The sequence below is a fragment of the Arvicanthis niloticus genome, chromosome 19 (genome assembly GCF_011762505.2).
Source record: "Arvicanthis niloticus isolate mArvNil1 chromosome 19, mArvNil1.pat.X, whole genome shotgun sequence".
Classification (NCBI taxonomy): Eukaryota; Metazoa; Chordata; class Mammalia; order Rodentia; family Muridae; genus Arvicanthis; species Arvicanthis niloticus.
Genome location: NC_047676.1, coordinates 51793602 through 51937780, shown reverse-complemented (window position 1 = coordinate 51937780; position 144179 = coordinate 51793602). Strand labels below are relative to the sequence as shown.

At 41.6% G+C, this 144179-nt stretch overlaps 1 long non-coding RNA gene and 1 pseudogene across 2 annotated transcripts; both read left to right on the top strand.

Annotated features, from left to right (window-relative positions):
• Positions 1–83524: 83524 nt before the first annotated feature.
• LOC117723926 (glyceraldehyde-3-phosphate dehydrogenase pseudogene) lies at positions 83525–84654 on the top strand (annotated as a pseudogene).
• A 1337-nt stretch (positions 84655–85991) lies between these two features.
• On the top strand, positions 85992–136810 carry LOC143435102 (uncharacterized). Of its 2 annotated transcripts, XR_013105103.1 has the most exons (7): positions 85992–86052; positions 108334–108430; positions 113986–115397; positions 116370–116454; positions 133651–133742; positions 135993–136095; positions 136615–136810. It is a non-coding gene; the product is annotated as an uncharacterized LOC143435102 (long non-coding RNA). The 2 variants fall into 2 exon arrangements; XR_013105102.1 differs by lacking the exon at positions 135993–136095.
• Positions 136811–144179: the final 7369 nt, after the last annotated feature.

Genomic DNA, 144179 nt, shown 5'->3' with positions numbered 1-144179 from the left:
CCCAACCCCATCAAAAGCAGTCCATTGTGAACTGATCGGTAGGGCTGGTTCATTTATTTTGTTAGGATTAGGCAAACTGGACTGGCAATGTGGTTTCCGGAAAGGCTGCCTGATTACGTGTCACCCTATGGTCAGGTTAGAGAAACACCTTAGATGCATGAGTTCATTTCTGTTGCTGTAATAAAGCACCATGACTAACAATGGCTTATGGGAGAAAGAGTTTATTTTGGCTCATGGATCAAAGGGAGAGTCCATAACGGCAGGGGAAGCATGGCAGCTGGTGGCAGGAGTGGAAACTGAGAGATCACACCTTCAACAGCAAACGTGAAGAGAGAGCTGGAAGTGGGTCCAGGCTGTGGAGTCTGTAAGCCCACCCCATTGACGTATTTCCTCCAGGTGGGCTCCACCCCTTAAAAGTTCCACAACTTCCTCAAGCAGTACCACTAACCAGAAATTAAATAGTCAAATATATGAGATTCTGGGGACATTTCTCAATTAAAACACCACATATAATTATGTATGTCTTGCCCATGTAATCAAAATGGCTGCACATGGACCAAGTCTATGTGAACCGTGGTTTTACATGTTTGATGTTTTATCTTTGGGCTTTCTGTTTGTTGTTGTTTAGAGGAATAAACGAGTCCATGGCAACATGCCGTAATAGCAAAATCACCAACTTTGGAACCCTGAAGACAAGTTAAACTTTAACTCTTGCTCCATTTATGAATAAGTGCAGTCTATTCGGCAAATTGTTTAGACTTTGAGCATCAGAATTCTCATCATAGCATCTACCCCATAGCATGAGGATGGAAAAAATTATATGCAGTAAGAGAAGATGGTCTGTTTTGAGATTTAGGAGAGAGAAAGCAGAATCCCACTGTGAAACAGATTCAAGGTCATGCTACTAAGACTAGGCATTGTTCTTAAGAGAGTCTGAAAATAGACTTAATGGACTTTCTAGTGCCTGGTCTTCTGGTCTCAATCCTCTCCTGGTTCCACAGTGCTTTTATAATTCCTTCACCTGTGTAGCAGTGTTACTGCTAATCTCCAGTCCACATCACCCCACACATTTTAGAGATAAAACAACATGCTCAAGATCAGGAGAGAAAGAGCTTGTGAGACAAAGGCTTCTCTCTCTCCTTAATATTTCCAGGGTGCAGAGAAAACATTCCAACATATGTTTCCAGAAAAAAAATCCAACATTTTCTTGAAGTTGATAGGAATGAGAATGGGGGTCGAGGGGAGCATGTTCCAAAGGTTTGACTGACCAAGTACAAGTACTGCTGTGCCGTGCTCTCAGGTTTGAACGACTGATTTATACTTACGTAACACATGTGCCATGAGCATGTTAGACATGCATTGTTTCCTTCCACTGCAGCAGGGCTGAAAAGGAAGACGTTATCAACTTCAATATAATGCTGGAGAAACTGGAGTTTGGGGGAAACTGCTTGCACAAATCATTCATCAAGTTCTCAGTATGATAGAGCCTGGCTGGCCCTGTGGAGTAGGCGCTCCCTAACTCATTGTTTTGACTTGTTTCGGAGTCTACAGATGTAGCAATAATGTGCCCGAATACAGAAGCAAAGGAATAAAATCAAGTAACCTTAAAAAGCCTCTGAGCTCTAATATATTAATATCCTCATGAGCACGTGACTTTACTCTTCGAGCATTTTTATTTGAACTTCCTTATCCAGAAAACCCTTGCTCAGTAAGAAAATAGTTGTTTTGTGGTCATTCTAGAAACTTCCACAAAGATCCGTTGACTTCTCAACTGAAGGCATCATGGAAAATGTTTCTATCAATTTGAGCATTTTCTAGCCCCCTCATCTCAAAAGCCACCTTGCTGTCTCCAGCAACCCTACAAAATTCCATCACTACAATCCTCCCACAACCCAGGCCCAGCCCCACACTTCTGCACTAAAAGTTGCACATTGCATTACCCATCTTCAAAACTGTAAAATTATCCCAAGGTCTCCCTCAATTTTCTGAAGCTCTTTTCAGACTCTGCCAAAGCAGTGTTCCTCATTTTCTGCAAGGTACTGATTCCACCTCCTGGGGGACATTTGACAATGTCTAGAGACATCTCTGATGGTCATGGCTGGGTCAGGGTGGAAGTCAGGAATGCTGCTGATTTTCTACATTGCACAGAGCCTTCTCCACCCAGAACAATAAATATAGATGGGTTATTTTGACGATGTTATGGAAGCCAGCATTTGATCCACAAACAAAATAGCTTAGTGAGTGGAATAACGTCTTCTCACAGCCTCTGGCCCTTTTTCTCTGATTCGTTATTTTCTCTTGCTCTTGATCACAGTTATCCATGCTGTCTAACAAGGCCCTAACCCACAATGCCCATTGCAAGAAATTTCACTCTGCCAGTTTTGTATGTTTCCCCTCACGAAAAATTAATTCTGCACTGTATGTTGTGAATGGAGTGTTTAAAAGACGGGCTTAGTATACAGAGTTTTTTTGGATGTTCTTGACCATACTAACAATGCCAGAGTTCCCAGAGTTGTAAAGGTGACTTTAGTAGAGAGAAGGCACTGTTTTCTTTGTAGAAAATAGTACAATTTCTCTATAAAGAAATAGAAAGGGTGAGAAATTATCAATTGAAGTTGGCACTTTGAACCTCACATTTTCTTCCTAATATTTCCACTGGCAATAAAGGTTCCTTGTAGTTGCAGGATCAAATTGTGACCCCAAAATATAAACAATCTACTTCTTGTTTGTAATAAGTGAAGGACAAAGTTGGGGAAGGAAGAAGCAGCCCTGGTATTACTTAACTTAAAATATTATGCAACAATGTTTAAAAGGCAAGTAACAGGCTTTGGATCTGAGAGATTTAACTGGCACCAGCTTTCACTGTGGCACCAAGAGATGGCTCACACTGTTGGAGCAAGGCCCAGGATGATGTCAGTCTGTGCAGAGACCTTATTGATAACTCCTGCAGTGCACTTATATTATCCAGCAATTTCTCTATCACCATGACTGTCACCGACCTTTTCTGAAGCTCTTAGACATATCTCTAAAACACTACCTCAGAACTTAGGCCTGGATGGCTTTGGTGGGTTTTTCTTTATGGGATGACACATGTCTCTGGTTTCATAGGGATGTATGTGTAGACTCTCAGAATAGCAATAAAAGATTATTTGAAAGTAAAATTTTGTCATTTTACTGAGCTGGTAGCTGGACTTTACTTATCTAACAAGAATGCCAGGAACTGTAGCTGCCATCAGACTCCATTCCCAGGAGTATCTTGGAATTTAGCTGGAGGCCAGGGAGGCAAACTGCATAAAAACACAGTAGAACCTTCAGTCCCTTGCCACCAGTGATCTCATTCTCCTGTCCCTTTGCCGTGCTTGGCACATAAAGCTGACCTGAGGTACTGAGTTGGGGTAAACAGCACTGAGTACTTCTGTGTGAGTTCCTAAGTAACCCTGTCTCTTGTCCTTGTTATCTGTTTGTTGTAAGATAATTATTGGACCCTTGACCACCGGACTCAAAAAAAAAAAAAAAAAAAAAAAAAAAAAAAAAAAAAAAAAAAAAAGACAGTTTTCTCTCTGGGTGACAAGTCTGGGATGTCTGGGAGTCTCTGTTCTTCCAGAAACTACAGCTGAGATCTCAACATCTCTGACTATGCCAACAAAAATAAATATCTTACCAGATTCCCGGATATCTGCTCAGGGTCCAGCCAAGTGAATGTGGCGGGAATCCTTCTATTTTTCTTCTAGAATTCAAACTCATGGGCACATTATAGAATATTGTTCTTTGTACACTTTATTTTGGTATTCTTCTTATGGATCCCTTCCCTCCTAAGGACAGCTATGATGCCCTGCCTGTTTCATTTTGTCACCCAAGAGCATTACTAAAATCCAATGAGAGAGTCCATTCTTTCCCATGCTGGGGGTGAGGTACAGATGTGGGCTCTACTGAGATGCGGTCAGCTGTCGGTGTGGGCTCTGAAGAATTTGCAGCCAGTGGAGCATAAATGTGAGCACCCTGAACTTTCCATTCACAGCTGGCATCATACCAGGAAGTGTTCATGTAAGTCTAGATGATAGAGCCCAGTTGGTAATGGTCTTTATGAGTTCCTGCTTGCTGCCTTGCAAGTGCTAGGATGTCTCATTTCAGCATTGGCTGCCCAGCGTCATGGGTATATCAAGTTTTTCTTCTTTATTTTTGAGATTATAATAAAATTACACAATTTCTTCCTTTTCTCCCCCAAACCCTCCCATATATCTCTCCTTATTCTTTTTCAAATTTATGTTCTCCTCTTTTATGACTTATTGTTACACTTGTACACACATTGTGTGTGTGTGTGTGCGTGTGTGTGTGTGTGTGTGTGTGTGTGTGTATGTGTGTGTCTTCCTAAATATAGCCTGCTAGGTCTGTATAATGTAACTTATATGTATGTATTCAGGGCTAAGGACTTAAGTTTTGGGGGAGTCTAAGATTACTTGTCACAAATCTCATTCTTACTTCCTGTAGCAATGACAGTCTCTGCTTTCCTTTTTGTTTTGAGTTTCTATTGCTGTGCTAAAACCAGGACAAAAGGATTGGGAGAGAGAGGATTTATTTCAGCTTACAGTTCCATGTCACAGCTCTATTATCAAAGGAACTCAGAACAGAAACCTGGAGCCAGGAACTGAAGCAGAGAGCATGGAGGCATGCTGCTCACTGCTCTGCTCCTCATGGCTTGCTCAACCTGTTTCTTTGTACACTCCAGGACCACCTGCCCAAGAGTGGCACCACCCATGATGGGGTAGGCTCTCCCACAATCAGTCACTAATTAAGAAAATGCTCATAATCCTGCTTACAGCCCAATTTTATCAATATGTTTTCTCAATGTGGTTCCCTGTTCTTAGATAACTGTAGCTGTGTCAAGTAGACATTAAACTAGCCAGCAAACTGGGTTCTTGCTCTTTAGGGATAACCTTAGGTTCTTAGAATTGAATCTTCTGTCCCTTTGGGGGGCATGCCTCTTGTGGCCATGCAGTCACATCTTAGAATAGATATCTCTTTAGAGACCTTAACTTATCTATGACCAAACAAGAGATCCCTTAGTATGGAAAAAAAACATTTATATTCAAGAAGATTTTGAGAGCATTCTCTTTCTAAATAAGTGTTATAGTACGAATATGATGGAATCAAATTGGAAAACCTTAAGAAAAAAAAGCATCAAGGCTGGCCTTAAAAAAATCCCTTTATAAAATTAAAGGTGAAAAAATCATATTAGACAAAAATTTAAACCTGCTATTTACCATAAGCTCCTCTCTTCACCACCTTCTATCACCACCATTGGGCAGAGGCTGATATCCAGGGTCTGATGGAGGCCAATGTCCAGGGTCTGATGGAGGCCGATGTCCAGGGTCTTGTGGGACTTGTAGAAGTATTCTCTTTGAAGGTTAATTGGGTGAAGGTAGAACACTGTGCTTAGAGGGGAGGAACACGTGCTAAGTCTCTGTTGAAGGGAAACATTCAGAAGGCATGCAGCTCGAAATCTAGAAGATGGAACGCAAACATCTTTTCAGTTCTACTGCAGTTGGAAATCTAACAACAAAAAAGCAAATAATGCAGATAATTTAATTAATGTTCATACTGAGGCTGCCATTAAGTTCCCTGAAAAACTCAAGTACCCATCTTTCACTAAGCCCTGTTCATCTTAAGATGTGTGCAGGCATTTAAAAAAAAGCTAGGGGAAGGGAAACATGTAATATGAACAGATAGTGCCTGTGTAAATTCAATATATGTAATATATAATAAATATAATATTCAAAAATATATATACACACAATATAATACATGTAAATATATGTAATATGTAACAATAAATAAAAGTCTTTGTAAAGATATAGGAAGTGCCTAGAAATTTGTTACTGTCCTTACAATCCCAATAGAAGATCACCAGGAGTGTGAGACACTCAGAACACTGAGTTCACCTGCATCTCTGAAGTGACACCCTGCAAACAATCAATCACAACTGCAACATATTTTTCTGCCATCCTCACTCAAACATTTTCATACCAAATTCTAGAATATTCTTCACTGACTTCTTTCTGTACTCACCAAATAGATCCACGCTGCTCACACTTGTAATCTCTGTTTTTTCTCCCTTTAGAGAAGAAGCCTGATTGCAGAACTTCATAAATATCTCTCTGTAATGATAAGCCTATCCACACCCATTGATGCCTCCTCCTCCTCCTTCCTCTTCCCTCTTTGGTCCTCCTTTTTGATAAAACTTCTAAAATAATTTCAAACAGGCAAAATAAGAGAATCTACTTGGACTTGATATAAATATACTTTTAAAATAAGTATTTGAGCTAAAGGTGAGACACAAAGACATTAAACATTGTGTGTTTATGTGTGCATGTGCATGTGTGAGTGCAGGTGCACATGTTCATGTAGAGGTCACAGGTTGGCACTGAAGCTTTTGCATTATCATTCTCCATTTTGTCTCTTGAGACAGGGTGTCTCACTGAATCCAGAACTCACTCACTGACTTGCTAGGAATCCACCTATCTCCCTGCCCCCCAGTGCTAGGGTCATAGGAATGCATAAGCATGTCTGACTTTTCTATGGATATCACAGATCCAAATTCATGTCTTCATTTCTTGTGAGGCAGGTACTCCATTGATTGGACCAGTTTCCAGCCTCTCATAAAATATTTTTATCTGAGTAGAGCCCCAGAAAGTACAACTACCCCCAGCCCTCCTCTTAGGAAATTCCTGGTATCTTTTACTGCCATGGGGAAAAAAGTGACTTGTCTATTGGCTGAAAAGTCCCAACAAAACCCTCTATCCTTCCATTACCACCTACACAACCTAGTTTGGCAATGGAATTCTTTGTTTCTGGCTGGTGAATGAGTTACAGTACTCTGACTGTGCCCTAAGTAAACTCTGCCCTCCCTCTTCTTAATCTATTCTGTGTGAATTAATTTCTGTACCTCTAACCACCAGCCCCAAATTGGAAGGATCTTTCTTCTTAGTAGTCCTTGCTCTGCTTACTGTCCAAATAGCATCCTGTTATATAACTGAAAGCTATCTGTTCCTGTATGCACACATATACACACCTATTCTTTCCTGTTTACATATGCACATACTCCCATGTGCATATGTCCCTTTATGCGTGTGTACCCATGTCATATGTTCCTGAGTATGTAACTCTATACATGTGCATGCCGTGTGTGTACCCATTTCCTATTTGATCCCATAAATGTGTGCCTGTACCCCACTTATGCATGTACTCACAGGCCGGTATGTTCCTCACATACCTTGTGTTCCAGTATGTATGCACATGTGCATTTATGAACATCTGACTAACTATCTTTAGGAGCTTTCTTGAAGAATCAAAGCTTATGAAAGTGAATAACACTTTCCAGAAGATCAGAAAGACTTCAAACCTAGCTCATGCCCTGCTATGTGTCCCTGAGCGTGTACCTTGTGTTCCTAGATGTGTGTCCACATGGGCATTTATGGATATGTGGCTGACTATCTTGAGGAATTTTCTTGAAGACTCAAAGTGTATTCAAGTGAAAACATGAGCCATAAGATCAGAAACTCTTCAAACTAAGCGCATCCCTTGCATGTTACATCACCAGGCTAGGCTCTTAAAATAAATCATCTATTAAAAGGGAAGTAATTACAAAATTCACCGTTCGACTTGACTTTCTGGGAAGTGGATGAGAGGACTTCTTCAGTGGTAACTTGACCATGTTCTCCCTGATGACCTCATCTTTGAATGTTGTTAAATGTCCCCGGGTGTACACTTCAGGAAGAAGACAGTTGTTCAATGACAATCTAACAGCAGTGAGCTTTTGGTGTCTGGCAGACTCTGGTCAATCCCTAATACAGTCGCTTACTCATTGTGACCTAGAACAACCCTCAGGCAGCCTCAGTTTCCTCGTCTACAGAATAAGGAAAATAACATTTAACTTGAAAGCTAAATTTTGGAGGGAGGGCAAATGAGATAAGTAGATATGCACAATCTGTGTTTCCTTCCTGGCCACCTTAAGCTACTTTCAAAATTGTTTGGGCTACTGCACTACCATTTTATAGTGACCGAAGACATAGTTCTCTCCCCAACAGAACATACATCCTTCTTTATTTACTTAACATTTATTTGCCTATTTGTCTGCTTTCCCTATTCAAAAAGGTTGTACACATTTTATGTGGACAGAAAACAACCTATTTTTCTTATGTGAATGAAATTAAAAAGAAAAACAGAATATAATATCTATTCTGAGGCAAATTATACATTTAAAAAAACACAAAACTTTCCTGTTTAATTACATGAGGGGTTAATTCCATAAGGTCAAATTTCACTCTAGTTTGTGTCTCCATGGGAGATAGGAAGCAGGAACCTTACTCTGTCTTTGCTTGTATGTATAGAATTCACCACAGCTGTTCTACATACTATGACCTGAGCCACCCTGTGTCTAGACTGACTACACCAAGTAGTAAGCAGGCCAAGATCTTTCTGGTCAGGCCTTGGCAGCCTGAAGGGAGGAAGATGCCAGCATTATTGCCAAATGGATGGCTCATATTTTCTTTCTTTGTCTATGTCGATGGCAGTCATGTGTTTCTCATGGTGCCCAGTTGTGCAATTGATGAAGTAGGCCCAGAGCCAGAAGAAGGGCCTATGGTAGGGTTAGGTCTTCCCAGTAAGCTTAAGTCTGGGTTGCACTAGCAAGCATGTGTCTTTCCTGAATTATCAGCTATGATGGGCTGAGTCATAATAAAACTGAGGTGTATGTAAGAGGGACCAAATGCTAAAGATGGCCCCAGGAATGACAGGATTGGATGACTGAGAACGAGGAACTTGGTTTGCTGCTGTTTTAGAGGCCAAGTGTAGCCTTCAAGCTAGGGTCAAGAGAAAGTTAAGGAGACAAGGAAAATGTTAAGGTGGACATAGTCGAAGACACTAATAAACTCATTCCGAGAGCATTCTAAGTAGTCTGTCAGAGGTTTCCTGTATACTTTAAACTCTCCCTGGGCAGTTCTGCCATGGGTCAGTCCATCTACATCTATATTTTTCAATATTCAGTTCTCCAGCTCACAGGTGGCCAAGGTCAGGGAAAAGAGAACACTGATTCTACTGAAACAATGCTGAACATTCTTTTGATTTGGGCTGCTCAGTGTGACACTGCTGTCCTCTGAGCTGAACTCTGAGGCAATTTCTTTCAGAGTTTCCCTCCAGGGCATCAAGGAAGCTCTCTGCCCTGGAACATATAGCCAGAGTTTTGGTAGAAGAAAACCAGTGCTCAGCCATAAAGATAGCCGCCCATATTATTGGGTGGACACTACAACCTAAGGGATACATATTTTATACCATGAACTTATAAACACTTATAAGCACTTGTATTAGCCTGCTCTAGAAGGGAAGAAACAAAACAAAACCCCAGGGAACACTCACTGTGAGAGAACATCTGCAATTGTAAAAATGTTTTAACGCCAAGAATTTCAGACTTAGAGATTATATGGCCCTGTGGTTTGTTTTCTTAACCTATCTGTGGCTTAAAAATGAAACCTTAAAAATGGCATAATCTAGAATTGGGGAGAAGTGGCGAGTCCTCTTTTGGTGGGGTACATGTTTCGGAACCTCCTGCACTTTGCAGCACTCTTTCCAGAGCTAATTTTCAACTCTCCTGACACTTGACATCAAGAATCCTCTTGGTCCAGAAGTAGATGTGGTCCTTTTAAGACTCTGAAAGTATGAGGTCAGGAAGCATCTATGGCCTCTTTAGTAGTAATGTCCACACAGGGAATAAGATGAAGGAGTGGGAGGATAAGAATCAGGACATGGGTATCCTGGAAAGATGCCATGTCTTTCCTGAGAGATACCACCTGTCTTACTGAGGTGTCCATCACTAGCCTGCAACTCAAATTCAGATTATTCCCAACCACATCTCACACTACAGGGACAGAGCAGCCTTCCTGAATGACCATGTTCTCTCTGTCATGACACTCTAGGACAATGGTTCTTAATCTGTGGGTTGAGACCCTAGTTTGGACCACATTTTTACAGGGGTCACCAAAGACCATCATAAAACACAGATATTTGCATTACAATTCATAACAGTATCAAAATTATAGTTATAAAGTAGCAGCAAAATAATTTTATGGTTGGAGGTCACAGTAAGATTAGGAACTATATTAAAGGGTCACATAGCATTAGAAAGGTTGAGAACCACTGCTCTAGGACACATGATATATATGTTCTAGGTACATAAATGAAACATCTTAGTTTTCCAAGGAGTGTAAGTCCCAGATGTAGGGAAATCTTGGCCTACAGTATATCTAAAAACAAAAATACCCAACTAAACCTGAGACTACAACAAGCAAATAAAAGTCTTGGTTTCTCCAAGCTTCACACATAAATAATTCTCCATGGATAAGTCTTCTATGTATCAAAGCAAGATAGAAGTATGTGAACCTTGTAATGGATCCTGGGCTGGTTCTATGGGGCTACCTGCAGGTCAGACTGAGGGGGAAATGTGCACATATCTCTGGCCAATAGGGAAAGCAAACTCCTCTGGATCATCTTTATCTGAAAAACACCCATTAGATCAAATATCTAGATGATTGCCTTATGCCACCACAATGTTTTTCTAAATACAAAAATAATAACACAAAATACTCTGCCATTTAAAAAAAATCAAATGAGCTATTAATGCACTTTATAATCCTATTTTATAAAATTTGGTTTGAGGTTTAATCTGTACTTTCTGGTATTTTAAATATTTTTGTTAAAAAATTTATTTTTCTTTTTTAGAAATTTCCCAGAGTTGGTTTTTAAGACTGAGCTCCCCCCAGGAGTAAGCTGACCTCGGGCAACCCCTCATTTCATCCCCAACAGAAGCTTGAATAATGACTGAGTGACAAAGTGTCTCGTTTAGTTATTATTCAACTATATTAAATTGCTAAAGTTGGTAATTGGAGCGTATCTTATTACAAAGGCAAAAGTTCACTCTGTTTCCCCAGGCGCAGAAGGCTTGCACATTTGAAAACTGCTTCTGGCCTGTTAAGAAATTCGATGTCAGGCCACAGTGCATGCAACAAGTAACAGAGAAAGGCATAAAACAGAGAAAGGCATAAAAGCCAAACTCTATGAAAATTACTGAGCATTACTTCAAAGATAGTTACCAACCTCAAGGCTTTATTGTGAGGGCCGGAGGGAAGGAGTAGAAGAAGATCTTGGAAATATGTCAATATTCCCAAACCCATTAAACTTAAGCAACTAAAAAGCCATCATTCCAGGACTGCCATTTAGACACTAAGTTTCTGGTTGCTTAAATCATACTGTTTATCTACTTTGATTGATGCTCACACAGTATCTGTCATTAAATCTTCTGAGAACCCACCTGGGCACATTAAAAGCCATTGACATCCCCACTGCTCAGCTGTTTACAGGAAGTATCTTCTGAGTAATGACCAAAAAACAAAACAAAAAATCAAAAACAAACAAAAAAAATTTTCTCCAAAATGGTGGTGTAGTGAAGGAGCAGTTTTCTTGAAGCAAAAGGGATCTGGGTACTTACTTTGATATGTTTTCCCCAAGGTTCTGCTCCAGAGGTCAGAAAATGAATATTATGAGGACTACAGAAACCACACCCACCCATTGTAGTGGTATTCCCCCAAAATCCCATTGGTAGCCTTGTTCAGAGAGAGCCAGTGCAGTAGTGACATTCCCAGATCCTTCATCTGGCGGTGGCTAATATGAGATCTTAAGGAGGCCTAGAAACTGGCTTTCTTGACATGAGTGTCAGTGATTGTCATAGTAATATGAATTTGGGAAACACTTTAACTAATGACATTATTCGGTATGTTGTGATCCATTCATTCTTTTAATTACTTGGCAGTTGCTGGGGTGTTTTTTTGAAGTATGAGCCTCTGTAGCAAACTCAACTGAGATGTTCTCCCAAGCCTACAACAAAAGAATCTGCAGAGGGGGGATCTGGAAATCCTTATTACATAGAAATGTATCTTGCAATCCTTCACAACAAAGCCTGGAGCTGTCTGCACAGGCTCAGGCACTCAGTGTGTCTTCAGGTTACCCGTGTACAGCTAATACTTAGCCTGTATGTCAGTCTGGAGGTAGAGAACTAAGAGGTGGCTGTCCTTGCTTTAAAGTGACAATAACAGGCTTATGGAAATAAGAAAGGAGGCTGCCCTGCAGGTGGAATGGTTAGGTCTGGGGAATATGGCAACGATGAGTGAGAGCCAATCTTTGTCAGTCTGTGGATGTGGCAGCCACATATCTAGTTGGAGATAGTCAAACAAAGGCTCTGTGACTACACAGTCACGGATAGGCCACTGGGGAACTCTCATTCAGAATTTCCTGCTAGAGAAGCAGCTCTAAGCACATGTATATGGTCTTTCTTTTCTTCTTTATCATTTCCATAGTTTTGTTTGTCCAGCAGGGATAGGACTTGAGGTGTTGTTTCTCATTTAGAAGCCTATGGGCATGTGTAAGCTTACAACTTTCTTACAACTTTTATCATTGTACACTTACGTATAAAAGAACTTGTCCATATTGTGTCTAGAAAATAATACAGTATTATAATCACATATTGACAGAAAACCCAAATCTAGTTTTCCCCTTGCTCGGATGAATGGGAAATGAGACAAAGGTCCTTCTGGTTTTGAGTAGGGGAGTAATAACATTGATGGGGTGTGGTGGTTTGAATATGCTTGGCCCAGGAAGTGGCACTATTAGGAGGTGTGGCCTTGTTGGAGGAAGTGTGTCATTGTGGAAGTAGGCTTTGAGACCCTCCTCCTAGCTACATGAGAGGCAGTCTTCTGTTTGACTTTGGAACAAGGTGTAGAACTCTCAGCTCCTCCAGCACCATGTCTACCTGGATGCTGCCATTATTCCTGTCTTGATAATAGATTAAACCTCTGAACCTATAAGCTAGCCCCAGTTAAATGTTGTCATTTATAAGAGTTGCTTTGGTCATGGTGTCTCTTCACAGCAATGGAGACCCTAACTAGGACAGGTATACTCAAGACCCTTGTGATATTCTACCCTAACATAGGTTTTAAAGAAAAAATGAAAGTCTGGACAAGTAATATAACATATCCTTCATCTGGGAAATGGAAATGAATCCTGACAGGTCAGGCTCCTCCCTGAGTTGCTAAAAGTCTACTAACTTCTGAATTCTGAAGCCAGTGAAGCCAGAGTCTTGAGCTGTTGGTATTAAAACACATTGACAATTTTGATGCCTTTCTCCCTCTAGCTTCAGCTAACACTGAAATAATTTTTGACACTATGAGTCAACCTAAAATTAAGCACTGAAAATGAAAACACAGGAATGTGGGGAGAAGGTGCTTACCACTGCAACTGCGTCCATTACAGAAACAATTGTTTGGACCAAGATATTTTGTTTGCTGAAGTCTGGGAAGAAGGAAGTCCGATCCAAATAGCAAAGGTCCCAGTGACAAATGAGAGGCCCTTGGACACTGTGGGGTATTGTTCTGCCTCATCTAGAAGGCAAAATACTGCCAGGACAGGAATGAATCCTTTCCAAGTAGATGATGAAATGCACTTTATTGACATTATCAATAAGGATGTACTTATGGGAAATAAGCACAGAGCATTGCTCACACTTACAGGACATGGAAGGTAACAAAAGCAGACTCGTGTGTCTCATCATTGCTTTGTGGCTACCAGGCATTGGCTTGGGATGTGGAGAGCAAGGGAACTTTCAAGTTTTTAATCTTATGCCATGAAGTCTCAACTTTCTTATGGTTAAAATAGACATGAAAGTATCTGCACGCTGTAATGAGATCACAGAAGAGAATCAGTTTGATTTCAGGGGTAGGGTCTCACACATTTAATCTTCAACTATTGGGCAACAAATATGATTTCTTTCATGTGCATTGAGATCTGGATGATGGTATGGCCAGCAAGGCACAAAGTGTAATACGGATCTATATCAAATTTTTTGGCTTGCGTTAATACAACTTAATTTATTCTTACTTTTCTGTTTCTTCCTCTGTTAAGGGCTTATCTATTTGCCCTCTTCTTAGAACCTCAAAAGGAAAAACAAACAAACAAAACCCAAATCCAACAACTCCCTTTGGGACTACATATGAAAACAAGCTTTATCGTTCCAAACTGTCCCACTTCCCAGAATCCTTTAAGAAAAATGAACAACTTGGTAGATGAAACGCAAGTTCAGAAAGTCGTTCCGGCCGTGCCTTAAATGCATGCATATTATTATAAGACGATGAGTCATTACTTGTTCCTGTAGAATTTTTTAACTGGGGTTAAAAAAAAAAAAAAAGTTAATAGAGGGTGGTTAAAGTTGCCAAGTTGAGAAATCCAGAGAACAAAGAACTTTTCTTCTAGGGATAGGTAGGAGTCAGCAGGTTTAGCGCCACCAGGAACCTTCAAAACCATCCGTTTATAGATGAGAAAGCAAAAAGGTTAAGTAGAGACACTAATAATAAATATTTACTGAATATGCTTAGGACTGGATACTCATCCAGTGGTTTGCATGTAGTGTTTAATCCTTAAAGCAACCCCAGACTTGGGTGCATAGTTGATGACATGTTAAAGCATATCAAAGATAAGGAAATTGAAGATGAGGGAGAGCAAATCATTTGTTCAAGGATAAACAGCCTGTTCCATCACCTGAGCTGTCTTGATGAGGAGAATGGTCGATTGAATCATTTATGTAGCCAACTAGCATTTTCTGAGCATTTACTAAGAATCAAATGTGTGCTTGGGGCTGGGGACGCAAAAGCATATGAGCCAGTTGTGGTGTCCTCTTCGTGGCATGTGCAGAACGTCAGGGAGATATGTGTGCCAACTGCCACAGGAGAGTAATTTCAAAGGGGGATCTGTGGGTCTTGGTAGAGAGTACAGGCCTGTGAGTGAGCCAGGTATCTTTTTTTTTTAGTCGGAGGATTCAAGGTGGCTTTTCAGAAGTTGAACTCATTGCCCTGAGACCTGAGAGCTATCATGCTAACTAGAAGAGGTATGGCGAGTGTAAAGATGTTTCAGATGGGGAAACTCAAGAGTGAGTGCCCTGGGCCAGAGCATGAAGAGCGGGGTGGGGATGGGCAGCAGTGGAAAGAGCAGACCAACAGACCTTTTGTGCAGAACATCGGCACTTCCTTTCTGTACTATAAGGATAACTGCTTTGGGGGTCACCTTACAAAAGTTTACCAGTGACACTCTAGCGATCTAATATTACAACCTTCCCTGATTCCTCCCTTGGCAAACGTCTGGAGCAGCTTGGGTTTCCCAGTTCTACAGTTCCTTTGGTGGGTCCTCCGGAACCTCAGGGATCTTCCTCTGGTTCACTTCTTAGTCACCTCCTTAATACAAAACTATGGCAAACTCTTTCAAAGTGCAGACTGTTTTTTCTCGATATTCTTGTTCAGTTCTCCCAAAAGTCCAAATCACATACTATACACTGACACCGTTTGGTAAATCCACTAAGGATCCTAGCTAGTACCAATTTTTTTTTTTTTTTAAAGATAGTAGCCAAACATTTGGTTTTATACCCTGTTCACTGGTGGTATTTGAGAATCATGTCTATTCATTTGTTCTTATTTTGGGATAGTGTTTCCCTCTTTCCAACGTATTTTTCCTAACAACATCAAAGCATCTCTGTTATTACTTTCTCATTTGAGCTGGTAGGATGCTGCCCGTTGCCACCGTGCTCACTAAAAGCCATCCCTCGTGCATGACCTGGCTTCTGAGAACTCCACTAGAACTTCTTGGTAAAAGCACTATGCAATCAATGAAAACAAATAGCCAATCTGAAAATATGTAACACTTAAGTTATTTCTACAATAGTAGAATGGAATGCAGACCTTTTTGCACATTTAACTAACTTACTTTTCAAACACACTGCAACATCTTAAAGGAATCAACATGCCCACTAGCGTCATTCAGCTTAATGGGAGAGATGTTACTTGGGAACAGAAAAAACAGATAAGTTTGGTGGCAGTATGAGTCAAGATGATTGGCTCTTATGAGTGGGCTTCCAAGTTCTGTAATGGATAATGGGGGGAGTTGGCTTGGGTTGAGCGGTTACTTATCAGGATTTCTGCTACTGGTCTCTAGGCAGTATATAAATTACTACTGGCTTGTTGTGGCAGAGAATGAAGGCAAATTCCTCCATAAGAAGGCATGCAGCTTTCCTTGATTTATTACATGTGGTCGCATTCAGCTGACTAATGAGAAGGATCAAACCGGTCCATGACACCATATCGGCTTTGCCCCAACTCTTGGAATTCTACTTGTACATTGAGGCTTATTGCTCAGCTGTAAGGAAATGTGCACGGTAGTTAGAGGGAAGAGGTTTCTGTGCTCCCGTCTCTGTGGTGACTTTGAAGTGATTTGTCGAGTGATATTTCAGGCTCTGCAGCCTCACACCAGGTGTGAACCCAGGGGTAACGGCTTTGTTAAATTTTCTCAAAGCTGGTTCAAGGACTTTGAACAAGTACAAAGTGTGTGATGCTTGGGGATTGCCTGCATTGTTATGGATTTAAAAAGAATGATTCATACTCCCTGAGAAACAGCTACCTCTGGACAGAAAGAGGTAAAATGGGTCACTATGTCAAAAAGAGCCTAGGAATAGAGAGACACTCCAGCAACACCTATCCAGATGCAGGCAGCTAGATCATGGTAGTCAGAAGGTGTTGCCCTGGGCTCTGTTTGGCAGGTGCTTGGTCTGCCCAATGGAAGGTGGGCAGTGTCATGGAGACCAGGGATACTGAGGTTCTCTCATCCTTAAAGGATCCCGTGAGTCTTTATGTGGAAGGCTGGACACTCATCCTGTAGAAAAGAGCAACAATAGCCTCCATTGTGTAGAATGAAGTAGAACTGAGAGAAAGTCCATCAGATGGTGACTCATGCAGAGCCAGTTGTGTGAGGTATGTGATTAATATTATAATGATGCCATCTTAAAATCACATTGCCCTTTCATTTAGCAGCTTCCTTTAAGAGAAAGAAAGGGAAGAAGGAAGGAAAGAAGAAGGAAGGAAGGAAGGAAGGAAGGAAGGAAGGAAGGAAGGAAGGGAAGAAACCATGTGATCCAACCAGACATGCTGCTAGAACACCATTTGAAGAGACCACAGCTAAGTGACAGGAGAGCTGTTATGGCCCCTACACCCCTACCACATCTTTCCTTGAACATACAGTTTACACCACAGATAATGGTTACACGGGAGTTGTGTCCTGTGACCCACCAGTCACTTCTCTGAATTTGTTAAATACACCCCTCTTTCTCTGGCACTAGAGCAGAATGAATGTGCAGTACTCTGATGGAGAAAACAAAGTGGAATTTTAGGATAAGACGACCATTGAGTTTGATGATACCCAGTCCCAGGAAACAAAATGAGGCCTGCATCCAGCCTGTAACCAGAGAATTGGTCCATAAACTCCATCCTTGTCCTCTTGATCTGTATAAGTCCAGGCTTCCTACTTTGCATCTTTTCTCTTACCAGATGAAGGAAAGGGGGATGGGAAGCAGAGAGAAAGTAGAAGTGGGGTTTCTATTCACTAAAGTGGTGAGCTACCTCATTCCATGAACGGGAGAAGACAAGGAGCAACGCTGGAAGGGGCTTCACGCTGCCCATCCACCATGCTATCTGTGCTTGCTCAGTGAGCTCCTGGCCTTCCTCCTTCTATACTCCAGGACCAATTCCAGACACCCAACTCCCAAAGGCCATAGCAAATTAATAGTATTCAGTGTCTTCCCAACTGTCACAGTTCTGCCCAGCATGCAACATCTGACTTCCACTTTCCTATAGGACAGCTGGAGGCTTCAGGCAGCAAACAAAGATGTCTCCAGCCAAGGTGGAAATAAAGACAACTATTTTATTATTCAGAGCATGCAGATAGCTAGTCACAGAGGCTTACAAAGGCACGGTGAAATCCCACATGTTTTATAAATCAGCATGCTAGAAATAACAAGCAAACAGCTCTCCTCTCCTGAGGAGACAAACAGTTCTAGCTCAAGATAGGATCCCAGACTTCTTCCAGGGAGGCACGGTAGCATTTGGAGGGGTCATGACCTTAGAGATGTCTGTGTTGTAGAACCAGAGGTTGAGCTTATCTGGACAACCCAGAAGACAGCATTTAAATTCCAAAAGATTAGAGCAAGGACTCTGGTCCCTTGTGCTCTCAAGCAGATTCAGTACTAATAACAGGAACACCAGGAGTCTCTTGAGCATATCATCCATCTCCAAGATGCCTGGCTCATAGTGAAAGAGTAACCCCAACCTTTTTGGTCCTCCAGTCCTGGAAGACTGGCTACCCCACATGGCTTTTTTCCTTCATTGCCACCACACACTGGGTATTTTTATGTAGGCATGGGCAGGGGGTTGGAAGTGTACTTTTAAGTGGCATCATTTAGCAGCATCTGTCATCATCCAGATGCTCATTCTGGGGAGGTCAGGGTCTCAGCAAGCTGGTCAAAGGAAAGCAGTCTGTTCATTTAAAGGATCTCACATAAATGACAACAAACGGCAATCTCCTAAAGCGACCAAGGGAAGGGGTAGCAAAGATTCCTTTCTCATTCCAAGGAGTCTCTGGTTCATAACCTAAATCATCTCCAGAGGCCACACTGGGGAGAGCCCTGCCTTCTCCACTTGCTTGACATTAGCTCCCAACACCTAGCCCGTGCACCTAAACTTTAGTTTGATGTTTGTGATGCCCATCTAAAATGCACAGTTCTGACCTTCTTCTCTTACTCAACCAATTGGGAGTGCAGGCAAAGAATATGCATTTTTACAAAGTGTGCCCAAGTAATTCTGAAGTCAGTGTCATTAAGACTGACTGATCTACTCGGTCGCTATACAGCAGCCTATTTGCTTAGGCAGGGACTCCTGGAAGGTAGAGTTACCTGTGCCCATAGTAACCTAGGCTCTTTTAAGTTGTGGGCCTTAGAAAGGCTTCTGGGAGTGTATTTTGCCCTCTGTAAATATGACCCTAGGAATATTTGTTGGTTCTAACATATGTATTAGGCGATGTAATGTGTTAGAAAACTGAGTTAAACTCTTCAGCAAGTGGACTTTTGTTGTTGTTGTTTTTGTTTGTTTGTTTTTAATAAAATTTCTCTGGCACTTGTGTTAGCTCACAGATGCTTCAAGCTGTCCCTTTCTCTCTCCACCAATGATCAGGCTATGTCCTCTGTAGATCCCTGGACAGAGCTGATAAGCAAACCTGCTTTTAGCTTGCAGTCTTCCTTCCCTTTGCAGCTCGAAGCCCAACACCCCCGATACCTAGGCCCAAGATAATCTTGAATTATAAGCTTACTTTTATCTAGTGATTTTCTGTTTTGTGACTTGGCATATACACTTGACCCTGTGATATGGACAAAACCTATAATAGCAATGGACTTCCTTTGTCCTTCAGAACTGAATGGTCTGTCTCTTCCTGAAGGGCCTCATGCTATATATGACATCTGTCTCCCCTAATGAAGCTCTTCTTCAGACCTGAAGGTCTGTTCCTTCCCTTCAGGGTCCCACTATTGTTGCCATGGCAATGATAGTATGACTCCCCTAATGGGCTCTTCAGAAGGGCGATTCTTCTCAGCTTTCTATGAACTGCTTATGACATCTTGCATTTTAACATGTTAATATGATATCTGAGGGACAGCATAGAATGCCCCGACTTTACATGGCCACAGTCCTCTGTGAATTTGTAGCCTGCCTTAGGAAAGCCTGATTCATGGCCCTCAGAGACACATTAGATAATTTCTTTGTTGTACCTTAATGGCAGCTGAAATACTTGATTTGACTATATAAAATAATGTCAGGTAGGCAAATGTGTTTGGGCTGGCTCGTGTCCACGACAATCAAAGAGCATCGCACTCCAAGAGCTAAACTGACTCAAGTGCCCTCGTACATGGCACATGCACCATTTAATGAAGTCTTCATAAAGTGAGCAATATTCTTCCCATCCATTGCTAAAGATGCTAGACAGTCTTAAATAATTATCTAAGATTACACAATTAATGTGTGACCATCTTGAGATTTTGCTGTAGGATACAAACCCAGCCAGTCTTCCTGAGAGCCACATTTTTCTCTCTATTGTCTATTGTCTCTCAAGAAACACAATAATAAAGTACAGAACGTCTCAACTTTTGTGGGCTTAGGTTCTACTGTTTCACATGGTAAAAGCTAAGCTGGAGAATTCTTTAAATCACCCATAAATTAGTTGTGTAAGATTTGGTATTGCGTTTGTATAAGTATACAATGTATAGATGCATGTAAAAAGTAATTGTATGGTATTTTTAACCAAATTTTAAAAAAGAAAAAAAACCTTGTAGAGTCAGTCAAATTTAAATAGCTTAGATGACTAGATGGTAACTCTTTACATATACATACAAGTAAATGTGGGCCAGGCTAACAGTGAAAGCACGTGATATACCTGTTCAATGTAAGAGCCAGATGAGTATTCTGTCATTAGCTGATTCGATCTACATTTGAGTGAATTGAAGCCCAAAGAAGCTGCCCAGTTTCAGTCTCTACTCATGTTTCTAACATGCTCTGTGATGGTGCATCTGTCCTAGCAAGGGAGAAAGCAGAAAGAACCTAATGATGCTTGTTTTTTTCCATTCTGGCCCATACAACCCCAGGTATGAAATGCACTGAGTTGCGAGATAGTCAAGGCCTGGGAGTCTTTCTTGTCTTACCAGAAGAGAGCTGTTGGCTGTGGCTTCAGCTCTGCCCCAGAGCTGTCTGTCTTCCTGGGAGGAGTGAATCCTGGCCAGTTGCAGTTCTTCTCTGGACAGTTCTCAGAATTGTTCAAAGCAGTAGAAATTGGAAAAGGGTCCAAGGGTGTTGATAAAGGGATAGCAATCTGCAGCATTAGAACACAGTTGTGCATCTTTGACGTATAGACCTCCAACCCCTTTAGACAGGAGGAAGACAGAATATATGATGTAGTCAGCTGTTGACTTGTAATGAGAAACTACTAACTTTAATAAATGGGGCAAGATTGGGGGAGAAAGCTCATAGTTCTTGGTGGGCTACATAGTAATAGTCGGAAGATACCTGTAAAGATGAGGGGGGAGTGAATTAATTCAGAGGGGAGTGAGAATACTCTTCTCATTGTGTGACAAAATAACCAGACAAAGGAAACTTAGGAAAGAAGAAGCTTACCTGGGCTCACAGTTTGAGAGCATATTGTCTGCTGTGAAGAGTAAGGTATCACAGTAGACAGCTTCATGGTGACAAGAGCGTATGGCTGGGACCCCTCACCTCCTCACAGCTTGGTGAAACAGAATTTAGAAAAGGAACAGGAAGTGAATGGGGCCAGGACATAAAAACCCACGCAGTGACCCACTTCTTCCAGCAAGGGGTCATCTTGTAAAACTTCCACAGCCTTCCAAAAACAGCACAAACATGGGGGATTAAGTGTCCAAACACATATGCTTACTTTCAAACCACAACAAAAATAAACAAAACTGCCCTCCAGCCTATGAAACTACACCCATCCCTCCTTGGGTGCCTCTTAGGATCTCGCATCCATTTTACCTGCCTTCCTTCCCATAGCTGTGTGCCAAGTTTGTAAGCAATCCTTCCCAAGATGGCAGATGACAAAGAGACTGAGGTACTTCCAAAGGAAGCCACGAAAGGAAGCCGTGTCTGCCAGATTGCAAAGACATTTCTAGGCCTCATGCCTTTGTAATGTGTTGCAAATAACAACTGAGCTCATGCTGCCTACTTTTGTATGGTGGAGGGGGACCAAGTTGGAAATTCGAGGAAGCACTTCAAAGTCTGGCCTGAATAATCTTTCACGCCTAAATTTAAAGATGTAAGCTGTCCTTGCAAAATATAATTCCCTATTCACGCTCATTTATCAAATCTCTGTCTTTATACATAAAAACATTTAGTTCTACAGAAATTTTGAGTCCCAAAATATGGATCAGGTCACTGGAAGTTTTACATTCCTTTTTATGTTTTTCTTTCAGGCATTTCTTTCCATCCCAGGTACTCTCTCCTCTCCCAGAACCCCTCTCTAGGGCCACCACAAATAAGTTTCTAGGTCCTTTTGAGAGATGAAGCTATTTTGAAAACACATGGCAAGTCAGTCAAGACTCCAGGGCTGTTGAGCTTTCATTCAACAAAAGGGTTTTCAAGGTCAGTCTTGTCAATCAATGCAGCTGAGAGGATGACCTACAGCCTGTGACATGAAAGGGCCATGATGGTGTTACACAAAGAATGGTTCTCAGAACTCCTGTTTCCGGAATTGCCCAGGGAACCTGTGAGCACGCCAAGCCTGGTTTCTGATGCTGGAGAGTATCGGGACTGAAGCTTTTAGTCCCTCTGTGAGCTACAGGCCCATTTGGATGGCAGATAGCCTGTAGCTTGTTCCCTGAAGATTTCTGCATCATTCTCTACGTGCAGAACAGCACTCCCTGGAGGCACTGAGGGAATGGGAGAGGTAGCAACTGTTCACCAGCACAGATGCTTCTCTTACGTTGTCTAGGAACCTTCTATGCAGACTTGCTTCCCGGCCAAGGGACATTTAGATTTTTATCTTGACTGGAAGTCAGTCCTGGGGCAGCTTGGCCATGAAGGTTGGTACATCTTCTGAAGAATTCCTCAACAAATTGCCATTCTTTTGTCAACCTTTAAGCCTCCTCTGAGAACACAGGGCATTCTCAGCCTCCCATGATTTAAATAATCAACCAGGTCTACAGAAAGACAGTGCCAGGAGGCAATATGGTCTATGTGCAAATTTCCTATCTGAGACTCACAGTGGTGTATCATATTACCCTGTGCGCTCCTATTGTCTCCTCCGGAAAATGGGAATTAATCAGTCTTTCTCTTAGGTTTATTATAATAATTGACTGGAACACTGCCCACTAAGTTCTTAAGTCTGGAATGTCAGAAAACAGAGCTGTGCCCAGCACTCAGAGTGTCTTTATGCTATTAGAAAAAGTTATCTACCTGAGAGTAGACAATGTCAGAAGGTGCCTCTTTTTCTGGGATGGCTCAGCATGGGGTTTCTGCTGATGTCTTTCAGAAGCAGAGTGCCTGCTCAGCTAGCACCCTTGTGGCTAGACCCTTTCTATAAAACTGAAGCTGAGGCTCAGGCAATACCTGTTAGTACAGCAATGGGACTAGGAAAGAGAGTCCCCCAAACCCTACACCTCTTCCACTCACTCACCAGAATTCTCCTCATCTACGGGCCCAGACAGAATCACACCCTTCAACCAGGGGGTCGGAGTGACTCAGTACCAAGGTGCTATGCTCAGCAAATGCTCATCCAGAAAAAAGAAGAAGAAGAAGAAGAAGAAGAAGAAGAAGAAGAAGAAGAAGAAGAAGAAGAAGAAGAAGAAGAAGAAGAAGAACAAGAACAAGAAGAACAAGAAGAAGAACAAGAACAAGAAGAAGAAGAAGAAGAAGAAGAAGAAGAACAAGAAGAAGAACAAGAAGAAGAAGGAGAAGAAAACAAAACAACAGGAAGAGTGATATGTAGGAGGAGCTAAGTGGGAAGGAGTATTGAGAGGAAGAGATGGAGTAAGGAGAAAAGATGAAGGAGAGGAGAAGCTAGGTGATGAGAGAGAGAAAGAGAGAGGGGGCATGGAGGCAGATGTTCACAGGTCTCCACCAGTCAAAGATAGTTTTTATATCTAGGTTGGGTATTGGGTTACGCTTCTGATTGAGCATTACCAAACTTATAAAGCCTTTGATTAACATTTTAAAAAAAATGTATAAAAGCAAAAAGGAAAGGGGGGGCATGGGACAGGGGTTTTCTAGGGAGGGGAAATGGGGAAAGTGGATGGCATCTTAAATGTAAATAAAATAAAATAAGAAAAAAAAGAAAACAAAACAAAAAAGAAAACAGTGAGAACAGAGAACAAAAGCATAAAATCAAGATGAGTTTTCTTTTCTGAGCTTTTTACCAGCTGATCACACTTCCTGTTTCTCTGAGGGCTTCCCTGCAGGCCACTTGCTTCATATTTGGTTATTGCGCTCTCACCTTCCTGGGTGAGTCAGTGCAGTTGACCCCAAGCACATCAAGCTCCAGGGCTCCCATGTGTTCTCTGCCCATTTCTTAGACTTCCCAGGTAATCCCCCCTGCACAGAGAAGTCACCCCACCCACAGCCCACACCCCTCTGTCTCTGAAACATGCACTGGGGATGTGAGTCAGGGCATTTACCCATCCTCTCTTTCTGAAGCTATTATTGGAATGCCTGTGCACACAGTGCATGCCTGCTTCCTGTATTTCACAGGCCAGGGATCCAGGAGCTGCTAACCACACACTGCTTGGTCCGAGATGCCACTTGGATGATCACGAGCTGGTTGCTCGGAAGAGTGTGTGCTTCCAAGAAAGCAGGTTTGTTGAGTCCAGAGATCTCCACCTCCTTCAACTAGCACCAACCATGTGTCTGGGACATGTGCCTAGTAGTGTGCCTTGCCTCTGTGGGTGGTACAAAAGAAATTGTTCTGGATTGAATTTAGAGGAGGAGGCAGAGACGAGGAAAGCAAGAAAGGCCGTTGCAAACACATGTGCTAGGCAAACTCTCCAGGCACAGGCAGCTGGGGAGGTCCATGTAGGAGGAAAAAGGGGAGGGCAATTCAGAACACAGGTAGCTGTGGGGGAGCTGATGGACCAGATGCCATCAGCGCAGTGAAGATGCGGAGTGCGCATGAGTTGGACTTGTTCCCACAAACCTAAGCATTGAGCTAGGTCTGGATTTTAAAGTTGCCTCCTCTCTGTGCTAGGTGATTAGCAATTTAATAGGATTTTTGTTTGTTTAGGAGTGTTCCTCTCTGCCAGTCAAGGGTGTTTGCTTCTTTGCCCTTAATAGAGAAAGAAACTGAGGTCAGAGAGGTAAAGGCCTGAAGTCTCAGTCCTTCTGCCAGAGCAGAGGGGTGACATACACATTCGAGAGGTCTGCCTTCTGAGCTTTATGGTCATGGGCAGGGAGAGATTTTTCCTCTTTTAAGTACAAATGTGAAGGGGTGGAGAGAGCCTAGTTTCTGCATCCCTTTTCTTTGAAAACCTAATGTTGATGTCACTTTGTAGATGTAGTTCTTGGTTTATGCCCAGCTAGCTGGGCACTCGAGAAAGTTCTGGTATCCACTGCACATCGGATAATGCTGTGGTCTTCCCAAATTCAGAAAGCCCATTGCCATGGTGATCTGGCAGAGGTAGAGCTCCTGACAGGGGCATCGATTGACATCTACATTTTCCTTATTGGACACCAGCATGAAAACATAAGCATAAGTATATATACAAAACCCTTTGTCCAGGGCATTTTCAGGTCCCCGGAAAGAAGACTGGAAATGGAAAAGCAGTTCCAGGACCTGTGTGGAGGCACATCCCAGAGGGGGCTAACAGAAGCCTGTACCTGCTGAGCCATAATGTGAACCAAGTGGAAAGAATCAAGGATAGAGGCGGACAAGACATTCCCCCTCAAGTCTCAGGCACTCACTCGTAGTATCCCAGTACACCCGGGAGCCATTTGGTCTCTTCCTTCCTCCTGACAATGGCAGGAAGTGGCAAAACCTCAGTAGGCCACTGTGGTGAGTCACAGAAGCTGCTGAGGACCTTTTAGTTTGTCACAGCTGATTGAACGGCTGATTCCCATCAGCTGGGAAAGTGGGGCTGGTGCAGAGCAGTTCTGTGAATTAAAGTTGATTCAACTCACTCCCTCCCTAGATGCAAATCTTAGAGTAGCCGCCTCATGACAGTGAACAGAGCCCTGTTGAGAAACAGTAGTATGCAGACCCCTTCAGCATTATTGAGAGCATTGTCAGTATCTCAGTTCCACTTCTAGCTCTCTATCCCGAAGAACCTAGAACAGAGAAATGCACATAGCACATAGCATACCTCACGCTCATAGCAGAGGTAGTCACGATAGTTTCCCAAGTGTCTGTAAAGTTTGTGTAAGCAAAGTTTTAAAAGCACCGCATGCATCTGGTGGAATATTACTGAGTCTGTAAGAAGTGCTGACAGGTGGTGCCTTGGGGGAGCCTCAAGGATACCATTCTGTTCTACTTGTATAACACATCAGGAATAGTCAGAGTTTAGAGACAGTGTGTCAGAACAGTGGTTGCCAGACACTGGAGGGAGGGAGACTGGACCACTGTTTCATGGGTACAGAATTTCAGATTCGCAAGATAAAAAAGTTGATGTCATATGTATTCCTTCACATTTTTAAATTTAAAAACAATGAAAAGAGAAGGCCTCATTTTGTCTGATACATGACTATACCTGTGTGAATTAATGCAAGAATCTTAAGTTCCCCATGTGAATGGCAGACCAGTGTGGAGCTGGGGAGGCCGGTATTGATATAGAGATTGGAAGCACTTCTTAGTCCTTGCTTCCATAGACAGAACATGATTGCATAGTCGTGACAAACCAAGGGAAACTGGAAGACACCCCCAAGAGTTTCTGTGACTCATCACAGTGGGCTACCCAGTTCTTGTCAACTCCTCCTATAGCTGTTGGGGAACACACAGTTCAGTGTCTCTTCCAGCTTTCACCACCCAAGCAGCTTCCTCCACCCTGACCCATAGAAGGAAAGGTGTCTGCATTCAAAATTACCACATGGTATGTGCTGGAAACATTCAGAGTTCTGCGCTGGTGCCTCTGAGTTGCAATCCTTTCAGATCCTCAGATCCAGGGACCCTCTTTCTTAGGTGAAACTGAAGCGTAGATAGAAATGCTTTTGAAATCGGACTGAAAACCTACTACTTTAATAGGCGCCGATAAGCAACCTCCACCAGCTACCCCATTAACTGCTTTTAAGCAAAATAAAATGATCCTTGGTTTTTTGTTTGTTTGTTTGGTTGGTTTTTGTGTGTTTTTTGTTGGTTTTGTTTTTTGTTTTTTTGGTTTTGGTTTTGGTTTTGGGTTTTTTTTTTTTTTGTTTTTTTTTTTTTTTTTGGTTTTTTGAGACAGGGTTTCTCTGTGTAGCCCTGGCTGTCCTGGAACTCACTCTGTAGACCAGGCTGGCCTCAAACTCAGAAATCCGCCTGCCTCTGCCTCCCAAGTGCTGGGATTAAAGGCATGCGCCACCACTGCCCGGCTAAAATGATCCTTGTATGCTATCCAGGGGAAGAGATTTACTTGGGTGAACACCATAAAGAATGGGAACATCACTGAGAGAGAGAGAGAGAGAGAGAGAGAGAGAGAGAGAGAGAGAGAGAGAACGAGAGAGAGAGAGAATGAGAGAGAACAAAGTGAGTGAGAGCCAGTGTTTGTTTTCTAAGGTGTCTGTTGAACATTTTGTGGTTGGAAATGCTGAACTAGAGCTAGACTCAAGCAGAGGTGAGAGAACAAACATCAGAAACACAGAACTTAAAACAACCATGCAACTTTTAGCAAAGGAACGTATTGTATCCCTGTGGCCACTGCATGAAGAGTAGGTGAGTGTGTCCCAGGGGCCATTGCATGAAGGGTGGGCCACCATTCAGAGCTTTACTTTATGCACATGATTTTGTGTTCTGCTCTTCTGCCTTCTGCATCTCCAATCCATCTACAACCTAGAACTGTAGAAAACTGCTGCCATATTAGTTCAAAGTTCACATGAGGTCAGAAGATTTTGAACAATGAATGTGTTGAGAGTAAGAAGAGCCATAGACGACATGATTTAGAACACTGAAATAAAGAAAAATCTGGAACTTTCCAGACAAAACTTCCAGTCCATCTTGTTTGTAAAAAATAACCATCATCCACCTATTATACAGATCTAGTCTACTTCATCGTCTGTGGGATATCTGTGGACTTCACCAAGCCCTCAGCAAAAATATGGAGAAAACCAGAATATGAATTCCAAGGAAACTGAATCAGCAATATGGTAACTGAATTTTGGAATAAGTCAAGATGCGTTTCTCATCATAAAATCACCAGTCAGTTGTGCTGTGTCAGAGTGGAACCTGTTTCTAGTCTTGCAGTAATGAACCTTAACTGATGCTATCTCACTAGTTTCCAAACCCATGTTCCAGTAAGTTTAAGTTTCTTAGTTTCTCTGTTACATGTCCAACGTGAAAGAGTCCTTTTAGTCAACAGCAAGAGCTTCAACATGCCTGGAGCTTCTGAAGGCCAAGGGCAGTGACCAACCAGATGTTCAAGAACAGTACCACCCTGCAGAATGATCACTGATGGCTTTATTGCTGACAGTGGACAGCTGACCCTGGAGATGGATGGCCATGTCTATTCATGCAGTATTGAATGGTTACCCATGATAAGAGAAATGCTAGTTTTAAATATGTGGTCTTCTGGGCAAACTTTGGAATTGGAAGGGGTTTTTTTTTATCATTGCAAAGTATGAGTCAAATTGATTTAAAAGGTGACTCCCTCTTAGTATTCAGTCTTCTGCTCTCTCTCTCTCTCTTTTTTTTTTTTTTTTTTTTTTTTTTTGGTTTTTTCGAGACAGGGTTTCTCTGTGTAGTCCTGGCTATCCTGGAACTCACTCTGTAGACCAGGCTGGCCTCGAACTCAGAAATCCGCCTGCCTCTGCCTCCCAAGTGCTGGGATTAAAGGCGTGCACCACCACCGCCCGCAGTCTTCTGCTCTCTTGATGCTGGAATGAAGGGGAACATGGGTGTAGTCATTTCCTCTAAACTTTGATCATCTCTAGGAGAAGGACACTAGGAAATAGGAGATGTGGCTTCCAGTGTCCATTCTGTCTCTATGTAGCCTGGAGAGTTTGAGTGTACCTGTGAAATGGGAACAATAGCGCCTACCTTCCTTGTACTGCGTACAAGTGGCACAGAGATTGACAGCATGGTTTCTGTCATGCACTTCCTTGGTTCTCTATATTTTTAGTCTTGACCTTTCTAGCTGAGTGGATCTGCAGAGCTTCTCTGCACAAGGATCCTCAAGCCTCACACCCCCAGCTGGCCAAAAATGCCAGCTAGCAGATGTAAAGGAAAAGCAAGCCCAGTGGGATCAGGGATGGTGTGGGGTACAGGATTGTAGGAAGTAAGTTAGGAAGCAATGCTGTGTACCTTTAAAAAGGGGGAATAGAGATACTTTCTGTATTCCAAGAGGCAGCAGAGACTTGTGGATCCCTTTAAGTCAGTTCTGATTTAATACATATGTAGGATGGTGCCAGAAAAGATCTTTCAAGGGGAAAAAAAAAAAAAAAACCACCAACAACAACAACAACAAAAAAACAAATCTGGGACTTTTTCCTTCTGTTGGTTTTTCTAGCTTCCGTTGGCCTCGACCCTAGCTAACCATTAGAGCACATGATCACACAAGATTGGATTACACCAAGCATAAAAGATCCTGCTGGTTGGTCTTTGCACTTAGAGGGGGGAAGCTGAGATTCTGTGTGGAAGAAGGCCATGGCTTAGTGAACTTCGGAAAATCTCAAGAACAGTTACCTCTGCAAAGAACAGAGAGGTAAATTTGCCTCTGCTTAATGGGGCCAGACTTCCCCTTCCTAGTCTCAGCATGGGTCACTATCTAGAGCCTGTGTTAGAACTCTTCCAGCTGCTGCCCCAGAACAGGCACTGGGCCTTGCCTTCTGAGGTGGCTTAGTAGGTGAAAGGGAAAGTAGGTGAGCATCCCACCAGCATCAGCTGAGGGTGTATGAGGGAGCAGAAATGACTGGCTTCACAGGTGGAGCTCCCACCTTTTGGGGAAAAATTGTCTCGGTAAAAAACAAAAAAAACAAAAAAACAAAAAACAAAAAACAAACAAACAAACAAACAAACAAACAAAACAAAAAACAAAACAGCAGCCTGAAATGAAAAGGAACAAATAGCATCCAGTTGGAGCCCAGGTTCCTTCTAGGTCCCCACCCACACAGCAAGATTCTGTGCTTCTTGGTATTTGCCTGCGTCCTGCCTCTTATTTCAAAACTCTGGCTGAGAAAGTTCTGTGGGACCCTTGTCATGTAGGCAAACAGCTTAGTCTCTCTTTTGAAACCCAGGGAAGCCAGACAGAAATGGTGTCAAATTTGACAAGCTAGAGAAAAGGAGAGGCTGTCCTTGGCAGTTACTCAGGCCCCTGAGGGATGTCTTCACATCTGGTGCAAGACTTGCCCAGAAGGGAGGCCCTGGGCAACCCACGAGCTTCCCGAGGCTACTGCCTTCATTATCAGCTTCTCCTTTGCTTCAGCCTAAGCTATCAGAGGCTGCAGGCAGCCCAGGCAGCTGGGCTGTGCTCACAGCAGCTACGCTGTGATTAAAAGGGCAACTGAGCCCCTCCACCTTTGCTTCTGGTGCCTGTGCGGGCATCATTTTGGGCAAGAGCTTCCTGGCAGGTGACTGCAGATCGTGTATAATCCTTCTGTCCTGGCCTACTTTCTCAAGTGCCCCCTTCTGTTTTTCACACTCACATTCATTCTCTAACAACCAGAAGGAAATTAATGTTGTAGTAAATGAGCAGGCTTAGAAGACTTATAAAGTCCAATGTTAAATCCATTTTTGTTTTGCTTTACTTTCTCTTATTTCCCGGGATGGCTTGAGTTTGACTTTTGTATCATTAAAAAAGAAAAAGTAATAACTATGGGTTTATCTCAGAATTTCTTAAGAAGTACTTGCAAAGCAAGCTGTAGATTTCAGCCTTAGTACTCAGACAATATATATTCTTGGCAGTTAAATGGGAAGAAATAACCCTTGTATAGCAAATGCTTATGAACTGCACCTTGTTCTCCAGCCCCTGTAGGAGACACAGCTTTGGAGATACCAAGATGGCAAGGCCCACAACTGCTCCCTCCAAATTTGAATTTCTCTCAAACTTTCACTTTATGGTAAAACACCAGTCTAATTCGTATATCATTTTCTGACAATGTTTTCAGAAGGGTAGGAGTGATATTTGATTGGCATTGGCAGTGACACATGAACACAATCAGGTATGAATGTAAAGTATAACTCAAGGAGCCCAGTTACTCAAGATTGTGACTCACTTGCCCACACTGATGGAGGGAAGCTGTGTGGTACGACAGCAAGGCCAAACACAAGGCCTGGTTCAGCCAACAGTACAACTGAATGAAAGACCTGGGTAACCCCATGAGATTTAGAATAGCCAAGTTGTACCCTGCCTGGACAAATAAACCAATATTTATGGTAAATAGTGAATTGGTCCTTTGAACCACTGAACTTTACTGTATGCTGTTCACTTGACAGGAATAGATAAGATAGTATCTTACAGTTCAGGAACCAGCCCCGGAAACAACCATTACTTATCAAAATTCTTCTTTTATACACATGTCTGCCTTAGACAGGAAAACAAGACTCTGATGAACAAAAGTATGTAGTCAGTGAAACCTAAGGCCAGAGGATGCTGTTGTTAAAGTGACATCTAGTTGTTAAAGTGTTATCATTGAAGACAAATAACTAATGTGTACTATACACTTAGGGATCCAGGAACTTTGCAACAGCCTGAAACCTAAGCACTGTGGTTATTTTGCTTCCTGGGTTGGCAGCTTTCTTCTTTTTAGTCCTTGAAGTGGTTCCTTTGGCTCTACGTGCCAGCTTGTCTCGGATGCTCATCCCTCTTCTCATTGGAGCTAGAAGCCCAGAAACTGTGTTTTTTAATAATCTCACCAGCAGAGGTCTTGCAGAAGGCTGGCAAGCAAATGTGCTTGCCTGTGAGTAAGGAGGGTCCAGTTCTGGACATCTCATCTGCTAAAGAGGGCAGAAGTGTGGGTTTCAGCAGTTATCAGCTTTCTCACTGACTTCCAGACATCTCGATGTGAATCACCCACCCCAGTGTAAGAAGCAGATGTAGCCAGCAGCAGTAGCTTCCTGAAGTCTCTGAGCTTTTGTGTAGATCTGAGAGCAAACAGCAAATGTGAAAGCGTATGGCTTCCCCTCACCTTCCTTTCCTGACTTCTCCTGGCTCTTCTACAAGTTTTACATGGACCCAGTTCCTTGTATTAAATCTCTTTCCTAACTGAACTGCAGGGAATGGCTTCTGAGTTTTCTTACCACTGGGCATGAAGTCTGAATGAAACACTGACAGATAATGAAGTAGTATTTTGTTACATGTATGCGTCTGTAGCATTAATTTTTATAAAGTTTTTATTTTTTAGGGAATCTTCTCCCTAAAACTTGGACCAAAAATGCATGTAATGCAGCATAGAAGCTGATGTGGGGTCACAGAGTGGAAAGACACAATGAGGAGAAAGTAAGAAATACAGAGAAAGTCCTGGGATCAAGGGGATTTAGTACTAGCCAAAGAAAAGTTTTACAGGTTGACCCACTAGACTCAGGAAACAAACAAGAGGTGCCTAGTTAAATATGAGCTATAGATATATAACATTACATGTAGAGGAATAGTCCAGAAGAGATGTTTGTGTGGTGTGGTGTAGTGTGTTTGTCTTCATTTCAACACTCCTTTCAAAATCTCATTCATGGTTCTAGCTTCAGCTTTATCTCTGCTCAGGATTCCCAGATCTGATGTGAACTATACGATCGATGCCTCTTCGGGTCTCAGCAGGCACCATCTTGGTGATACACCTGGGAGTTGTTACAGATGTCTGGGCTCTACCGTAAAACAGGCCCACTCACTCTGGGATAGGACCCTAGCGTGGTAGTTTTCTGTGGCTGCACTTACAAATTAGCACCAACTTGGTGGCCTGAATGAACACAAGTGTATGCTTCTTATAGTTTGTAGGCCAGAATTATTAAATGGAGTTCACTGGGTTTAATTTAGATGCCACTCCTCCTGGCGGCTAGAGTGGAGAATCCATCTGTTTGCCTCTCTCTTATTTGGAGAGCTGCCCTGTTCTCCTGATCCTTTTTGGCATGTCACCCCGCCTTTTATTCTCATCCTTCTCTGATCACATTGTCCGTTCTCTCTCTCTCTCTCTCTCTCTCTCTCTCTCTCTCTCTCTCTCTCTCTCTCTCTCCTTTTCCCTCCTTCTCTTTTCTCGCTCCCTCCTGCATACCCTCTCTCCCAATCTCCTTCTGTCTCTCTCCCCTAAGTTACACTTAGATTTTGTTTGGAGCCTTCCTGAAAAATTCAGGACAATCTCTTCAACTCAATAGTCTAAGGAACATTAGCTACTTCTGTTCTGTCATTCAGACTATCACTGGTTCTTGGGATTAAGCCTCCAATATCCATCCTTATAGCCATTATCAGCCCGGTCTTCCAGGCAACTCTACCCTAGGCAAGCTTGAGAACCTCTCATAACAGAGTGAACCTCTTCAGGTCCCTTGACTCCAGTCCTCCCTGCTCAGCACCATTTTGAACACAGCACCTGTTACAATGGGCTCCTGGTGAAACTCCACAAAAGTCCCCCTCTCTTTTCAGAACCTTTCACAAGTCCCATACACACAGATACGAGGACTCCTGGCCTATCAGGTGGAGCCACCTGCTCTTCTGCACATCTGTCTTACTTCTGTATGTTGATTTTCTTAGAACATGTCTGGTACTGTGATTGGCTTCTCTGCTTTGTGCTATCTCAGTAACTTGAGGCTTTCCTCACCCTGCTGTGCTTACTGGCCTCTTACCCTTGAGCAGGTTGCTTTGTTTTCCTTAGCTTCAATCCCCCAGTACCCTAGAGGGCGACCTTAACAACAGAAGTGACTTAAAACCTGAAATCTAGGTGGCAGCAAGGCTGGCTTCCTTTGAGGCCTATTCTCTGTCCACAGCATCACTCCTTGGCTTTCAGGTGCCTGTTTCCTTCCATAGCCCTTCAGATCACATTTCTTCTGTGTGTATCTGTCAACAAATTTTCCTTCTTTAAGGATACATTGTAAGTTAGAGCCAGGGCCAACCTTGATAGACTCATTTTTAACTTGGGCATTTTTGAAAAGATGGTATCTTTATACAAGGTCTCACTCTGAGCTGTTAAGAGTTAGTGATTCCATATGTGAAGTTGGGAGGGACCCAGTTCAATCCATAACACTAGCTAGTCATGGCTGTATTTGGTTTCTGAAGTATTTGGCCCCCTCTGCTCTGGAGGCTGAGGGAACCTCCCTCTTCTGAACAACATAGGCATATGTGTTCATTCATTTGGAAAATCGACAAAGTAACCTGGGATGGTATCTCTTTGAGCACTAATGTGTGCGTGTCACGTAAGCATGTGTAGACACACAAGCATGTGTCCTTCCCAAACAGGGCCAGAGCTTTGGAGGTGTCTCATGACACACACACACCGCCTATGATACAGATCTTCAATATCTATTTATTGATTTAATTTCAGGAAATTGGAGAGTTTAGTTTGGAGAACTGAGTGGTAATCATGAAGATCATAGAAACGATCGGTTATTTATAGCCTTGGATGGAAGACACCTTCCTTGCTTTTATTTGGAGGAGGGGTACATGCTTTATGAGACAGGTTTTGTCATGGAACCCAGGCTAGCCTCAGACTTTCCTTCAGCCTCAGTCTCCTGAGGGCTGGGATTATATCCTGTACTTCTACGTTAGGTTCCTGTGAAGCCTTTGTTGGAGAGAATCTAAGAGAGTTTTTCAAGTGGCTGTCATGAAACACTGTGAGCCAAGCAAAGCAACGGAGGAGAGTGGAGGGGATGCAGGTCCTTAGATACTCAACAACTTAGTCTAGAAATGGACTGAGGCAAGGCTGATGGCATTGTGACATCCCCACCTTTGTCACCTCCAGCCCTATACCTCAGGGAGAGTCTGCTGCTTGCAGGGCTTATCAAGCTGACCCAGCCGTCCTGAGTTAGAAACTGCCAACAGCTTGCTGGGTGGGTGGCTTGGTATCGGCCTCTTCTTGTTTCCAGTTAGTCTTCGGCTGCCAAGGTCAGATTCTCTGGTCACTTCCACAGGGGCGGTGCACAGGTAGATGATCAAATATAAAGGACTGTTTATGTGTGTAGGGAAGCGTTGCCTTTATAACATGGAAGGAAGGTCTTCCCATATACAAGTTCTGGAACACCCAGTATCATCCCTCTAAGGAAGAACACATTCAGGCATTTCAAATGCTAAGAGACTCCAATCAGATGCTATATAAAAAAAAAAAAAAAAGCGCCGTTTTTTTTTTTTTTTTTTTTTTTCTAGAACAGTCTGAAACTTCCAGCATCTGTACATTGTCTTCTTTATGTAGGTCACTGCGACTGTAGCACGTGTGTTGGACATTCCTAGCCTCCAGTTCCGGTTTCTTTTGTTTCGGCTTCATTTCTTCTCATCAGGCCTGGGCCAGACCAGCTGTCTCTTCCTGGTGCCGAAGCTGGGGGAAGACAGGAGGCTGCTCTAGCTTCACCCCACCTTGTCCATAGGCGGGGCTTTCCGTGGCTCTTTTAGCTCAATGACCCTGCCACTTTCACACCCTCCCTCATGGATCCTAGGACCCAGGAATGGCTACCTCCTCTGCTGCCGTTCCTGAATGCGGACCAAGTATTGTGTTAATCTGCTGCTTTCGAATTGCAGCTGCTGCGCCCAGAGAAGGAAGAAAACCCTGGGGCCTCAGATGCTTCTGTGAGTGGGTTGCTCTTCCCTCTCAGAACTCCGAGTGTGGGGTCAGGCTCACAGCCTTTCAGGAGCAGCTGGGGGTTATTTTCGAAGTAGGGGCATTAAAGGGAAAACAAGTGCAGTTGTCCAGGACTTTCCTCCATATGGGACGGTACAGGAGGTCAGAGGTTAAGGAGGCGCTAGGTTAGCCAAGTGTGCTTCCTGGGAAGTGAGCGAGGTTGCCGTGAGTCTGATCCACAGACTCTCTCAAAGTCCCTTTCTTTTCTACTTCTTTCTCAACCTCTAAGCTAATTCCCAAGAAGCTATGGGCATAGGTTACCTCACTGGCAATCACCAAGCTGTTCAAGGAACACTTTCTATTGGATTTTCAAGAATGCACTTGAGGGGGCCAGAGAGATGATTTGATAGTTACGAGTGCTTACTGTTCTTCCAGAGGACCCAAGTCTAGCTCCTAGAACACACATTGGGTAGGTAGCGCTGATAACTCCAGCTCCAGGAGGACCTAAAGCCCCCCAGCTCTCACGAGCAGCTACACTCAAGTGTGCATAGTCACATGGATACAAACATGTACATGCACACAGTTAAAAATTATAAAAATAAATCTTAGAAAAAGAATGTATTTGAGCCGATGAACTTCCTCCAATCTATGTTATGTAGGTTGTGGATATACTTCCATTCCCTGTTCTTCTAAATGAGGAATCTAACCTTAATATGCAGCTATTGTAATCCTTTGTTCATGGGTAGATATGATAAGTTTGTTTGATTGGTTAATTGGTTTTTTTTTTTTTTTTAGACAAGGTTCTCTATGTAACAGCCCTGGCTATCCTGAAACTCACTTTTTAGACTAGGCTGGCCTTGAACTCACATATATACACCTGCCTCTGCTTCCAGAGTGCTGGGATTAAAGTTGTGTACCACTATCATCCAGCTCTTTTATATAATTTTATATATTTGTGTGATCACCTGAATCAATACTATTCAATGGTAATTGTAATCTGAGTTGTAATTTATGTTTGCACACAAGAAACAGAAAGATCTACAATTAGAAAAACTCAAAAGCTTTTAAGGAAAAAAAAAATTTCTTATGAACCAGTACACGAAAAGCTATTTTAAAGTATTTTTAATTCCTTCGTTGAGAATTTTATGTAATATATTTTGATCATTTTCTTTCTCCTCTCCCAACACCTCCCAGATTCCCTTACCTCCCTGCCCAGCCAACTTGATGTCCTTCCTCTCTCTTAATGCAAAAAGGCAAATGAAACAACCATACAGGCATAACAATCATACAGGCTCCCATTTGTGCTGGCCAGCCACTCCTGAGCCCGGGGCTTGCCTTCCAGTGCTCTGATATACCCAGTGCCGCTCCATTGAAGAAAACTGATATTCATTTTTCCAGCGGTTGTTGATTTCAAACAGCTTCTAGGCTAGGCGTGGGATTTTATGCCCTCTTCCCTTCCATTGTGCTGGGAGCTTGTCTGGTTTGAACTTAGGTGGGTCTCCTGTGTGCTGTCACAATCCCCACGAGTTCCTGTGTTCTTCAGCTCTGTTGTGTCTGGAAAATGCTACTTTAACATTATACTTGCTGCATAATGGCCAGAACCTGGATCTAGCTTATCGCACTAAACTGCAAGACAGGCTGGGAAGCAGTAACATGACCTTTCTCAGAGCTCTGTGAGCCCATTTAAAGTCATGTTTCTAGCAAAGAAGGAGGAGATAGATCACAGAAAACTGCCAGCAATCACTGTCACAAAAAAATTTTATAGAAGCAGATTTGGGAAAGCATCTAATAGAACAAAGAATGGATGTTCCAGATGTGCAAACTAAAAGCTATTCTAAAAGTACAAATCACTCTCTAGGTATATAAGCAAAGACGAATTTACATCCGCCAATAGAAATAATATCATTATATGTTAAGTCAACTATGCAGAGTAAGGAATGTGTTGGGAAATTTTGAGAACTGTTTCTATAAATAGTATGACTTGTTCTGGAATGTTTCACTCAAGATTGCTGTAATCCTCAGAGTTGTTAATTTGGTCAGTGACCTTGAGCTGATCAACCAGAAACTCAGATGTTGAAATCACCGCAGTCTCTAGAGCACCAGTTGCCAGAACAATTTCATTCTGGTGCTAGGAAACAGTACCCCATGGGCCACCAAGACTCTAGATCCTTTTACAGCAAAGTAGGCTGGCTACATAGCTGGACACTGAGTCACAGCAAACTGCAAGCTTGGTGTGTGTTTAGAAGCACAGAGGCATGGTCAGGTGCAGACTGGAGATCTATCCACAAACATTGGAAATGAAACATCAAATGAAGTAAGAGTCATGGAGAAAATTCGGGGTGCCCTCGTAGGCCATCTGTCTCTTGAAGGATTTCTGTCGCCACACAACAGAGAGTAAAGTCTACTTTTGGATGTTTAGGCTAACTTTTAAAATGAGATATAACACATTATAAATTTTATTCTTTCTCATTATGTATAAAATAAATAATCTTGAAGAAAATAGTACCATTTGATACTTACTGAAGTATCAGCATGTATAGTCTCTGGCTTGATCAGCAGTTCATGAACAAGAAAATAGTTTGTTAACTAAAAAAAGTTATTATTTCAAAAGTTAATACACTTAAAACATTTTAAATTAGGGACTGAAGAGATGACTCGTGGTTAAGAGGATTTGCAGCTTTTTTAGGGACTCTGGGTTCAGTTCCCAGCATCTAAATGGTGGCTCACAAACCACTTGTAACTACATTCCAGGGGTCCAACTCCCTTTTCTGGCCTTCTTGGGCATCAGACATACACATGGTACACAGACTTACATGCAGACAACACCCAAACACACAAAAGAAAGTAAAATTTAAATTTAAAACTTCTACTTGTATTATCTAAAGCATAAAATGAAATATAAATCAAAAAGACTCTTTTGCCTAAATCTCTTTATCTCAATTATTCATGATACCTTTTCAGTCCTATCTTCCCTGGTCCTCTTATTAAAGTAAGTTTTCTGTATTGTACTTCTAAATACTTTAATGTTATTTTTCACAAACAATTCTTAGACAGGAAAATTATTAGAAAGGCCACGTCATCTCAGGCAAAAAAAAAAAATAGGAAGATGTTGCATAAACATAGATATCTTCTCTAAGATACAGAATTGGTTTTCACATATGACTTAGGATCCATTCTGAATATTAAACATTCTAGATATATTATAAATAGTATATTTTGATCATTTTCTTTTTCTTCCCCCAACACCTTCCAGATTCCCTTACCTTCCTGCCCAGCCAACTTGATGTCCTTCCTCTCTCATAATGCAAAAAGCCAAATGAAACAACCATACAGGCATAACAACAAACAAATATGGGCTCCCATTTGTGCTGGCCAGCCAATCCTGAGCCCCAGGCTTGCCTTCTAATGCTCTGATATACCCACTATATCACTAGTAATTGAAGACCGACTCAGTTTCCTTGTCTAATTTCATATTTATTTTTTATACAGTTAGCACTACTGAAATAGTATTTTGTATTTTGTATAGTAGTATTTTGTATTTTACTACTACAAAATCTATTATAGCGAATGTGAAAGAAGCATCAATCAAGTTCAAATGGGAATGTGTAGAAGAAAGCAGGTGGCAGCCTATGCTTGCCTACCTCAAACTACCTTGACTGTGGCACTAGACACTATTCAAGCATGGTGTTGGGTACCAAGTACCTGGGGCAGTTCATAAAGAAATGCAAGAAATCATAATTTTGAATTATTAATATACAACAATTTGTTTTCCTAGGATTGCACTTTGATACAAAGTTTTAAATCCAATAAAATGTTTGGTAAAACTGAATTATTAGTAAAACAAAACTGGGGTTTGGAAAGGTGGCTCAGTGGTTAAGAGCATTGACTACTCTTCCAGAAGTCCTGAGTTCAATTCCCAGCAACCACATGGTGGCTCACAACCACCTGTAATGGGATCTGATGCCCTCTTCTGGTGTGTCTGAAGACAGCTACAGTGTGCTCACATACATACAATAAATAAATAAAAGAAGAAGTAGAAAGAAAAGGAGGAGGAGGAAGAGGAGGAGAACGAGAAGAAAAACAAAACTATGGGCTGGAAAGATTGTTCCATGGCTCAGCTGTTAAAGGTTAGGCTTGCAACCAAAAATATAAGAAAAAAAACCTATAACAGTTTAAATAATGCCTTATCAAAAGCAAAAGATCTGAGTTCTTTTAATCATGAACGTACAGTTTTCTATCACTAAATACAATGATTTAGTTTTAGGTAAAAACCATTTTATCAAATTATTCTTAAAGATTTGAATTAATATATTTTAGGAAACTTTCTCATATCTTGTTTTGTTGCTTACAATTTAGTAAGTATTTCTATTGATAATATTTAAAGTATGGTGGCTTTCTTCACTGGTTTGTAGGCTTCAGTGATGATCTGAAGTTTCATGTACAAAGCCATCATCAAGCCACCAGGATCACATTAATGTATCTGTCATGTTTGGGATTGTTGACAATCTGGACATACTTTCATCAGGCAATCTTGCTTCCTTGTGTCACAATGCCCAGCCCATTCACCTTTACTTCAGTTTCTGTACATCTAACAATTGCACTCACAGCTGTATGCAGCAGGAACAGATCTTCTTCATGCCATATATTGTCAGGCAAAGGTGGCTCTCAGCTCGGGATATATTGCATAGTTGTGTTGAAATGTTAGCCTAATGAAGCTTTTTGTAAATTAAGTGATTTTCTTCTATAAGCACCCTCTTCCATGCCTTCTTTTTTCTCTCTCCTCTCTGAATAATCTCTCATATTTCAGTTCTTCCCTGGGCATAAACTTTGGGAGAAGGACTTTTTAGTTCCCTACCTCAACTTACTGGTTTTGCTTAATCATGTTGGAGAGTGCTTTTGCTCTGAGCTATCCTTCTCCATCCTTCAGGAAGACAGGTTCTGATTACTCTGGAGTCTTCCCATCATTATTTGGTGTCTTTTCATGTATCTTGGTAGCCCTTTTCACTTGCATGGTACTGTTTATGGTCACACTTAGTGTTACAGCACATCTTTGTGTTTTCTATGCCTTCTTTCAATGTTCATGAATCTCTCTGGTGTTGTCTTTTTCTCACAGTTAACCAAACAATATTTATAATACAACTGAATATGTCTTTGGCATGATAACAGCCAGAGACTTCCAGGGTGCAGCCTCTGGTGTTTGAAGATGCCCTCAAGGTTTGGGTCTTAGTTCCATGAATGACTTTCTATAGCCCCAAACACTAAAGACTTTTTATCTTTAGTTGTTTTTCACCTTGGCATATAAAATAATAGGTTTTATTGTGGCATTTTCATGTGTCTATGTCATTATACTTTGTTATACTCCACCTCTAGGGACTGCTCCCAGGTTCTTACGCACTCTGGCTGCTTCCTTCCCTTCTCCCCATTAATATATTCTGCTTTCTTATTAGATGTTCTCTGTTACCCTACTTCCTATGTCTCTGAAGATCTCTCCCTCTCCTTCCATAATTCCTGTTAGAGTTTCATAATACCCACTTCCACTGCACAATTTCAAATCTAGGTTCTACACATAATAGAAAGCGCGCAGTATTTGTCTTCCTGACTCTGGCATGTTTCACTTAATATAACTATTTCCATTTCCACTCATTTCCCTACAAATTAGTGATTTCATTTTTCCTTGTGGTTACAAAAAGAAAAAATCCCATTATGGTCAAGCATGGTGGTACATGTCATTCATTCTACTTAGGATACAGAGGCAAACATATCTGGGGAGTTCAAGGCCAGCCTGATATACATAGTGGGTTTCAGGCCAGCAATCCACGATCAGACTCTGTTTCAATTTTTTTTTTCTTTATCCATGCATCTGTTGATAGCATCTAGTATGGTTCCATTTCCTAGATAGTGTGAATGGCATAACTATAAACAAAAGCTTTCAAGCATCTCTGTGATATGCTTACTTAGAGTCCTTAAGTATACCAAACACACGTAATGATTTCCATAGTAACTGCATAAGCTTACACACACCCAGATGAGTTCCTCTTTCTCCATGTCCTCAGTAGCATTTGCTGTCATTAGTTTCCTTAACTATAACCTCTGACTGGGGTAAGAAGAAATCTCAAAGCAATAAATAATCTCAAAGCAATTATAATTTATATTTTCCTAATAGGCAAAGATGCTAAATTTATCAATCATTAGTATTTCTTCTTCAGAGAACTGCCTATTCAGTTTGTTGGCCTGTTTGTCAATTAGATGATTTGGAGGGTTGATACTTAACTTTTGCAGCTCTTAATATGTTCTAGATGCTAATCTCCTGTTTGATGTGTAGCAAGGACCATGATGGAGAGAAGCAGTTGTACAAAGCTGTTCACTAATAGATTGAGTTGGAATTATCATTGTAGCAATTGAGGTATAAGAATTGCTTTGAAGACTGATAATAGTCAAATTAATAATGATCCAATGAGTCTAAAGCTCTCAAATTCAATTGAATAACCATTTATGTGTGTATGTGTGCATGCATACATGTGTGTGTGCGTGCGTGTGCATGTGTGTGTGTTTCTACATGCTACCAACTACTTAGTCTCCCTTTTTACATTCTTTGTTTACATCTATCCATATTCTACTATCCCCAAGAATATTTCCCCTGCATATATATATTTACACACAGAGTTTTCCAGCAAGTGAGATGTCTACAAATGGAATAAAATGCTTAATAAGAACAAGAAGCAAAGCAAACCTCAAGGAAAAACTGAGAATATTCTCTGTAGAATGGAGTAAAACCTTTTTTAAAGTGACTGGTTTGTGGTTATGAATTTGTGTTTCTCCCGAGCACACACATGGCTGATGATCAACTTTCTGTTCTTTCTTATTGTATTTACATTTTTATGAAACTTAGCCTTCAGCTCACCACTGGCATGAAATGCCTGAGCTGTCCTTTCCTCTGGAGAGGAACCTGTATCTTTCACATCATGGGTTGAAGAGCCAACAAAAAAAAAAAGCACTGGTACCCACAAGACCTCGTCTGTTATGAAATCATTTGTTTGACCCTGGGAAGGCAGGTTCATGTCAAGCCATTTGGGAGGGATGGTTAGTTGAAAAAGGGCCAATGGAATAAATGATATACAGCCCACTACTTAGTGCAGCTTGAGTTTTGTAGTGAGGAAAACAGAATGTTCATCTGTGTACCTTCAAAGACATTCTCAAGACATCATCAAATAAATCTGCAAGTGAGCAATGTGTGTTCCCAAAAGCCATGTGAGGAGGGATCGTCTGAGTGGCCTTCTGGGATGTTAAGACAACCAAGGGCAGGCTGGAGTCTTCAAAGGTTACATAGCTTGCTGGATTTAGGACAGAGGCTACCCTCTCCCTCATTATCTGCCTCAGCTATGTAACTTCATTTCTTTTCTTTGATCTTAAGTTCCTTCCTTTATTTGGTCTTAGGTTACATTTTAAATAAAAACATGAAGCCAAGCATAATAGGTTTTTTTTTTTCTGTAATCCTAACATTTGGAAGGTTGAGGCTGGAGGATTACTGGGAGGTTAAGGACAACCTGGGCCACATAGTGAATTGACTACCCTGTGAATCTCAGACACAGAATTCGAACCTGATGGCTGTTGTGGTCCATAGGCATCATGGTTGGGGAGGACTGTTAGTTGTCTCCCTCATTTGGAAGCTTGTGTGGTGCCTTCTGGTACCATGAAAGCTAGTCCTAAAAACATGAGTAACATACAGACTGAGAAGGTTGTATTTAGGAATGCATGTGTATATACATATAAGTGTGAAATAACAGTTCATGAAAAAGAAGGCCATGAGTTTGAAAGAGAACAAGGAAGTATGGGAGGGTTTGGAGGGAGAATAAGGAAATTATTTCTTTTGCTAATTTAGGCTGGGCTCAGCTGAGTAGTTCTCCTCACTTTAGTAGGGCTCCCTCGTTAACCTGCAGTCAGTAGCAAGTAGTAAGACATCTCTGTTATGGCTCACGAGTTTCTCAAACACTGAACAGCTGTATGGTCTTAATCACATGGTAGTTTCAAGAGTACAAAAGTAAACAAGTGAGGGAGAGAGAAACAGAGAGAGAGAGGTAGAGGAGGGAATGAATGAAGGAGGAAGAAATGAAGGAAGAAGGAATGAAGGAAGGAAGGAATGAGAAAACAAAGGAACAAAGGAAGGAAAGAAGACAAACAAGCCTTTGAGGCCTAGACTCAGAACCAGCATAGTTGTTTTCTGTCCAGAGGAGGTTACACTGCCCACCCAGATATGTAGGAGTCATAGGTGGACTTTCTCTTTCTGAGAAGAGTTGAGAAGCCCCATGGCGAAGGCCATGTGTATGAGGACGCAATGAATTTGTATCTGTTTTAGTAAGTCACTACAACTAAGTCTTAATTGCATCATTTATCTCTTTATATTTGGCTTCATAGGACAATAACTTTAAGGTGATTTATAGCCAACCCAGACACACTGATACAGAAATATATGCATAAACTTTTATGAGTTGAACTAAAAGTAACATAAATTATTAGCGGAGGCTCAAATTGGGATTCATATGATCGACGAAGTACCAGTGGGTGACAGTGAAATCTTTGTGGAGCTTTGAAAACTTCAACGTTTCAGGCTTAAGCCGAAATCCTGTTAAACAACATGGTGATACATAGAAAAGCAATGGAACGTCTAAAACATCACCAGCACAGCATGTATTGGGTTCAGTCAAAAGGTAGAGTCAGTAGTGGAACTGCTTGGTTCCAGTCTCTCTATCCAGCTTTTACTGATGTAAGCATCTCATCTGAGGCTTTTACGGTGCAGAGAAAAGGGTTCTTATAGACCATCCTAATTGAGATTGGGGTTTGAGTTGAGTCTGTGCAGACTTCCTCCTCCAAATAGAGCTGATTATGTTTTTGACATGCAATATAAGTTGATTTTTATCATTAACATCACATCCTTCCTTCTGATACTTCATCCTAATGTGAACAACTAACTCCCCTTCAGAGAGGCACTGCTTCTTAGATATATTTCTTAATCTCTCCTACACTGATGGCCAATAGCACAACTTCCTTGTGGAGTTGATGAATATTCTGAATCAGGGTCCTATGTAAGGTTTCCAGGAAGAGTTTCCAAATCCAAACAATGAGGCTTCCCAGTACATGGAAGAAATCTTCCAGTGAGCTTTTCATCTTCTCAGGCCTCTGGGTATTTTTAGAACCTATGAATACTAGGAGTCTGTTTAAGTGCAGAAGCTCCCTTGGAAGTATGGGTAGATGTCCCTTTGCTAAAGTAAACCAGAGGCCCATTGAAGCAACATTTCCCCCTGTTATAGTGAAAACATAGAGGACCACAAGACAGAAGGCAGTTGAGTCATTCATCTGTTCTTCTGTTCTTAGCTGGATTCTAGGGTCTGGGAATGTAAACAAAGGAGACCATGCTCTGACTTTTATGGACATGACCCATGATTTCCATCGTACAGATCACCATTTCCATCTGTACATATAGAGGAGAATAACTAGCAAGCAATTAAGTGCATAAGGATCCATTCAGACAATGATATATGATGTTTTTTATCTAGCAGGGATTGTGCTAGAGTGACTGAAAGGGAAATGAGGTGTCCACTACTTAAGTGGGGAACCACAAGAGACCTTATACTAGTATTGGGGACTTACTTGAACCGAAACCTAAATTAACTGAAGGAGCTAACCCTTACATGCAGATGGACAGAAGATGCAAAGACCCTGAGGTTAGGCCATGCTGAAGACATGTAAGAAACTAGAAAGACAGTGTGAATGATCACTGCAAGGAAAGAGGGAAAGGATGAAATGGACAGGGACTTTTGAGATAAGATTTAAGAATGGGAAGATCTAAGCAAGAGAATAAACTAATCAGTCTTATACAAATAAGCATAATTTGGGGAGACCTTCTTGGAACACATTTAATAATCTTTTATTTCATCAAGGGAACTCTGTTTTTCTGTGTTCTGATGGGAAGATAATGATGACAAGCATGTCCCAATTCCAGCCAAGATACAATTCCAAGATACACTGTGATGATTATTTTTATGACATCAGAGAATACTGATGCTGTTTTGTTTTAAGAACATCTTAGAGAGAGAAAGGTATTGCTATAAGGAAGACATTTTTTGAAAAACTAAAGATAAGAACTTGGTGTGGAAGAGGAAAATCTTATGCAAATACATACATGTTACCTTGAGTTTCAGATTGTGGGATTTGAAGATAGCTTTTAGGATATAACTTCTATTGGTAACTGACTCCTTGGTTCAAATACACAAGGTTTGTAAGTTCTTTCTATAATTGAAATTCAATCTCTAGTACACTCAGCTGACTCACAGGTGATGGAAACATCTTAAACGAAACATTTCTTAAAATATACTGGAGAGGAGACCACAGTGCCTAAGTGACAACAGACTCTACTTTATCATGGAGTTAGTCCAGCCTTGTGTTGCTACACAAGGATCTATCCATACTTATATTTAATGAGACACTTTTCAAACAGTCCCTGAGCTCTCAGCCTGCTCTACCTTTCATTATTTATTAAGAAATTGGGGTGTGATTGGTTAGGCATTGACTTGTAGACTTATGGAGTGTTTATGATGTTTATACTATTTTTGTGCAGCTAAATAAGCTGTTCTGATGTATTTATGAAAATATGAATATTCATCATGAATTATTATGGGGGAAATCAAACTATATTTATGAGAATTTCCAGGAATCAAACTACAGTCAGCACTAGGCATTGACCAAATGTGGAAAACCAAGAATATCTGTTGAGAGGAACTCAGAATGGTAGTCACTTCAGAAGGTAGTTTGACAGTTTCTTTAAACCCATGCCTTTTCTAGATGATATAAAGGTTATACTTCTTGGCAATTCATAGCCACACACACACAAAAGAAAAACTACACAGGAGTATTTATAGCAGCTTTACTTGTAATTGTCAAAACCTGGAGGAACCAAGATGCTCTTTGATAATAGGTGAATGGATAAACTGTGCTTTACCCAGACAATGGAGAGTTTTCAGAACTACATAGATGTGTTTCATCCATCTATGAAGATAAGAACCATGGAGCTCTTAATGCATATTTCTAAGTCAAATAAGCCAATCTGAAAAGTCTACAGACTGTGAGAGTCCTGCTCTATGACATTCTGAACACAGCAAAACTATGGAGATGATTTAAGAGATCCATGGTTGTCAGAGGTTGGGAGAGTAAAGGATACATAATTGAAATGTGTTGGAAATTAGGAAGGAGTTCCCAAATGAGGGGCTAGAGTGATGGGTCCATCTTTATAAAAACTTGTTATGCAACAGTGGGGATCTGAGTTTGGATTCCAGAATACACATAAAAAAAGAAAAACCTGGATACAATCTCATGCATGCCTGTAACTCTAGTACTGTGTGGGAAGAAGACAAAAGGGCCCCTAGGGCTTGCTGGCCACAAGCATGGCTTGAAAAAGAATGCTCCCAGGTTGAGGAGAGACCCTGCCTCAAAAGAATAAGTCAGAGAGTGATACAGGACATTCAATATCTTCCTCTGGCCCTCATGTGTGCTTGCAGACATGTGTACCTCCGTTTACATACATGTCCCTACAGCACAAAAAAACATTCCAAAGTGATATATACTAGAGATCTGTGACTAAAAGGAATTTTTCAGTGTGTCTGGTGAGGTGCCAGGGATGCTGGTACCTTGTGGGAAAGAAAAGTCCAAGTAGAAGAGAGACAGGAGCAACATCTGTATTTCAACCTGGAATGGCAGCAGAACATAAGGAACTGATAATAGCTCAGGTTCAGAAAAACTTAACCAAAATATAAGTAATTTCTAGTCATTTTGGAATCTGGTATCTGTGTATCTGTGTGGTGTGTCTGTAGGGCTTGTCTGTGCCCCACACAAGCATCTTGGTCCTCAGAATGGTGATGCTAAGAAGTGGTGGGTCCTTTAAGAGGTGGTACTTGCCCATGTAACTAAGTCAGTAGGGATGCTGCCCTCAAAAGGAGTTAACACTTGGGCTTCTGAAATGAGTCAGTTCCTGTGGAACTAGGTTTTATAAGAGCTTGACCTCCGGTCCTTGCTGGCTTCCTGTATCACTGTGGACTCTTCTATGTTTTGTCTACAGTGGTGACTGAGGCTACAATGGCACAAGCTGTTTCTCCATTTAAGGCCCAAACTGAGATCACTAGACAGAGGTGGGTGATGCTGAGCCAGATGGAGGACACTGATATAAGGCAAGACCACATATCTGTCACTTATTTCTGGCCACATAGAGTAAGCCAGCTCTGAACGTATTTTACAATTCACTTTTATTCTACCAGTAACAGAGGCTCCATGGGGCCTTGTTCCTTTAGACGTAAACAGTTATGTAATAACAAATTGACTGTGAATGTTGATAATTGAAATGACACCCAAGTCACAGCCTCATAATGAAGTGAAGTTAAGTTAGAAACATTTGGATTTCCACTAGAGCTCCAGGACCAACTTGTGAGGTGCTAAATCAAGGGTTAATTTCTATAGCGTATGATATTTAGATTCTACTATATTTAACTTGGAATGCTAGAATGTAAGCCCACTGAAGGTGGTTCTCTAGCTTTCCTTAACCCTTACATTGTTTGGTAAGATGAGCAGCTCATATCACAGCCAAGACTACCGATATCATTTGCAGAGCTCAGTATAAGATAAACATGTAGCATCTATATTCAGAAAGCAAGAGAAGAGCACTATTTCAGGGATACCTTATTACTTACAAAACATAAACAGCGTTAAGAGAGGTGAATGTGTAATAACATGCTTACACTGAGGAAACAAGGTTGGCCCTACAATTTTATTCAATTAACACAAAGAGCAAGTTAATATCTTTTGATTGCTGGCAAGGTATATTTTGCCTCAATTTCTTGAAATTCATTAAGCCACTAAATTTATACTTTTAGTAACTACATTCTTAAATATATTCAAAATAATATTAGTTATGACATATTCAAGATTGAAAATAATTTTAAATTTTGAGAGAAATCTGCTAATACAGCTATTACTTCTTAAGAATATTTTATACTGTATGATTGCATTAGAATACATTTTTGATAATTTCCCCTCACATCTAGAACTAAAGACATTTGGGAAAGTTTTTCTAAAAGATTTAACTTCTCATTCAAATAAGTTTTGTGTAAATCTGAGTTTAGTTACACATGTATATTTACACAATGAACTCTTAATATTTCTTTGATATTTCTTGTAATATTATACAGGTCATACAAGAAAATCAAAGTGACATTGGAAGGTTTATATGAGTCCAAACACGTATTCATGTATCCCGTTCTCATAGCTCCAGTTATGAGGGAAAGTGAAAGTTAGACTTATGTTCTTCATTAGTAATCTGGCCATTTAGAGCTGCTATGAGAATACTGGAAGATGCCTGTTTTCCATTCACTATCTCAGTATCTCTGTCACATTTCTAACCCTGCGTAGATTAGAAACATTACAGCAAATTGCAAAAGCTGACATTTTTTAATTGGATTTTTTTTCTTTTTCGAGACAGGGTTTCTCTGTGTAGCCCTGGCTGTCCTGGAACTCACTCTGTAGACCAGGCTGGCCTCAAACTCAGAAATCTGCCTGCCTCTGCCTCCCAAGTGCTGGGATTAAAGGCGTGCGCCACCACTGCCCGGCTTAATTGGATATTTTATTCATTTACATTTCAGATGTGATTCTGTTTCTTCATTTCACCCCCACCTAGGAACCCCCTATCCCATCCTCCCTCCTCCTGTTTCTATGAGGATGTGCTCCCACCCACCTGCCCACGCCCCTCCCCACCCACAAATTCCCCCACACTGGGGTATCCAGCCTTCACTGAACCAAGGACTTCCTCTCCCACCTATGCCCAACAATGTCATCCTCCCTTACATATACAGCTAGAGCCATGGGTCCCTCCCTATGTGCTCCCAGGCTGGTAGTTTAGACCCTGGGAGCGCTGGTTATTAGTATCATTTCTCTCCCCATGGGGCCACAAACCCTTTCAACTCCTTCAGTCTTCTCTCTCACTCCTCCTTTGGGAACCCTGTGATCAGTTCAATGGTTAACCATGAGCATCCACCTCTGTATATGTCAGGCTCTGGCAGACTTCTAAGGAGACAGCTAGCATGGACTTCCTGGCATCTACATCAGCGTCTACATTTGGTGACTATACATGGGATGGATACCCAGGTGGAACAATCTCCAGACGACCCCCTCCTTCAGTTTCTGTCCCACACTTTGTCTTTATATTTGCTCCCATGAGTATTTTGTTACTTCTTCTAAGAAAGACCAAAGCACCCACACTTTGGTCTTCCTTCTTCATGAGCTTCATGTGGTCTGTGAGTTGTGTCTTGGGTATTGCAAGCTTCTGGGCTAATATCCAATTATCAGTGAGTGTATACCATGTGTGTTCTTTTGTGGTTGGGTTACCTCACTCAGGATGATATTTCTAGTCCTATCCATTTGCCTAAAACTTTCTCAAATTCATTGTTTTTAATAGCTGAGTAACACTCGGTTGTGTAAATGTACATTTTCTGTATTCATTCCTCTGTTGAAGTACATCTGGGTTCTTTCCAGCTTCTGGCTATTATAAATAAGGCTGCTATGAACATAGTGGAACATATGTCCTTGTTATATGTTGGAGTATCTTCTGGGTATATGTCCAGGAATGGTATAGCTGGGCCCTCTGTTAATGCTATGTCCAATTTTTTGAGGAACCACCAGACTGATTTCCAGAGTGGTTGTACCAGCTTGCAATCCCACCAACAATGGAGGAGTGTTCCTTTTTCTCCACATCCTCACCAGCATCTTCTATCACCTGAGTTTTTGATCTTAGCCATTCTGACTGGTATGAGGTGGAATCTAAGGGTTGTTTTGATTTGCATTTCCCAGATGACTAAGGATATTGAACATTTCTTTAGGTGCTTCTTAAACATTCGAGTGTCCTCGGTTGAGAATTCTTTGTTTAGCTCTGTACTCCATTTTTAATAAGGTTATTTGGTTGTCTGGAGTCTAACAAAAAACCTAGGATAGCGAGAACTATTCTCAACAATAGAAGAACTTCTGGGGGAATCACATCCCTGACCTCAAGCTGTACTACAGAGCAATAGTGAAAAAAAAAAAAATTGTATGGTATTGGTACAGAGACAGGCAGGAAGATCAACGGCCCAGAAATGAACCCACACACCTATGGTCACTTGATCTTTGACAAAGGAGCTAAAACTGTCCAGTGGAAAAAGGACAGCATTTTCAACAAATGATGCTGGTTCAACTGGAGGACAACATGTAGAAGAATGAAAATCGATCCATTCTTACCTCCTTGTACAAAGCTCAAGTTCAAGTGGATAAAGGACCTTCACATAAACCCAGATACACTGAAACTAATAGAAGATAAGGTGGGGAAGACCCTCGAATACCTGGGTACAGGAGCAAAGTTCCTGAATAGAACACCAATGGGTTATGCTCTAAGATCAAGAATTGACAAATGGGACCTCATAAAATTGCAATGTTTCTGTAAGGCAAAGGACATTGTCAATAAGACAAAAAACGGCAACCAACAGATTGGGAAAAGATCTTTACCAATCCTACATCCGATAGAGGGCTAATATCCAATATATACAAAGAACTCAAGAAATTAGACTCCAAGAGTCGACATTCTACTGGGTGTAATAGTGCAGCCCAGTGATACAATCAATGAGGAGACACAATTAGTGAACTTGCCACCAGGCCCGACTGCCTGAGATCCTGACTAAGAAAACCAAAGGCTTCAGATGGAGCTTAGTAATTGAAGCTTACCTACCATGTAGAAGGCCATGACTTTGGCCTTTGGTGATTGAAAACAAAACTACCACAGATACTGAAAGCTAATGCTTGATCTTGGGGTTCCCACCACCACTTTGTCTCGTGATGGCTTACTCATGCAAAGCTTGTTGCATGAGCCCTGGCAGTTCCTGCCTCAGAGCTGCAATGGGAGAGTTCCTTTGCGCAGACACAGCTGAGCTGGACTCTGGGGACAGAAGGCAAGCTGGCCTCCCACTGCTGGCCTTAGCCTTGCCCCCATGTAGAATACCTCCTTTTCCTGGTGGCCACTGCTCCTATTGTCAACATGCATCTGAGCCCAGATTGTCCCCAGCCAAGCCCTCAGGGTAGTTGTTTCCCTGTACTTCTCACTGAGAAGAAACTGCTCACGTGTGCTAGGTGACAGGCCAGCTGCTAGAGGAGCAGCTTTCTGTGACCAGAACTGTTGCTTCTGGGTCACAGTGCTATGGGCTTCTACAGGGAAGTAGAGCTTTTCTGGTCACATGACTCTTCTAAGAGAATGCTACTGGAGTAACAATAGACTGTTGGACCACATGTGGCTCTCCAGAGTGCAGAGCCTTGAGCAAATGACCGGATGAATTATACAGGTCTCAGATGTAGAAAGCTGGCCCTAGTTTACCTTAATTCAAGAAATGTGTCTCATTTGAAAATATAGGCTATGTTAGTAATAGCCAAATATTTTGATCACAACCATAGTCAGAAGTTTATCAGTACATTGTACCTTGCATCCCAGAATACACACACACACACACACACACACACACACACACACAGGTACATTCCTAAAATGAGCTTCCTAAAATATCACCTATAATTACTTAGTGCATAATCAGAGAAGCCCTTTGATATTTTCTATTCATTTTTCTTTTCTTCCAATAATTTATTTTCTTATTCACTTTACATCCCAATTACAGCCTCTCCCTCCTCTCCTCCAAGTCCCTCTCTTACCAGTCCCTCTCCCCATTGCCCCCCTCCCGTTCTCCTCAGAGAAGGTGAGCCCCCCCACATACTACATATTTTTAGCCTACACACAATCCATGCAATCTGTGTCACAACCTGTTAATCAGTTGTGACCTTGCAGTTCAGTGCGGTCTGTAGCTTAATGACGACAATGGTCTGCAATTTTACATTTTCAGACTCTGAAATCTAGTCCATTATCTAACTGGACAATCTTACTCAAAGGCAGCTGATGAAAAAGATAGTTGTTAAATAGGAGGGAAGTGTTTTCTGAGGTGCCATGGGGTGTAATGCATCTCTCTGCCTGGCTGAACATTTTTATCAGTGACATGAATAAAACCATATTCTATTCCTATTCATCACGTCAGTGAGCTCAGCTCCGAGCTGAGTCCTCCTCGTGGGCTGGGGCTGCTCCAAGATCAGGTGAACTATAGTAAGTGATTTGGTTTGATGAGATCATAATTGATGGCAGAAATTAGCATCCAGAGCTACAGAAATGCCCTAGATGGAGCACACTCTTGGTAATGCAGCCAAATCAGGCACTATCTCAGGAGCGTTGAGGTCCATGTGTAAATTGTGAATATGGTCAAAATAGAGAAGGAAATATATCTTGCCTGCCTTTGCTTATTGGTAATACATACAGTGCACAGGGCTGACCGGGACAATGAATGACAAAAGTTTTGCTAGACAAACAAGTTAAGAGACCCATTCTCTGTTCTACAGAGAATCCTCTTTATTTTTTAAGTTTTCCATCTTTTTCCAACTGTGCCTTAGAGCCATTTCCTTCATTCTGGTGGTTAATTTTACATAGCAACTAAGTCACTGATGCCTGGACATTTGATTAAACATGTCCCCCGAGAAGGGAGAGTCCTCTAGCCTGATTTCCTCAAGGAGAGACTCCACCCACTTAACCTAGCAGACTTGTCAACCTCCATGCTCACTGAGCCAATTTCTCATAATCTCTCACTGCCTCTAAGGATGTATAAGTACCCATCCCCCTGGCCCTGTCAGTCTGGAGGACCTCACTGATGCACAAGTATAAAGGAGGTTCAACTATAGTTATTTTAATTGCCCTTACATTTAAAAGGTTATGTAACTTTTGGAGCTATATAGAAAATAATGATGAACTAAAAAGGGAGGGAGGGAAGCAGGGAGGGAGGGAGGGAGACAGGATGACTGCATGAAGGAAGCCAAAGGAAAAAAAGGAAGAAAATATCAGAATTAATAATCCCACCAACTGTAGGTAACTCGCTTAAGCACCTTGGAGTGGTACCTTCTCAAGCTTTGTCTGTGTGAATGTGTTTGTATATGTATTTACTATTGTGTAATGGAACTCTGATTCACACTTGAAAATAGTTTTTTTCCCACTTATTTTCAACCTGTATCAGTGTCAGTGAATCGATATAGCCTACATCTTCTATGACTAAAAAATATTCTGTAATTTATTATCTAATCTTGTTGATCCTTAAATTGTCTTCAATAATTCAAATGTACCATAATTTGATACCTATCTATTACTTACATCATAGAAATTCCTAATGGAAATTATTAAACATGAGGAATACATGTTTTTCTATGTGTTGTCCCTTCTGAGGAAGGCATGAATGGCCTTCCAGAAGGAATGCCCTAGTTTACACTTCTGTTATTATGGTGTGGTGATCTGACTGAGAAAGGCTCCCTATCATCTCTGGCATGCAAACACTTGGTTCTGGTTGGTGGTGTTGTCTGGGGAGATTTAGGTGGTACGGCCGTGAGGCAGGAAAGGCATCTCTGGGAGTAGGTCTGGAACTTGAGAGTAAAAAGCCTTGACTACTTCTAGTTTACTCTCGCTGTTTCATGCTTGCAGTGAAGAATGTGAGTTCTCATCATGCCTGCCACTTGGAGCCATGCTTCCTAACCAAGTTACATTCTTATCCCCTTGGAACCCATAAACCTAAATAAACTCTTTCTTCTTTAGGATATCATGGTCCTAATGTCCTATCTTAACAACAGAAAGGTAACCAATACATACAGTATAATCATCTAGCATGCCTTATAAAAATGAAACATCTATAGGAAACAAAAACAAAGGAAAGATAGGACAGAACAAAAATTCACCAAATTTTATCAACTTCCTCTTAAAACTGCTTGGGTGGTGACTAACAGGAGTATGGACCATCTCTTATCTATAATTATTTGACTTCCAATTCATGATGGTGTGAAAGTGAGGTAGATTCCACAGAAACCAAGTCAGGTTGTGAATGCTGGTCTTTTCCCTGGCCCACTGTATTTGGCATGATCATCTCTCTTGTGTTGCTGGATAGTAACAAGAGTCATAGCTCCCAGTAAGTCTCACCTCATTATCACAAGAGACAATACAACCATTACTACATACTCTGTTCAGTCAATTTGGTGTAGCCAAATGCATTTTTGAATCACCACATTGTCCAATGTACAATGAGTTTAGAAGATATAACTCTATCAAAAGTTGCTTTAGTTACTTCTCTCACTAATGTCACAAAATGCCTGACAATTTAAAGAAGAAAGGGTTTGTCTTGGCTCATGGTTTGAGGATCTAACCCATCATGGCAGGGAAAGCTTGGTGGCAGGAATGCCTACTGGTTACAGTACATCTACAGTTGAAGAGAGAGAGAGAGAGAGAGAGAGAGAGAGAGAGAGAGAGAGAGAGAATCACTAATGTTTTACTTAAATTCTCCTTTTTATTCGGTCTAGAATCTTAGCTCAAGTTCAGTGTGTGTCTTATTACCTCAGTTAAACGTCCCCAGAATTCTTCACACAGGCATGCCCAGAAGTGTTTTCCCTGGATGATTCTGAGTCCTGTTAAATTAATGATCACAATAAACCTACACATAAACCAAAGAACATCAGTGAATAAAGGACCTTGCTTTCAAAATTATGAAATTAAGTTTTGTATATGCAGGTTGCAGAATACTCCTGATATTTTCAGTATTATTGCATAACAATTTATCTCAAAATTTAGATACTTAAGAGCACATTTCTTTTGCTCATGAACCTGCAGTTTGGGCAGGACTTGGTGCTGAAAGATTATCTTTGCTCACACAGTACACAGGGCAGCCGAAAGAGTAGGAGCTGAATCACCTTCAGGCTCACATGCCCGGAGTTAAAGGCTGATGTAAGCCATTAAACTGCTTCAGCTGGGGCTGTCAGATAACAACGGAATGTGACTCCACTGCGCACTTGCCAGATGATCAGGCAGTGTCCCAGGCAATTCTGTCACCTCTAAGATTCAGCCTTACAAGTTCTGCTGTAATCACAGTCCTACCTGATTCAAAGAAAGGAATACTAAATTCCTCAGGTTGCTCACTTCTATGCTAACTTGACGCTGACTAGAGTCACTGGGAGTAGAAGACTAATAACAAAATCTCCATTGAGCAAATGTCCCTATAAAACTAGCTTGTGAGCAAGCTTCTAGGGAACTTTCTCAGTTAATGATTGGCGTGGGAGGGCCCACCCCATTGTGGGTAATACCTTCCCCTGGGATAACATAAGAAAGCAGGCTGAGCAAGCCATGAGAGCCAGCCACTAAGCAGCTCTCCTTCATGGCCTCTGCACCAGCTCCTGCCTCCAGGCTCTTGTCTTGAGTTCCTGCCCTGATGCCCCTGGATGATAGACAAACCATAAAATGAAATGAACATTTTCCTATTTCCAAGTTGCTTTTGGTCATGGTGTTTTGTCACAACAGTAAAAACCCTAAAAAGTCCATCCTGCGTGAGTCTGTTTTCTGTGGCTAATAACAAAACTAATATAGACTTGTTCATTGAAAGACAAGGGCTCGATTTTGGCTTACAGTTCTTATCCAAGGTCAGCTGTTACATCTGATGGTGAACCCTCTCATTGGCAGAATTCCAAGCTGACACTGGAAGGCAGATGAAAAGAGAGAAGAAGCACTTATGTATGTCTTGTCCATGTCTTTCTACAAAGCCAGCAGGTTTAATCATGGGAACTCCATCTTCATGATACTATCAAATGATAATCATCTCCCAAAGTCCCCCTTCTAAACATCACAGTTAGATTAAGTTTTAATTCTCTTAATACCACGTGGTGAGGATTATGTTTCAATAGATGGAACTTTAGAGGACTCTTCTAAACAATAGCTACCACCCATTTCAGGGAAGATATGTCATCACACTATCTTAAGAGGAGCAGGTGAGACAGATTATTTTTGTGCCACCATGTTTGGAAATACAATCTGCCATTAAACTTCTTGTGTTCCAAGAAGAAAGTGCTCAGCTCTAAGAACAGTGTGAGTCCATTCCATATTTTTTGCATCAAATTTAGTCAAATTTTTCTGTGGAGTGTGTGATTGAATATAAAAAGTGTTTTCCCTAAAGTTACTTCTCATAAAAAGGAAGAGTGATCGTATATGTGAATCTTTCCTGCTGTGAGACATTTTCTTACCATTTGTATAATAAAATACATGCTAACCTGAATCATGTCCACGAGTTGTTTAAGGGCATATGAAGAGGTCATCTCATAAAACCTGTGAAAATGAAGTAGAGAACTTGAAATGCTTTAGCCATTATCCTTGGGATGTAACTGTATAATGATAAATGTTCTAGGCCATTGCAAGTGGGGAGGGGGCAGGTCATACTCCTGTAATGGTGCAGGAACAGGTACCTATACGTTCAAACAGAATTGAACAAGGAGCAGCCTCCAAAATCTGTGTGGTTCAGATGGATTCCAGGAAGGACAACTCTGAGTAATGTGTAAAGTCAATTTAAAAAAAAATGAAATATAAGGCAAAGATGATTATAAATGAATAGGTTACTTTTATATTGTATCATATGAGTAAATATAGTAAATTATAGTAAATATGAGTAAATTAGTGTATAATTATTTGCTTCATGTTTCAATGCATACCTCAGGGATATTTTTAAAAGACTACCAAAAAAATTTCTGAAATATTTTATTTGGTTTAATGGGCTATGTTTTTTATCCTTGTGTTTGATAATTGGATAATGTAAAATATTCCAAATGGCTTAAATAACAGAAGATCTACATTTATCTGATATTGTCATCTTTGTATCCCTTGTAGCTGAAGTGTCCAAGGACCCTAGTATACATTTGTCCAAATGAATGGACTTTCATATCTTCAGTGTGAAATTGATCTGTGGGGACAGAGGAAAACAGGAATTAGAGATGACAGTTTCCTTTGAGTTCTTACTTCAGAGGGTTCCTGCAATATGCACTCTAACACACACACACAGTACACATATACTATACACACACATACACACTCCCACACACACACTCTGCAGGGAAAGGAAGAACGCAGAAGAGTGTCACATTAACCTTTTGAATGTTAACTGCTGTAGAGGGAAAAAGACATAAAGCATAAATATTATGAAAACCTTTGGGGTTCAGGTCAAACTCTCTTCCAGGTCACTGCTGCCTGGTGGGAATATTTTGATGAACTCAGTCACACAGCCTAGTCCAAGAGACACATGAACACACCTACTGAGTTGGTCTGTTTTGAGTGACATCCTCTCAGAGTAGTGGGCCAATGTTACACTTGCCACAACTGCCATGCTGCTGTTTGAATTACATAAATTAGAAAAGTCTCATGCCCATTCCAGGATCTTCCATCTTAATCAAAACATGAAAGATTTTTGTACATTTAGACATTAAATTTTAATTTTTTTGAAAATCTCGTACATGTATATTATATATTTTGATTGTATATATCTCTCTCATTTTCTCCTTCTAACTTTCCCTGAATCCTCTCCCAAGGTGTCTTAGTTTGGGTTTCTATTGCTATGAAGAAGCAGTATGACCACAGCAACTCTTATAAAGGAAAACATTTAATTGGGGCTGGCTTACAGTTTCAGAGATTTAGTCCACTTTTGTCTTGGCAGGAAGCATGGTGGCATGGAAGCAGACATGGCGCTGGAGAGGGAGCTGAGAGTTTTACATCTGGATCCACAGGCACCAGGAAGAAACTGAGCTACTGCCCTTGCTTGAACATCTGAGACCTCAAAGACCTCAAAGACCACCCCAGTGACACACTTCCTCCAACAAATCCATACTTTCTCCAGCAAGGCCAAACCTCCTAAGAGTGCCACTCCCTGTAAGCCTATCTAGGCTGTTATTTCAAACCACCGTAGTCACTGTCCCAATTCATTTATATCTCATTAAGTCCAATCAGTGCTGACCATGTGTACATGGGTGTGGGGCCATCCACTGTAACATAGACAACCTACCAATGACCATGAGAGAAGAGAAAAGACTCTCTTCCATCAGCTATCAACTGCCAGTAGCTTCTCAGCTATGGGTGAAACCTTTGAAAACCTTCCTCTGTTCACGATGGACATTTGCCTGGTTGGATCTTGTACAGAATCACAGCTACTGTGAGTCCATGAATGCATAAATTGTGCTGCATGCAGAAGACAGCATTACACAGCACCTCTGCTGTCCCCAGCTTTTTCAAGCCCCTCCTCTAGGATGTTTCCCAAGCCACAGTGGGAAGGAATTCCTATAGCTAGCCCACTTAGTGTTTCTTCTCAACAGTTTCACCAGTTACAAGTCTCTGGGTTGACCACCACCTACTGCATAAGAAGCTTCTCTGACAAAGGTAGAAAGTAGTACAAACCTAGGGATAAATTAAATAATTAGAAGGCAGTTGATAAGATCAATGTTTAGCAAAATACCAATAGTAGGTTCCCCATAGGATCTATGATCCCAGCCATGGATCTCTATTCAGTATTCATTTAATAGTGTTTTTTTTCTCCATAGTCTTGTACCTATAAATTCAAGATTTTAATGTAAATATTTTATTTTATTTGTGGAAGGAGGAGGACGAGGAAGAAGAGAAGGAGGAGGAAGAGGAGGAGGAGGAGGAGGAGAAGGAGAAGTTGGAAGAGGAAGAGGAGGAGGAGGAGGAGGAGGAGGAGGAGGAGGAGGAGGAGGAGGAGGAGGAGGAGGAGAAGGAGAAGAGGAGAAGGAGAAGGAGAAGGAAGAAGGGAGTGCCACAGCATGCAATTAGAGGTCAGAGAACAGACTTTTCAAACTCAGGTCATCAGACTCGTATGGCAAACACTTCTACTGCTGAGCCATCTGCATTCAAACTTTGTAACAATTCTTTATTACCTGGGTATTGGGCAGAGTTAGGAAAGTGTGAAATTGAGAAAGTGAAGAATGTTTCCCTGAATGGCAAAAAGAGTCATGAGTTCCTACTGTAGTCTGAAGGCAGAGTGCGTTAGCATGTAGGGCGAGCATTGCTTTATGTAGTAATACAGTGACATGTTCCCTCTAATTAGGAAAAACTGCCTGGTAAAAAGAAAGTGAATCATTATAAGGTTATCATTGAGCAAGAGGCCCTTGTGGGGTAACTGATGCCAAAATAATAGTGTAACTGCAGGTGGGGTCCTATAGTATTGACTAGCACCTTATTCTTGGCACATATGCATATATATATGCAAAACCACATTTTTTTTAATCATCCCCTAGTTGTTGTAGCTGAAGTTGATACCCAGAGCCATGTGCTTGCTAGGCAAGGCTCTCTAACACTGAGCTAAATCCCCAACCCCGATTTTCTTTTTAAGGTAGTAAACCATGAAGAAGTATTTCCCTTGTTCAACATCCTCACCAGCATGCTCTAGCTCTTGAGTTTTTGATCTTAGTCATTCTGATGGGTATAAGGTGGAACCTCGGAGTTGTTTTGATTTGCATTCCCTTATGGCTAAGAACTTTGAACATTTCTTTAAGTGCTTCTTGGCCATTTGAGATTTCTCTGTTGAGAATTCTGTTTAGTTCTGTACTCTATTTTTAAATTGTGTTATTCGGGTAGTTGGTATCTAATTTCTTTAGTTCTTTGTAAATTTTGGATGTTAGCCCTCTGTCAGATGTAGGGTTGGTGAAAATTCCAATCTGTAGGCTTCCAATTTGTCTTATTGACAGTGTCCTTTGCCTTACAGAAGATTTGCAGCTTAGCTGTGACTCACTACACTGGGGGTATGAAACCTGAAGAGGCCACCTCCTGTAGCCAGGAAGGAACCGCAGTGGAGTGATAGAGACACCAACCTATTCACAAAACTTTAAACCCAAATGTATCCTGTTTACAAGGAATGCAGACATGGGGGATGGAACAGAGACTTAGGGAATGGACAGCCCAACTTGAGACCCATCCTATGGGCAAGCACCAGTCCCTAACACTATTAATGATACTCTGTTATGCATGCAGACAGGAGCATGTTGTCCTCTGAGAGGCTCCACACAGCAGCTAACTCAGACAGATGCAGATACCCATACATAACTAGCCAGTGAATGGAGCTTAGGGACTCTTATAGAGGACTAGGAAGAAAGATTGCAGGCCTAGAAGAGGATGGAAATTCCACAGGAAGACCAACAGAATCAACTAACCTGGACCTTTGGGGCTCTCAGAGACTGAACCACCAACCAAAGAACATACATGGGCTGGACCTAGGCCTCCTTATACATATGTAGCAGATGTGCAGCTTAGTCTCCCTCTAGGTTCTAAACTGGAATGGGGGCTATCCCCAGGTCTGTTGCCTCTCTGTGGGGTACATTCTTCTAACAGGGCTGACTGTCTGGCCTCAGTGGGAGAGGAAGTACCTAGCCTCACAGAGACTTGAAGTGCCAGAGTTGCAGAGTCAGGCAATACCCAGGGGGACCTCCCACCTGCTCAGAGGAGAAGGGGAAGGAGATAGGGGAAGGAAATTTAAAAAAAAAAAAAACAAAAAAAAAAACCAATACACAGCAAAATGTATATAAGGGTAAAGTCAATAATGCTTTACAACAATTTTAACACTACTTCACAGAACTATAATTAACTGCTTGGTACATGTAACTCCTTATATGTACATATATTCATTGATATAAACAATACTTTTCAAAAAAGCATTCCTTGACCAGCTTTTCTCACTGAGCACTTTACTGCAAATGGTCAAAGTTTGCAAAGTCAAAGATCTAGAGCCTATCCTGGGGGATCCACCTGTCTTTTAAATTCTATGTAAAAATCTCAGCTTTTGGGAAGCAGAAGCACAGGATGCAGTTCCAGCTACGCAAGAGGATTGCATGTCCAGAAGTTCTGTACCAGAACTTCTGTGTGCTATGCCAACTGGGTGTATGCACTAAGTTTGGAATTGATAGGGTAACCCCCAAGAGTGAGGACCACTGGGTGACCTAAGGTGGAACGAACCAGTCCAGGTAAAAAATGGAACAGGTCAAGAATTCAGGATCATCCTTGGCTACATGGCAAGTTGGAGGCTAGATTATATGAGAACTTGTCTCCAATTAATAAATAAGTAGATGATAGGTAAACAGATGATAGATAATAGATGGATAGATGGATGATACATACATACATACATACATACACATAGATTATAAAATGAATGGTATATTTGTATATTATTTAAAATTGTTTAGGTCAGTTTTAAATGTTTATATATTAAATTTAGCAATATTTCAATACTGTTATATTTTTAAACATGTCAATGTTTAGCAAATACTGTAATAGTTATCTTTAATTGTCAACTTGACACACCTGGTAAGAGGGAGCCTCAGTTGAGTAATTGGCCTGTGAATATTTCTACAGGTTTTTTTAAAAAATTATTTTCATTGATCTAGCAGAGCACAGCCTACTCTGGCTGGTACTACCCTTAGGCAGGTGGGCCTGGGTAGCAAAGAAGCTGAATGTGAGTCTAGGGGCAAGCCAGTAAGCAGTGTTTCTTCATAGCCTTTGCTTCACTTCCAGCCTCCAGGTTCTTGTCTCGAGTTCCTGTGTCAGCATCCCTCAAATGATGGGCTAGAAACTAAGATAAAATAAACCCTTTCTTGCCCAAATTGATTTTGGTTAGTGTTTTAGCATAGCAGTAGAGAGGCAGACCAGGATGGAAATCTCTGTGGCATGAGTCTTCAAGATGTATTTCTGAATAAAAGATATACTTACTTTAAATTTCACTAGAAAACACCTTTCTGCAAATATCTCAGCAGTTCTCTTGCTTTCTCTCCCCCCTCCTTTTCCCCTTGTCCTCCCTGTCCCCGTCCTGTCCCCGTCCCCGTCCCCCTCCCCCTCCCCCTCCCCTCCACCTCCCCGTCCTCCTCCCCCTCCACCTCCACCTCCACCTCCACCTCCCCCTCCGCCTCCCCCTCCCCTCCCCCTCCAGTCTCTCTCCCTCTCCCTCTCCCTCTCCCTCTGAAATAGTACGGCTGTATTAGTTGGCTTTTTATAATTATGATATAATATCTTGAAGAAAAATCTCAAGGGAGGAAGGAATTTGCTTAGAATTTCAGAGGAGCCAGGCCGTCATGATGGAGAGGTCATGACAGGGCAGCTCTCTCCCTCACAGCCTGAAGACAAGAGCAATGAGAAGAAGGGACCAGGGCAGAATATAGCCACAAAGGACACGCACCAGAGAACCCATGACCTCTAACCATCCTCTCTGCCTTGCACAGTTCCTCTACCACCTAATAGCCTATCAATTTTTTCTAAGTATGGATACTTTGGTAATTCCACATGAATTCAATGTATTTAGATCTCTATTTGAATTTTGAGCCCATCAATGAATTAAGCCTCTCATAATGTCAGATCCTTGATGATCCATTTGTCTTTGAAAAATATCCTCAAAGACACATCAAATACTTTAGTAATCTCCTTGATTTTCCTCCATTCAAGCAAGAGGGCAATCAATACCAACAATGACAAGGTAAAACCTATAGCCCAGTGCATATTAGGCAAGTGTTCTCCAAACGAGTCATGTCCCCAGAAAATCACATTGTTTTGAGGTAACTTTTCTCTTGTCCCCCATCCTTGGCTGTTTTTAAACAATTATTTTTCCATACTGTGGCAATAAATATGTGTGGCTACTGAAAATCTGAAATGTATGAATGGAGACATGCTATAACCATATCAATTACATATTGTCATTTTGGATACATTGAGTTGAAGTTTTTGAGTACCAAAATTAATTTCTCTATTATTTTTCCTTTTAAAAAATATGAGCATTTGAGATTTTAGCCGGGCGGTGGTGGCACATGCCTTTAATCCCAGCACTTGGGAGGCAGAGGCAGGCGGATTTCTGAGTTCAAGGCCAGCCTGGTCTACTGAGTGAGTTCCAGGACAGCCAGGGCTACACAGAGAAACCCTGTCTCGAAAACAAACAAACAAACAAAAGAATGAGATTTTAAAGAATTTATGGCTCATTTTATACCTGCATTGTTGTTTTGGTTGAACAGCAGTGTTATGGACATTTAATAGTCTTGCCAGATGACATCAACTCACTGTCCTGAATAGGTTTATTGCTTTATTTTGGTTAAAATTTGAATAGGTAACACATACATACAACACACAATTCAGAAATGCCTATAATAGTTTTCGTTGACTGGTCCAACAAATGACCACAACTTAGTGGTTCAAAGAAATATAGACCTATTCTCTTGTTTCTAGAGCGGAGACATCCAAAATTGGTTACATAGACAGTTTCTTACAGAGGGTCTAGGAAGGAATTAATTTTCCTTGTTTTCTATAATTGAGAGGTGGCTGACTGTCTTTTTTGTGGCCCTCCTTCCAACCATAAACTTGCCATGAGTGATAGGTCACAGTGTAAGTTACAAACGTTTTGTTTAGGTAGTCTGATTCACAGGATTCATATTTCACCATCATAATCTATTTTAGGACATCTTCATTTCCCCTAGAGAAGCCCTATATTCCTAATCATTTATGTCCTTCCTCCAGTCCCACATCATTCCCAGCTTGGACCATAAATCTTCTGTCTGTTTCTATGCGTTGGCCTCTTATGACTAGGATATAAAATGGATGTGTTATTCCTGTGTTATTCTTCATGACTTGCCTCTTCCACTCAGCACACTGTTTGAGGTCTGTGTTGCACGTGCTTCTGGATGCTTCTTCCTGCAGTTGCCTGATAATCTTCACTATTCCCCTTCTCATTTGAGAGACCCTGATGATTGGGCCAGCTGCCATTCAAGAAAATCTTCCTGGTTTAAGGTCAGCTAATGAGCAAGCAACCTTGACTCTACCTGTAATTCATGTTGCCTATAGCACTCACAAGTTCCAGGGATTGTGATGAAGGTGTCTTTGCAAGGAGGACGTGTATACTTTTTTTCTGCCCATGATACTTCCCAGCAGCTCTAGGGGCTACAGTTCAGAGCAGAACACAAATATTCCTCTTCCTGGAGACAACACTGCTACCAGTGTCTTTTGTGAGTCTATGAGATATTCTGTACACATACACACACATACATACACACACACACATACATACACAGACAGACAGACAGACAGACACACACACACACACACACACACACACACTTTTCTTTTAATGTCCATAATAGCATTGATTGGTTTATTTCATTTTCACAGTTTTCTTAATCTTCAATGTATTTTGGAGATTGTGTTAATTTTTTAGGGATTTTGTAACAAATTACTACAGTGGGATATTTCAAATCTCAGCTAGATAATCATTTATGGGTCTGAAGGACAGAGGTACAAAATCAGGGTATCAAGAGCAGGCCTTCTTCCTGGAGCTTAAGAGAACAGTGTACCCCATGCTTCTCCAGCTTCTGTTGCTCCAGGCATGCCCTGGCTATCAGCACATCAGCTCATTCTCAAGGCCTGTTTGTGCATTGCCCCAGTGAGCTTCTCTCTGCCTCTTAAAATGACATTTGTCATTGGGTTTAATACCCACTCCGATGAGCATGCTATGGGGTCTGTCATGGTTTAATTGTATGATGCCTTCTAATTTAAGTCAATCATATCACAGAGCCCTTAGGGTCACATTTCCTAAGTCCTGTGTTAGGACAGGGGCCTGTCTTTTTGGAGGCCTATGTCTAACCACGGCAGAGTTATCCCATATCAATAAGGAATAGCCTTACTCTTTGAAAAGGCTATAGTATTTTATAGTAAGAATACATTATGCTTAAATAGCTCATCATTAGGCCATGCGAAAACAGACATTGAGACTAGAATGACATATTTGTCATATTTGTAGCTTTTCTTTGGGACTGCTTGCCAAAATATTCTTCAGTGGTTACAAGGTCCCATGCAACTGTAAGCTTTAAAGGGGGTGGGGTTGCAGTTTATCCAACATACAGATGAGAGTACATAAGGGTGCCCAAGGGGGGGGCTTTCGGTGTGCCTGTTCTTGGAGAGCATGAGATATCTCCAGAAGAGAGGTGCTATGGCTGAACATACCTTACCTCATCCAAATTCTGCCTAAATTTGAGAGGCAGCTCCAGGTCTCTGACCAGACTGTAGCTGGCTCTTTCTTGTTATTCTTTAACCTTGTCAGGGGACATGAGCTTCCTTAGATATGAGCTGATGCATAAAGATTACTGTGGAATTCTTGAAGAAAGACTCACAGGCAAGCAGGTATGCTTACATTTAAGGGCAGCCTCTTCTTTCTGGGAGGGACAAATGTCCCCAAACCTGTTTTCTACAGAAGCTTGTGCTTGCCCAGAATGGCAAGTGTCTTGCCTCATCTTCACCCTATCTATAACTGTGAGGGACACTGCTCCGTGTCAGGCAGCATTTGGCTACATCTCTGTCCACATGGGGCTTCTCATGCTGTCTTATGGCCACTAATTATACACCTGCACCAATTGACCTACTGAAAATTTTGGAATGGAAGCTTGACTGACTTCCTCTTCCTTTTCCCTGCAAGATACACACCCCTTTAAGAGAAATCACGTCAGGTAAGGAGAACTATTGTGTTTTTCAGGTGAGGCTTTTTAGATAAAACCTTGAAGTGAAACACAGCCTGCTTACAGTGGCTTCTAGCCCAGAGGCAGTTTGAACAGGTTCTATTACACAAAGGCATAATTCAGGTAGGGCTCCTGAACAAGGGCATATTGTCCCATTGTCACCATGTCAGGAGATCTGTTAATGGTTTACATGTACCACGTCCTCCAATTTAAAGCTGCGTGTTCCACTTGGCAGGTGAAACAAGAGGTCTCCTGAACATTTGTGTAGACTGACCAATTTCAAGGAGCCCTTAAAATTTGGGTGCACAGGTCTCCTCTCTCCTTTCCCCAACTGCTCATTCTTCATTCTCTGTGCATGAGGCAGCAATCAGACTCTTATGTCCATCTAAGCCTTCAGGGTCGGTCTAAGTCTTCAGAGATCACAGCTAAGTGAGTAACTAGGGCCTAAGAAATGGTGCCTCAGCAGCTCAGACCCGATGATAGGGTAGCTCTGTCTCCCACATCCAGGAACTACTTGCTTAAGTCACTAGTCAGGTACAAGTTTCTGGCTTTTGGAAAGCCAGGGTGGACTGTGCTGTGTTCTCTGCAGTTTGTCCAGTGAGGGGCTTGGGTAACGCCACTGTGTTGGATTCTACCTTTTACTCTTTAGGAGACACTCAGGCATCCTTCCCAGAGCCAGATCCTTCATGGGCCTAGGTCTGTGACTGACATAATTGGTGTAGAAGAAACTAACAAAACAACGAGATTGAAAAGAATCTCCAAGGTCACCTCCTAATCAGGGGGAGTTCTGGGGTCAGTGCCCATGGGAAGGTATAGAATGGGGGGGAGGGCTGGCATCCTCACACTTGTCTTGGGTGTCCCCCATTGTCCTCCTTCTCTTTATTCCAAGGTAATGAGTTGAGGGTAAAGGTCATGATGGACACAATGTATCCATGAAGTTCTTTTCATTGCACACTCCATTCACAGGGAGCTGGGCCCCTAGTGACTACCACAAAGAATGGGAATGACCAAGAATCTTTTCTTTGCAAATAGGCCACTGATTTTTGTGTATGGGTTTTTCCTTCCATAATGTTCTTTGAGTTTCTGTTAAAATACAATAAAAATCAGTTCCAAGATCATCTTTTTATGGAGCGGCACAGTCCTGTTCAGTCAGAGGTCAGTTGTAGAAAAAGCACCTTTTCTGGTCTTTCATGGCAAGAGAGATTATACTTTAAAAGGCTGGCCCATTGTTCATGGGAGTAGCGCCCATGCCTTCCCATAATTAGTCACCTGCTTCGAGTGTATCTACTCTGTGTGGCAACAGCTCACACCATTTATAGTCAGTGAAGTGTTTTTCTAATGAGCCCCTTGGTTCAGAACTAGGACATCTATGTGTCCAAAAGAGCCTACAGCATGTGACCTAAGAAGAAATGGCAAAGCCCTCATTTTTAAATACTTCATCACACCTTAAGACTCCTAAAGCTCCTAGAACTTTGAAAATAAATGCAGTTCTTGGGTTAAGCCTGTTTCTTCCCAAACCTTTTCTCAGTTAAGAATAAGTTCATTTGTGTGCAACAGAAATTCAACTTTTTAGTAGTGAAATGGTAAATTCAGAAGTCATTTATTTACTTATTCATGGCAAGAAGCCCAGTTATAACCAGTGCAGAATGATGCACCCACCTGACCCACCCCTCCTCCTGCTTCCTACTCAAGCCCCTTTTGTGTGTGGCTTTGCTGCTGTCACCCATCACAGCTGTATTTTGGGTGAGAAGAGGGGAAGGAACAGAAACAACACAGCCCAGCGGCAGCCAAGCTTGTCTGTGTTTATTAGGCAGGAATTTCCTTCCCCAACCCCCATTTCATCTCATATTCATTTCTATCTGAGAATGTTTTAATGTTTTAAAGGGTCAGCATGTATAACTGGGCACACCACTCTCCTGCCCAATATAGGGCTTCTGTTTCCAGGCTGAGAGGGGAGAGTGGCTCAGAAATGGGGAAGCTGTACCATCTGAGAAAGCATCTCCCGAACAAGAGAAACTTGTTTGGGAAGTCAGCTTACTATGTCATTAATGCTGCAACGTGAGGTGGAGTGCAGTGGCAGATAGTGTTTTCTTTCAACTCAAGGCAGCATTGGGACACTGGACTCTTTGTCAGGAAAAGGAAATAAGGTAGAGATAGAGGACTACAGTGTTCCTCTTCACACAGATTTGCTTAGGGTGTGGGCCCTCTTCTAGGATGTGGTTAAGCTTCCTCTGGTCTAGGCTATAACCCCCAGCGCCACTAACAATCTGGACAGGATGGCTCTTCAATGTGGAGTTTTCCTGTGTTCTATAGGTTGTTTATCCTGTCCTCTGCAGGTAACACTGCCTCTTTCCCTATAGCTGTTACAAGTGAAATCAAAGCAGCCCCCAGGCAGTACCAAGGTGCTCCCGGTTAAAAATCAGTAATTGGATCTATTCTGCCCCACTGAACACTGCTGATGGAACACATGTCTTTTTCTAGTTTTAAGAATGAGAAAGGTAAGAGTCACCTACTTACCAGTTGGAATTCATAGCCAGTGAGCCAGTAACTGGGGTGCCTCCCAGTAAAGTTTATGTATTGTATCTGGACTGGGCTCCTACTAAACCAGCCACCATGCGGTCTATCATACAGCCTTCATACTCAAAACTACTACCATCTCATGGACAGAATTTACAGAAGCAAGCAGAAGCTAGCAGCAAAGTCACTTAGCGAATAAAAGCGCAGGATGGCTAGTGTAGTTCAAATTTCAGATAGTTGTTTGGAATAGAAGTCCATAGAAACCTAAATGGGAGCGACATGCATGTTTATATGTTGATAATTCCCAGGATTAGATTTTCTTTCCACACTTCATAGATGTTCACATAGTTTAGCAAGTACTTTCTGTACCTATCAGCAAGTATGCTGGTGCCCAAAAGCTTTGGCCAGGCATCATGGTATGTGCAGGCTGTGCCCTTACCCTGACCTTGAATCTCAGGTGATGCCAAAGACATTGGGCCCTCAGACTATAGCACCCATGTCAGATCTTGATGAGAAGGAGGCCCTTTCCTTTTTGCTTGGTAGATAACTTAACAGTGACAGTGGCTTACTCATGCAGCTGCATGTTGGTCCTTGTTTTCTGTGTCTAGGTGGCATAGGGACCATGACACCTGGGCAGTGAGATGCCATAGAAAACCCATATCAGCACCTGCACCTCAATGGCCTGAGTATCAGCCCTGAAAAAGTAGCGCCCATTTCTTCTTCATGTGCAGCCATGGAAGTCCTATCTAAACATTCTCAGAAAGTGTTTCCAATCAGTATCCTGTGATGGTTGAGCTGGCTAGTATGCTGTGCTGACCCAGGGAGTTGTATTGGATATCAGTGTATGAAGCATAGAGAAAACTAGCTTTAAAGAGGTCTACACCAAGGTTTCCCGAAATTATCTGAGCAGAATGTTTAGACATGATTAGTAACTGACTAGCGTCCACTTATTCACTTCCTATGCCAATGATCCACATAGTAATAGACATCTGACAAATATTTATTATGTGTATACACTACACTGACCCACATGTGTAAGGTAAGAGCGTTTGTTGTTTTTTAAATTCTTAAATCAAGTATACATATTTAATCATCCGTAATTATGTTTTCAGCATCTGGTTCTCCTTTCCAAAGCTCTGAGAGAACAGAGCAATGTTTCTCTTAGTCACTGTTGTGTAGCTGGCTCCCAGTTGTTCTGTCTCTATTGTAAATGCTCTGGATGGTGAGCTGAGTAGAGGGCAATGATGCCCAGTCTGCACTTTGAGAACTTCCCAGCTGGTGTAATAACTCCCATCCTCCCATGCAGAACAGACTCATGGGAGGATGTGCTTGAAAACCCAGGGCTTAGGCCATTAGCACTGGAAGTTATGTGAAAAGACAAGGAGCTATCATTCAACACACGAAGCTTAGGATTGAGGCAGTAGCCTGACTATGGGACACACACACACACACACACACACACACACCATGCTTTGATTAGATTCCCTTCTTAAGTTCTCTTTTTTACCTATACAGATTTTGTTTCTAGGTCTAGATTGTGTCCTAAGAGACCTCATGTAAAAAGCCACTTGGTCTGGCCACTGAAAAGCTCACTGAAGGGCAGTGAGCTTTTCTTCCCAAGGGACAATGATGGAGCTTCTTTAAAACTAAAACTAAAATATAGCCTACAAAATGTGCTGGTGTGGTGGAGATGAAACTGCTGGCTCACAGTTCTAAGAAGACATTTCACTAGTCCATTTGAGCAAGCCTGTGCTTCAAGGGGAAAGTATGGCTCCGAGCTCCCTCTATCCATGTCATTATCCAAGAATCCACATGCCACTGTATTAAAATGTGAAGAATTATTATTATCTTAATGCTGCTTCTGAGTCCCTGCATCCTCAATAGCTAGCTCATTTCTTTTTTTTTTTTTTTTTTTTTTTTTTTTTTTTTTTTTTTTTCCCTTTTTTTTTGGTTTTTTGAGACAGGGTTTCTCTGTGTAGCCTTAGCTGTCCTGGAACTCACCCTGTAGACCAGGCTAGCCTCAAACTCAGAAATCAGAAATCCGCCTGCCTCTGCCTCCCAAGTGCTGGGATTAAAGGCGTGCGCCACCGCTGCCCAGCTTATTAGCTCATTTCTTGACTGGGGCTAATCCTTTTCCCTTGATTGTTGTTACCTATTATTTTCTTACACAATTCCTATAATAAGAACAAAAGAAAAGTAAGAAGGTTTTTAGTGGTTACTAAACAGCCAGTATTCACACAATTCCTAAGTATAGACCATAGAAACAACAAAAAATGCAAGTTAAAAATTTGGAATATATATTTGATATAAACCAAAATATTTTCAGTTGAGCACCCTTTATTCTAGCCAATTTCCTGTATTATATTCAACATGGAAATAGAACCGGCTGCTTTATGTGACTCCTTCTTCTTCCCATGTTCATGATTTTTTAAACTTTAGAACCTAGTAGGCATTGTTCCTGGCAAGGACACCCTGTATGCTGGTCATCTAAGAGACAGAATGAGGGCCTGATACAGAAAATTTGAGTGTAATGGTATCTGTCTCTTAAGGCAGACCCAGGATATTTTGTGATTGCTGAGGAGACTCTGTACTGTTAGCTCCCTTCCTGGTAGCAACAAAACACACAACCCCATTGGTCTCCAAAGACTCTTTTCTTACCTTGATCCTGGGGGAGATCTGATCTCATGAAAATCTGATGGTCTTTCTCAGGGCATAGTTGCCTGGAACCCATTAAGGTATCCTGCAGTGATCAGTAGCACACAGCAAACATGAATATGTAGAAAGCAATTTCTACCATTTTTTCTTCATTAACCTCTTGTCTGTTATTTTTTCCACCTTCTTACTTAGGGTCTAATGTGCACTTCCATTTCTGGCTTCTTAAAGTATAAGTTTAATTATCAATCAACTCTACAAATTAGTGCTATATGTTTCTATGTGTTACCTTAACTGTATTCACAGAAGTTGATGTGTTTGTTTTTATTTCAAGGGATAAAATATATTTTCATTTCCCTCAAGCATTCCTCTTTGAGTTCCAGGTTATTTAGAAGTACATTGCTTAATTTTCAAATACTTGTGGGTTTTCCAAACTCTCTTTCTGGTCATGACTTCTGCCATAATTCTGTCATGCTTGGAGAAAGTACACTGTGCCAGAGTTTCTCATCTTTTAAATGTGTTATGTTCAAGTTATGGCCTAAAATATAACTTGCCTTGGTGACAATCCATGTATACTTGAAAATAGTGTGGCTAGATAGTGTTTTTCAGGTCTTTGTTCTTAACAAATTTTGACCTCACTTTTGCATCATTTCATAAGAGAGAAGTTACTCTTCAACACTGCAGGTCAGTTCCTGTTTCTCCTTCAAGTTTCTGATGCTCTGGTGTTCAGAACATTCAAACCTAACTCTTGTCTGACCTTTTCTTCACTATGGAATATTTCTCTCTATTGCCCAAGTAGAGGGTTTCTATTTGCCCCAGGTTCAGTGGGTTCTCAGAGTTTATGGCTTATCTCCTGGCACTGTACATCTTTCATGTTATAGCATAAGAGTCTGAGCAAAGCCTCAAGTTTCATTTTTATTTACAGTGTCTACTCTCCTGGCTGCAACTCTAGGGGTAACTTCCCAAGATTCTACCCATCTTCTCTGTGAATGATCCCCGAATCAGTAGAGGAGTCCACGTGAATATTTTTTATCTTCACAGTTCTATACTGCTATGTATTTCTATATTTTGTATATCAGTTATCTTTCTAGTGCTATAACTAAATATGAGATAATCTACTCAAAACTGGAAATTTTTATTTGGATTTGTGTTTATTAATTATCCTTTAATTAATTTCATATTTTATGTTCATTTACTAGTACATGAAATGAAAACATGATCATGTCACTTTTCCTTTCCTTTCCCCTCTCTAGCTACTCCCCACAGCCCCCTAACTCTTTCCATGTCCCCTTACTCTCAAATAATACCCTCTTTTTCCCTGATTATTGTTACATAAATATATATTTTTAAAATACATATATACATGTTTAAACAAATATATAAATATAACTTTCTGAGTTTACTTTTTTATTTGTATGTATATATTGTTTCAGGGTTGACCTCTTTGTACTGGACAACCAATTAGGGAAATAAACCCTGGGAGGGGCACAGTTTAGTTGCCTAGTTACATTGGGGACTGTGACAAGGCTGTACACAATGATGGAAATGTTAGGCTGAAGCAGCCCTTACCTCATGGTCAGAAGTTAAAGCAAGGAAGCAAAATAGGCTGAATCATAATCTTTCCTTTCAAAGCCATACTCCCAGAGACAAGACTTCCTACTCAACCCCATGTCATAGCATTTTCACAACTCTCAATAGTGCTGAGAACCAAGACTTCTACCTATGAGCTTCTGAGGAACACTTATCCAAATATCAACCAGCAGTTGGACACCACTGACGTATTTATTATTTATGATTTTAGCCAAATCATTCTCTGGTGACATCAACTGTTTTTAGTGAAGACATTTTATCTCTTCTTGTAGCCATCATCTTCCTTAGATATACCATCAGATGGTTGTCCTGTGAACTCAGTTCATTAATACATCTATAAAAACATGCCGATGTATAATTGCCTGGCTTGTGTTGTTGCTGTTTTGAGAATGAGACTGAAGAGCATTTTAGCCTTATATCCTGGTTGCAGACTAATATATGGATTAATATTTTCACTGGTTATTTCACTCCTTTCTGAAGAGGCATTTGAAATGACAATCTTCAGACTGTCAAAATGCAGCCTAGTGTGTGATCTATTTCTTTACTCGTTAACTTTGGAGCCAGACACTCTGGATGGAAGATAGAAGAAAAGATGCAATAGGTACTAATGCAACTTTCTGCTTTGTTTGCCTCCTTGCTTCCGGAGATCTTCAATGGAATAGTGTCAATATTTAAATCTCTCTGGCTCCAGGACCAACTGGATTGAGCTAGAAAAGCCAAACAATATCTAGAGGCCAGAGAGAAATCGAGAAAATTCTTACCACATCTAAACGAACTGAATGAAATCTGACAAAATGTCTTTAAGGGATTCAAAGTGTAGGAGAACAATTATTAGTGTGTACACATTTTGTCTTCGCTCCCTCCATCCATCCATCCCCATCCCTACCCAGTATACATGGGGTCCAAATGTACTTCCCTGTGGGAAGAGGTCTAGTGTCAGGTCAGAGTGGGAGACGAAATGCTGTTCCCTTCTGCCACTCACGTTTGTTACAGGGTAGCTTTCGGCCATTGCATCGCAACACACATCATTGGCTTGCCTTGACCCTGACACCATTTTTATAGGCTTAATAATAATAAATCTATGTCCTGAAATAGTTTTGCAGATTACAGCAATCAATCAAAATTCAGGGAGCCCAGGACCATTAGTGTCATCAGCAGTGATGCAGACCCCGGGAATCCATCTACACCAGCCATTACAGCAGAAAATACACTGGGAGAGCCTGAAAGGGGGGGGGGGGGGACGTAGATGGGAGGGTAAATTGCAATTCTATTTTTATCAGCCATCAAGGGATGATTTTCGTGGAGAGGCTTTGTCTCTTCATGGTAGGAAATGCTACTGGGGCTTGCTAATTCCTGTTGCAAATGATCAACTAGGAGGCTTTTGCTTGCTCTGGATCTGTGCACTTAAATGCCACCTACTAACAGTCTACAAGCCAAAGCACTAGGGAGGTTTCTCCACAACTTCCCAGTGAGCTAAGTCAAGGAATTATTCTCTATCTTTTAAAGATGATCCCAACTGTTGACACATTACCTTGTCCAGACAAGTCTAAGGGGACCCTAAGCTGGGAAGGACTTATAGTCCAATGGAAGCTGCCGACCTCCTATATTGATGAATGCACCTGATTAGCAAAATTCTGAAGAATGAGGACCATGGAGAATGAAAGGATTATTTATTAGGACCGGAGTTTAAAATTTTCTATAACATCTAAGGCTTATTTTCTCCCGAATACAGCATGGTGAAGCGAAAGCAACTGAGACAGGCAGGAAAAGGGAGTTATTTGCTCGGCTCTTCTACTAACTATGACGTCATATGTTAGGCAAGTCGTTTGAACTTAATGGGTATTATTTCTATATCTGTTATAGACAATTTTCACTAGTTCAGATATTCTAAGCCATTGGCCCATATGGTCATTAGGGTTGGTGTGTGTGTGTATGTGTGTGTATGTGAGTATGCATGTATGACTGAAAGTGTGTCTATGTATGTGTATTAGGTTGTGTTTGTGTGTGTATATGTGTGTGACTGTATGTATGTGTCTGAGAATATCTCTATGTCTGAGAGTGTGTCTATGTGTGTGTTTGTGTGTGTGTATGTGTGTGACTGTATGTATGTGTCTGAGAATATCTCTATGTCTGAGAGTGTGTCTATGTGTGTGTTTGTGTGTGTGTATCTGTGTGACTATATGTACATGTCTGAGAATATCTCTATGTGCTTGAGTGTGTCTATGTATGTATAAGGCTGTGTTTGTCTCTGTGTGTATACGTGTGTATGTGACTGTATGTACATGTCTGAGGATATCTCTATGTGCTTGAGTGTGCCTATGTGCATGTCTGTGTGTGTGTGTGTCTGTGTGTGTGTGTGTGTGTGTGTGTGTAGGGAGTGATTTAAACATGAAAAATGTCCATTGAAACTGCATTTTCATTTTCAGAAAGCTCAAAGACACCATTAATACCAGATTGACTCTTTAAGTAACAACAATGACACCCATAGGTAGTCATATAGACCTTGTGTTCTCCTAGCCCCTAGAGACCCCACATGTTTTCCCAACTCTAGAATGTATTAATATTAACAACTAATTGCTGGTGGCACAGGTTTTGATAACCCCTAAATAAGATGATCTACAGACACAGTTATATCTAACTTTAGTCTAACAAAACAAAGCTTATATTTTAAAAAAAAGTAAGTATTTTAAGAATTAAAATATGAGCCCAAATAGCTAGATGTGGTCTTCATCTCACCTTTTTATCCTGCTATGTGAGTACCAGTGTGGGCTGCCACTTATCAACTTGTAGCTTCTCGATTTACATTCGGAAAATAAGAACTATTTTGTATGTTTGGCTTCTTTCATTTTAAACCATTCTCACACATCCTAAAACACCTCATCATAGGCCCAAGGACATACAAAAGTTGGATCTTTTCACCAAAAATCAAGGTCTTAAGTCAACAGCACTGTGCTCTACACAGACCATACATGTCTCATGCGTTTTCTGCTGGTAGCATTTTCTTGCTCTGATCCATGTCCTCAGTCTCTGAGGTAGCTTCCTCTGCTGGGTCATGTGTTTCTGCTCTTCATATAAGCTGGCTAGGTAGCATCAGATATAATGCTTTTACAGCTCTTCCTCCTTCCTAGTTTGGTGCCAAGCATAGTCTAGAACCTTCCTGAGTGACCAGTACACATATACAATGAGGAGTTGACCTGCCTTTATAGTACTGATTACAGTGAGACTGTCCCTCACAAATAACCAGCCAAATATAAATTCAGGACTCTTAATTATCTATGCATCCAAACTCCACATGTAAGTGCATGATTATGAACACATTCTGAGAATCCAAATCCATATTTAAAATTAAAGCCGTATGTGTGGGGGCTAATTATGGGATTAATGATAAATATCCTTAGACTTGCTGAATATTTTAGTCTTCTGTAGCTAACCTGTCTTTACCCAGTAAACCCCATTCCCTTCTGCCACCTCAAAGCCTTCCCTTCCTCTGTCTTCCCTGTGGATTTATAGTAGCAAGGTGTATAGAAATTTCCATCTAAGAAATGCACATAAAAATAAATCATCTGTCTTCTCACTCCTTTACCCCTGTAACTGTTGTCTCAAGAGAGCTTGCGAGCCTTTATGCTTTTTCTGATTGAGGGAAAGATTGATTCCATGGCAGAGAGTGGTGACCTTGACAATGTCAAATAATTTAATATGCCATTAGGCTCCAGGCCTGACTTTAGGGTTCATTCGTAGTCATTGAGAGCTCTGTTTTCTCTGAACAATATGGCTGTTGAGAAGGACTTGGGAGGTGGTCGTTCATGCAGTCAGCTGCTAAAGGGGTCTTTCAATTTCACTTTTAATAGGAAAATAAAATCAGTTACTGTATCAGCAAAAGCTTTTCAGAAAAATCAGGTCATTCTATGGTCCGTGGCTCTTTTATTATGATTGGAATCATGTCAGTAGATCCACACGTAATAAAATGCTGCCTCGTAGGTCTGTGGAAACAGGCAAGAAAATTGGGTTTTCAAAAGTTTCACCCAGTGTTACTTTCTTAGGACAACACACTATGGGAGTTTTAAGAAGAGAACAGCCATGAAGTTGAAGTCTTTATGATTTTTTTTTTTTTTTTTTTTTTTTTTTGTAGCTGGGAAAAAAAGACAGGTAAATGATATGAAAGCATACAGCCTGCTTTCCCTGTCTGGCAACCTAGGAGTTGCCACTTGGTCAAACCTCTGTCTCTCTAAATCCTGCTGGCCACCAACCCTTCCCTTGGGTTTGCAGTCAGCCACTTTTGACTTTGCTCCTGTGCTCTCCCACTGACTGGGTGACCTTGTGCAAATTCCTTAATCCTTCTGGAGCCTCTATAGGAATCAAATGAGATCATGCTTGGAAAGTTTCTCACAGGGTCTGGCTCAGAGCCAGTGGTCAACAAATGGAGCTGTGATTAGCATCATCATTATTATTGGGCTTCATCTTTGCCTTAATTATCTGTAGGCCCCACCCTATCAGTGTCTTCCTGCCTCTCAGAACAGCCTTCCTTCTGTGCCCAGGTTTCTCTGTTGGGCTATTGCCAGTTCTCCTTTCTAAAGCAGTGAGGAAATGGTGTCTTCTATGCTTCTCTGGGTTGTAGATAACTTCCAGGTACTTTCGCATTCCTAGAAGTAGAGCTGAAATCTAACAACAGCTGTTCCCTGGGCTGTGGACACTCAAAGTCTGAAGGTACGTAGCAGAGCAGAGCCTAAACTGTCTGAGAGCATTTGACCACCCAGGCAGGAAATTACAGGTCTCTGAGCCCTCCTAGGTGTCCCAAGCCTCTGCAAGGAAAAATCATACCACAGTATTTCTTTGTTCCCGCCCACAAATGTACCTCTAAGGTGCACATGGGCTTCCTGCAATAGCTGCAAGCACCTGTCAACATCCGTTGAACACACAACCCCATGTCACCTACTTACATGGTGATCAGCTTTGGCTTCCCGTAGCCTGATGTTGGAAAATAGTTTGTGTCTCCATAAGTTCTGTTGAATGTTGCTGGAATTTGAGATCCCAACAGTAAAAGAAAGCCAAAGATGTTTACGTTTATGTTTGGATTTTCTAAGAGATCTAGCAATCCTGAGCAAGGGTAGCTCTTCACTCAAACTATAATCAGCTTACCTGCACTCCTGACCAAAAAGGTCAAAAAACCAAAACAAAACAAAACAAACAACCACCCCCCCCAAAAAAAAAAGCAACTTGGGTTCTTGGGCTCACCCCTTTCTGAGACATCATATTGTCTATATAGCTAGAGATAAATAATGTGGGAATGAAGTTGTTAGTGAAATACAAATCAGGCAGGCAAAGAGCAAAAGCTTCCTTCTTCAATGTCCTTTATAGAGGATGCCACCAGCAGGTGTGGACCAGATTAAAGGTGGATCTTCCCACCTCAAAAAGTAATCCACATTAGAGATAAGTCTTTCCGCTTCAAATGATTTAATTAAGAAAAACAAATACAAAAACAAAATCAAAAAATCACACAGGTGTACCCAACCCCTGGGGCTTTAGTTAATTCCAAATGTAGTCCAGTTGACAACCAAGAATGGCCATCACAGCTTTCGAGATAACTCCTACATGTGGAATCTAGGGGAGGTTGCTTGTCATGACTGTAATGTGCCTCTCGCGGCAGACTTACTTTTGACACATATAAGAAGTTTTCAGTATTCAAAAGTAGTCACAAGAAAATGATAAGCAGAAAAGGAAACAGTAATATCAAGAGAAGAGGAGAATTTGCCATTCTGAAGCATGATACAAATGGTTGTCAGAGTCATAACTGCCCAAAAACTCCTTGTGTGAACAGGACAAAGTCATGTCTGTTTTTCACTGTCCATCACTCTGTGTGTGTGTGTGTGTGTGTGTGTGTGTGTGTGTGTGTGTGTGGAGCACAGCAGACCTGAGAAGACAGAGGAAAGACACACATTCAACCACCACCCCTTTAGACAAAGGAGTTCTCATCACAAAGGAGCAACATTGCTTGAATGAGTGATGGGTGGAAATGGTCTGTCTGTAGAAGCTTTTGCCTCAGCTTTAGTCTGACAGGCCATGTGTTGTCACCTGGAACACATGGAACGATAGGGGATCACGTCTACATTCTTCTCACAATAACGAATTCTTTGAAAGTGGATTTAGTATTCTCCTATGTTGGCCACTTAGGACTTAAGATTCAACATAGTTTATCAAATTCTACTCTATCTACAAAAAGTGTAAGTCACCCCTCTGCTTTATAACACGCCATGCTCTATCTCCCAGACAATTGTATCTGCCTCATGAACATCTTTCCTTGTCAAAGGTCTCCATCCTCTATCCACCTACTGTAAATTTAGCTTCCCAGTCTCGGCATCATGCATTTCAGATGTTTCCACAGTCTCTTTTCAAAACCTGCTTCCCCCTAGTGCTCCATAAGTCTATGAGAATCTTGGACACTTTATGCGTCTCTATAGATTTTTTAAATAACTTTTTAAAGCTCTGTGTATTTTCTTGTATCCTTCTTTTGGCACTGGGACAGCCTTCATTCATATCTGTGCTGTCATTTCCACTGCCATGAAGGCTGAGTTGTTTATCATCATCTCATCAGTAAAAACCTTTCACACACTTTTGAGGTGCTGTTATGACAGTCACTGTGGTCTCTCATCACTTATGAGAACCATGACTAAGTCAAAGACTTTTGCAAGGAAGAGCATCTACTATTTCCCAGAGGCACTTTAGAGATGCGAGAACCAAAAGATACGTCTTGATTCTTGATTTTAGGAACCTTTATATTTTGTTCTGGCAAAGATATATGAATACACTTACATCAAGGACTGACCACCAAGTACCCCTTAATCCTAACCTAGATGCAGAAGACATCCAGAAGCCTTGCCAATGGCTTCTGGTGGTGAAGGTGTTATTTCTGACAAACACTGGAAGGTGGGCTGTGAGGGAATTCCAGGAGCTGCATTATATTTGTGATCAAGGTTCTTGTGCTTTAATTAGACAACACAAAAAACATATCTTTGGCACATCCACTCCTATGGACATGCTGTGGGAGGTGTCTGTTGGATTCGCCAATAATCCCTGTGCCTTCAATGTTGGCACAACAAAAGTACCACGGCTAGCCATCAGAGGAAGAACTTGAAAGGAGAAAGCTTAGATTTTTTCCTCCATGAGACTGTTGACAGTTTGCTACAGTTTCTTTTTTTTTTTAACACACAAATACCCTACTTCAAAAAAAAAAAATCCCCCAAATCTAAAGCCTTTGTTTCCTCATATAATTTTGTAAAGAAAGAAGGATCAAAGCAGCTCCATTTCCGCTGATAGACATTACCTGCTATTACACTGCTCTTGTTTCCCTTTCGGAGGGATTTTGTCTTCACTTTAAGGTACTTTGCCCATTTCCATGATTACTTACCTAGGACAAGCAACTTTAATGTGCAACCAAATGCTTTTTGAAACTTTTGTGAACATATGCTTAGGCTTCCTCTCCTCTAAAAACAGAGGGGGAGGGAGAGAGGGAAGGGAGGGAGGGAGGGAGGGAGGAAGGAAGGAAGGGAGGGAAGGAGAGAGAGAGAGAGAGAGAGAGAGAGAGAGAGAGAGAGAGAGAGAGAGAGAAAGAAAGAGAGAGAGAGAGAGAGAGAAAGAGAAGAGAGAGCAAGTTCTCTCTAATTAGGCCTGTCCTCAGAACTCCACCCTGACTACATCTTACCAGGCTCCATTTCCTCAGAGCCTTTTACAGTATCACAGTTCTAGTGACTGCTAGTGTTTTCTTAGCCAATCTGATGCTCATGCTCTTCTCATTCTAACAGTTTGCTAATAAAATGTGTTACGTTCAGCCTTCACTCCTAGCCAGTTCTTGGCCTTTCTAGTCTTCTCTGTAATCAGCTGTGAGGCTGATTGTCTGGAACCCAGCCCTGGCGTGTGAAGCCATGGGCAAGATCTCTCTCTTGAACCGTGATGAGCTTTGCCAGAATGGCCAAGTTTTGCTCCATTCCCAACAGGAAGACTGGGGAAGCAGTTGACTGAGTACCTGGATATTTCGAGGTGGCTTGACCTGGAACTTGGGGTGTATCACTATCTTTTCTCCCATCTCCTCTACTCTCAGTCTCCTCTGTCTCCTCACCCCATTTATCCACATTTCCAAAGACTAGAGTAATAATTCTTGTCCTGGTGGGAACCAGGAAGTGTTTTAGAGCCAAGAAGGTTCGATTTTTGAACACATCATTTCATCTAAGTTTTGGTTTCTTCACCAAATAGGGGTGATAATACTTTCTGGAAAGGTTATGAAGAAGGCATGGAATAGTGACTATAGACGGCTGGATACACTGGCAACATTAAATTAAGAATAGCATTACATCATTACATCCTGCTCTTCTATCCACGTTCAAGCTCTCCATGAACAAAGCAGCACCTACTTATAAAGCCATTATTATGTGGGACCTGCTTTGTATAGCCTGAGTCCAAACTGCTCTTGCGTAGTGATCTTTCTTTACTTATTTGCCTGGCTCTTCTTGGATCTGCCTTTCCCCATTATTTTCTCCTGAAAAAAATTCTTCAGATTTTCATGTTTAAAAAACATAACAAAACAGAAAGCGGAACTTGTTTAGGTTAAGCCCATTTGCCCAGTGCTCCCTTTGATCCAGGATAGTGCTCACATCTGCACTGTGGACCAGCATTCCTCAGCCTCCGCTGTACTTAACCATCGTGTATAGAGTGTTTCATTACTCCATGCTAGGCCGAAGGAGCTGGCACCTTTGGGAGCGGAACCAGGAAAAGTCTGGGGAATCACTGGAGGGTCTGGTAGCTGCAGAGAAAAGGAATACTATGAGCAGCAAGTCCAAGTTGGCCTGACCCCTTTGCTGCTCATTAGCCTCCTACTGATTGAGTTGTGGATCTTCTCAATGGCATTTCCGCTCTTGTTAACAGCACATGAACACTAGGTCCCAGGGGAAGAATGGATATGACTCTGGAAAGAAAAGATGGCTGCTCCAGTGTCACTGAGCCAAAAATTTTGGTTAGAAAATTTATGCAGAACTGAGGGCTTGTAGATCAAGGACAACTATCACCAAATGCTTGGAGATATCTTAAAATAGGAACATTTCTCATTCTCGCTTTGTTCCTAAGTTATGGACCATTCTTTATGAGGCCTTTAAAAATAGCCCATGAGGGAGTAGTGAATTCTAATTTTGTAGCTGTCACTTTCCTGCAGCAATCGATGCCAAAAGATTGCCCTTCATGTGACCTCTAAACTGAATTCAGCAGTAACCACCTCACTCAGTCTCTCTGGGACTCTAGTCTTTAGTTCAGCTCTAGTCTCAGCAATGGTCATGGGTGACCAATATAGGCACATCTGTTTGCAGGCTTCTTGAGTCATTTAAATCCTGTTGTAAGAAACAAAGCTAAGTCCACCTCCTTATCCCACCCCAGGAAAATACTGGAAAAAAAATGTGATGTTCCCCCAAACCACTTCTTCATTCATAATATGAGATGCTAGAATCAGCTTTTCTCTGAGGGTCTCTACCAAATATATCTTTGTGTATTTTGAGCAGAGATCAGGCACCAGCTATTGTATAGAGGCTTCAACAACCACAACTCTGAGGATACTCATAATTTCCCAAATGTACATGGCTTGATTCTCTTCTCTCTCAAAACACTCCTTTTCTTAAAGATGACAGAGAGAGCTTGTGGGTATACAATGTGGTATACATCACAATTGGTTGATCTAGGAAATCTTAGTGAACAGGTAATTCTGGCAGAAGAAGGCTTGATTCTGGTCCTAATCATGGTTTAGCTATGTCCAAGGAAGAATGAAATTAGAATTTTAGTAAGTGAAATTATTTTCTTTTAGCAGTTAAAGTCCCCTCCCCCAATAAGTAATAGATTCAATCAGGCAAGGATAAATAAAAACAAGCATGTATCTTTAAAACAAAAATCTGACTTACTCACCCAGCTACTCAATTAATCAAAATTTTTAAAAATTCATATTACATGTCAACTCTTCTAACACTTGGCCCCTAAGTTTGAGACAGTTTATATAGGCTTACAATAACTTAATTCTTTCTGCTTACTGGAAGAGCAGTGGTGCAAGAACTGTGAGATGAATCTGGACTGTCCAGATGAACTAAGCCTTAGTTGACCTCTTTCAACATTTCCATAGTACCCAGTTAGATTCAGCTGTGCACATGTCTAATCTTGTTCAAAGCCAAGCTCCCAGAATGAACCTGGTGGAGACGGGAAGTGCTAGGAAACAAAACTCATATTTATTTTGGAAGCAAAAGGCCAATATGTTCCAATTTTCATTGTAGGGAAGCAAATCTGGATAAAATTGTAACACTGGATCTGTGAGTGTGGAAAAGAGAGGACGGGTCTTTTGGCCAACCCAGCTCCTGGACTGAATCCTGGACAGGCCTCCAGCTGTTTTCCAGACTGAGTTTTGTTATAACAGCGGTGGCATCAGGTAATTTTTAAAGACACACAATAAAGGCATAACCAGTAGGTATTGATCTGATTCCGAATCCTTGACTATATAATAGTGCAGCCTCTCTAAGGTGGGGAGAGGGCCTTTATATTACCTATAGTGAATACTGTTGTGGAAATTTTTTAATCCTGTCCCAGGGTTTCTACCCTGACTTTGATCATTTAAGTTCCCAGATAAAAGATATACACAACCTTTATATTTACAATAAGCTTTAAACAGCACAAGAACTGGGCAGATATCACCTCCCTGTTGTATTAGAATCTACTTTCCTATCAATAACCCCAAGTTATTACTTACTATATTTCATCTGGACTGTTCTTAACTCCAGTTGGCCAGTACTCAGGGCCACATTTTTATGACTCACAATGATGGCTTCTCCTTCCTCCTCTACCTTCTCCTCATGGTTCTCCTTCAACCCCAAACCTGGGTAATCTAAATCCTACCTATGCCTCATCTATCCAGCTATTGGCCACTAGCATCTTTATTTACCAATCAGAAATAACTTGGGGGCTCTCTGCTCCTCCCTGTTCCAGAGATCGCCGCATCTTCTTCTGCAGTGCCAGCCTCGTCCCGTAGACAAAATGGTGAAGGTCGGTGTGAACGGATTTGGCCGTATTGGGCGCCTGGTTACCAGGGCTGCCTTCTGCTCTGCAAATGGCAAAGTGGAGATTGTTGCCATCAACGATCCCTTCATTGACCTCAACTACATGGTCTACATGTTCCAGTATGACTCCACCCATGGCAAGTTCAACGGCACAGTCAAGGCTGAGAATGGGAAGCTTGTCATCAACGGGAAGCCAATCACCATCTTCCAGGAGCGAGATCCCGCTAACATCAAATGGGGTGATGCTGGTGCTGAGTACGTCGTAGAGTCCACTGGCGTCTTCACCACCATGGAGAAGGCCGGGACCCACTTGAAGGGTGGGGCCAAAAGGGTCATCATCTCCGCCCCTTCTGCTGATGCCCCCCATGTTCGTGATGGGTGTGAATCATGAGAAATACAAGTCACTCAAGATCGTCAGCAATGCATCCTGCACCACCAACTGCTTAGCCCCCCTGGCCAAGGTCATCTATGACAACTTTGGCATCGTGGAAGGACTCATGACCACAGTCCATGCCATCACTGCCACTCAGAAGACTGTGGATAACCCCTCTGGAAAGCTGTAGCGTGATGACCGTGGGGCTGCCCAGAACATCATCCCTACATCCACTGGTGCTGCCAAGGCTGTGGGCAAGGTCATCCCAGAGCTGAACGGGAAGCTCACTGGCATGGCCTTCCGTGTTCCTACCCCCAATGTGTCCGTTGTGGATCTGACATGCCGCCTGGAGAAACCTGCCAAGTATGATGATATCAAGAAGGTGGTGAAGTTGGCATCTGAGGGCCCACTGAAGGGCATCCTGGGCTACACTGAGGACCAGGTTGTCTCCTGTGACTTCAACAGCAACTCCCACTCTTCCACCTTTGATGCTGGGGCTGGCATTGCTCTCAATGACAACTTTGTAAAGCTCATTTCCTGGTATGACCATGAATACGGCTACAGCAACAGGGTTGTGGACCTCATGGCCTACATGGCTTCCAAGGAGTCAGAAACCCTGGACCGCCCACCCCAGAGAGGACACTGAGAGCAAGAGAGAGGCCCTCGTTGCTGAGGAGTCCCTGCCCCCCACACTGAGCATCTCCTCACAATTCCCTTCCCAGACCCCACAACAACAGGAGGGGCCTAGGGAGCCCTCCATACTCTCTGAAATACCATCAATAAATGTTTGCTGCACCCACAAAAAAAAAAAAAAGAAAGAAAGAAAGAAAGAAAGAAAGAAAGAAAGAAAGAACGAACTTGGGGTCAGGGTTGCAGGTCTATGTGCAGACTCCAGATCTAGGGGACCTGCACTTAGCATTACAATAGACAGCAAGACCAAACCTCAGGAGAATCTAGCAGATCTTGAGTACCTCCATGCTTTAGCAGCCTTTCTCTGTCTTAGAACTTCCTTCTTCACCCTCCCTCCTTCCATGATCAGCACAAAAATGGACAATATCATATTTGACTCTCAGATTTGGGTGTTTGCTTAGTAAAGAGGAAATTATATCTGTGAAATTGCCTTGGATATCATTCCTTCCTAGTACAAGTGAATAATTCAACATACAGGTAGATCACTATAATTAGGAAAAACTCATGAATAGCTACTCCAAATTTTAAGCTGTATTTTAGGTTTCATGTCTATTTTAACAGGTCAAGTGTAAATGATAGACAGTCTTCTGCCGAGAGAATGCCAACCCCAAAATACATTTTATTTTGTTTCTATGTTATAGAATCTCATGTTTTTTAGCTTATAGGTTTTTTTTTTTCGTTGTCCTCAAATGGAGACAGTAAAATATTCTGTGTTGGTAAAAAGCTTCTTCAGGTCCTGTGTGTGATGTACATTGACCTTAGTTTAGAACCGGAACTCTAGCTAAAATGCTGAAAGGTCTGTGAGGTTCTAGGTCATTCCATATATCTAGTTTGAGTTATAGTATGACAAAAATGGAAAGAAAATTTTATGTAAAATATGTAGGAATTGTCTAGGAAAGGAGTCAGAGTCAGGGCTGGAGAAATGGGTCAGCAGTTAAGAGCACTGGTTGCTCTTCAAAGGTCCTAGGTTAAATTCCCAGCACCCACAGGGTGGCTTACAACTGTCTGTAACTCCCCTTCGAGGGGATCCAGCATGCTCACATAGACATTCATGGAGGCAAAACAACAATGCATGGAGAAGATAAAAATAAATGCATCATTAAAAAAATTAAAGGGATATAATTTGAGATATAAGTAAATGGAATGGTTAATAAAAAAAAATTAATTAATAAAAAAGGGTCAGAGTCAGCCCTTGCCAGTCATCACGTCTCAGTGTCTCTGAACCAATAAGACCTTTCCCAAGGGCTGGTTACCAGGAAGAGGCTGAGCAGGAGCATGCGCTGTACTCTCTCTGATTTGTAAGCTGGCCTTCTTCACAGAAGCCTTTCTTTTCTCTGTGCAGCTGTAAACCATTCCGTATTCCTTCCAGGTATGGCCCATTTCCAAAATCTTTCCTCACCTTTGCCGGCTCCATCTCTGGCTCATCCAACTGGCTCCGTCCCACCTTCTCTGTGGGTCTCAGCCGTAAGTAGCTCTTCTATGGACTGGGAAGAGCAATGACAAGTACCTTCTTTGTGCTACTTTGTGTGGGCTGCTGGGGGAGGGGAAGAGTATCAGATGAAAACTTGTACCTTGCTCCTTCTTAACGGAAGAAAGGAGAGAGAAATACTATGTGAAAATCACACCCTCCTCTGAAATGCTGATCTCGCATGAACATGCATATGCATGTACTATTAGTGTGACGGGTACTGAGATATTTGACCTATCTCAAAGACAAAAAGAAAAAGACCCACATGGATCAACCTGCAGCCTTCCCATCTTCTGCCCCCTTAGTTCCCTCTGCCACCCCCCAGTGAGGTGAATGCTGGATTCATCTGAATGTGCCATCAACAATGCTGTTCTTTTCCTTCTTATTGTCTATGCCAAAGTGAGGTGTGATCGTGATCGGGATTAGAGGAGCACAAATAAAAGCCAGCCTAGCATTAAGGTTAACTGCCTCTATGATAATCCTCAAACACCCAGAGAGAGGTAGGTACCTTCCAACAGCTGTACAGGCCATAATTAAAGCTTTTTCTGACTTTTATGCCTGTGTGGCCTCAATTATAAATGTCTCATTAGCATCTTTTTTGCATAACCCACGAGAGATGAGTTACTCTTTCTGACGACTTTGTCCTTTTGTGGATTATACCTAAGTCACATGGAACTAGATTTTGACTTAAAGTTTTAAATGCCCTTCGAATTGAGCAATTTCTTGGAATACTGGGGTAACTTCGAAAGAAGGGGGTGGGTGGAGAAGCTGGTGGTTAGGCAAGGAGCCAAGAAAGAAGGTTCCCAGAGACTGTTGTATCTACACTCCACCCTGCTGGAAATACTGTTTCTTTGCTGAATGTGTCCATGTGGTGAACCATTGTCTTACCCAAGTCTTAAAAGCTTTCAGACTTTATGTATCTTACAGTGCTTTAGAGCTGAGATGCACATGGTTTGTTCTTATAATACACAAATTGAAACAGGAACGAATACATAGGGAAAGCAAAGTTGGCGCTTGGATCAGACTCTAGCTCCCATAGTCATAAAGATACAGACAGGTAGATCTATCACTTTAATTTAAAAATGAAAATCCCTTCAGAAAACTGGCAGTCATTCAGCCCTGACCAAATGGATTTGAAAGCACTGTGATTTCTCCTGCTGTCAGCTGGCTCTGGGAGGGTTGTGGCTGGCAGTCCCACTCGTGGAGTGATTTGCAGCAGTCACCAGTGGACCAGCACTCTGGACTCTAAGAGTGGAAGAAAGCGGGACTGTAACAATGGTGTTTGCTGAGTATCTCCCAGTCTATGCTGCTTATGTTACCTTGTTACGTTTCGTTTTTTTTTTTAAACACCTATATTTTAATAATGATCTTAAGCCTCCCCTATTGCTGTTGTAACAGTCACTACAAGGCGATTTACAGCAGCATAAAGATCTTACAGTTCTGTGGAAGTTGATCTCCAGTTTCAGTGGGCAAACTTGAAGGCATAAGAAGGGTTCTATTCCTTTCTAGAAGCAGTCAGAAGTATAGTTTGTTTCCTTATCCAGCTTCTGGAAGCTACTTACAGTCCTTGGTTCTGTGTCCCCTTCCTCCCCTCATCTTCTGGGCCAGCAAAGCTTGGTAGATTGTTCATCCTGTCATGGGGTGACCTCTTCTTTAGTCCTGTTTCACATAGTGGGACTTGATAGTGACATGACTCTGATCCATGTGGATATTGTAGGGAATCTCCCCATCTCCTTGACAACCAACTCAAACACTAAGCATCTGCAACATCAGTTCCATTTTACCATGTAATGCCCAACTTTAGTTTCTTGGGGAAAAACATTATTCTGTAATCACAAACAAAGCCAGGGAACTGAGGGTTTAGGGCCGTTCAACTAATTAGTATCAGGGTAAAGACTAGCTCTGAGAATCGAATCTAATATGAAAATAAGGCATGCAAGAAAAAAAGATGAGAGAAAAATAAAATTGAGAGTGCATTTTCTATATGAAGAAAACTGACATTTATAATAAATGCTTTGTTGGTTATGATTCCCTGAGAAAAGAAGGAAATGGGTCTTTACAAATGCCCTTAGCTAGTTCTCGTATTCCCCTGTCTGACCTATAAATAGTTTGAATAATTTGTAGTTCACCAAAGTGCATTGGCTGCACTCAGGATGTTGGTCCTTCTGGTGCCATAAAACACACCAGGGCATGGAAATTGACCCCACAAGAGACCACACACAGCCACAGAGACTAGTATGAAGGAAGGTGTCTGTATGTGCACACATGCACTGGACCAGAACACTTACCACAATGCAAGCTAAGCAAGTCAGTTGGTTCGATACGGCCCTGGAGCAGAGGGTTTGAATTAATAAATGTAAGGTACAGAGAGACACAGTTAATGGCAAGTCAACTATTTCTACCAAGCAAATATAAAGTAAATAAAATAATATAAAATAAGCCATCTAACAGGACCGGGCCTTAGGACTATCAAACAAATGTTGTGGGACCTGGTGACCCCAACATTTTAAAACTACTTCATGTGTAATTTCACTTGGAATTTCAATCTTTTTCTTGTCTGGAAGGCACATACAAGGAGGGAATAGAACAGAAAAGCGTGCAGCCTTCCAGTAGCTCCCCCTCTACCAGGTTCAGTTCACTGCTCATTCTCCTCAAGCAAAACCAGAAAATTTTAGAGAGTTGAGATCCTGCCGCATCCCCTCCATGCCCTCTCCCCCCTCCCACCCACCCACACACACACACAATAAAAATATTGAGCTTCAGAACGTCTGAGAGCCATGGAGTCATACCACTGATCTCAGCAGATTTGGTGGGACAAAGGTCCTAATGTCCAGTCTGCCAGAGAGGAGAAAGCCACATGAAACATGTGCCAACCTCCCCTCAGGAGGCCGCCAGCTGGAATCTAGTGAGAGCTTTCTTGGAAAGTCCAGCACAATAGCTTTTCCCACAGTGCTCAAATATATGACTGCCTTTGATACCTATTAGGGGCTAAGTCCGTGTAAATCAAAAATGCCTGTCTTTAAATGTCTTCAAAGGTGAAAACTACACTTCATATGGGAAAATCCTGCTCTATCACACACTCTCAGGAGCTCATCCTGAAGATTGGTAGACATGCATCCCCAGTGTAAGACTTCTCACTAACACTTGGACCATCCCAGAAAACCTTATTCTATGTAGTTTTCAGTCATCACAAGATGTAGTGGGTAGATGCTTAGGACCATGGAAAACATGAGTTGTCTTTTTTAAATTTTCTGTTAAAGATAGTAAAAACTAAATGTACAGGATGTAATAGTTTTTCATATAGCTTAGGGACTTTGACTCAGCAACAGGTGTCTTAGGAGCCATCAGATCTGGCTTAACAGGACAGTGCACTAACCCTGGAAGCAGTGTTTTTCACATGCTTGCTACATGATTTTCTGGAGATTAGGCTGAAGATCAAAGCCTGCACCTTCCTCTTGCCTTTACCAGATGTTGTAGGAAAATATTTGGTTTCCAAAAGGTTCCAAACTCTGGATTGTGCTGGAAAAGCAAATGAATATATTAGTCTGATTAAACATTTACATTCAGTTCCTCATTTTGTCCCATTAAAAAAAGATCTTTTCTCACAATGAATATTTCAGTATGCTGGTATTGGTTGCATAAAGATTGTGCCCCTACATTCAAATTCACTTACCTCCAGGTGAAAGCCTCATTCACCCTGATAGTGGAGCTAACTACACCCACCCCCAGGAGAACTCACAGGATTCTAATCTGTTATCTAAGTCAAAGGAGAACTTCCTTCTTGGTACACCAATGGCATGACATCAACCTTTCAGACGTGAGTATATAAGGATTTATATGGAGCATCATCAAAAAGGATCTTCAAACGGAACCTAACAAATTTCTCCCAGGATCAGGGGTCATGCTGAAGTTGTCACATCAGCCAAAACAGATGCCAAATGGAGCAAAGTCCCCAGGTATATGGAGGGACTCTCCAGCATGACCCAAGATTGCCTGGCAGTCCAGCCCAGCAGGCGAGGTGCTGTTGTGTGGGTGAGTAAATTCTATGCATGGGCCTCATATTAGGATGCACTTGCTCTGAAGGGTTTTTACTCACCTGCTGTGGTCCAAGCATCTGAGGACAGTGGCCTCCTTCTCTCCAAGGTGGAAGGATGGGCTCTTAATCTGGTCAGGAGGTAGATGTGAGGAGACTTTCAAAGCTTTATAAGTCTACTCTGCCCTGTTGACATCAGAAATTATAGACTTCTCTCCTGAAAGGATGGGAGACCTAAATGGAAAGTGGGAAACACTATGTGAGTCCCATAAAATGACCCATTAATTCTACTTCTGGGTACATATCCCAAATAATTGCCGAGTGGAGTCTTAAGAACCTAGCTGTCTTCCTCTGGTCCTACCAGTGTTAGTCACAACAGGCAAGAGATAAAAGCAATTGGTTTCCATCAATAGGTAACTGGATAAATGAGATGTGAAATACGCATTCAGTAGAATACATTCAACCTTAAAGGGAAAGAAATTTGAGCATGGGCTACTACATGAACGAACCTTGAAAACACATTAAGTAAAATGAGCCAATCCTATGATTGGTAAGTCTTGTATATATCCACTTGTTGAAGGTTAAAGTGTCAACTTCAGAGAAATCATCAGTAGGATAGCAATAGCCAGGGTTGGAAGAGGAAGAAAGGAGGAGTGTTGCTTCATGGGTATAGAGTTTCAGTCTTGAAATATAAAGTTCTGAAGATTAGTTGAGTAAGTCTGAGTGTGTGTGTGTGTGTGTGTGTGTGTGTGTGCGCGCGCGCGCATGCTTGAGTGTGCTCATGCATACACAATGGGTATAGTGTTGCTGTGTAGCCTAAGTGGTCAGAAACTTACTATGTATCCCAGGCTGACCTCAAATTTACATTCATTCTGCTTCTAAGTCCCAAGTGCTAAGATTGTAAGCATACACCATTCACTGCCCTTGAACCATACACTAAAAATGAAAGAGGGTAAGGTTTTTGCTTTGTGGGTTTTTCTAAACCAAAGCTTAAAATAACATTACAAAAATTAAATTTTAAAAAGCTCGGAAATAGAGCAGGAATCAAGCAAACACAAACAAAACTGGTGATCTTTGTAAGTTGAGAGAAGTCTGAGAGGTTGAGAAGTGATTGAAAACCCTCTGGCCCCTTTCTATGATCAAGCCTGAGGAAGCACACTGAGGAATATAGAGAGCCATGCTTCACACCTACACACTTCTCCATCTCTGATGGAAGCCTGGGAAATGTGGTGTGTGAATGGACAATGATGGCTGTTTTGGTCTAGCGTTATAAATGTATAGTTTGAACTTCATCCTTTCTAGGGCACCTACCTGCCCTTTTCAGGCTGAATTAGAACCTGCTATATGCACCTATACTGTTCTACACATACTCCTGTCTCCACACTTCTCATATCATCCCATAATTACTTGTTAGTCTCTGGTCCTCTGGTCTTTGAGTTGAATAGTGGACTTTTTGACTACCAAAAAACAATGCCGGCCATATGGCTGGAGCTTGATCACTAAATGGCATCTCATGATGCCTTGGTAATTACTTTTATGCACACAGGTTAAAGATGGCTCCTGGACTAGTTCACATTCTATTCTGGCTCAAGTGTTGTGTTCCTGCTCGGATATCTTTGAGCTCTGCCTTCAGCTTCTGTGACTTAACCTTGATTTCAACCGTTCCTCATTTTTTTCCCTAAATATTTGTGTGTGGTTTCTGCTTGATTTGTTTGGGTTGTACATGTCCTTATTAGTCATGTGTGGGCATCCATGCCTTCCTCATCTTCTGAACTTCTCAAGGACAAAGTCTCCAACATACTCTATGGATCTTCTCAAAGCACCTCAACCTGTCACCATGTCTATAACCTATTGCTGTCCAAGGTGTGGCAGCATGTTGAAGTGCAGGTTGACACCTCCACCTTTGTGCTCTGCCAGGACCTCAGTCACTTGCTACTTTTTCTCCATGAACCAGCTCATTTCCCCAAATTTCTTAAGTGGTAGCCATTTGTTAAATGTTAGGCTTTGAGGAGTGATGCTTTTTAAAATAACATTCTACTAATGGTCAAGAACCCTTTGCTTACAAAGGATTCACTGATTTGGGGACAAAAACCATACAAAGCTATTAAAATACAGCATCAAAAGTGGTAGGGTATAAATGTGTGTACAATAGAGATTGTGCACAGTAGGAGACAGGCAGAACAGTTGTCTAAGAGAGGCTGGACTTGGAGAAATGCCAACAAGAAAGCAAAAATAGAAATACTCTCCGATTTCTTTGCACTGAAAGCCTCATTGTGATCCTACATCTTCATATTTGATTTATTTTGCTTCCCTGAAAGTTTGGTCTTGACTTCTAACAAATATTTTCACAAGATATTTCAATTATATCCTTCTTGATTACCTCATTATTTCCCTCCGGTGACTGACAGCTAGACTTGGGACTTTGTGTGCCAACTACCATCCCTGGGAATGAGGGCATAAAGGAAGTTGGATTTTGAAGATTCTAACAACCTGTTGGGAATCAACAGAAGATCGTTTACCCCATTAGTCATGTCTATTGTGGCTATCAGAGAGTGGGGCTGTGGTCCTAATGTTGAACTTTTGCTATTCCCAGACCAATATAAATGCTTTAGTCTTAGTGTTTATTTGTTTCATTTCTTTCTAGTTCCATGTGTCCTACCCACTGAGTCAAAGCAGTGTAGCAAGGGGACCTCTGCATGGAGCTAGCATCATCTGCTTTGCAGCTTACAATGGGAGCCTTTACTTCCTTCCATCTCCAGCCTCACTGATGCTTAGGAGCTGATTTGTCCTCATGAAGCTGGGAAGTCTATCAGCCACCTCAGTGCCTCCAGAGGTGGGGCCTGGTGTTTATCTTAGCAACCCAGAGACTTGCCTGTCTGCTGTGCCTCCCCAGTGAGCCCTGGGTGTCAGTTAAATCCCCAGGTTACATCACTTCTTATCTTTTGCCTGCTTCTTCTCTTCACTTGTTCACACACACACTGGCCCATGGATGGTCTGAGTCACTGCCTCAGATCACCTGTCTGTGTCTACATTTGTGCCTGGAACAGAATTTGCTTATTCCTATTTCCAGGAATGTAAGACTTACCAGGTACCTCATTCTGGCTTTAGAATGGGTTCTGCCCATTGATGAGCAGATTGCCCAGAATGGCACCGAAGATCGTGGTATTCCTCAATTTGTGGTTCAGACATCAAAATAATGCCCTTCCTAGTAGTAGAATGTTCTAGTCTCTACATGAGACAGTCACATTGTCTGAACTCATGTGTGTAGGACCATTTATCTCAGCCTAGAGAAGCCAACCAGTTCCCTACCCTCTCCCCTATCCTGCTTAGATTCTTTCCCACAAAGACCCAGGATGTCCTATGCTTGAGCTGGGTAATGCTAAGAGACCATTTATGGAGAACTTGCTATATGCCAGACCCCTGGAGCAAGTGCTTTAATGTGCTACCTCTCCTTCTTCTCACAGGGTCTGTGGAAGCATGTACCATTATCATCCTCACATTACAATGGAAGAAATCCAGGCTAAACTATTTTGCTTTAAAGTAACCTACATACTACAAGACATGTGAATCTGAACTAATATTTGCTGAGTCTAAACTATTACTCTTCTAGAGGTTGCCATCAGTAGAGATTGCAAAGTTACAAAGCATGGTAAAATGCTGACCATGGTTCTATTTGAGAACTAGGGATTTTTGTTGTTTTTTATTTTTGCTAATTTGTTAATGAGCGTTGAGCCTTATTTGTAATGATATAAAATTGGAATGTCTGACAGCATGGCTTCGCTATCTTTCAGGACAGAAATCAAAAGAACTTAGAGATGTCTGCCCTTCCCGTGGGTGTGAACACCCCAGGCTGCCAGTCCTTGCTGTTCCCTGTTGCATCAGTTCTCAGATGTTACCATCGATCAGAACCATGTGGAGGTGGCTGGGCTCTTGCCAGAGTGTCGGATTCAGTAGGTCTGAGGATGGCCTGAGAACCTGCCTCATTGCAGTTACATTGTCACTTGCTATTTCTTATAATATTAATGCTGTCACCACTTTTACACTTGATTCATCTGTCCACAGTGTCAACTATGGATGTGTTGTAACTATGTTATACCAATGCCAAAGAATCCCTGGCCCTTCTATCTTTGCTGAAATGGTCCTTAACGTTAACTTGGATTGCTTATCATTCTCCCTTTCTCTTCCAAGTCTTTAAAAAAAAAATATACCACAATGTAATAGATTTATTCAGTTTTGCAAGGGAAGAAGAAAAAGGGGGGGGGCAGGGAAGGCATCAAAATTGACATGTTACAGTTCCTTCTTCCTCTGAGCTGGCGGAACCCAACAGAAAGAGGCTTTTCTTACACATGATTACCAACAGCAATCCTTTAGTAGATTTCCAGTCATAGATTGGGCTGTGGATGAGTGGTAGATGCTTACCTAGAGCCCCATAATTTAACTTGCAACTATCTTGCCATTCTGTTCTTTGGGGAAGGTCTATTACAGAGTCTTAACAAGCAGTCTTCTCTGGTTATGGAAAAGTCAACCTATTTCTGGAGAAACCTACTTATCCAGTTCAGTTATTCAGGAAACAATGCACCAAGTCAAAAAAAAAAAAAAAAAAAGTGTGCACCAAATCTCTGCTCTACCCAGAGTCCCATGTCAAATGTCCTGTATTGGAAATGCCCTTCATGACTAGACAGGGCAGGAATCATTCTTTTCTTTCTCAGAACTTCCATTATGGCCATTCCACAACAATTGCCTCAGATGCCTTAGGAATAAAGATAATCATGCTTTTCCCATGTCTTCTATAAGAAATTGTTCACATAAGGTGAGACCTATATAACTTCACAGTCTATGTGGTGCCCACTATATTGCTATGCTTTTAGAACAGACTTGGTGCTTGGTGAATGGCAGGGCTTCAGAAAATAAAGTCATAGAAAAGCCAAAGAGCAGAGAAGACATTTAGAGACTTGAGATAACTTGAATCCTCAGTGGCTAAGAGGTTATTATGTGCCCAGAGCCAGCTCATGTGCTGCTGTAAAGAGTTGTATAAATTAATGATCTGCCATGAAAAAGCTTGCAAGAAACATGAACAGGACAAGGAACTGAAAGGCACTTAAAATATGAGAGCTAAACTACATGGCAATAACTACAAGGGAAATAAATCCAAGTTTAAAAGGGGCCATGCATAATCAGAGTTGGGTTGTGTTCATGGCTAGGACGGCTGAGAGCAAGCTTGCCATGTGATAGACAGCTGAGTCGGGTGTTTGACTAGGGTTGATGTTCCAGACTTTTGCTTCCAGGGTCAGGAAGGTTTTCTCCCTTGCTACCTTCTGCGTCGTATTGTTTCAATTGTTTGAAATATGTTGATATCTCCACTAGAACCAACATGTAGTCATGCTTAGGCACTATGGTTGAATTACTTGATAGGAGTGTTCATTGTGCAGTTGTTAGCAATCCTTCAGCAGGGGTGTGGATTTCTTCTTAGAATCTCCTCTTCATCATTACTCATCTTTTAATCCACTTGTCCTGTATTCTAGTGTCAGAGTTGAGTCGGACAATTTCAACTTTTTGATCTATCAGATTCCCACATATGTATATTTAAGTATTTCATTGCATGGTATTGGTGCATATGAATTTATGTCTTTATCAGTAATGTTCCTTCCTATAAAGTATATGGAATTTGATGTGATTGTACTCTCTGTTTATTTGGTTTCTATTGAATATTTTGCCTTTTATTGATTTTCTTTTCTATCTTGTTTCTGTCCTTATGAATAAAGTGTATCTTTTGTGAGCAGCATTAATTACATCTTAACTATATTCATTGTCAGTTAATTGGGGTATCAAGTCATATAACTTAATGCGATTATTAATATAATTTTATTAAGAATTTCTCCCCTTGCTGCCTTAGAATAAAACTGTCTGTGTGTCTATGTGTGTGTGTCCTGCCTCTATCTCTTCCATTCGTGTCTGTTTTCTAGTCTTGTTTAATCTGTATCCTCTTGTACTTTTAGAATTATTTTGATTTCTCTACTTTGTTCTTCCTTATTTTATAGCTCCTTGTTGTGTTAGCTTTTCTGCTGTGTTTTTTCGTTTTCAAATCATTACACTGGAGATTACAAGAAGGCTTCCTGAACTATTTCAGTATAACGTTAGTTAGCACCTTTATAGCTTCCTGGACAATAGAAAGACTTTCCAACACAAAGTCCCTGTTTATCTCATTTATCTTTGATTTTCCCATTCATATTAAATATAACACTTAAATCCCCCAAAACTCCAGGATTGTTCATTTTTTGGCCACATGCATTTAGATTGATTTACCTATTGCATTGCCTTTCAGAGTTATCTTCATCCTTCTTGTGTTACCATCTATCATCTGAGATCGTTTTCTCTGCTTGGGTCATATGTCTTTTGGTGTGTATGTACTAGTGATCAAACTTCTTGGTTGTTGTTCTAAACATCTTAATATCATCACAACTTTTAAAATGCTATTTCTTTTAATATATTAAAAATGTATCATTAATACTCTCTTTTATGTTATTTCTACACCAAAAAAGTGTTAGCGCCTTAGCTGTCCCTTTGAAGGAATGATGATATTCCATCGTTCGTCGTTTTCTTTCTGCTGTGTCAAAGGTTCTGTTTGTGTGTCAGTTTCTCCTTCCTGATTTCCTTCCCACCTTTCATTTGAAGTTGCATTATTTACCAGTAGTTTTTTTCTAGTTTTAAATATATTTGTGTTTTGTTTTATTTGTGTGTGTGTGTGTGTGTTTGTGTGTGTGTGTGTGTGTGCACACACACACATGCATATACCATGTGTGAGCCCATGCCTTACAGGCCATAAGAGGTCATAGATTCCACTGGATCTGGAGTTACAGACAGCTTTGAGCCTCAGGATATGGGTCCTGGGCACCAGCTCCAGTCCTCTGGAAGGGCAGGAAGCTACCTTACTAGCCGCTTCATTTCTCCAGCCTTTCTACATTCTTTGGATTGGGATCATTGACTTTTTAAATTTATAATTTGATATCCTCCAAGAATGTTGGAGAATTTTTAGTAAATATTTTCTCAGATATTTCTTCTGCCTCAATTATTTCTTTCAATTTCTTGATTACACCTACATTATACCTTTTCATGGTGCTCTGTGTATCTCCTTTGCTTTTTTTTTTTTTCCATTCTTACTATTTTAAAATTCTTCTGTGTCTCAATTGCTATGTTTTCTACCATGTTTTCTTCTGGCTCACCAGCATTGCCTTCTGCTATGTCTCTTTCTGTTAACAACCATGTGTTCAATCTTCATTTCTATTATCATCTTTTGTAGTTGGATAGCTCTATAAGTGCTAGCTCTCCATCAATGCTCTCTTCTCTAGTCTTTTATCCATGGTTTGAAATGGTTTTAAATGCATAGTTTAGCAACTGTGCTTGATCATTTCGAGAGCTGAGTCATGCTGAATCATGCTGAATCATGCTGAATCTACTCGCTGGTTTTCCTTTAACCATTTTTCTCCATTTTGTAGCTTATTTAATGAGTTTTTCCTGGTAGGTCTATTTTATAGCATTAGATTGTAAATGAAAGTTTAGATGGTTATAGATGATGTTGGAATTCTCCTCAGAGAATTCTTTCTCTTCTGATAGCTAGGGATAGTTTGTGTGACTCGCGGGTTTAACCTGTTAAGGATCTCTACTGAGTGCATGGTACTCATTGAGACCATTCCTCCATGGTGGCCCTGATCAACAACCAACAACGCTCTTCTTAGCTTTGCATCCTTTCAGAAGCCACCTCAGGCTTGGTGGCTTAGCTCTTCCCAACCAGCCAATCTTTGTGTGGGAGAGTGAGCAAAGATTTTCACTTCCCTGTGCCTTTTTGGTTACTGGAATCTCTTGGTTACTCTGAAGTCCAATTTTTTCTCACTCTATTCTGGGGGTATTGACGCAGTCACTACACCATGGCATTTGTTCTTCAACAAAACACCCAAGAGGAAAGGTTAAAAGTGGGGAGCTTGTCAGTGCTCCTTCCAATGCTTTTCTTCTTCAATGACTGTGGTCTTTGGAGTTCAAGCTGTCTTGTTCACTCTGAATCCTCTGAAATTCTGTACTTTGAGTCCCTAAGTTTGATATGCTTATTATATACTGTAGAGGCTAGAGTGATCCCATGAATAGTATTTTACTATAGCTAGATATAAAATTTTTCTACTTTAAAACATTTGAATATTATTTAATGAGGATTCAATAATTTTTTTAAAAAATAGAAAATGTTGTTATGTAATGCAAATATATTTATTATTCATGGGAAAAATAGAAAATGTTTTGTAAGTATATTCTGGCCTACATAGTCTAGGCCAGCAGTTCTCAAGCTGTGGGCCGTGACCCCTGTGGGGGTTGAAGGACTCTTTTACAGGGGTTACCTAAGACCATTAGAAAACTCATTTTTAACTGTAGCAAAATTACAATTATGAAGTTGCAACTAAAATAATTTTATGGTTGAGCGTCACTGCAACATGAGAAACTGTTGTAAGGGGTCTCAGCATTAGGAAGGTTGAGAACCACTGGTAAATGACAAAGTTGGCCTGGGGGAGTAGTGAGGAAGTGGTGACTTTTAAATGTGATGTGCATCGAACACCACTGACACCGCTGGCCCACGGCCATTCAAAGTCATCTTCTTGTCCTGATGAAAAGAAATGAGAGCAACGTGGCATTGAGGCCTCTTTTGAAAATAAAATCCTGCGAGTGCTGTTGCTTTACAGAGTTTTGATCTGTTCCATCGAACCCTATGTCACAGTTACCCTGAGGTGGATGCTCGGCAGGACATAACAAAAGCAGGGGGTAAATTTGGGATTATTTATTTGTTTATTTTACCAAAAGACACCCTAGCAAAACTCTTGTTGAGATTTGCTGTTTCCTTTATACATCGAACGGTTGGCATTAGAGCCATTAATTTCCAGCTAAGTATTTGTATAGCCTTATGATATTTTAAATTCTGTGGCTATATATTTCCTGACAATTAGTCACTGAAAGAAAACATTAAAAATGCCTCTCTCCAGAGTGGCTGAACTATTAAAGTATTACCCATAGGATTAAACAATGTGCCAACATTGAGAACCATTGTTCTAAAGGAGTATTTTAACTCAATAGTTTGTAAAGTAGATGCCATTCCTGTTAGAAACCTGCCCAGCCCAGCATTTGAATTGCTGAGCCAGTAAAAGGGAAGACTCTTTTCAGAGAAAACTTTCTTATTGGTTTGGAAGGGAAAAAACAAAACAAAAAAAACAAAAAAAACCGCCATTCTGGCTTTGTTTCCCTTTGATTGCTGTGTCCTTTCCTCCTAAGCTTCAAGGAAAACATTGAGCGAGGAAGAGTCCTACCCCACTGCTTTAAAGAGCAGTGGAATTTGGGAGTGGTCTTGGCAGCTCCTTGGTAGGAGTAGGAGTGGAGCTGCATGAACTGGAGAAGAGCAGAGGGAGTTTGGGTGGGTGGTGTAGCAAGCCACAAGGAACAGGTGGGACTGGGGAGAGAAGCTGGCCAGTGTAAGTTTTCCTGTGGTAGGAGTAGCCAAGAAACTTTAGGACACGAATGTCTAATATTAAGTTTTGAGTTGTTTTCTGTGCTGGGATGCAAACCACATGCAGTACATTAGAACTGTTAACCTAAATACCACCAACATGCTACAAATAAAATAACACAGTTTAGCTATTAACAGTTGAATTAGTGAAAACCCCAGGCAAGCTGTGGCTTCAAAAGCCTCTTGGCCCTGGTCTGGCCCACTTCCAGTTCCAGTCCTTTTGTCCTTGTCTTTGTGTAACCCTCTCCTGTGCAATCCCATTTGTACTCTTTATAAGCCAAGCACAAGGTCCCTCCTCAAGGATTGTTTCTTAATGTCAGTTATAGAGAATGGTGGCTTTGGTCTGCCAATGTTCAACTCCAAGGCATGTAGTATCGTGATGTATGTGGTTGTTCTTTATGTCTTCTATGTCACTTGTGTTCATGGTTTTTACCAAAAGATGGATTATATTCTGGAATTCTGCCTAGAGAGCACAGCTTCCCACTTCTGACCATTCCCCACAAAACTCTCCTTTAGGAGTAAATGGCTACAGTACAGCAGAAGTAAGTCTTGCCATTGCTGCAATCTTTGGTGCAAATCCTGTGATCACATTTTAATCCAAAGTAATTCTTTAATTAGCTACTACAACCTAGACTCCTTGCCCTTCCTGTCTGGCCCTTTCTATTCCTGGCTGTGTTTATTCTGTAGTCACTACAGATGTGGTTGCTGGTGAGCCTTAGCAAGCCTGTTGTCTGAAAGCTTTCAGCTGCTGCCGGGATCCCAGAGAGGATCCTAGGAAGTGTCAGGGATGAAGGCCTACAGATAGATGCAAGAAAGAACATGCAGAAAAGAAAGATGCTACCTTTTTTTTTTTTCCTATTTTCCTTTGTTGTAAATCATCAGTATCACACAACATCACTGCCATAACCTTGTTCACAAACAGGAATGCTTTGTTCAACTTACTACTGATCCTTGGGTGGAAGATGACGCTTAATACATTACCTCGTCTCACTATCCAACCTCACCTGATTCTATGCTCTAGGATACCTCTTCTCAGCGTATTGATTGGACTCTTAGCTGGATTCTGCTTTATTTCTTTCTAACGATTTTATCATCAACCTCCTGATTACAGTTCAGCACACTGCCCCGCTTTTTAGTTCTCTCTCCCTAAATATAGTTTATTTATATCCCCAGGCCCCCAAACTACAAACAGGAGTAAATATCCTGTAACTAGTAGTGTTCTCTAGAAAAATCAATTGTTATATACAGAGCAGTTTCCTCTGAGAGCTTCATTTGAATAAGATCTGAATATTAATTTTCACAGGGTGAAATAGTAGCAGCCTCAGTAACGGTAGCACATTGCGTTGGCAGGAGTCTGTACCCAACACTTTTGACCTGTTATTCCTGTGAGGTTTTTCAATAATAGAAGCTGTCACTATGAGGCAAGAGGAGAGTTTGTAAGCTGTTCCTGTTTAGAGGGGGGTAATGTAGGGTGGGGTATGTATCACCTAGAGCAGTCAGTGGCTCTCAACCTGTGAGTCATGACCTTTCACAGGGGTTGCCTAGGACCATCTGAAAACACCAGATATTTACACTATGATTTATATAGTAGCGAAATTACAATTATGAAGTAGCAACTGAAATAATCTTATGGTTGGGGTCACTACAACATGAGGAACTATTAAAAGGTCACACAACCTTAGGGAAAAAGTTGAAAACCACTGCTCTGGAAGCTGGAGCAAAGGCCTCAAATTCACTCTCTTAACATTTAAGTATAAGTTTTAGACTTAGTGTTGTCTTTGTGCAGATTTTCTTACTTGGTGCTAAGAATACATTCAAATGCTGTTAATGAAGAATCGAGGAATTTGTTATATAATTATTAATAAACTTTACTCCTCCAATAATAAGTAACCACCTATTCAGTCTACAGAAAACACTGGGTGAGGAGCTGGGACCAGAACCAGCTACAGCATCTCTAGGACCGGGTGCAAAGTGAGAATTCAGGTCTCCTTTAAAAACAAATTAAGAATATCAAGCCAGGGACAGTGTTAAAGGAAGTATTAAGCTAAATACAGGGCATCACAGGCTACATGCTACTCTGAGTTTTGCTTGTAAAGTCCCTAGCCTTGAGAGGTAGAGTAAGAGCTAGACATGTCCCTGGCCTGGCTATAGACTCTTCTAGATTCATTTATGCAGAGTCATTATGTGGCCCCATGACTGCAATTACGATTAAATAAATCTAAATGCTGGTAGATCTTTTCTGAGTCCTGTAAACTTTCTATCTTTTTAAATTCTTCAGACAAAATAAAAGCTACAGATGCAAAACTGCCCCTTTCCTACAAGTCAAAGTAGAGTGTTTTCCTTTCAAACAATTCTCTACACACACAGTGGATTCCCTCAGAAAGTCTTGCTTACAAGCCTCCGGGGCAGCTTTATCTCTTTTCCTCAATTACCTGGCCTAGGAAAGCTAGGTGGTCTCTAGAACCTCAGATCAAACCAGATCTGTTAGTCTTACAGATTAAGCATGTTGGCTGCTTAATCCCTTAGTCGAGTTAATTGAGGGGGAAGGACCATCCGCATTGTATACCAGCACTACCCAACCCACTATGGGCCAAGACATATAAAATTAAAGGATCTCTCCCCCCTCCACTTGGGTCTTAGTTCTCAGATGGAGCCAGCACTATGGACTTTCTGGTTCTGTGGTTCCCAGATTTACATGGAGTTGTTCTATTGGATTCTCCGATTCTCCAGTTTGGAGATGCCTGACATAGGATTTCTGAATGTCCATGATTCCTTAATGGATAGCCCATCATATGTCATATTGGTCTGCTTCCCTGGTCAACCTTTGATACAATTGATGACACCTTACAGAAAGGTAGACAAGTGACCCGGGTGACACACTCTGTGGTAGTAAGTGTTCAGCCAGAATTTGCTCTATGCAAAGCAGAGTTATTGGTAAGTGAAAGAAGTGAGCATCTCTGAAGGTCACAGGAGCTAGCTTCATTAGACACCAAAGCTCCATGTGTCCCATGCTTGCTCTGAACCCCCACTGTGCCACTCTCCATGCCTGAAGGTACTCTTTACAAATATTCCCATGATACCCATTTTCATGAGGAACATTGAGAGCCTGCAAGATGAAACAGCCAGCCAGGATGTAAACCAGGTGTTTGGCCCTCTAATTCCTGGGCTCCTCACCTCCACACTCAGATTTCATTGGAGTTGAATCAAGGCTGGCAGGGTCCATCCTTTCAAACTGTGATGAAACCTCAGTTTAGGCCCCAACAGAACCCGTTCTGTTTTATTTCTCCCATGCAGAACATATTCCAGTTCCTCTGTCTTAGCAGAGGCCTAACAGCTTTCAGAATAAGAGGAGATAAGGCTGCCTAGGGATTGCTTAAGGACCTCCTCTCAGAACTGGAGAGATGACAAGCATGGTTGCCATGGCAGACAGTGTGAGGTGGGATTGCTTAGACATCCTCCAGGCAGTGGAGGGTATGCTAGCAGCACAGAGGCCAGACCAGAGGTAGACTGTTCTGAATATAGCTTTGAAGAATTCATCCTGAAACTTAGAAGTTGTAAACCTAAAATGAATTCAGTTCAGTTCAACATAGCTGGGGTTGTTTGGGGTAGGGGGGCGGGGAGGGTGGAAGATGTTTGTTTGTTGGTTGGTTGGTTGGTTGGTTTAATGGATTTTATTACTTTTTTGTTCTGGAAAAGACTCAGGCTGGTGTTGACCTAGTGAAACTATTTCCTCCAGCTCCCAAATACTAGAATTGTTTGTGTATACCACCATACTTGATAATTGTTTGTCTCATAGCCCTATATATGGCTAATTATGAATGAGAGGGTAAAGGGTAAAGATCTTATTAGTTCTTAAAATCCTTGACAGTCTTGCCCTGAGCAGAACATCCAGTGGCTCTTTGTACCGTTTCATCATCCAGCTCACCCAACATCATCCTGTGGACAGCCGAACATTCGACAACTGGGATGCCTTTTTGGAACCATGAGAATCTTGTTCATTTCTTTATGGTGATTTCATTGAGATTGGAGATCAGGAACGTGGAATGGCAAAGCAAGACCCTAAACTACAGCAGGAAATAGCTTGTCCCTCCTTTATGCTGTATAGTTGGTGCTGTGGGCACTTCCAGTCCATTCAGTCCTCCAGTTTTTCTTAATTCCTAGACTTCACCTGAGCTTTTTCCATTTGCGGCAGGCCCCAAGGAAAACAGATAAATTCTCCGTTGGCCTGCATTTCCTCCCACACTCTGTATCCTTTCCATATGGACCATTGCACATACTGATAGCTGTTTTATGGACAACACAGAAAACCTCCTCTGTATGACAAGGGCATGCTGGATTGATGATAACAACAACATAATCTGCACTAATGTATCCATTAGGTAGAACTTAATCTTATATCTACATTTACCAATAAGGAAGTCTATGAAAATGAAGGTTTAAAAGATCTGCCAGAATCGTGCTGTATATGGTGACATTAGAATTTCAGTCTGAGCTCCCTTAGGAGTTCTCTCTGTCTCTGTGCCCTGAAGTTGCTGTGATCTTAAAACCACGTTCTCATCCTTGTTATCTTATCAGTTATTTTTATAACCCCACGGCGGATGAATTATTAATCCCATTGTACAGGTAAGAACAGTGAGTTTCAGAGGTCAAAGGCTCAGGCTTTTTTATTGTAAGGTACATTTTAATGAATGTTCTGCTATAGAACATCTTGAGGAGAAATGGGAAAAGGTTGGCTCATGAATATGGAAGAAGCAACTTGAGAAACCAGTTCAGAGGAACGACTCCTCCTTCCTCACCTCCACCCCCAGCAGCAAGGGGAAATAAAACTTAATCATCTGTTGGGAAGTGCTGTTTTCAACTGAAGTGAGAAAGGCTGGACCCCTGGGAGCAGAGAATTCTCTGGTGGATTTTGCAGAATTAATGAAGAGGTATTTAAATGGGAGGAAATGGGAGGGAAAGAGAGAAAGAGGCCCTCATTCCTGCGACCTTCTGCACTATGCCTTGCCTCACAGAAAAACCACATACACATTCTTTTAATTGAATTGAATCCAACTCTTGGGTACGCACTTTCCTCTTGAGAGAACTAAGGCTGATTCAGAAGTAAGAACAGCCTGATTCTTAACACATCCAGGCTTCTGCAAGGTCCTTCCGACTCCTATAATTACCCTCATATTATTGCTATGTACCAATTTAGTGTCCAGATTGAAAAAAAAAATGTAACAAATGATTACCAGAAAAGAAGCCCATGTGTCAATCTCAAGAATGAGTCTGGGATGAGAGACAATATTCTCTGAGTTGAGGGATGTAATTTTACCACCTGATGTTGTCAGTTCTTCATCAATTGAAAATCAATAAACTTCAATCAGTGCCTTAGAACCTATTGCCTTAACCTTTGGATGGCAAAAGGGATCCATTTTGTCCCTGGCAGCTGCAGATCTAGTATGGCTTTGCCTTCTCTGTACAATAAGCCAAGCTCAAACTGTTTTCTGATGGGGAGAAATTGTTCTGCAGACTCTGGCAAATGACTGGAAATTGTTTTCCAGTGCCTAACAATGGCCACAGGAAGTGAATTCAACTGGAGGGGTCAGGTTCTCGTCACCTCTGCAGACTTTGCTGTTCTTTTCTTCTTGCTTGTGATTCATTTTTTCCCCCTGTGTTTACTGTGGTTATGTAGGCTACCATCTCTTCCTCCCAGGGATAAGATAACACAAATAGAAACCAGAATCAACAAAGACTTTGGGTTGTAGGCACCAACGGCTCCACTGCCTGAACCCCTAATGCACTAGAACACGTCATGATCCTGGTCAGTCTGCTCAAGTTAAGTGGGGGTTCTCCTTGTGTTAGTTGTTTTAAGAAGTCCGACCGCAGTTAAGAACAGACCACTCCAGACCACACAGTTCCAAGGGGGAAGAGGTTTATTCAGGAGATAGGGCAAATGTGGGAAGAAGAAGGTGGAAGGATAAGAGAGAAGAGAAGTAGAGGCCAGCCATGAGTATGTGGGGGGGGGGGAGGGAACAGAGAGGCAAGAGGGTAAAAGAGAGAGAGAGAGAGAGAGAGAGAGAGAGAGAGAGAGAGAGAGAGAGTAAGAGATTAAGAGTAAGAGATTAAGAGTAAGAGAGTGAGGAGGGGGCAAGCAGCCCCTTTTATAGTGGATCAGGCCTACCTGGCTGTTGCCAGGTAACTGTGAAGGTGGAGTTTAGATAGAATACTAACATTCCCCCGTTTTGGTTTAATTAAAAAAGAAAAATTAGAAAGAGGTGACGGTGAAGCAGGAATAGGGTCATCGTGATATCTGGCTACTTCCTGCTGGCACTGGGGGCAACATGTCTCTAGGGGGAACATAGAAGAATGGGTATGGGGGTGTTTTTTCCTGTCTTAGGAGAGTTGGCTGTTTCCTGCTATCCAGGGTCTATGGTGCCATCTGAGGATAGGTCAGAAGGAGCAGGTCCAGTAGAAGCAGCTGTGTATGTGACAGGAGATGGAGCATCTGGAGAATGCTTCTCTGGAGTTGTTCTGGATGTGCCTGGACTTGACAAGATGTAGGGAATAAGATTAAGTACATTTGGGGGAAAGAAAAATTTTTCTAAGATGTACATTTGAAACCCAGAGGGATCCCACCCTTTGGAATAGGTAGTAAGTGGGAACTTTAGGCAGATATACTTATCCAGATGGCATCTATTTGGTCTGTGAAAGGTAGATCTGAGTGGGTTTCCTGTAGCTTGTAAGTTTACAAAAGAGATAACAGCATGAGTTAATAACACAAGCAGTCTTTAAGATGAACCTTTGTTGGATTGTATAGTGGAATGTTTTATTAGGGGTAGGCAAGTTTATAGGAACTCAGATAATATTAGGACAGAGGCATAGCAAGAAGAGGAAATATGAAGCATTTAATTGATGGCAACTGAGTTTAGGTAATGAAGTAACAGATAATATCTGTGAAAGCTTAGCTGTCAATGTAGTCAGAAGTCTGTAAGAGTAAACAATAATCTACCAGTTATATATTTCTTCAAAAAATGACAGAATTCACTAGCCAACAGTTCCCGTGGTCTCCATAGTCTCTTTAGTGAAGTCAGTTTGGCTTCCAAGCGCAGAAGAAGCAGGGCTCTTTCTCTGTGGAATGGATACGTGTGACATGAGAAATGACTTACCTTGGTTTAGCCAAGTCATTTGACTCAGGGCATCCAGTTTTGTCCACTACATTAGTGACAATATCATCGCATACAATCCAGGCTGTATCTTCTAGGTGTCCAAGTCTTCTGAAACCATCTTGGGTCAACTGTTAGAGGCTTTGGGAATTCTGTCGGCTACAAACTTAAATATATTATTAGCAGACTTCTGACAAGATTGAGAGCCATAAGGATTAATTGTAACTGAATAGAATTTAATAGCAGTAGTAAAAATGTACTAAGACAGGATAGGAAAGAGTCTTAAGTAACTTTGGCAGGTTCTGTAGGTAGAGAAAAGTACATTTTTGTATTAGCAAAGAAACATTTGGCTAGGACCAGAATAAGAAAGCTGGCAATAGTGGCATACGATCAAATGGCTGGAAGGTTGGGGCTATGGGCCCGCAGCTGAGGGCATAGTTGTTGCAGGTTGGGTCCGCTGTGGCAGTAGGGCAGGACTTCCCATTGCAGCCGGAAGTCACTTTTTCTAGTGCCTTTGGCACTCACTTTACAGGTCCCAGGCAGAGAGGGAGATAGCGAGTCTCCCTCGAGTGTGCTGGCAGCCAAGCCCTTTGTGCGGATGGTTGCACACGTGGGGAAGCAAATCTCAGAGAGGGTCCCTGGCAGAATGTAAGGAGTAGACACAGAGCTAAGGACCAGAGGGGAAGGGAGCAAGCAGGGTCCCGGACCAGCTGCTTTTCAGGCAAACCAGCTGAACTAAATGGTCACAGTTGGCTGCAAATGACGGAGGAGGGGAAGAGACCTACACTAGCAGGCGGAGGACTGACCCCTGGGGGAAGACAGGCTAGGGACTAGAGCTTAGAGCCAGTGCTCCTGAGAGAGAGAACAGTCTGTCCAGGCCTGGCCTGGGGTATTCAGCTGCAAGAAAGAAACTGTCTGAAGAGGAGAGGGAAAGTGTCTCACCCAAGAGGAGCTCTAGAATGAGGGTCAGGGAAGGAAAGAGTTAGCTCTGAGCTCAAGAAATCTTTCCTGGGACCATGAGGATGGTTTCTCTGATCAGTGGCAGAGTCACAGCACCAAATGTTAGTTCTTTTAAGAAGTCCCACTGCAGGTCAGAACAGACCACTCCAGACCACAGGGTTCCAAGGGGGAGGAGGTTTATTCAGGAGATAGGGCAAAGGTGGGGAGAAGAAGGTGGAAGGATAAGAGAGAAGAGAAGTAGAGGCCACCATAACCATGGGGGGGGGGGGGCAGAGAGGCAAGAGGGTAAGAGAGAGAGTAAGAGAGTGAGGAGGGGGCAAGCAGCCCCTTTTATAGTGGATCAGGCCTACCTGGCAGTTGCCAGGTAATTGTGGGGAGGAGCATACCTGGCTGTTGCCAGGTAACTGTGGAGGTGGAGTTTAGACAGAATACTAACACTTTGTACTAGTTAACTCTAGTCTAGTGCTGTTGGGATAGTCAGTTCTTCCATGTGTCTGTTCCTCTTGCAGATGACCACAATGGGTTCCCAGGCCCGTGAGTGAAAGCTAAAGCAGCAGGATCAGGAGCTAAGAGTTGAAGAAAGAGTAACCATCACTATGATTAATGGTAAGGTGGGCAGCAGCACTGGCATTATTTGCAATACAATCCCTTCCCAGGACAAAGGGAACATGGGAAATTTTTGTTAAGGGAGCCTATATGTATTCATAGGAAGCACTTTAGGATGGACACATTGCTGAGCATGCTGAGTTTAATGAATACATTCCTAAACATGTTTAAATGCAGTGAAAGGCGGCAGACACAATACTTGACACGATCACCTAAAAGTTAGGGAACACGTGTTCAAAATGTTGAAATGATGTACATGAATGCTCGTGGGTGTGCTCAGCTCTCCCCCCAGTCCCAGAATGCCTTTAGCTGAAGTGAAAAAGGAAAGACACTGAAGGTGGGTTAATACAGAAGTGTGCACCTAAAGATGCACGTCTCACTTTGTGGGCCACGATATGTTTATTTTAGGCTAAATTCTCCCAGGTATTCTCCTATGAACAGAATTCTTTACCATTTTTTTTTTCAGAATATCTTTCATCACATTCACATGTTTTGGTCATTTCAATAGGAACTTGGAGGGAAAGGAACAGCTAATGTGCAGGCTCAAATCTCCAATGTAGAGCGGAAGTCTTGACGTCCGTTTCAAAAACAATTACTAATACAATTTATAGTCCTGTTTATGGTATAAGAGCAAAAAACCCATGAATGTGCTCAGCACTGTAGGAAGTGAATAGTTTATTAAACTGTTGACTGTGCTCTAATCCTGGCTTCAGAATGATTAACTAACAGATCCATCATCTAGAGGAAAGCTGGCTTGGCAAAGATTAATTCTTAAACTATTCTTATTAAGGGCATTGTTTGGCTTGAATTTGAGAAAACTTCAAGAATTATTGAAGGGCATTGTATGAGTGTGTATTTTTAAGTTAAAGTAGAAGTGTACTGCAGCGCATGTATGGCTATAGATGCAGCCTTTACTTTTTAACTGGTTTTGGTCATTTAATTAGTTGAAAAGCACAAAACTTCCAACAAGGATTTCTCAAAGTACTTCATCTGGGCTGAAAGAATAAATAGGTATCAGCTAGGGCGACAGGCAGAAGGTGTCAGAAGCTCCCACGGTAACTTAAGTGCAAAGATGCAACTTAGTATAAGGCTATGAGAGGTGCACAGAATTTGCAAATACAAATGACAATATTGGAGGTCAGTGATAATCTATTCATCTGCCAAACACAGAAAGCTTGCATAAGGACCCTCTACTTAACTAAATTATAGTTCAGGGGTTGGGGGGGGGGGGCTCCCATGTCCATGAAGTGACTTGTAATATGTGCTTCATTTTCACAGAATGACTTCATATTTGCCTTGCTTCCCTGGTCATGAGACATGCCAACAATTCATGAGATGCTCTCCTCCTACCTGCCTTAGTTCTCAGAGTGTAAAGCAAGCCTTTGTAGAAACCCTTACATGTATTTGATTGTGATTTGAAATGTAAAAGGAGGTGGAAGAATGAGGGGCTGAGTGGATCTTTCAGTTGGTAAAGTGCTGTCCCATGAGTTTGGGGGCCAGCATCTATGTAACAGATAGGCTGATACGCATCTGTAATACCAATAGTGAGGAAGAAAAGTCAGGCAGATCTCTGGAGCTTGCTGGGTAGCCAACCTAATCAAATCAATGAGTCACAGGACCCAGCAAATACCCAGAAAGAACAAGGTAGACCCTATCTCAAAGAACATCTGTGCACACATGTGGAGAGAGACAGAGAGACAGAGACAGAGAGAGACAAAGAGAAAGAATGAAGTAGAGAGGGGATGGAAAAAAGGAAAAAAGAAATAGAGCAGACAGGCTTCAGAAAGGTTTTGTGAGCCACTGTGTTGTCCCACTCCTACCTGGGAGGGCACTGCAGTATAGGAAAGTCTGTCTACTAAACCGTCCTATACCTAGAATTTATCATAGTCATTCCCATGAGATCTAAAATCCCCAAGTTTTTGACTGTATCCCCAGAGCTCTTTACCTAGGTACCAGAGCCATAGCCTGCACAGGAGCAGTATAGCCAGCACATAGGTACTGTCTTAGTCAGGGTTAACTATTGCTGTAATAAAACGCCATGACCAAAGACATGAAGGGAGAAAAGGGTTTCTTTGGCTCATGTTTGCACATTGTAGTCCATCATTGAAGGAAGTCAGGACAGGAATTCAAACAGGACAAGAACCTGGAAGCAGGAGCTAATGTAGAGGCCATGGATGGGTGCTGTTTATTGGCTTACTCCCAGGACCACTAGTTCAGGGATGGCACCCGTCACAATGGGCTGGGCCCTTCCTATTAATCACCAATTAAGAAAATGCACCATAGGCTTGCATGCATATAGCCCCAATTTGTAGAAACATTTTAAAAATACACATTCCCTCCTCCAAGATGACTTTAGCTTATGTTAGGTTGACAGAAAACTATGCAGAATGGGTACAGTGATATCTTTGCTGAGTTCTCTGACTGGCGTTAGCAGTGGTAACAGCAAACCAGATCTTTCCTTTAAGGAATTAGGTGGTTGTTGCTGGATTCTTGTTATTCTATTAACAAAGAATATCATAGACTGGTGACAGTCCAGCTCATCATTTTTACCCAGGATGATGCTTCTTCCAGAAGCTTCTCCTGAAGAACAAGGAAGACTTTTTGTTTGAATTCTTATATATCTGCCTTTGCCCTGTTCAGTGCTCTGCTCTATCTCCGAACCAATGCATGTGTCCAAGGAGTAGGATTGCATTAAATTTACACTCTAATTGTCTATGCATTCTCAAGGACTTTGGGGTAGCTGTGGATCTCAGAGTGAAGACTGGAACAGCGTTCAAAGAAGAAAGAAAATATGACATAAATGTGGTAGATTTTGGGTTGTGTTTGAGTTTTTGAGAAAGGATCTCAGGACAGAGCTTTGGTTGTCCTGGAACTGGCTCTGTAGACCAGGCTGGCCTCAAATTCAGAGATCTGCTTGCCTTTGGCTCCCAAGTGCTGAGACTAAAGGGACACACCAACTGATGTGTGGTGGTGTTTTAATCCTAGTACCTAGGAGACTGAGTGGGGAGGATTGTTGTGAGTTTGAAGCCACGTTGGGTTATACTAGAAAATGGGACTCAGAAAAGATAAAACTCTGTTTCCCTTCATATTCTCATGCTATAAAAATAGACTTTCTTTCACAAACAGGATATAAATTATGGCCTAGTATTGCATGTAAATTTAATTTAATTGTTACTGATCTAGCCATACTCGGTGAGACCAAATCTTTCCTTTGTAGTATACTAACTCAATTCAATTCATGGATCCTCCTAGACCAATCCCATTATAGCCCGAATATGCACACCCATAGAATGCCTGGCAGAAGCTTACTCCCACAAAGGAGCCATGTGGTGGGAAGAGGGTGATTATAAATTAAAATAACACATCATGCCTGAGAGGGCCGCTTGTATACATTTTAAAGATCGATAAATTCAACCATGCACTGCCTGCAACACAGCCTAACCATCTCTGACTCTGTTTAACCTTCTCTGGCACTGACCACATGTGATCAGGACCATTGATTTGCAGCTGAGGATTGCTGGGTTACTATTACATCTTCAGTTTCATTTTATGGATAATGACACAACACCCACCCATTCCTGAAGGTATTTACTTCAAACTTGGGTTGTGCCTGACTCACCATTTCTTGAAATATGAGAAAAGCTACTCTTAGTCTGAGCCGTCAGTATATTGTGAAAATCTAAACATGGTATCTTAGAAGTGCAGTCTATTGGCTTGAGAGGCCAGGATAACAGGTGAGTTAGCACAGATACACCACCAGTGTTGACCAAACACATTCTGAACTCTATCATTTCTATGCTGAATATGCTACCATAAAAAGGACTACAGTTATGGCTGCCCTATAACGATGCTAAGTGGAAGTCAAAAATAGTCCTGAGGACAAATCTAAGAAGAGAGTGTCTTCTAATATGCTAGTGGATAGTATTGTCGTCTGTTTTGTCCCACTGGACCAGAGTACTACAGACCGGGACATGTGTAAAGAACTTTGTTTATCTGGAATCTAGGAAACAGAAAGATCAAGTGCCTTCTTGTTTTATGATTTTATGATATAAAGTGGGGGAGGGAGGAGGCAAGATGTCAAGATGGCATGAGGTAGGGTCAGGGAGGAAGGATGCCACACTTCTCTTTATAAAGCTACCCCTTCCACAGTAACATTAATCCAGTCACTAGGACAGCTTCTGTGATTTAATCACAGCTTAGAGTTTCCTCATGAACTTTGGAGGATTAATTTAGACAAGTACAGGTAAATATACTGCACTCTAGATACACAACAGAATACTAGTTGGCAATAAAAAGAAGTGAGCTGTAAAGCCATATAAAACAGAAGAAATATAATTGCATTTTGCTAACTGTAGAAAACCTAGCTGAAAATACCACATGCTATGCACTTCCATCTTTGCCATTCTAGAAAAGTCCATAGTTCATAGGGATTTGGGGAAAGAGAGAAATGAATGAACAGAACACAAAACATGTCTAAGACAGAATTATTCAGTACCCTGTGAGGATGGAGACATGAGCTTATGTTTCTGTCAGGATCTATAGATCCATCCAACGCAAATGGTAGACTCTAGTATAAACTATGAACATTAATGACTAGATTTTCTATACTGGCTTGTCAATTATGACAGGCACATCACTAATATAAGGTGTAAATAATAAGAAAAATGTATATTAAATGTCATATGGGAATTTTCTATTTTCTGCTTCAAATTTGTCTTTAAGAATTAAATTTTCAGAAATTGAAGCCTACCACAAAAAGAAAGGAAGGAAGACAGAAGGAGAAAAGAAAAGAAAAGAAAGAAAGGAAGGAAGGAAGGAAGGAAGGAAGGAAGGAAGGAAGGAAAGACGGACAGACGGACGGACAGATGAACTGGGGCGGCCTTTCTTTGTCAGCCAGTATTCTCTGTCAGTTTTGCCTTTGTCTTAGGCCCAAAACCAGACACCAAAACCTCTCCTGAAACCATGGTTCAACATAAGCATATAAGCTTTTCTGCTTTTAATTTGTTTTAATTTGCGTTTTATCACAACAAGGCAAACATTGACTAACACAGTTGTGTTCCCTCTTCTCTCATGCTCTCCCATCCCCCACGGTTTGTGAGACTTAGCTTCTGACAGCACGTCCTGCAGGGCCTCCATTCCCTCTGCTACTGTGGGATTGGTGACAGAGAGGATTTGTGGTACAAAGCCAATCAGACGTTGGGATTTCATCTCTTGATTATAGGTGGACTTAAATCCTCATGAACAAAAATCTGGTCTGAGAAAGAACTGCGCTGTCAGGAAGTAGATAGTGCTACCCTTTATAAAGGCCATACTGTTTTCCCTGTGATGTTTTGCCCAATCTAGTATAATAATAATACAGAGAATGTATTACTCCAGGTCTCCAGAATATAAGCTCCTTGGGATGATAATTTCACCTGCATTGCCAAAAAAAAAAAAAATGTCTATGATAGCCATGGAGTTCATCTTTGATTATGATGAAGGAGGAGGCTATTCAGCCATTTTTAACCAGACTAGTCACTTATAGAAGAATTTTTCTCATCTCTATCTTTTCATAGATGCCAAAGGAATGAAGCTGAGGATTTGTCTCCATTCCCACCACCCCACCATCCCACCACCACACATACCCTATACTACCACTCAAATTTGAGCTAGAGTTAGAGGTTAGAAGTCAAAGTTCACCTCTGTTCAGCATCAATATCTGCATAGTCTTGGGTCACTGCTGCTGGCGATGGGCAGATCACTAAGATGAGCAGCACACAAACTTAGCTCCTTACAAGGTCATCCCTGGGCTTATTATTTCACTTTCTTTCAAATGGCTGAGGCTTCTGCACAGCACATAGTGTCTCTTCTTAGTCTTCCTGCAAAACAGGGAGCCAAAATTTGGAATTCTTAGCTCATCCGAACAATGCCAAGGCCTTCTTTCCACTGTTCCCTCAAGAGAAAGTAGCCAGATCTGTGCCCTCCCCCACACAATGCAGCTTGAGCTTCTGAGCTTGGGAGAGAAGGTGTCTCATAAACAGAATGTGGATTGGGAAGACAATTGAGAAAATGGGAGTAATGGCCGACAAATGAGAGACAGTTGAAATGGAAAAGGGAATGAAATCTTCACTTTTTAGAAAGGAAAGGCAACCATCCATGGCTGCATCCCTTTCCAGCTCCCATGCTACATTCTTCTACCTTTTTTTTTTTTTTCACCCTCCTTCATGTTTTCTGATCGGAGAGTTGGTACCACTTTAACCCTCTGTGCTGCTTCTGTCGGTGAGTCATTTAAATAACACAGGCTTCTAGGCATCTGCGATGATTCCATAAATGAGTCTAAGCTTTATCCTGTGTGTTCTTGCATAGAGTCTGCTGGGTGTCCAGGGCACCTGGCAGGAAGTTGGACTCATAATGGCGTGTAAGGCAAGTGGCATGGCATTAAATGATTTGTCTGATGCTAAATTATTTGAATGTGCAAGTTGGGTGGCAGGCCAGGTGGAGGAGTTATGGTAGGAGAGCCTTTTTTCCTCTGCCCCAGGAGAGTCAGGATGACATGTCAGCACTCTGGCTACTCCAGCTTGCAGATCTTAGATGCTCCTTCTGGAGCTGTATGATTAGGTTCACACAAAACTGGGTGGTGGCTTAGCTTGGTGATTACTAACCTCACAGATCATAAACATCCCCCTGGGTCTTGTTGAAGTGTAAAGTAGAGCTCAGTAGGTCACAGGAGACTGAGGATCCTGTATCTCTCTAATAGATACTTCCATTCTATGTCTGTCCCACACTGTGAATCATAAGAGCACACCATGTTGTGCCTGCCATTAACAGAAAAAAAGAACAGAAAGGCATGAACCCCCATAAGAGCAAAACAAAATGAAACTCCCACGGATGGGCCCTCCGTGACACTCAGGAAGAAGCCTTCTTGCCAGCCTTTCGTCCAAGCACCTGCTGGTGAAGATCTTGGCAATGCAACAAAGAAAAGGATCAAGTAGGTGTGAGCCCTCCCCTTTCTAACACCATGGCTTGGTAGTGTTGCAGAGGTACTTTGACAGGCCCAAGGTAGACCAGGCTGGGAAGAGCAGATGTCAAAAACAGACTATGCTCAAGCCACATGACAGGAAACCCTGACACCAAGCACGTCCTGCTGAAAATAGAAGAGTGTGAATGTAAACCACTGCCTTCATGGGGTGGACGAACCAACTGGAACCTGCTCTGGTGACTCACCTGTCGCCACAGTTGCCAAGAGCTCTCTCCAGTAAGTGCCTGGTACAGAAAAAAACAAAAAAAAACAAAAAAAAAACAAAAAAAAAAAAAAACACCCTATAAGATTTTTTTCAAAGAGCTTCTGTATTTCAGGAAAAGGTCTAGCTAAGACCTTTTAACAAAGGTGAAGTGACACAAAAAATTGTGCTGCCCTCCTTGAACAAGAAACCCAGCCCTCGTCATAGTCCCTTAGTCTTCCCAGTGCCATACCAGAATTAAAGATTTTTTATAGCCAGATAAAAAAAACCCCTGTCTGTGATCCCCTATTTATCCAAGTGAATGAGGACTGACAGTCTGAAATCTAAAAACTCCAGACACATCAAGGCCAGCCCTGTGTGCTGGGGGGAGGGCAAGTGTTTTTTGTTGGAAGCAAAGTCCTTACAAAATTTCTCAGCTGAGATCCCTTCTCTGTCTGACACACTTGAGCTAGCTCTCTCTCTCTCTCTCTCTCTCTCTCTCTCTCTCTCTCTCTCTCTCTATCACTCTGTCTGTCTGTCTGTCTGTCTGTCTGTCTGTCTGTCTTTGTTTCCCCCACTTCTTTCTCTCTGCCTCTTCTCTCTTGATCGTTCATTCTGGCTCACACAGCTATGTCTTCCAAGGTTCAACTCCTGCTGACTGCAGAAACCAAAAGTAGCTAAATAAGGATGTTTTTTCATGCTGATATTTTTTCATGTCTTTTGAAATATTTACTCTATAGGAAAAGTGTTCCCGAACACCAAGACCCTGGATGGAACTTATAATAGCAGAAACATTCCTTTGGGTGGTTGAAGAGTGTATAGCAGGTGAGAAAATTATCACTGTTGGCTGCCACCAGTCTTGGAACCTTTCCTAAGGGCGTGACATTGTGTTAGGAGTTAATAAGAAAGAACAAAAACTATGCCTCAAATCTCTATCATCTGTTATGGAATAGGACCTGTGCATTTGGCATATTAGATAATTGACTTTTCCATAATAGTATCTGTGTGGATGGAAGACTTTCTTTCAATCATTTCAAAGCTTTATAACTGAGTCTGTGAAATATACCAACAGCAAACATAGTAACAGGATAGACGGCATGCTAATATATTGTGTGTACAGGGTTGTCATAGAAAAGACAAGTGAAGACCTCTGAGCCCAGTGAGATCTAGAAGCTCAAATACCATCTTAATAGAGGAGAAAGCAGGAAGGATGCAGACAAACTAGTAATGATTAAGTGATCTTGAATGGGCCCTGAGACAAGTCAGTGGTGTTATAATCTGTGCATTCATGGTATTAACCTCCAGATTTGTATCTTATTGCCTGTTCATCTTCTGATGAGGATGGGTTTATATCCATTCAGCTCCGTTCATATTTGCCTCCCCCAAGCAGATAAGGGAAGCTCTTCCCTTTATTTGCTCTGTTTCCCATGACCTTTGTACAAATCTCCACCAGACACTCAAAACAAACAAGCCAACAAATGACATATGCAAACCCCACATACCCCTCAATATCAAGTGCTTTGTTTTTGTTTTTAAGATTTATTTTTATTTTATGTGGGGGACTGGGTATGTACATGTAATAATAGGTGTCCTCAGAGACCAAATTCTTTGAGTCTCCCTGGAGCTGGAGTTCCAGAGAGTTGTGGGTTGCTCAAAGTGGAGGCTGGGAACAGAAGTCTGTACTCTAGAAGAGCAGGAAGTGCTTACATGCACTGCGTCATCTCTCTAGCTCCTTAGGCCTTCATTTAGCCATCCTCACTTGTCAGGTTTAACGGGAAATAATGGGGTTCTTGTTGTGCCTGGGGTGAACCATACAAGGATCATGATATACGTTGCCTTGAATCATTTGCCAGGCACAATTTTGTCAAAATCTATGTTCTCCTGAGACAATTTAATAAAGATCACTCTGTATTGCTCACTAATTATCTATCCACAAGTATTCTGAATTAAAATCATGTCTTCTCTTTCCTTCTGCTTCCCTGAAGTAAGTCTTAGGGTAAAGCTTTAGACCACCATTTATAAGTGTAAATCAGAGTCATACAGAGCCATTAAAGGAAAGCTGCTCTGTGTCAGAAAAATGTCACCAGGATTCTCCTGGGGAGAACTGCACTTCTCGAACATTGATTGTACCCTGTCCTTAGGACTTTAGTTGCAGGGTCTGGCCCCTGGGTGGTAGACAAGGCTCCCAGAGGAATGCTCGGACGGACAGACAGACCACTTCAGTTGAGTGTCATTACCCAGCCTTAGGTTGGTTAATCACATTTATCATTCGACCTTAAAAGGATCAAAGATAAGGGATTGGCCCCTATCTCCTTCTGCAGACTGAAATCAGGTCTGCGTATTTTAAGGATGCCCAAGGTGGATTTAACTGGTTGTCTCCCAAACTGTCACTTGAGACAAGAGTCTGTTTGGAAAGATCACATGAGGGGTGGTAAGAACATTCCTGGGGGAAGGCTTGGATCTGAGTCATGCCCAATTGGGTCACATTGTAACAAGGTACCAAAAGAATATATTTCTAGGTGACCCTGGGACAATTCTGTATGGAAGATAAGGTTCTGAATCCATCCTGGAGTCATGGTAGTTGGCCTAGAATACTCTAGGAATATTCCAGTTAAAGGTGTAAGTATAAACACCTCCTTTTTCACCTTACCACTCAATCTACCACCTTCTAATAGCAACATTTAGTATAAGCTCCATTTGTTGGCCACTGTGTTCAGTCTTTCACGTGGGCCAGATAATGTTCCTAATAACTAATGGAGGTTTTCTTCCATTAGAGATGATGAGGTCAGAGAAGTTAAGTCACTCATTTGGATATAAAATGAATGTGGCTGAGGGGGATTTATGGTCACCCAGCCCTGTCCCAGCCAACCATCCTCTTCCCAAGCCACTACACACTCTCTCATCTAAATCCACAGGTCTGCAGTTGAGGAGCAGGGTGACTCAGCAAGACTTCTTACCCAGAGCCAGTCTGACCCTCACCAACACTGTTTCCATCCTGTGTCCAGCTGGCATCTTTGCCTTGTTGGACATTTGTTCAAAGGACTAAAATAAGGGCTAAACAGGAAGTCTGGTGGGATGAGGGGGGCGGAGAATTTATTAATGGAGTCAAATATGTCCCTTTCTGCTGCAAAATCTGCCCTTTGCTCTGCACTCTATCCTGACCTCTGTGGAGGATAGGTAGCCCCTTGTCAGAGCTCGCAGGACAAGGGTCAGTGGAAACACAAGCTCAGACTACCTCGTGGATATGTTGATTTTGGCAGGAGCTGATAATGTCATTCTGTATGTGACATTGGTCTCTTTATTCACATCCTTGGGGGGGGGGGTGGAGAGGACAGAGCAGAAAGGAAGACAGCATTTAATATAAGAATAATTAAGGTGCAAATTTTGGAGGACAGGCCCAGGGGGTCATCAATTACTCTATAGAAATTAGTAAGTTTACAAACAGATTAATGTAGCTATAACATTTTATTTCGCATTTTGCTCCTACCAGATTCAAGGCTCTGAACCGAGTTTGAATTTGATATCCTGGCTTCTTGTCTTCTTTCTGTTACCCACTTAACCAAGGTACTTAACATCTTTGCCTCAGTTTCTCAAAATTCATTTGTGCAGAATAATATGTGCTTACAAGAGAGAGACATGAAGATTAGAAACACTGTATGGGGGGGGGGGGCTTTTAACAAATGGTGGCTGGTGTTAAAACTCTGGAACTCATTTCCAAGGTTAGTGATCTCTGAAGATGAACTGAATTATGAAAGGCCTAAACTTCTGGTCTTTATGAGTCCAAAACTGATTCAGAATGCACATAGGTCTATGCTTATTTCTGTGACTATGAGCTCACAAATGACAAGAAAACAGTTCTGCATCTATTGACCAACTCGATCCTTAGAACATTCCCAAAGCATAAGACAGGCATTCTATTCTTCACTTAAATATCATAGTGTCAAAGGTTTCCAAATTCAGATTTTTTTTATAGTTTACAAATAACTCCTCCTTCTGAAGCTAAACTCAGAGCTTGAATCACCCAACTATGTTAGAATTTTCCACTCATTTTTTTATTGCTCTATGAAAATCTATATTGAGGATATAAGGATATAAGACAGTAGCATAGCACCCCATTTGCCTACCTTGAACAAGGCCCTGAGTTCAATCCCCAGCACAAGAAAAAAAAGTACATATTCAATTATTAGAATCAAATCTGATCTTTCATTATATTTAGAAGCATAGGAACTATGTACCAGAGAAGCAAAGATAAGTCTAAATGATAAAGAAAATCGGTAAATTGAGTAGGGCCTTTGGAAAAGGATACTTTAGTATATAACAAATATGATGAGCAGAGACATCATGAACACGCCAGATGCTGCTAGTTAATAGCAGTACAACTGGACAAGTTAATGTTACCAGGATGACATTGCTTCTGTTCCTGAGTTTAGAATTAAGAATAACAGTATAAACCTCATAGTGTTACTGTGGAGACTAAGCTAGATAATAGAGGCAGAGCAGGTAGTGTTACTGTGGAGACTAAACTAAATAATAGAGGCAGAGCAGGCACATATTTTTAAATGTTCCCTAGATGGTGAGCCTCCTTTACTTCATGCACCAACTTGACAAACTCCACAAGTCTGGTAACTAATGCCTGGGTGTCCGGAAGCTTTCTCATACCCACAAACCAGAAGCTGTGGGTACTTAGTGTGTGTCAGCAGCTCCCCACTTCAGCTGTCCTAAAGCAGAGCTGTTCCTTGAAGGGATGCTGGGTACCTTCAGGCCTCTGTAAGGAGGCTGAGTCCCTCTCTAGGAGTTGTTAGCAAGGGTGCTGATGTGATTCAGATGTTGGAATGGCTTATCTGCTCCACAGGACTTAGCTGCTGATAACTGGTATATGTGCTGCCACTGAAGTTCAATCTTAATGCGAACACATGCTCTCCTCAGAACAAGACTGGGACCATTAGCTCCCAGCAGGAAGCCTATGAGTCTCTGCACAAGGACCACAGTGTTTCACTTACTATGCTGCTCAGAGCTGTGACGTGTTGGAGGCCCAGTACCAGCCATGGAAGCCTCATTCCTTGGGCCCAATTTGTATTCTGCCTGCATGTTGGGACCAACTCAGAAGGAGGGATTTATTTCCAAAGAGGAAAGCGTTTCCCGATAGTGTTTCTTCTTGGCAGATAAGGTGGCTGAAGACATTAAAAAACCTTCAGCTTTCTCTGTACGTGTGCAAGCTTCTGAGTTACCTGTAAAAGAACACTGTTTCATAACCACCTCCGGTGTGACTACACTATAGGGCACACCCAGGGTCAACTCATTAGCAAAATTACCTTTCTCAAGTCCAGGCTGTGTCTGTGCTGTTCAGTGTAGGCTCATTAACTAGGTCTGCGGGTTTGGCCCTGAATTCTTGGCGTACAGAGTTCCAGTTTTTTCAGTGCCCCACCCAACTTGTCCTGCTGAGAAAATACCCAGTTGTTTGTTTCTGTTTGGCTTTGGTTTACTGTGTTCTACTTTAATATCTATATTTAAAGTCATAAGGGCAGTCAGATAATAGAGCACCTCGATCCTGGGAAGGACGCGGTAGGCCAAGGGAACACCAAGGTTTCTAGCACCCCTTTGCTCTTGGCCTACTTATTTATCACAGGAACTATGGCATCTGATGTTCCTGTTTATCTAGTGGCCTTTTCATGCCCAGAAGGCAGCCTAGAAGCATCTACAACTCATTATTTTTCCTAAGGGGCTTGGTCCTATCTGGGTCCTATGCTTTTCCTAGGGTATGTCAATCTCAACATTAGTTTTTTACTGTTGCTATGATCAATTAAACTCAATAGCTAAACACAATACACAATCAACCACTTTACAGTTTTAGAGATGAGAGGTATCCTTGGGCTAATTTTGAGGAGCCACTTTGGAATTTTCAAGAAGCTCTAAGGAAGACCCTTCACTTATTTTTTTTTTTTTCAGCTTCATAGTCTTGCTCTCATTCCCAACACTCCTCATCTTCACAGCCAGCAAGGCCAGAGTTCGTTCATTTCTTGCTGTCATGCCTCTGATTCTTCTTTTCTTTACTACTCACAAAGAATCCGAAGAGTATGTGGGTCTCACTGCAGAGCCTACCTAACTTCAGCTCAAAATCTGCAATTGGAACCTTTATGTCACCTCTCACATAAATTCTTCATTATGCATGTGACATATAATATACACAGGTCCTATTGTAATAGTCAACAGTATGATATGCCATTAATTTGCATCTTGCAGACATTATCACTTTTCCATGAGGAAGAGCTCGAATAGGACCTTTGCTGAAACAGGCCTGGTCACATGCTATATGGAGGCAGTCTCGCCCATTGAACTGTCTCCTGGTCATTGATAAATGCTCATGATCAACTTCCCTTGGCAGCCTTTCCAGGTATGTGGTCTGAGTTGGCTTCTGGAGATCCCAGTGTTCTTTTCCTTTCAGGTGACAGATGCTGTGTGTTCTTAATGATCACCCATTCAGTCAGTTCCAGCTTGGATGGAAATTTCACTCTGAGAAAAACATGGCTGAACAGTTGGTTCTGAAGCCTTAAACTTCTGATTGCTTAGCATATTCTGGGCAGAATATCAGTCCTAGGCTTGGCCTTGTGGTTGTTGTTATCTCTGACGTACATAAGTTGAGCTCCTTTGACAGCCATAGGGATGGTATAGAACCTAGGACCAGGAACTAAAACATACATGTCTTTCTTTGGACATAGTGCTTACCTAAAGGTTACATATGACCTCAGTCAAGTTGGCAGGGTCAGTGATGCTCATCAAACATTCTAGCTCTTGCCTACATCCCTTGTCAACTTGCAGTTCAGAAGGGTCCTGTGGTTAATTCTGCCCAATACAACATGAATCGGATGAGGCAGGGTGTCAAAGAATGCTTGTACAAGCACAAATGCATTATTGGTCAGTCCTGAACTGAAGCAGTGAAAAGCCCCCAGCCTGGCTGTAGCAGTAAAGACAATGGTCTGTCCTAGATGATGTGACTTCCAAATGGTATTCTAGGCCTCAGATAGCCAATGGCATCCACTGGTCATGTACTATATGCAAGAATTACACTGAAATGTCAAGTCTTGAATCTGAGATTAATTAGTGGTTAACAGCATTAACCAACTGATCCTAACATATTATCCCCAAAGGAGTTTTCTGAGACTTTTCATAGATATCTAGAAAATAAACTTCTCTCTCTCTCTCTCTCTCTCTCTCTCTCTCTCTCTCTCTCTCTCTTTCTCTCTCTCTCTGCATGTGTGTGTGTTGCATATGGTAATGGCATTTCAAGCTTGAAAATTAATTTGTCAACTTGCTACAAAGAGAACAGGACCCATGCAAACATGAAACCTTTCAGATGTGTAGCCAGAAAATAAAGAATCCTGCTGGTCCCATAGAAATCTTTGGTAAAAGGGCTGCTTGACCCTTCCTCTCTCTTAATGTTGGAAAGAAATTTCTGTTTTGCATAAGCTAACTTGAAGGATGTTCTGCCCTCTGGAATAGTAAACATACTTACAATCATGACTCTCTTTTCTGACTGACTCATACGGCATTCTAGAAATATCCTTTTTCTTCTCAAAAACCCTTTCTCATACATAGCAAGCTCCTATGTGTCAGAGCTCTCAATTCAATGTTGCCCTTAGAGAAGGTATGTTCTCCATATTCTATAGGCAGTTTCCTTATTGAATGTAATTTCGTCCTTCTTACTCATTTCCTTGGAAGTGAAGCTTTATTAAAAGCCAGGACTCTGGAATGTTCTTCTTTTGTATCCGCCAATTATTAAATGGCAAATGTTCACCTGTGATCACAGATTAAACAACTTCAGTGAATACTGATCCATATCATGATTTGAAGAAATAAGTAATACAGGGAAAATGGCATCGCCTTCATCTTACTATAAAACTCTTTCTAGGCATTTACTTGCCTCCTTGCATTCCCCTAAACATGAGTTTTGGCCTCTGGGAGTGGGCATTTTTTGTGGGTTTTTCCCTGCAGACATGATGACTGTGTACAGATTCACCCACAGCTTCTCATTTGTTCCCAGTGGAAGCCAGAGAGGGGGTCCCCTAGGAGTCCATTTCTTGGAAAGAGGTTAGTGTCTGTGGCTATGGAATTATACCAACATGCAGGTTCACTGGTAGTCAAACCACTAACATGCTTTAACCAATGATGCCAAATTCTGACCAACACCCCTGGAGAGCTGAACCACATTTAGATCTGGCCTGAGCTGACTCATCAATCTGTGCAAATGCTTGCTTACACATGTTTTCTCAGGGATCCTGTACTGACCAAACGTAACCTCCAAACTTAGCAGTGGTCTGCAGGGGGATGCCTCCGAATCTTTTCAGTTTTCATCACAACTGTGAGTTGGTGGACAAAATTAAGTCTCTACCCCAGTGTCCTTCTGGGTACTAACTTGGAAATTCAGCAAGCTCTGTAGGAAAGACATCTGGTGAATGCAGAATGTCTTAATTGACATGAACTTCCCTGTGTGAATGTGTATTTGTGGCTGAAAGTCTTTTCTCAATTTCCTTACTCAACAGACCAAAGCTGAAATATGTTCTAAAAGGATTAGCTATCCATGTAAAATATTACTAACTACAGGCTTGTTTACGTACTGCTATTGAGGAGGAATTTCCTTAAGTGATTTTTCTCCCTCTGCCCCTCCTCTCCTTCCTCATTTACGGGGAGGTGATTGGGCTATGAAGCCTATGATGGCCTTGAATTTAACATTCTTGACCCAGCCTCTTAAGGGCTGGGATTATAGTGTGTACCATCATACTGGCTTTCAACTTTCGCCATTATTATTGATGACCATAATGTTAACATAACACACTTACTGGTTGGCAAATTGTGAAAACCCATGTGAATATCTACATAGAGAATTCTAGAATTATCTAGCCTATATATTCAACTATTTCCTGCAGTGCTGGCCACTTAAAGTCTTCACCCTTGCTGAGAAACAGTCTACCCCAAATGCAACTGCGACCCTGCCCCATGTCATATCACCTTGGCTATGCTGATATCATCAGTTGCAGACCAGGCAAGCATCACTGAGAACCGATGTTGTCCCACAACAGCTGCTGGATACTTTGAATATTTCCACATCTGCCCATGAACTGCTTAATTTTTCTTTTCTGTCTAACACCGCTCTCCCTCCCGCACTCAGTGGCCTGCAGCTACCTCTCAAATAATAGCGTTTACTTCAAGCTATAGCCTCCAACTTTGAGAGAACTCAAACTGAAGTACAGTTTATTCTGTTGTTGTGGGGTTGGTATACCTTATGTGACACCAGCTATGTGATTCTGGACACAGTCCTTAAGCATCTTTCCCCCATAGCTTTTTTTTATGTGCACAGCAGTGAGGATGGCATCACCTACATTCTAGGGTTGTTATAGCAGCCATAGTGTAGGAGTCCTTCCTTATCATGAGGTGGAATCTGTCACCCTATACATTAGATCCTTGTGGGGAAAATGACCAAGCACTTCAGACCATAGCACAGTTAATTTAGGGGTGAGACAGAGAAGACATCAGGTTAGTGTTTCCTGGGAGCTCACAAGCCAGCTGCCAAGCTATTTCTCTGGGCCTGCTTTGGGTTAGGAGGCCATTCGACAATTCTCCCATTATGCCTCATTTCAAAGAACAGGAATGAGACAGATTGTTTTAATAATTCCTGTAGTGAATGGCAGTTAATTGTTACAGAAATGCTAATAAAAATGATACCCAATACAATACTCTTTATATTTTCCATTCTTTCCTGACAACATGGGTTTATTACTCTAAATATATTGCAAATGGCAGTTGTCCCCTCTGATGTAGAGCCTAACACCATGTTTCCATTTATTCATGAGTATGTAAAATAAGTTTCACAGAAGTGATTAAAAACAGGTTGAGAGCCACACTGGGTGTTTGCTGTGACTAATGGGTGGCTGACTGTGTGCAATGAGGAGTACAGGAGAAGGATACTATTAAAACTTCAGGCTTCTTCTATTTCTTCCTCGTTCTGCTCCTACCCTGGTATACACCTATTCATCATTCCCTTTGGAAGATGCCTAGGCAAGGTATGGATGATGCGCCCAAAGGGCCAGAAACACCAACGATCTCAATAGAGCAAGGGAACCCTGGGTCCTTCCTTGAGCCTCTTGAAGGCTACTTTTATTCCTATCTCCTTGTGTTCCTAATGTGTACTGTGATCTGAGAAGCTCCATATATGGCAGTGCGATCTCTTGCTTGCGGGATAGGCATGGGAGTCCACATCGTCCCCGTGCTCCACCTCGGAGTGCCGGAAGGTGGAAATTGAGAGCAGCCCCTCCTCCACTGCTTTTCCCTGGGGCAAATAAAGAAAGGAAAGAAGGCGCAATGGGACAGGAAAGAAAGGGAAGAAAAAACAAGTAGCCACTAGGCACTTGCAGGTGAAGTGCACAGTTTGGTTAAAACTTCGTTCTTTGTCCTGATTACTTTTCATGGTCAACTTGACACAACCTGAAGTCACTTGGATAGAAGGAAGTTCAACTGATGAATTGCCTCCTCAGTCAGATTGGTTTGTGGCCATGTCTGTGAGAGGACACCTTGATTGAAGACTGACATGGGAGGCCCCACCCACTATGTCACTAATTCAGAAAATGCATTAGAGCCAGATCTTAATGGAGACAATTGAGGTTTCCTCCTTTCAGATAACTCTAGCTTGTGTCAAGTTGACATAAAACTATCCAGCACAATTGACACCTTGTCAGCTTGACCCACAAAAACATGGCACTGTTTAGCTACAGCCTTTCCCGTCTTTTTCATCTCCAAGAGCACACATTAATAACAGCATGATATAAAATATTTTACAAACTTAAAGTTTCCAGTATTTGCAAATCCAAAGATTTTAAAATTCAACCTCTTTACAAATCCAAACTCTCCTTTTAAAACCTAAAATCTCTTTTTAAATCCAGTCTCTCAGCTGTGGACTCCTGTAAAATTGAAAATAGAGTTAAATAAGCCCTTCCTCAAGAGAGAAATACAGTCAAAATCAGATCAAAGTAATGTCTTCTATCTGAGATTCACTCAAGATCTTCTGGGCTCCTCCAAGGGGGTTGGGTTACTTCTTCAGCTCTGGCCTTTGCCCACAAACAGCTTGTTTTCTATGCTTTGGCAGATGCCACAGCTGCTGCTGTTCTTGGTCATCCCCATGGTACTAGCATTTACAAAATGCCGGGATCTTATGCTGCTGCTGTTACTGGGCTGCACTTTCACCAGTAGCCTCTCCTGGGCTCTTTTATGATGCCAAGCCTTGGCTTCTCTGCATGACCCCAGAGTTCCAAAATCCTTCCATAATCCTCTCCAAAAACAACATGATCATGTCTATTACAGTAATACCCCACAATCCTAGGTTCCCCCACCACCCAACGCACACACATGCACACGCTGAATGGGATTTAATGAGATAACTTGCAGGCTACAGTCCAACTAATTTAGCAATGGCTGGCTATGAACAGAAAGTACAAGAATTCAGAAGTTTCTCAGTTCATGAGACTGGGTGTCTCAGCTGGTCCTCAGTAAACCCTGGAATCCTAAAAATGTAAGCTCCAATGCCAGTGAAGGAATAGATGAGTTAGCAAGGTAAGGGCAAGCTGTCAAAGAGCACAAGCTTCCTTCCTCCAAGTCCTTCCATAGGCTTCCAGAAGAAGGTGTGGCTGAGATTAAAGGTGTGTGTCTTCCCACCTCAAGAACTGGAGCAGAAGTGAATCCTCCTACTTCAATTTAAGCCAAAACAAGCAAACAAACAAAACAAAAACAAACAAAAACACTCCCCCCACCAAAAAAAAAAAAAAAAACCCCAAAGCCTGTAATTGATGTGCCTTCCACTTTTGGATTTTAGTTAATTCCATATGTAATCAAGTTGACAGCCAAGACTAGCCATCACATATGATGCCCATTAACACTGTTTCTAAAATGATTACGTCCCCTAAACACAGACTCTGCACCTGATAACAGGAGCGTCCTGTCACCCTCGTGCCCCTGGCCTCTGATAACTATATTTTATCTTTCAACTTAGCTCATTCATTTTTAATTGCTGTATTACATTTCTACAATAACTACCTTGCATATGATCTACTTCTTTGGTGGGCTAAGAAAATACACTTATTTTCTATTAGTGTCATAACTCATAACCATAACTTTAGTAGTTTAGATGACATATATTATTATTCTATAGTTCTGCAGCTTCAAATTCTGGCTCAGTTCTTTCTAGGCTAATGTCAAGATATTAGTGTCCATATATTCTTTTGAAGCTCTGGGAAAGAATTCCATTTCTGCTCATTTTATTTTTCTTAACTAGAAAATTTTCCTTTATTGAAAATAGACTTTTTTCTCACATAATATATCCTGATTATGGTTTTCTCTTCCAGTTTTTTTCCACTTCCCTTTCATCCTGGATCCATTCCCTTTCTGTCTCTCATTACAAAACAAATAGGCTTCTAAGGGAATATAATAAATATAATATAATTAATGTAATATAATATATAAAATAGAAACTAACACATCAGAATTGAACAAAACAACAGAAAGAAAAGTGCCCAAGAGAAGACACAAGAAACAGAGACCCACATGTTCCCACACTTAGGAATCCTATAAAAATGCTAAATATAATATATATATACTAATATATACTCAGAAGATCTGGTGCAAGCCCATGTAGGCCCTGTGCGTGCTGCCTCAGGCTCTGTGAGTTCACATGAGCACTGATCATGGTGATTTATTGACTCTTGTTTTCTTGGTGTCCACCATCGCCTCTTGCTCTTAAAACTCTTTCTGCCTCCTCTTCCTCAGAGTTCCCTGAACCCCGAGAGAAGAGATTTGATGGAGACATCCTGTTTAGGGCTGCGTGTTACAAGGTTTTCACTCTCTGAATAATGTCTGGCTCTGGTTCTTGTATTGCTCCCATATGCTGCAGGAGAAAGCTTCTTTGACCAAGGCTTCAGTCTATGAGTATAGCAGAATATCACTAGGAGTCTTTTTATTGCCATATTGTTGTTGTTTTAGAACAGTTGTATTGAATTTTACTCTAGGTCTTTGAGCTATCTAGTCTTAGGTTCTTGGTCTGCTAAGAAGTGCTGGGTATGGGTTCTATCTTGTGAAGTGGGCCTTAAGTTAAGTCAGATATTGGTTGGTTGCTCCCACCAGCTTTGTACTCAAATTGCTCTAACGGAGTTGCAGTCAGGACACCATTGTAAGTCAAACAATTTGTGGTTGGCTTGGTGCTTACATTTCCCTTTTGGTAGCATGCAAAGTACCTTCCTGTACTTTCTCAGCATCTTATGGAATTGTTTCTAAAATCAACCACATCCTCGAACACACAACAAATCTTACCGGATACAAGAAAACTGAATTAGCCTTACATCATGGATTAAAGCTGGATATCAACACAACAGAAAGTTTACAGATTTATGAAAACTGAACAACTCACTACTAATTAAACTCAACTGAATTAAAAATTGGTAAAGATAGAAATTAAAGACTTTCTAGAACTGAATAAAAGTAAATACACAACACACCCAAACTTATGAAACAAATGAAGGTGGCTCTAACGAGCAACAAAGTGCCTAAGTGCCTACCTAAAACAACTGGAGAGACCTCATACTGGTCATACCCGACACCACCAGAACAAAAAGAAGAAATCGTGCCCAGAAGAAGTAGGCAAAAAAAAAAAATCAAACTCAGGGATGAAAGCAATAAAATAGAAACAACAAGAAAATAATATGAATAATTAATTTAGCAAAGTTATTTCTTTGGACAAAATCAATAAAATTGACAAACCCTTAGCCAAATTAACTAAAAAGTGGAGAAAGAATATGTAAATTAATACTGTTAGAGTTAAAAGGTGTGTGAGAAGGTAGGGGTGTGTGTGTGTGTAACAACCAACACAGAGGAAATCCAGAAAAACCTTTACTTAACCAGATTAGAAAATTTTTAAAAAGTAGATAATTTTGAACTGGTTAGTGGTGTCACATACCTTTTAGGCAGAGGCAGGTAGGTCTCTGTGAGTTTGAGGCCATCCTGGTCTTCAGAGTAAGCTTCAGGACAGCCAAAGCTAAAAAGAGAAACCTTCTCTCAAAAACAAAAAACAAAAGAAGGAAGAAAAAATAATTTTCTCAATATATACCACTTATCAAAGCCAAATCAAGACTAAATAAGCAACTTAAAAAGACCCAGATGAAATGGAAGCAGTAATTAAAATTTTCCCAACAAATAAATATATACATATATAAAGTTATTCTGAATGAAATCACAAATAACAAGGGAGACAGAGCCTCAAGTGGCTATCTCTTGTCACTAAATGAAACTTCTAGTATCAGGATTAGTTACATCTAATTGAGATGTTGGTCAAAAGAGTCCCATGAGAATCCTCAAACAACCAAAGCTGTTGCCAAAGCTGTAGGTTGTTCTCTACAAACTGACATCAAGACGCCATTGCTGAAGGCGACACCAACATTAGTCATCGAACATGGAGAAGTCAAGCTGGTGTCTACATAGAGTCTTCACCCTTTCTGGTCCTTTCTACCAGCCACAGGCAGTTCACATCTCTTGGCCTCCCACCTCCATTGTCAAAGGCAAGAGTTTGGTACCATGCTGACTCTGCTCCCATTGTTAGATCTCTCTAACTCTTGTTTTGTTTCCCTTGTTTATTTTTGGCAACTTGTATGATTACACTGGGCATTCTCAGTTCATCTTCCTATGTTGCTGTCTTTCTTCCATCTGTAAATACATTTCTCCTTTGCTATGTGGTAATTTACAAGTCTAGGGATTAGGATGTAAGCATCTTCAGAGGAGCCATTAGTTTCCCAATTGGTTACTAGAACAACCCAATAGTTGAAACATACCTTTTTCTTCAGGCTCATATCTGCGAGTTCTCCAGGCAGTACATCTGCAGTGGAACTCTCTGTCCCTTCTTTGATTTTGAAGGTCTTTTTTGGAGTCAGATCTGTTCTTTATTTTTGGAACAACCACTAACAAGATGGATCCCAGAGAGCTCAGGTTCACTCCTACTGCAAGGGAATGGAGGCAATGACTCTGCCTTTCAGGTCAGGTTCTGGGTTTGTTCCCTTCCATGGTTCGACTTTGGAAGTTTTATGGTCCTGATAAGTGAGAGGAAGGCTAGAAGGTCCCACAGCAGAATAGGGAGGGATTTAAAGCAATGTTCTCTAAGTTGTGTGCTAAAAGAAGAGCTGCCTCTGTTCGTGGAGAAAGGTTGGCTGGTCCTATAATTAAGGCCCTGTCATATATGACAGATGTTCATTTGGGTATTTTCCCCTTTAGAGTTGATTCTTGTAATTTCTTTAAAACCCAAAGCGCATTCTTTGACAATTGTGAGAGGGTGGAAATATTCATCTTTTTGAGAAAATGTTTATTTTGAAGTAAAAAGAGAAAGAAGGTAACAAGTCATATTTTGCAAAAAGTGAAATTGTTAGCTTAATGATAATTTGAGGTTTAAAAATGTGCTAAGGATCATTTGCCTGTATGTCCTTGGAGCAGGCAAAGTGATCCCCTACTTTACTTGCCTGTGATTGGGTTGTACATGGTTATGACAATTTAATTGTTCGCAGTTAATGAGGGCTGTTTAAAATAATATTCTTTGCAGGTTCCATAGATATGCTAAGATAGATTTAGGTGAAAAATTGTTTAGTATCATCAGCCACTCACTGAGGGGAAAATTGGGATAGGAAATATAATACTCAGAATAAAGGAAATTTTTTACTTTCATAGATTTACGTGGGAGAGGTCTTTGGCTTAGAAGTGAGTTTAGCAGTTTAGTGAAAGAACTGGGTGAGATATCAGATGGTCACTTAGCAGGCTAATCCCATTGTTCCACCTGCTTTGGATTTAATGGTTTAAGGAAGATACTGAATTGGATATAAGATGCAGTTTGATCTCCTGTACAGGGGCATCATCTGTCTTCTAAGAGGGCTCTTTCTCAGTGTGCCTCAGCTTATTTCATAATTATAGTATCTGGTTCTAATGGCATTTTCAAAGGGAAATAAAATCATTCCTAAGCAATGGCCAGATGAAGTGCCAGCGTTCTGACATCCCGACTTTTAAGAGCCCATCAATGGAATAGTGTAATTTTTAATGAGTTTTATTCTCTTACAAATGCCCTAAGATGGGTCAGCAAGATGGCATGGTGGGTTAAGGCACTTGCCACCAAGCCTGAGGACCTAGCTTTGATCCTCAGGACCTATATGGTAGAAGCAGAGAATCTACTCCCACAAGCTGTCTTTTGACCACTACATGAACACACACACACACACACACACACACACACATACACACACACACACACACCATTAAATGTAACAAAAATAAATAATGGTCAAGCAAATGATTCACTCTTTATACTTTTCTTGGCTTCATGGTAGTTCATGAGCATAAGACAATGGTCATTGGAACCGGGGATAACAATGACTGGGGATGAAATGCCCTCTGTTCATTTTACACTGTCAAAATGAGTTTCTATGACTTATTTCTGCTGCAGATTGTTCTTGGTATTATTTAATGTAACTAGGCTTTATCACAAAAATAACATTGTGTGTGGGAGAGGACAAAAGGAACATAGTGTAATATGTCCTGGGTTCTGCATGGCCACAGGAATGGCCTTGACTAGGGGCATGGCTGTCTTCTGGGGACAGGATAAAAGTAGAGTGCTGTGCTGAGTTATGGGATTGTAATGAGGGTGTTTTGAGAACAGAGTGTGAGAACCATTGCTTTTAGGAGGGCGGGTTATCCCACTGTGTCATGAACAACTCCATCCTATAAACTATCTTTTTTCTCCTACTGGGGAAAGTATCATGGTATCACTTCATAAATGTGACCTTAGTCATTATCATAATATATTTTCCTGGAATCTGCAAAGGGCCAAAATACTTCAAAGGGACTTGTGGCTATTGATGTAACATCATTAAATCTATGAGAAACATGAAGACATAATACTGGCACTTCAGACTATTTTGGGCAAAAGAATGTAAATAGACAATGTTTCAAACAGAAACATCCCCAACCTTCAGATATCAAAATAATAACTTTGCAACGGGCGGTATATCTGCAGGTTCTAGCCACAAAAAACCTCCAGTGGAATCACAAAGCATAGTGATGGGATACAGGCTTAAAATAACAGTTTCAACTATTTTTAGAATTCTTTTCCTCCAAAGGAGGTCAAAGTAATGAAGATGTTTGATCATTTTCTCCAGTCTGCTTCTCCTAGAGAAGGAAGTATAGGAAGGACTGGGCTGGAGAAGGATGGGAAAGAAGTCACTGCATGACCTAGTGTGTCTTGTCTGTTGTGTGTGGGACAAGGCACAGTGGGTAAGCACACAGACACTGAGTCAACACCCCCAGCACTTCCTAGCCTTAGGTGACTAACCTTTTTCTCTGTGCCATTCCCCTAATATTCTGTGCTAATCACAGGACCTCAATATCCTTTGGGGGTTGATTGGTTCCAGGACCCTCTTGATAACACAAGCCATAGATGTCCACGTTCTTATAAAAATACTATCATAATTGTGTATAGCCTTTCATTCCTTCTGAACCTTTGAACCCTCCCCAGATCACTAAACTCATACAATGTGATATAAGTCAGAAGTTGTCACGCTGTGTTATTTACTGCTCTTGTTCAATATGGACACATTTCTTTTTAAAAATATGTTTAATCTGTGAGTGCTTGAATCTTCATATGTGGTACCCACCAGTATGATGGATCCACTGAGAGAGAGGCACAGAATAGGCATTCAAATGCCACAGTTACAAACCAAGTCTTTAGATAAAAGTATAATTGTCAGCATAAACAACACATGATGGAGAGGACATGGTTTCTACAGCAAATGAAGGAAGAAAGGATTTCAGGCTTCAGTGAAGGAAACCCTCAAGTAGGAAGTAGGGCATGACCAGAGAAATGCAGACAGTTGGAAAGACCCACCTAAGTCTTTCCCATCCAACTAGGATGGTTGAATAAAAGAATATGTACTGTAAATATCTGGTTCTGCCTTTCAACAGGGATCAAGTGTCTGGAGTCTGATCAGGGGAAAGGAGCTGAAAAGAAAGTCTTCTGTGGAGTCAGTCTAACATGAGAGGACTACTTAAACAAGGTAACTGATCCCAAGGAGTTTTCTGGTGCTCGTAGTAAGGGAAAAGACCCAAGGCTTAGCCTGGAGTGCTAGAAAGGTCTTAATAAAAACAATGTTAGGGCTAGGGAAAAGGCTCAGGTGGGAAAGTGCTTGCTATGAATGCAGAAAAGCCTGAGTTTGGATGCCCAGCACCCATGTAAAAAGCTGGCTGTGGCACTGTAATCCTAATGCTGGTGAGACCGAGACAGGGGGAACCCCAAAATTTGCTAGCTGGCCAGTCTAACTGTATTGGTGAGCTCCAGGTGCAACAAAAGACCTGTCATAAAAAATAAGGTGGAGAACAATAGGGGATGGATGACACCTGGTCCGTATTTATAGCTTCCACATAAATAGGCATATTTGTATACATGCATTCACACACATGTGCACACACACATACAAATGTGAACACAAGCATACTCCTTCACACACACTGGTATATTGTATTAAAAAGAATACTCTTACAGAGACCATTACTACTCCTCACAAAGCAGCATTTGACACCTTCTTATGCTAGAGATATTTAGAAGAAAACTTTGAAAGTATCTCTTCAATATGCTTAAGGTTCTTGCAACCTAGATGAGGACTAGGGGGTAGGAGGACTTATCTAAAAGACACTGAGTATGTGGCCTCTTGTTCAGTAAATAGCAAGTAATATAGACAGAGTAAGATACTGAAGGTCAGGAGGGATTCCTCGGGCCACGGTGATGATTTTAAAGAAGGTTGACTTGATGTTTTGTTTTATTCTAAATCAAGATAGTTCTATTTTTAGAGAGGAAAAACACCCAGCAGTTGGTTAAAATGGAGAACAAACAAAAAATAAAATTTGACACTGTTATTCATATTTTTTGCTTGTGTGCAAAATTCCATGAACCCAAGATGTGAATGAGGAAAGACAGTTTTAGTAATAACAACCAACATTTGTCAAACACTCAGATACTGTGGTGCTACCGTGTATCAGCTCTCTTCATCCTTAGTTAAATAGATATATCATTACTATCTTTGGTTTGCAGATGGGCAAGAAGAAGAACAGAAAGATTATTTTACTCCCTCAGAGGATTAGTCTTCTTGTTAGCATAATCATGATTCTGAGACTAGGTTCTGACCTGCTATGAGGATGGTGGTGGAAAAGATGATTGATGATGGTGGTGGTGGTTGTGATGGTGATGAGGATGATGATGGTGATGATGTGGTGATGGTGATGATGATGACAATGATTATAGTGATGGTGGTGGTGATGATGATGACATCACTATTTCCACTACTGTGTAGGGACTGACAACCTTGTTCTTGGGAGGCTTTACTCGTTAGTCTCCTTTAGCTAAAGTTAAGATGAAGGTATTTGTATTGGGAGTATTGAGCCATACTGTCCCAGTTTCAAGCCTGTGTGCTGCTTGGGTACTCAAATAGTCTCCACGCTAATGCCTGCAGCATTGGTTCAAGCCATTGGACCACTACCTCACCCAGGAGCCCCTCCATGGTGGTCAGAGAGCTAAGCAGTCAAAAGTATTGGAAATTTCAAGTCTGCTTAGATCTGTGCTTGCTTTGTGCCCTGTGTCACTGTTAAAAGGGTCATCAGCCCTCTCTAACTGAAACATTTCCAGAGCAGGTTACTAGATCTGAGTAGATTTTCTAGCTTTCTACCCATGAGTTCCCCTGTCTATATAATCACAGTTGTCATGGCACCTACCTTATGCACTTAGTATTCATTAATCAGGGTTTTTGAAAATCCTCAAGCCTTCATGGGGATATGAGGAACTGGAGTCAAGCCTCAACTTAGAAATGATAAATGATATCTAAGAACAAATGATAACATGATTACAGAACAAGACTGACACATAGTATTTCATAAGTATACCACAATGCCACTCAACCGTAACACAAGCTTCTTCATCAATTAGAAAGCAGAGCAAAGAGGAAGAATGGCAGGATGGTAAGGAGAGGCCCCACAGCCTCGATCTGAGTTTTGTAAAACTGTCCAGTGTAGCCATCAGGTATGTCTGAGGAACACTTGCCTGAATACTTTTAAAGCTTTGAATTTTACGATACCATGAATCTAGAAACCCTAGAAGTCCTTTTTTTCCCTCGCCATCTCTTCCAGATCTTCTTCTCTTTCTTCTCTTCCTCTTCTTCCTCCTCTTCTTTCAACTTCTTTCCCAGCTCCTCTTTTTAAATAAAAGCTCCCTAGATAATCGCTAGGTGCTTGAGAGCTTGATTTCCTTCTACCCACAGACTGAGGAAAAACATCCTACCAAGATCCAAGTGGGATTGCTGCCAGACAAGAGGCAGCCTGAGCACTGAGACCAGAAAATGACCTCGATATCAGGCCTTTCAGGTACCAATTAACCAGAAAAGTAGTGATGAGCTTACCTTTATAGCTAGTGTTGAGTCAAGAATATTTATCTTCTTGAAATCTAAATGAATCTGATTCCAAAACTGTGGAGACCCAGAAAAGAGATTCAAAGTACTTAGTAACTGCAGAGTAATGGCAGTTAAAAACTAAAAACTTAGAAGTCCCTCTTCTAATAACAATCATTAAAAGCATCAACAATGTCTTTCATGAAACTAAAAGCCAAACAAAACCCTGACATAGCACACATGCAGAAAAGCAATAAGAAGAGACAAAGACCTTAGGAGTCTGGAAAGGATGAAATAGGGTATGATTGACAGCTACATGAAACTTACTGAGTTTCCCTGGATCCACCCCCATTCATTCTTCCTGATCAGAAAATTAGACTTTCCCATCTCCTTTTTTTTTTCAGGAAACTATTGTAGGATGTACTGACCAAAATAGGAGATAAACTATGGAAGAGGAAGACAGATTTTTTTTTTTTTTTTTTTTTTTTGGAAACAGGCACTCACACAGGAAGGAGGTGAAGGGAAATCCCAGGCTGATGACGCAGGGAAGTCCCCAAAGAGCAGCTGTGCAACAAGCATGAAGAAGAAGCAGCCCAGAGTGGAGCCACACATGGGGTTTCAGAAAAAAATCTACTGAGACTCAACAGTCCCTAATGAGTTTGAAGATGAGAAAAGGTTAACAGTGATTATATATAGCCAATGAAAGGTTATATAGATCTCTAACTTGATCAAATAAAACATTAATAATGATTAACTTCATGAAAAACTAAACATTAAGTTATGCAAGATACTAAAATGAGTTGCCATCAGGGAAGCACTAAATACATATTTGACCCAACTTAAGATTACAATATTGAAATAATATGAGAGTTAAAGTGTTCATCTACAATAATATATACCAGATTATACTAAAACTGCAAAGCAAGAGATATAAATACTGGAAATTCTTTAGAACTATATAGTAAATACACAAAGATGCACATTGAAGAACTGAAAGTGAATGCCTCTAAAGACTGGAACAGTGAGTGGTGTGTGTGTGTGTGTGTGTACTTGGTAGTTGTTAGTTTTATTTTTCCAGAGTCTAAACTCTAATGTTTTATTATAAACTTTCTTGAAGCAGAATGCCATAATGTTAAGTGTGTTGACTCCAAATAAAACTAAACAAGAGTTCACATTTGAAATGCTCTGGGAGCTTAGGGAGTTTCTCCTGGTCTGCATGACGTCAGCACAGGAGAGTGACAAGGACAGGACTCAGCTCATGAGTCCTGCTAATCAAAATGGCTAATTGGTGCCCAGTTAAGTGAGCACGTCTTGTAAGCCCTTAGTTATAAGCCTGGCTCTTGGGCATTAGTGTCTCACTTTTATAATTATGTCTGTGTATTACTTTGGTAAGGAAAAAAAATAAAAGGAAGCAGGGAGAGTAAACAGAGCTTCGTGACTACTGCATGGGAAGAGGTGTCCTAGCAAGAACCTGATGTTTCATCCTGGCTTTGTGATCACTAAAGGGCACCGAGTGAGTGGTGATGCTGCTTATGAAGATGCTGAGAAGAAATGAAGAATGCTGTGCGCGTGTGCGTGTGCGTGTGTGTGTGTGTTTAAGGGAGGTAAGACTGATGTGTCTAATTAATGTTCTTATTAAAAACAGATGTGTTGCACCAGTACTTTTTAGGTCTCTAACAGAGCAAATCCTCTTTTTAGCCGTGTATGTGGAAAAAGAAGGGCAGTGAGATTTTCTCCTCACAGCGCAGGCCTTGATGTGGGCCTCTTTTTGTCTTTGGGCGAGGGGCCAGGAGGCTGAAAATGGCAGGGTTTCCTGCAGTTCTTCCCCCGCCTCATCTGGATGAGGAAAATGACTATTCCAGTCAGAAGACAGGCTGCAACCACTTGGGTTGTCCTCACTGCTGCTGAATCAAAATTGCTCATTGGTACCAGCTCATGCTAGGTGTAATTGGCTAAAAACCAGCCTAGTTGATACAGCTGGAATATGATTTTGTTTCTCCTGGAGAAGGTCGCCTACAGGGTTTCTATTAGGAGTAACTAGCCTCTGCTGACTCACTCAGCATGAACACTTTCCAGGCCTGCACCCCAGTCCTCCTGGGAGCCACTGAACCCCAGCTAACTGGAGCCCAGTTTCTCTGACTCACTACCTTTTGGAAAAAGTTTACTGATGTCCCCAAAATGTCACCACATTCAGAAAACTATATCCTGAACTGACCACTGGAGTGTACCTGTGTTCTCTCCTTTGTCTTAGAACCTTCCAGTCTTTCTCCCGTTCCACCCCTTTGCAATCACTTAGCCTGGCTCACAATTTTTTTTGTCTACTTACCTCTGATGTAAATGAATATAGTCTAAATGCTTGCATCACTCCCAAGTTCACACTGAATTTGAATCCCCGCTGTGGCAGTATTAAGAGGTGGAATCATCGATCGGTAAGGGGGCAATTAGGTCCTTAGGGCCCACACTTGTGAATGGGCAGGGATTTGTAAAAGAAGCTCATGGAAGCTCTTTTTCCAGTTCTAGCCCACCAAGACTGAGAGCAGGCACTGTGTAGGAGAGAGAGAGAATTTTTCAAACACCAGACCTGCCTTCGCTTTGATCTTGGCCTTGTAGCTTCCAGATTTGTGAGTAAAACTTTGGTGTTTTCCATGTTGCTCATTCTGTGGTGTTTGGTTAGAGCCATCCAAATGGACTACCACAAGCTAGTGGGTGATTCCATAGGTCTTCTGTAAGCGAGCAAGAGGTTGGGAATTTTTAAGCTTAACCAATGTTTGGAAAGGTTGGAGGAATATCTGAATTTGGACAGGAGAACCAACTTGTCAAGCTCAGAGATGAAGCAGCATGGAGTCTGTGGAGACTATGGCATCCAGGGCAGCTAAAGTCCTGGGAAGGATGGCAAAGGCTTGACTGTTCACCCGGTGACCTCTGTGAGTCACTTGAGTCACTTGTGTTTGGTCTTTCTGGTTTCTTTGTTTTTAAGTGATGATGATGATCCTGTAGGAGGCTGAGGTGAGGTTGTGGATTGCTTCTGAGAAAAGAAATGAGGGCCTCCGGCTTTGAAGTTGTTTAGATGAGAGACAGAGAGACAGACAGAGGGACACAGAGAAAGAGAGAGACAGAGATAGAAACAGACAGAGACAGAGGGACAGAGACAGAGAGACAGCATGAGACAGGCAGAGGGACAGAGACAGAGAGATAGAGAGAGACAGAGACAAACAGACAGACACCGAGAAAGACAGAAACAGACAGATACAGAAGTGGGGTATAACGGGCTTCAAAGTCATTAGAAATGAGGCGTCACTCACTGGTTCAGCCTGGAAACGAGAACCCAAGGCAGAGAGAAGGTGAGAATTGAAAATTGCCACTCAAAATGTTTCGGCCATGAGGGCCAGAGATAGGAACAGAGCTGTGAACATTGTCACATGTCAAAGGCAACACCCTGCTTACTCACTTTATGGGCACAGGAAGCAGCCTGCTGCTCACCACCGTATGTGCTTCCTGTTTCTGCGGCAGCAAATGGAAACACCACAAATCTGTCATCTGGTGCTACAGCCTAAGAGCAAGTTGGTTGAACTGCACTCCCTCTCCCAGGAGGTTGGGGGTGGGGTCTGCTTTGCTTTTTCCATCTTCTAGAGCCCTTGCATCCTTGCTTTGTAGAGCACTTTGCATGACTATAGCTTCTGCTTTCTTGGCTTTGACCTCCCTGCCTCACTTCTACAAGGACTCACTCTGGTCACTGTATGGTCAGCCTTCCCAAATAAGCCGAATAAACACATACACCATAATATGCGGGAATATACCCATACCGCAGCATACGACTCACAGGTCTATGAACAGGCATCAAAACTCTACAGTTTGCAGGGCTTCGTTGAAAGACAGATAACCTACACACCAGTAATCTGGGTTTTGGGTGGTGGTGGTTGTTTTTTTGTTTTTGTTTTTGTGTTTTTTAAATGTTCTTGACACCTCTTATGAGTGAAATTTTTCCTTGAATCCTCAAACTGCCTCCCTACTCCTCAGCCCTCTTCCACTTCGACATAGTTTGTCTACCTTTCTTAATTCCTCCAGTTCCCCCTCACTTTTTATCTTACTGGGTTGGCTGATTCACTGGTACTCAAGATCATTAGGAGAATGCACAAAAATGGATGTTTTTCTAGGTAGGTATGAATGCTCATAGGAAAACCACAGCAACAACAAACAAGCAAACAAAAGAACTTAATTTAAGTTGGAAGGGTAGATAGCCATTGTTCAAACCACCTTTTATAAAAGAAGAAAAGAAACAGAGAGAGCAAGAGAGAGAGAGAGAGCAAGAGAGAGAGAGAGAGAAGAAGAAGGAGGAACAGGAGGAACAGGAGGAGGAGGAGGAGGAGGAGGAGGAGGAGGAGGAGGAGAAGAAGAAGTCTACACTGATTGGTGCCACTTGGAGTGATTCCAAGCACAGGGCATGAGCACATTGTGGGACCTTGATGGATAGGACCAAGCTTGGACCATCAGACCACCTGGACTTCCGGAATCAAATCATGAACATCGGCAAGATCTTGGGTGCCTTGTGTGGACATTCAAGCTCTCCCTGCACAAGCCCTGTGCTTAGAACAGCACTCGAATCTCCTTAGTAACAGATTGCCAGTTCCCATCTCAGAGTTTCTGATTTCAAAGTCTGCAGGCAATTCCAGGCTTTTGTCTATCTAGCGCATTTCCTGGGAATGGTGTTTGAAGAACCACTGGTGTAGAGCAGCAGGGAACAGAGGGAGGCTTTAATGAAGTGGCAGAGTCTCTCAAGGCAAGTCATACCTCCATCTTGGTTTCTTCACCCACGTGAGCTGAACTGTCATCTGGGTCACATACACGGAACAGTCTAGCAACCCTAAACTAATTACTTGCAGCCAAACAGGGAGATTGTTTTTACTCAACCCAAGGCACCATTATTTCAATACCCCCTCTATAGCCTGTCAGGGACCCTCATTCTGTGGAAAGCTTTCTTGGAAACCAAAGCCAAAGCCCTGTTTCTGATGCTGCAGAGAGTGGGAATGAGTCCACTCATATCACAGCCTCTAGCGGGCTTTTTTTCCTCCTTCACCCTTTTTCCTTTCTCCTCCCAGAAAGAGTTCCAAACGAGTCACAATGGCTTCCATTTAACTAACCTGTTATCTCCAGGCAATTTATTTTTTAATAATTCATGGATCCACAGAGTTCCCTGGGACAACAGCAGGGACAGTTTTATTAACTTCATTTTGCGTGTGGCTAACTCACCTGCCCCAAATTACTTGGCAAGAAGACCTGGTCGCTATCCACAGATATGTTTGTCCACTCAGCCTTGCGCCCTTCAGCTGTTCTCCTGAGCAGAAGAATTACTGAGGTAAGTGAGGGGTGAGCTATGGTGCGGCTCACATCGAACAAGAGAGAATATGAGAAATCAGATTCTTCCCTGCTAAGCCTTTTTGCCTTGCTTTGCATTCTTTCTCTTCTTACTCCTCTTCCAACTTCTTTCACAACTCTTTTTTTAAATAAATAAATAAGAGTCCTCTAGATGATCATTCGAGTCCTTGAAAGCTTGATTACCAATCACCCCAAAAAACTAAAAGAGAGCATCCCACTATCGGGATTCAAGTGGCCTTGCAGTCTAAGCATTGAGATGTCAGGCAGGACGTAGTTAACAGAGCAGCCTTTGCGGATTGTAATTAATGCAATGGCCAAAAGACAGTGAGTGGGAAAATCTCAGGGCCCTCCGTGTCATAAGGACCAGAGGGCTTGGGAAGGAGCTCTGGTAATAGATTGACAAAGAAGTAGACCATGATTCTGCTGACCATGAGTGTATCCCCTTATCCTCACTGAGCAGGTGTGTAGTTTCTTTACCAGGGCAGTGGGAAGGTTAAAGCCCTCTCTGCTGTATAAGAGAGTTAAATGCACACATTGTCTGCTTAGCGTTTTCTTGGTCCTGTGTTGGTGGCTTTGTCTACCTGCTGTCCGTTTCTCTATAGTGCTCCTTTTATCTTCTTAGCCTAATCTCTCAATACGTGGCCGATAGGGCGGGTGATACTGTTGAATGCTCTACTGCCAAGCGATGGAAAGCCGTAGGTATATTCCTTCTCGGTGAATGATGGCTGTTCTCCATATGTATTTTCTTTGTGTGATTGGTTTTTATCCACGGCTCACATTTATTAGGTATTCCTGTGTGTCTGGCTCTGTGCTGATGTATAAACATAGATTTCCCACACACATACACACATATTCTTATATAGCAAGTAATATTACCATTTTATAGAAGAGAAAATGGGCACAGAGAAGTTAAATAAGAATTTGCTATAAAATTTATCAAGAATTTGCTATAAAATGTATCATGTTCCTGATTTCTATAGCTGATTCTTATTAAGGGAACCTGAGGGATGGTGGGGGGGGGGAAATAGGGAGAGTTTTCAAACTCTGATGTTGATAGTAAAATATGAGCTACAGGTGGGTATATGGGGCAATCAGGAGAGAGCACTTCCTGAGTTATCTTTTAGTAGGATGGTAGGCTTCAAGGTGCCCATGTGATCTGTAAAGAGGGGACCTAGGGCAGAGTAGCATATTCCACTCACTTCAGAATCTTGGTTTCTTAAAGACCATGAACATTTACAAAGGGATGAAGAATCTAATAGCTGAAGAAAACAAATATATTTCCCTCACCCAAACCAGGAAATATGCCTCCTGACCTTGGCATGACCCTGGCAATAAGGTGAATATCTTTGATCCCAGTGAGCATTTAAAACTGGTGTTAACATGGCTGCAAATTAGTATTTAGACAGTGGTCCATTAATCTGGGCAGGTAATGAAATGAGGACTGGGGTCCCTTTCCTTATACCCCATTATTGTAGTGGAGAACCACAGTAGAACATATCTCAAACTAGAAATCAGATGGCCAGGGAACATGACTAGTCCTGACTAGTGTGGGCAATGTGACCATGAGACTGTGAGCTTCTGAGCTTGTCTATGGAAGTTGATCCCAGAATCAATTGAGATGATATATAGAGTTAGGGATTTAAAATTGGTGGCCTTCATCTATTAGAGATATCATCTGTCACATGGTTTCAGAAGGCCTTGGAATTGGGGAAAATGGAGTGGTTCAAGTTCAAGGATACTTGGGAAGCAGCACTCACCCGAAGACTTGGGGACTGAGAGGATCTGATTCTAAAATGGTGGGCAAGTCGATGCTGGATTTCAGCTGGAGGCTTTGGTTCATCACCATACGGATCTCTCCAGAGAAGTGTTTAAGTGATCCTATGACTTGCAGCCGGCTGCCCTCCCAGCAAGCCTTCCCTGAGAAATATAAATCAGCTCTGCACTGTATGGAGCATGGAGAGCAGAAGTCAAGGATCATTAGGGACCTCCAAGAGGCCATTCTGTAAGTGTTGACTGTGGATGCCATCAGATTTATTGTTCTAGCTGATGCTGTTGCTGTAAGTTGGAACTACGGCTGGCTTCCATGATGACTTTGGCTAAAATTCAGGCTGTCCCTCAGTCCAGCAATTCTTTCTGTGTTCTGAACTTATGATTCCAAAATGTGCATTCCAAAGGCCATTTGGATGAGTAGGGGTGGGTTGGGAACTGTATAGATGACAGCCAAGACCAGTCCAGGAAGTGCTGTGGATATTTTAAGGCGGCATGAGTAAGGATTGCTGAAAGACTCAGGAGAGCTTCCAGACCTTAAGCCGACAGGGTCGTGCTCAGATCTTATTGTTCCTGCTATAAGAAAAAGTAGCGGAGTCAACTTAAGCCAGTGGTTTTGCATTCCGCCCTAACTGATCTGTCCATCTTGCTAGCAAAATATCAAGCGTACGCTTCACTTCCTGTGCCTCTTCCTGTTGGGTTTCTGTACTGGGGTCAGCCATCCCTTGAGGAAATGATTAGAAAAGCTGCTCACATGTGAGGCTCAGCCAACCCGCTCCCACAGGCAGTATAATTAATGCCTTACAGTAATGAAATATGAGCAAATCTGAATGTAGTTCTGCGCTTCAATCAAAATAGTATCAATAGCAACCAACCAATCAATCAGTCAGTAGCCAGTCAATCAATCAAAATGGTGTCAGA